The sequence below is a fragment of the Gopherus evgoodei genome, chromosome 8, assembly GCF_007399415.2.
Source record: "Gopherus evgoodei ecotype Sinaloan lineage chromosome 8, rGopEvg1_v1.p, whole genome shotgun sequence".
Lineage (NCBI taxonomy): Eukaryota > Metazoa > Chordata > Testudines > Testudinidae > Gopherus > Gopherus evgoodei.
Genome location: NC_044329.1, coordinates 12,807,625 through 12,951,803, shown reverse-complemented (window position 1 = coordinate 12,951,803; position 144,179 = coordinate 12,807,625). Strand labels below are relative to the sequence as shown.

The 144,179-nt window shown below is 42.2% G+C and overlaps 1 protein-coding gene across 11 annotated transcripts; it reads left to right on the top strand.

Moving 5' to 3' along the window:
• Nucleotides 1-28,412: 28,412 nt before the first annotated feature.
• TCF7 (transcription factor 7) lies at nt 28,413-140,989 on the top strand. Of its 11 annotated transcripts, none has more exons than XM_030574062.1 (13): nt 28,415-28,726; nt 28,862-28,928; nt 29,606-29,712; nt 108,076-108,208; nt 111,763-111,853; nt 116,110-116,196; nt 118,785-118,895; nt 119,267-119,429; nt 120,743-120,850; nt 126,553-126,642; nt 129,752-129,800; nt 131,629-131,701; nt 138,998-140,989. In XM_030574062.1, exons 1-13 carry the CDS (start codon nt 28,529-28,531, stop codon nt 139,314-139,316), a joined length of 1,596 nt encoding a protein of 531 aa, XP_030429922.1. In that variant the 5' UTR covers nt 28,415-28,528; the 3' UTR covers nt 139,317-140,989. The 11 variants fall into 11 exon arrangements, with proteins under 11 accessions (XP_030429923.1, XP_030429924.1, XP_030429922.1 ...); XM_030574065.1 differs by lacking the exon at nt 131,629-131,701 and adding an exon at nt 135,669-135,770 and having other exon boundaries at nt 138,998-139,165; XM_030574066.1 differs by lacking the exon at nt 131,629-131,701 and adding an exon at nt 135,669-135,770 and having other exon boundaries at nt 138,975-139,012.
• The last annotated feature ends 3,190 nt before the right edge of the window (nt 140,990-144,179 follow it).

The window sequence follows — 144,179 nt, the reverse complement described above, 5'->3', positions numbered from 1 at the left end:
ATGTTCAACATTAGTTGACTGGACAACAAAATGACTAATGCACACTGGAAAATGTGAACCTAATAACACATACAAAATGATGGGATCTAAATTAGTTGACCATGAAATCATTGTGGCTAGTTTTCTGACAACATCTGCTCAATGTGCAGAAGCAGTAAAAAACGCTAACAGAATGTTAGGGACCATTAAGAAAGGGATAGATAAGACAGAAAATATCATAATGCCACTATATAGATCCATTATATGCCCACACCTTGAACACTGCAAGCAGTTCTGGTCACTCTATCTCAAAAAAGATATATTAGAACTGGAAAAGGTACAGAGAAGGGCAACAAAAATGATTAAGGGTATGGAAGAGCTTCCATATGAGGAGAGATTTAAAAGACTTGCTTAGCTTGGAAAGAGATGTCTAAGAGGGGATCTGATGGAGGTCTATAAAATAGTGAATGGTGTGGAGAAAGTGAATAAGTAAATGGTGTGTGGAGGAGTAAACAACATGAGGATTCTGGGGTCACCCAATGAAAGTAATAGGCAGCAGGTTTAAAACAAAAAACAAAACAAAAAAGTACTTCTTCACACAATGTACAGTCAACCAGGGGATGCTGTGAAGGCCAAAACTATACAGGGCTCAAAAAAGAATTAAATAAGTTCATAGAATATAGATCCAACAACGGCTATTAATCAAGATGTCAAGGATGCAACCCCATGCTCCAGGTGGCCCTAAACCTCCAACTGCCACAAGCGGGGTCTGGACAGCAGAGAATGGATGACTTGATAATTGCCCTGTTCTGTTCATTCCCTCTGAAGCGCCTGGCATTGGCTACAGTTGGAAGACAGGATACTGTGCTAGATAAACCATTGGTCTGACCCATTATGGCCATTCTTATGTTCTGATGATCTGCTCATTGTTTCCCAAGATTGGACATGAGCCTTTATTTGGCTATTTTGCACTACTGGCTTCAGAGAATAGTTTATGCTTTTTCAAAAGGTTCTGATTTTAAATCACCTGGGGGCAATGTAAATATGGCCTCCAGCCGAAAAAATATGGACCAGAGTTATGACTGAGTCATTTGAAAAGAACATGTGATGTAGATGATGAGGTCAGAGTATCCTGCTATAGGGAAAAATTCAAACAAATGAAAAGTAGATACAATTTCAACAAGAAAAATCTTTATAGGTGTGATCCAACCCCCACTGAAATTAATGAGAATCTTCCACTGACGTCAGTGGGATCCTAATACATCATCTAGTCCTGCAAGATACTGAGTGTGATCCACATGCAGAGTTAGGAACACTGAGCACCTCACAGGATTAGGACAACAAAAAGGAAAGGAGATTTGGGTATATATTTACACTTGTCCATGGAAACATATAATACAACACAGAAAAGGTATTTTGTTGCAGTAGTAGATACCTACTTAGGTGTGATTCAAGTCTCTCCAATTCACTACAGTGGTGCTAGTTTGTTAGGTCCCAATCCTGCATTCCTTCTGAACCCAAAACTCGTTATGCCCATTCCTATTTCATTCTGTGCCACTATAGGATCAAAAATACAAACAGCCGTGGTGCCAAATTAACTTCACCTGTACAAAAATGTGGTATGAAAGAACGGACAGATAGACAATTTTTTCCACATGTTGAAAACACACTTACAAAAATCAAGCCTACCAATGCTCCCCCACTTTAAAAAACAAAAACACACACAAAAAAAAAAACAGCCCAATAAAAATGTCACTATCCATAATAAAAAATTTTATATGGGGTCTTTAATAACAAAGACAATAGAGCTGAAAAAAATCCCATTTAAGTCAATTAACCCGATCCTGCAAATCACTTAAGCACATGCTTATCTTTAAGTAGATGAGTAGTAGTTGAATTCAATGGGACTACATACCTGCTTAACGTTAAGCGTGAGCTTAAGTGTCTTGATGGATCCAGGCTTTAGTTCATCCCTCCGTCTATATCAAATGGTTCCTTACCGTCTAGTCTACAGTGGGTCATTCCCAAATCTTTAATAGATCTCGTTGTTTGATTATTTCATACTGCTGTGTTATATTTCCTATATGTGTATTATTAATGTCTAAATAAGGTCTCGTAAAACCAACAGCTAGGCTTTCCCAACAATTGCATCGGAATAATAATATTTTGATTTTATGGGGCTAGCTCCTCAGCTGGTGCAAAAAGTGGGGGTCCTTCCAGCTTAAGGTTTTCATAAGAATACATTTAGCTCTTGAAATGACATAAGGATTCTGGGTACCAGTAATATAGTGCACAATCAGAAATCTGAATTTGAATTGGTTTGTTTCTATCTGTCTATGTTAAAACTTTAAACCAGTGCTTTGGGATGAAGCTTTCTTCATCTGCACTTTACGTTCCTTAGTCACTGAATTCGGAGTGATAAAAAGTCCATCACAAATATGATTTAGTGCCTTAGCAGCACAGAGGGACTCCAAAAGAAGAATAAATGAATGTGTGTGTTAGCTGAAGACTGAGGCATGTTTTGCACACATGATGTCACTCTTGCAACTCACAAAGAACTAATTGCTCAGCTTGTATGCTGGTTGGGTTTACTTTGCAAATTATAGTTGTCTGCAGAGCTATAGTGTGTCATCAGTAAACAGCAACGTTGTCTAAAGCATAATTAATATCTTTCTTTTAAAGTTGCTTATTTATCCTCTCTCCCTATGTCAAATATGTTAATGACTTCTCCAAAACCTACAATTTGTCATTTTCAAAGATCCTGTCTTTGTGCCTGGGGCCAAATGCTTTAGATAAAATCACAAGCAGCTTGATCATGCTCCCATTGAAGGAAATGGCAAAACTCCCACTGACTTAATGGGAGCAGGATCTAAAAATATATTTTCTTGTGTAGCTTAAGTCAAGATAACAAACAAAGGGCAGAGGTGGCCTTATGGTTTGCAGTAGCTGAAGCAAATTCAGGCCCAGGCTGCCTAGAGCAGCAGAAGAATCATAAGCCATGAGTTGTCAGTTAGGAGGATCAGACACAGCCTGTGGGTTGCAAAGCTTGTGTTAGACCACAGAGTGATGCAAAGCCATTCTGTTGGCTTGTGCTTTTGACTAGGCCCTGGCCAAAAGGTATATTCTCAATTCAACATGTGCTGCTTTAGCCATGTTATCTCGAGGTAAATAAAATGCTGGAAATGCAGTTGAAAATATGCCCATGTAAAAATAACCACAGCAATAGCTCCAAACTGGATGTGGTGGTTTGTACTATTACTGTAGACTACAGTGGCACCCTTTGACAGTGCATTGCTCCCACACAAAGGCACAAGAATATGAACAATTTCATGCACGTGACTTTTTATATGTATCTCTTTACAAATGACAGGAGGTTTACAACTAAAAAGTACATTTACACTAAAACAAAAAATATGAGAGCATATATTTAATTACCTATTTGTCTCTATTTTACTTTTTCATTTTAATTTAAAAAAAAAATCCCAATTAAATCATCTACCATGAGGCAGAAAGCTCTCATAGCAAAGTAATACTATTTCAACTGCTGCCTATTGCTGCTAAAGTCGTATATTAATACAGGAATTCACTTGTCCAAGATCTGAACACCCGGGTAAGTCTCCATGCCACAACTGCTATGTTTTTACATGTTCCTAGCCTCCTGCTTCGGCAAGGTTGACCACTTGGAATTCTTACCATATTACTAATAGAACAACAGTTGTAGGTAAGAAACTTACAAATCTTTGTTTTGTATGTGCTGTTGTAGTGACCCCAAAGCACTGCTCTTTCTCGCTCCTTTGTATAATTCCATTCTCTCTTTCCCATCACACTGTGCCTCACATAAGGCCCAATCCTGCATGGGGATGGCAGCCAAGGCTCCGAGCACCCCTTTTGAATTTCACCCTGAGGGAAGGCCTTTTCCCTCTACTACAGCTTTTTTATGCGGTTCTGGCAGCATAAAGGGGATATCAGAGACCCAGATCCAACCAGGAGACAATTCCCTTGGCAGAGGCTTACGCTGCCCTCCGAGGTCCACAACAGACTGATGGGGCCAGGAGGGTTATATCAGCAATGGCAAAGGGCAGGGCCATAATATATAGGACTAGGCATTCCAAGGGGTGCTGCAGCCCATAGGTGGCTTAGGACAGGTTGCCATAATTTAGGCAACCCTACAATCTAGTTAAGTCACTCCAGTGTCTGCAGCAACCCAAAATTGTGTAAGAACTACTCTAGCGATAAGGGTTTGGAAGATCAAGTCCTTACTCAGCTGGAAGAAAGACGGTCAGGCTATTCTGTAACCAGCCACCACCAGGGGGTGCAAAAGCAAAGTATCTTCACCTTACTTAGGAAGCTGTGATTTTCAACACAAGGACGGTCTTACCTGCCTAACACTTCCCAAGAAGTCCCTGCTCCTCTACTGCACAGCCCTGTGCCTCTGGCCAGAGGCCATTATATTTTTTAAACAACTGTCACGTCACACGGTTATGTACAGAATATAAATTCTGTACACCTGCTGTGTGACAAGAAAAGTCAAATTGAGAAGTGTTTCATCTTTCTTTTTAATTTGATTTATATTGGTTTGTACTCCATCATGGTTTAATTGTCCTTCAGTTAAAATACCCTCTTGCACTCAGCATCTAATAAATATAACCCCTCTGCATTTAACAGACTGGTAAATTTCTAATAATTGCCAGACTTTGTAGCAAGTCTGGGTTGCTTTAATTATTTTTTCTTCGTTTTGTTCTTTTTTCCCCCCTGTCACTGCTAGAAGCGATGTAAGGCCTAGCTGTTAGAGCATGGGATTAAGATGTAGAACTCCTGGGTTCTAATCCTGTCTCTACAATGAATTATGCCCTTTTAGGCAAATTATGTAACCTCTCCTTGCTACAGTTTGCCTGGATGTTAAATAGGCATGGCAACAGCTATTTCACCTGGACAGCAAGGCCGATAAAGGCTGATTCAGTTAGTTCTCATAAATTATTCTGGGATCCTTAGAAAAAGAATACATATACGTAGGGCCCTACCAAATTCTTGGCCACGAAAAACACGTCACGGACCGTGAAATCTGGTCTTTTGTGTGCTTTTACCCGATACGATACAGATTTCACGGGGCGGGGGGGAAGACCAGCATTTCTCAAATTGGGGGTCCTGACCCAAAATAGAGTTGCAGGGGGAGAAGGGGTGTCACAAGGTTATTTTAAAGGGGGTCATGGTATAACCACCTTTACTTCTGCACTGCCTTCAGAGCTGAGCAACTGGAGAGTGGCGTCTATTGGTCAGGCACCCAGTTCTGAAGGCAGTGCCCGGCAGCAACATTGCAGAAGTAAAGGTGGCAATACCATACCAGGCCATCCTTACTTCTGCGCTGCTGCTGGTGGCGGCTCTGCCTTCAGAGCTGGGCTTCTGGCCAGCAGCCACCACTCTCCAGCTGCCCAGCTCTGAAGGCAGCACTGCCACCAGCAGCAGCGCAGAAGGGTAGCAACACTGCAAGCCCCCCTACAATCACCTTGTGACTCCCTGCCCTGCAACTCCTTTTTGGGTCAGGAATCCGACAATTACAACACTGTGAAATTTCAGATTTAAATAGCAGAAATGATTAAAATGTATTATTTTTAAAATCCTGTGACCATGAAATTGACCAAAATGGACCATGAATTTGGTAGGACCCTGCATATATGCAACATACGTTATTGATTTTGCAACCACATTATATTGTTTTAATGAGTCATGGTTCAAAATTACATAGTTATGAGATTCATATTTTTTTCAATATCTTAGCTACCTGTTATTATTAAGAATGATTTCCAGTATTATGAAGGCCCATTTATAATATCTGTGTAATACACCAAGACTCCATTCATGCCATTCACTGGGAAAAGATGTCTAGTAATTCTGTGCTGGAATATCGACATCTTGTTGTCACAACCCTGCTCTCGTTGAAGTAAAGGGAATTCTGCATTCATTCCAGAGGTTACAGAAACGGGACATACTTGTTATTAATCAGCCTTGAAAAGTAGCACTTCATCTTATATAAGCCATACATTTTATATTCCTTTTATTCAAAATTGTTTCTCCTCTATATATCTACCTTACTAATAGGGGGCAGGGAGAGGGAAAAGGATGGCACATGGGATTTAACTTCTCTCTCTAAGGGACTTTGAGACCCTTGGATGGAAGGTATTTTAGCACTGTTGAGCATTATACATTATTGTCACAATAGAATGTACTTTGAAACTATATCTCTTTTCCAAAAATGGCAACATGGAAAGAGGCAGCATTGTCCAGTATTTAGGCCAAAGGGGCTAGGTCCAAGAGAATGTGGATTCTATTCCTGGTTCCACCACAGACTTGCTGTATAACATTGGACAACCCATTATATATGGGAACAGTAACAATTATCTATTTTTGTAAAGTGCTTTGAGATCTGTAGATGAAAGGAGTAGATCATTGTAGAATATTATTATTACAATTTTTCTTTGATTTTTCAGCATCAGCTATTACTTATTATCAGCTAGGACTCCATTTCATATTCGAAACAGATAAGTAGGAATGAAAACCCTATCTTTCAAGATATCACAGCACAGATGTAGTTTGAAGTAGTGGAAATGGATCCAAACCACACAGTTTGGATTCAGATCAGAAATTCCCCAAACCTCTGGGTTTTTCAGAGCCCAAGTTCTAGTTCAGCCCATTGAAGAGATGGTGTAGAGGGAGTGGCACATACCAACTATGGATCCAGCTCCAAAATTCATCAGAGTCCAGCAGAGGTGTTTGTAACTGGGCATTTGGTTCCATCTCTAGTGTGGAGCTCTGCAACCACAGCTTAAGTAACTAGAGCAAATACCTTTCTATTCCTCCTCCATGCTCTATTGCAGATGCAGTGGTGGGGCCTAGGGAGAGGAAACAGATAAGGACTCATTGATGGGGATTCCCTATAACAACATTTAGTTTATCCCTGAGTTGGCGTTTGATGGAACTGAGAAAAACTTGTTTGTTTTCACCTGACAACATTGGACATAACTGCTATTTCACCACTAGGCTGAAAAGTACTGGCATTTTATGCAGAGGAACTGTTGGTAGAAATAATTTATAATTCAAGAATACTTATAAAATCCCAGAAGATCATGATCCCAGAGAAAAGGCTTACTTCTTATGTGAACTGAAATGGCTCAGTGGACAGGCCACTAGGCAGGAGACCTGAGTTCTATTCACAGAGCTATAGCTGTCTAACCCTAAGCAAGTCACTGAGGGCTGGATCTACTAAGTGATGCAGGTGTTTAAGTCCAACATTTCAATGCCACTGAGATCCTCAAAACCGCCTGCTCAGCTAGTACCTAAGTTTCCACCTGTAAAGTTCTCCCTGGCCAAAATGTCTGCCAGTACACATGTGCAAAGCCATCTGTCCTGATGCTGCCTAGCTCATACCTCAGCCCCAGTGGGATTTTCAAGCTAGGTGTATTGTCACCCACATAGCACAATCACAAAACACAGCTGAGGAGGTGCTGCCTCTGTTATATCCAATAAGCCAGTGGTCAGGGCACTCACCTGCCATATGGGCGACCCAGGTTCAAGTCTCTCTGCTCTGCCTAATTTAGAGCAGGGCCTTGAATCAGGTAGGCCACCTCCTCTTTAGAGCCTGGAGCACTAAGTTATTCTAAGACAGATCTCTCTCAATCTCTCCCATTGCATGTGTGCATTTATAGATAGAGATATAATTAAATATTCATTGGAGCAGGGACTGGTACCTCAGTGTCCCCACTCCCAGGGGAGTGCCCTAACAACCAAAGTCTGTGCATCTAGCCCTTCCGGCTATGTGCCTCAGTTTTCTTATCCAGAAAAGGGAGCTAATTATATTTACCTTCCTTTTTACTGTAATATACATATACAACATAAAAATGGCTTTTGATACCTGTAGATGGAAAGAGCAAAATATTATAATATTACATATTTTTATACAAAATGCACCTAACATTGTGCTGCTCTTAAATACTGGGTAAATTTGGCGAGGGCAGTGCTGAGGTTTGCTTAGCAGCTTTTTTCACTTTTCTTTGACCGTTTATATGGAAGAATAGGAAATGACTAACAAACGAGCTGGAAATATTTAGTACATTTCACAAAGCTTGAAAACGAACTTGATAACCTGTGGATATTACAACAATCTGCTTTGGTGCTTAGTTTCAGTTTAACAGAAAACTGAAGGGCAGTGCACTTCTTGCAACCGTTCATGATGTAGGTGGCAAACAAAATGCCAAGAAGAGTGCATTACAATTCAGCTCTCACTTCAAGTTAACACAAGCTGCGGGTGATCAGAACCTCTGAAAATCAGGCCTGAAGTTTTCAGATTAAAAATGAAGGAGCCTAGGTCCTGATCAGGGGCTGATGGGTAACACTATGTACCACCTCAAATAAAAAATATGCAGTTATGGTACAGAACAACTATAGAGCATGTTTTGATCTACAGAGACACTCAGTTACTATCTGTACACAAGTTACTGTTTTGCATTCTCTCTTTTCTGTGTTCACTCCTCAGAAACTTTAAAATAGCAGACCTGCAAAGTTTGGACCCAGACTAAGATTTTGGATCCTCCAAAGCTCAGAAATGGTTGGATTTAGAAGGGGGGCCAGTCATGAGATAAAGATATAGGTTTGGGTCACAAAGAATCCCTCCAGCCTCCTGAAAATGAAGGGCAACAGACCTGGAGTTTAAGATCCAGCAGCAGATCCCTACAAAGCAGTTTTTCTTTTCTTATGGCTTTTGTCTCTTTTCATCTGGAAAAGCATCAAATTCACCACCTTGGAATTCCCAGGTCCTTTCAGCCTGATACAATGTCACATAAAATGGACCGTTAAGTAAAACCACTCATGTTAATTTTTGTTCCATTCAAAACATAGGAAGGTCAATCAGTCGATGTTATCCAAATGAGAAAAACAAACTCGGTGACAGAGTACAAGTTGCAAGAGAGGATAAAATATTTCAGGCTTCATCGAGGATTCAACAAACAACAGAAAGCAAAAATACCATTCCCAACTATGCAAACAGTGACCTAAGAGTGTAACCTTAACACTTTGAGGAGAACAGCAAAGCGTGAAAACAAATCTAAGCCCCTTTAAGGTCTCTAAACAACTACAACAAGATCTTGTCCATAACGGCCAAGTCTTGTGCAGTTCCATGTGTGACATGTCATGCAAATCAACAAGCCAGTTTGCACACAGCCATCAACTTCAGCTTATGACAATTCCTGCCCGGCGAGCTGGGGAAGGTAGGACATGGGAGTGCACAAAACGGGGCAGGTGGAAAGACGCTGGGAGATGCTAGTGACTGTCTGAGAGGTTGTGAGAGTGATGAGACGCCTGGAGTTGCTGGGGAGAGCGGTGGCTGCCTGGATGCGTGGGGATTGTTTGTGGGAGCTGCTGAAGTGTGTGATGGGGGAGCCTAGTGCAGCTGTTGGTGGGTGGAAACCCTTCACCTCTTCCACCACTGCTGCTGCCGCCGCCGCCACCACCACCTCCTCTCTTCGCTGTTCATGCCTGGCTGTGAGCCAACAGAGAGGTGAAGCAGCAAGAGAAAACACCTGGCTGCCAGTTCAGCCAGCACTACAGCAGCCCCATGTGGCAGAAGGCTCAACAACAAGCAAATGCCTTCAGCCTGCTCACAGCTCAGCTAGATGAATGAGGGGCCAGTAGGGCGTTCAGGTGGGTGTTGCTGGAGCTGCCTGACCCTTGGCAGCCCTGGCTGTCTAGGCTGTCAACAACTGGCCACATAACTCACCACAGGTGCAACTCTGCCACACAAGCCCCACTCAAGCAGTAGGCTAGGGACTTAGGGCCCAGCTCAAGTAGCCAAGAACACTCCCCAGTGGCTGTGGGACATCCAGAGACCGACCCTCTAAAGATTCTTCAGCCAGTGCCATCCACTGCCCCAACACACGACAGCCATTGCAGCGGGGCAGGGCAACTGCCCAATGATGAATCCTCTGGTTCCACCCTCAGCCCACCCCTGTTATGTCCACTCAGCTTGCATACTACCATGCTTCACGCCACACCGGGTTCGCACTCCTGCACAGGTACATCAAATCGAGCCGCCCCTCCCCACACACAAGGGGACTCACTCAGGTCCTAATGCAGAAGAACATCCTTATCCATAGAGGCGAATTTGCCTCTAAGGGCTTAAATGGTGCATGGAGCCAAGCAGGCCTTCTGCACGAGGCTGAATTTCACCCTAACAGGATATGGGCCTGATCCTGTATTCCCTGAACATAGAAAACTCCTATTGACTTAGATGATGATGATGCTTTGTATGCTGGTAGGGGCTAGGAGCCTCACTTGTGGATCAGGACCCCATTGTGGCAGGCTCTGTACAAACAAAACAAAACACAATCCCTCCCCCAAAGAGCTTACAATCCAAGTATAAGTCAAGAGACAGCATGTGGATATAGACAGACGGATGGGAGAGCACAGGAGAACAATGAGACAATATGAGTCCACATGACAGGTGGTGGGGTCTCAGCATACCATAGCCAAGTTTTTTTGTAGGCATCACAGCAAAGGAAAATTGTGTGTGAACTTTAAAGTTTTCATACATTTTAAAGCAAAATATTTGACAGTCCATTTCCCTATTACTTGCCAGACAAGGCCTACGTCTAGGATTCCAGGTTTGCCCTGAAATAGCTGATAGTATCATACGGGCCTAGGGTGACCAGACAGCAAGTGTGAAAAATCGGGGGGGTAATAGGAGCCTATATAAGAAAAAGACCCAAAAATCAGGACTGTCCCTATAAAATCAGGACATCTGGTCACCCTATACAGGCCTAACCGCATACTCATGAACAAGCACAGAGTTATGGCAGAATATCGGTTAAAGAAAAGCCTGGACTTCATTTTACTATTACTTCTAAAAAAAACTGTAAAATCTGCCCAGACATATGGGATTACTGAACTAGCACTCACAGAAAGATGGGGGCAGATTCTGCTCCGGGTGCAGTCAGTGAGAATATAGCTATGGATAATTCTCAAGAATATTTGGGTCCAGAGATATATTACAGATATTTCAAGTGAAAAGAAAAGTGCTGATCCAAATTTAGAATAGGTCATGATACTTCCTTCCTGAATCACAACAGGCAGCAGCTATCCAGATCTAATTCCACTTGCATTTCACCATTTTATATATATATATACCCTCTTCCTGAAGTTTCCTTTATTGTTAATTTAAGTAAGAACAAAAGCTAAGCCACCTCCTCCTGAACCTCGTTTGGTCCCAGAGATGCTCCCTGCACCCCATCTCTGTCCCAGTGACCTCTCCGCAGAAGTCTATCCAACTCCTTTTATATTCTGGTTGGAGTTAATTAAAACTGCCTGTCACTCCAAGTCAGCAGAATTACTCTGCATCTGCTCGCCGGGTTTCGGTACCTGACAACATGATGATTCAACAAAGAGCCCCACACCCTTGCGCAGTGTCCTAGATGCTGCTCCCTCTGAGAGCATAACCTGTAGTACAAAATATGAGAACATGCACTGAGGATGTTCACATGCTAGCTTGGAAAACAGCAGAAGACTTAATGCCATTCCAACCCCCAGCCTCTATTAACTGTATGCTCCTGACTTACCTTAGAGAGAGCTATATTGTGAGATAAGTCTTCCCGGATTAAGGGGCAAAGAATCAGTGCAGAGTTAGTGGAGAACTACAATCACCCTCCCAGTTCCCCTGTTGCTCCAGTGAAAGATTAAACTACACTGGGTCTACACTGGATGTGCCAGCAGTTACTCCACTAGAACCCCTGGAGGGTGGGTTCAGCACTACTACTTCTCCTCTTCATCCTGTCCCCTCCTTCCCACCTGTGCTAGGGGCTAGGGATGTAACAGCCCCACAGAGCTTGCGTCCATTGACCCGCTTCTATCTATAATGTGGGTAACCAGGACATAGGTGTGCAAACACCACTACACAAGCCAAGCCCTAATTTGGCCTAGGGTATGAAAAGAAGATGCCCTTTCCCTGGCTTTGAAGTACGCTGTCTAGTAGCTGGTCAGCCCAGCTCTGCTTAAATGCCATTTGGTGAGGTTCGCGTTAGTGAATTCCACGTACTGTCCAAGGTTGTAGGCCTGGACAAAGCCATCATCAACAGTAGACTGACACAGTGGTATAGTGGTAAAAAAAGAAGTGGGTAAACTAAGCTAACCTCCATATTCCCTAAATGAGAAGTAGGCAAACTTAGTTTACCCAACTTTACCCGCAGCTAGACTACTGGACTTGCACCTCCTCATTAAGCTGTGAAGTGCTTATGTTGAGAGCCCTTAATGTATCTCCACGGTACAGAAAACACCACAATAGTTGGCCACTTGTTGGCAGACTCAGCGGAGATACCAAGAGCTGAGTGGGGCATGAAGAATGAATTTACCTGGGACACAGCATGCTGAGGGAGGGGGGAGGGAACAACGAAGCTGCTACTGGTGCTGTACCCTCTCTGTGGCTAAACAGAAGACATCTGCCTCCAGTGATATTTACCAACATCTTTCACAAGCACTACATTCAAATGCATAAAAAATATTCTCAAAGAATTATTTTCTGATTTAGCAGGGTGGGAGGGAAACGGGGGAGATATGAGAGGCTAGACAGCTCTTAAATTCCAAATCTTGCTCTCAATTAACTCAGAGAGATCAGGGCTGGATTAACCTTTTGTGGGCCCAGCCCCAAAACATATTTGTGGGCCCTCAGGGAGGCAGTGGACCATGGCACGGGGAGGTCAGTCCCCAGAGCGAGGGGCAATGGGGCACAGCACAGCAGGGGTGGCCCTGCTCCGCCCAGCTCAGTGCAAGGGCATTGTTTACAAACTGGCAGTTGCCAGACACACGGTGGCCCACCCTGCCCTGTCCTAGCAGCATGCCCCTTCCCCTTGGGCTCGGGCCACGCAGCCCTCCCACCCAACACCCCCCCCAACTCCCTATGATCAGAGCCCCTCCATGACCCACTATGCCCAGCACCCTACCCAGGCCTCCTCCCACAAATGCACAGCACCCTGCACACCACCACCCCTGCCTAGTACAGCACCCCAGACAGAACCCCACTCTCTGGTGCCCCAACACTCACTTCTTCCCTGCCCCCTCACAGCCCAGCACCCCCACAGATCCTCCAAGAGACCCACTCCCCCACACTCTGCTTCCTGGCCACACTCACCAGCCCTGCTGGGAGGCAACTGTGGTGCAATCAGCCAGACTAGGGCCTGCCCTGACTCCCTCAAGACCCACTTGCCTGGAGGGATCCAACTAAGCCTCCCACACTGTCTCCCCACTACTGGCTGAGACTGGCCAGGCTTCTGCACCAATCCCAGGCAGCTCAGCTCTGGGGAGACAGGTGGGGCCCCACAGGTGGTGGGAAGCAGAGACTTCCTGGAGCCAGATGTGCACTGGGGTCCAGCCAGGGGGCAGAGAGGAGCAGGGGAGTGGGGCCAGAGGATGGAAAGGAGCCCTCGGCCAGCTGGCAGGCAGGTCAAGAGGAGCAATTGGTGGACGAGAGGGAGCGGGGTCTCGGGGTGCAGTGCAAGTGGAGCAGGCTGGGGCCCCTTCTGAGCATGGGCCTGGCTCCATGGCACTGTAAACCCAGCACTGACTGGATATTTGCCACGGACCTGAATGGGATGAGGATCTAGCTCAACATTAATATACAGATATGATCTGCAAGTCACAAGAGTCATTTTAGCAGTTACTATTTACCCAAGTAAGCTGGGAGTGCCACACAAGGTACGTGCTGATTTGTCCAGGGCATGTGCATAGTCTCTTCGCTCTCTCTCTCACACACACACACACACACACACACACACACACACACACACACACACACGCTAGGTCTCTGCTCCTCATGGCTCAGCACAGATCCACCTCAGAAAACTGACAGTGCATTGCCACTCAGTTCTGGAAGATTCCAAACCCCTCTGGGTTTTCCACGCTCACAGAGGAGAAAGGGGGAGAATTTAGCCAAAAATACTGAATATGTAGTTCCCAAAGGAGCTGCTTTGTTTGAATTCATATCTGTGTCATTAAGGTCATGCTGTAAATTCCAGTATATAGGAACTAAAAAGTATCATTTAACACTCATGAACTTTCATACTGAGCTGAGAGACAGACTGCACTGTGATCATTTTGAAAAACAGCCACCCAAACCAATTTTCCCCTCCTTTTCAGCAATGTGGTCCAAATAGCTACAGTGCTGGAGTGGGAGCTAGGTGACCTGGGGTGTATTCCCAGCTCAGCAACTGACCTTGTGAAAGTCACTTCAGCTCTCTGGGCTTCATGTTTCCCATCTGTAAAATGAAGATAATGGTACTTACCTATGGCTGCAAAGCACTTTGAGATCTAAGGGTAGAAAGTGCTGGATGAGAGCTACATGCTGTTCTATGGGGCAAAATAGCTTGACACTTGGGCTGAGGCTTTATACATCACCTTTCAGAGGGGAGTGCATCTTATGGGAGCTATTGTTAGGGTCTAATTCTGTGTCCCTTATTCAGACAAAATTCCCTTACCAATCACAGAGTCCTTCCCTGAATAAGAAGTGCTGGTTCATGCCCATAAGGAAGTATAATCTGAATACAGTTTGAATTCAGGAATATTATATTTTCTTCCTGATCTGTTTTCCTCATTTCTTTTCTTTTTGTCTTTTCATCATGCTTGTGTGAAGGCTGGAACAGGGCCGTCCAGAGGATTCAGGGGACTTGGGGTCTTCGGCAGTGGGGAGCCCCCGCCGCCAAATTGCCACCAAAGACCCACCACCGAAGTGGAAGGACTCCCTGCCGCAGGTCTTCGGGGCACTTCGGCAGCAGGTCCTGGAGCAGAAGGACCTCCTGCCGCCGAACTGCCGACAATGACCCGGAGCGGAAGAAGCTCCAGGGGCCCAGGCCCTGCGAGAGTTTTCCGGGGCCCCTGCAGCAAGTGAAGGACCCTGTTGCAGGGGCCCCAAAAAACTCTCATGGGGGCCCCTCCAGGGCCCGTGGTCTGGGGCAAATTGCCCCTCTTGCCTCTCCCTCTGGGCAGCCCTGGGCTGGAAAACATGTTTAAAACCTTCTGAGCTTCTGTAAGACACATTTAAGGCCCTCTGTAATCTAGGTTTCAAAACTGAGGGTTACAATTAAGCACATATAATGAACTAGAAAGTTTAAGTTACTGAATGTTCAAAAAGAGAAATCTATTCCACTTAGATTCTAAACTAGAGGGATTAATGGGCATATAAGACAATAGGAAGCACCTCCCTGCTTTAAGCAGACTGACACAGATGTTACAACAAACTTCTTCCTTAAACAAAGACCATTCAAATTGCTCCACATGCTTTCCAAATTATTTCCACTGCATGAGGAAGTCATTATATAGCTTATTTCACTGATTGCACTAAGTGCTGCACACTGAGACGCAATCCTGAGACTTTCGCTGACACAAGTAATCCTTACTCATCCAAGTAGTCCACTGGAGTGAATCTAGTTTCCTACTAAACAGAGGCAGCACCTGGTGAGTTGCTCTCTTTTGTCTAGTTTGATTGCCATAAATGGTTTCAGTGAAAACACAAGTGTGTACTGGTATTACTGCCTGTCTTTACTGATGTCTGAAATCACATTGCCTGCTTCACTCTACTCATCATCCTTTCTGCAAGCAAACAGAAACCATGAGTTCTCACTGTGCTACATTTTGTACAGTTGTAAGGAGGACAGAGATTTAGATCTGTTTACAGGAAACAGAAATTACATCAGTAATACAACCAGCCTAACTATCATTCTGGTAGGGTCAGTAGCACTTGGATTTTCCTCTAAGAATTCCCACACACGTGATACATAAAGTGTTGCTGGTAGGGGGGGAAAAAACACTCTTCCTTCTGAATTAGTATTGAACCAATACTCCAGCATGATGCTAAGGGTCAGAGCAAGGCTGGAGGTGCTATCTTGCCAATGTTAAACCAAGGTCTTGACCGCATGTGGTCATTAATGACCTTACATCAAGATGAAAGGTGTTAAACCCTGGTGTCCTGTCCAACTGCAAAGCGTTCAATCACATTCTGCCTCCCCAAGTAAGCAATTCACTGCAAGTTGGGTATAGTCTTGCTCTGTGAGCAGCTTAAGGTCAATTCTGTTATCTTTAATCATGAAAATAGTCCCATTAATGTCAACAGCCTGTCTACACTAGGCAAATTTTGCAGCAATGTTTGCAAGAGTGGGAGTCAGCCTAGTGTAGATTAGCCAGCAGCTTCCACCAGCATTTTAAATACTGTGTTGATTAGACCTGCTTTGACAACACTTTTGTCAAAATGTCAGCAGCCCTTCTAAACTAGCACTCCCAGTGCTATTACCAGAGGTAGTGCTGAATTGGTGATAGCAATGTTGGGATGTCCCTCATGTTGACAGGGTCAATGGGACTACTTGGCTGAGTGAGGACTACTTCTATAAATTAAGGTTGCAGCATCATGCCCTAAACAGCTGCAACTTCTCTCTCCAGAAGAGGGTCCATTTCAGTGGCAGCTGAAGTGATTCCTGTGAGCCTTGTCATGCAAACCCTTGAACACATGAGTAATCCTGACTCAGACAAGGAGGCTCACTGAACTCACTCACATGACTATGAACTATACTCACATAATCCTGCATTGGCATGGGGAGCTTTTGAGATCCTTTCCAGCCCAACGTTTCTATGATTCTATGACCCAAGGGTTTACAGGTTCACACCCAACACATGTAAAGTTTGTAAAATGTGTTAAGATTCTCTTGGACATAGTGAGGGACAGAGCCTCCGAATTGTTTTGCAGGACTGAGCATTGATTATTACTGTTCCTTTAAACAATATGAATTTTGGAGGATTTATGACTGGCCTTGCAAAAAGGATTATAACAATAACCTCAGTCTACTTGAAGTGCAGTTAAAGAAAGTCCCTTTTAGCTTTGGAATTTCAACACTGAGAAAATAAAGGTATGAGAGTGAAAATTTTCAGGAACCTTCACAGTGTCCTAAATACATTTTACCAAATTCCCATCAAATACTTATCACACCTATGCAAAGAATGTCTTCTTCCCCACAAAAGCTTTCTGTTTGATCACAATGACAACCTACTGCTAGTCTGTTTCAAATACTAATGTTATTGAGCTTCAAACCTTAGAGCAATCACATCATGGAAATATATATTAATTAATTCTCACTCTTCTGCCCTTATATATTTGAGCAGTCCCATTAATTCAATTAGACTTACTAGTGAGAATAAGGGCTGCCGAATCAGGCCCAGGCTTTTGAAAATTGAATTGATAAACTCAAAGAGAATAAACACTTTGGAAGAAAAAAAAATCACAGATAAAGTTTAGGATTATCGTTTTGGGAAATGAACTTTAATTCTAACCACTACTATCCTGAAATAGACATGCATTGATTTATCTATGAAATTCCTAGGAAACCACACACAGATCTGGAATTTGCAAACCAGTGTAAATAAACCCATCAGACTCTCTAGCAAATAAATGAAAATGCAAGCCACTGAAACATACCTAGAAAATCCATGCCCCTGGCTGAGAATTATTGAATGTTGAGATCCAAGGAGTCAGTATTTTGGGGTGGAGTGACTCCTACAAATCAATCGCTGCAGAAAGTTAATGTCATAGAAGTTATACATCTAACAATCAATGCTCATCTGCAAGAAACAGGCTACAGCATGGAAAAATCTCACTGGGTTTTTTAAACCTCAATCCATTCCAACCCTACTCTTTGTACAGTTCCTTTGTAGGCTGTAATTTACTAACTCCATCTGTTGTTCTCTCAGCTTGCTTTCTGGAAATGTTGCATTTCAAGGGTCTGCTTATTACAGAAGGTCAAAGAGTGAAGGAGGCCCTTTCATTTTAAAACAACTTGAAAGGAAATTTATATTTAGAAATAGCAATGATTAACTAGGGAAAATATATTAGAGCATTAAAATAAATGACATGGAATAGCTCTTACATCCAATAAAGGTGACTTTGCTTCAAGAAAAATATATATATATAAAGCTGAGGAATGCTAGCCTGCATCGAGATGCAACCATCTCATAAACATAATTCATTGTCCTTAAATACCTGTATGAATTTTAATGTACTTTTTCTTCTTGTCCTGCTAAAATCACTGCTTCTGTGTTTTATTCTCTTTCCCCTCTCCCTCCCCAAGTATCTTAGCAAACCTCTTATTTATCTGCTACTTATTATTAAGCTCTTTATTATTGTTGTTGAACTTCCACCAGAAATACAGCTCTTATAACTATATAGTTTTACACATTTGTGGAGTAATGAAATCACATGACTATTGCCCCAGAAAAGGAGACTAATTGTTGCAAGGGGCTTGGGATACAGAGCCTTTCAGCTGTAGGTCTGTGGCTTCAGTCCAAACCAATTGGGTAGTGACTTCCTCTGTGAAAGGAACTGGTGGTTTCATTCTAGTGCCTACTGGAAAAAGCCTGACCTGCAAAGTGCTGACTGCCCTCAAGTCAGTGGGATTTGCCTAGACCCTTTCACACACGATGAAGGAACGGGTTCATTTACCTGTATGGGAATTGAAGATCCTCAGAACCTTGCAGAATCAGGCTTCAAATGCCACATCACAAAATCACCATCACCACCAAAACTGGTGGTCTCAGCAAAGAAAACAAAGACAGATCCAGCCTTGGAGGCTCAATCCCCTCCCACCACTAGACAAAGAGCAGGACAGATGCACAGGAACAAGCTAGTTTGTGGCTTGCTTATACAAGTGCTGTCTTAGCTCTGACTCCTGGTCTGTCTGTGTGACAAGCTAATGACCACTAGATTAACTTAAAAAAAACAAAACTCCATGTGAAGTAATTTCTGAAAAGTAATGACCCTCCTTTTATATATAGACTATATCCTAGGATCAATTAACCATCCAGGAGGTATAATGCAGCCACTGTTTAACAGTGCACAGCATTACTACACAGACAGAAAGGGAAGAATAACCTATATATTTGAGACTAAAGGAAAGATTTAGGGAGGGAGAATGTAATTACTCCAGCTGGAAGCTGGCCTGGACACAGGAGCTAAACACCCCTCCTTATGTAAAAAGTATCAGGGGATTTTCGACGACAATGAGTGGCCAAGAGCTCAGTTTGCAAAAATCAGCAGCTCCAGTGCTCCTAATCTCTTGCTGAGCGTCAGCACTGACTCAGAGGGAAGCGTGCCACCTATTGAATCACCAGAACCACTCCTTCAGCACTTAGAGGGAAGACCTCCAAGGAAAACTAAGTACTAATCAGGCACAACCCTATTGAGCTTATGAAAGCTGACAAGACCACAGTTGGAGGTGGAATAGCTGCAATGAACAGCATGTTTTAACAAAAGGGCTCCCCCTTTCTGGTAAAGCATCCCTACTATAAAGCGCTTTGTCAAAGAACTGACAACGGGAGGGTGAACGGCTGTTGGCATGTAGTTATGGAAGAGCTATTCAATCAATTTCTGTCAAAGAAATCTACCTAACAGACTCTGAAGGCAGCTACAGTACAGTTATTTGGCCACAGTTCATCTAAACTAAATGGACGGACTGGCTTCAAATATATTGCACAACTGAATGATTAAATTATGGGGAAAAAGGACTAGTGATGACACATATATTTAACACAGCAAGTCTCCTCCTTCCAAATTCGGAGGAGCTGGCAAGCCTCAGGTCTGTACACATGCCAGCAGCGGATGTCAGCATGTATATAACACTTTTCAGAGCAGCATACTGTTGAAACATGTAGCGTAACTACAAGGCACCCTTTCTGTACAGCTAGCCCAAAACAACTATTTCAGTTGCCTTGCTTAATAGGATAGTCTTAGGCTCTGTATTTAATGTAGATTTTACTGCATCTTTAGTCCAGTTCTTTATATACCACATAATAAAAGCAACCCTACTGCATTTTCTGCAAAGTCCCACTCCAATATTTGGGGCCTTGGGAAGTGATGCAATTATGGGTAGGAGAGAAGTAAGAATAGGGGGATGGTGTGCAAAATGAAGGGCTACTGTTCTTCTTCTTGCACTTACCTTTCCTCACACTGCTTCCAATTTTCAATCTGTAGTGGGGAGAAGTGTGTAGATAAGGAACTCACAGTCTGCTTGCCTGACCCAAGGCCAGGTTTGTAAGCATCTTGCTGAAGTCTGCAATGAAGTTATGGGAGTTCTAGATGACTACAAAGTAAATATAAGTATCCTGAAACCAGAATGCACCTTTCTACAGAAAACTCTGCCTTATTGACTGAGTTGTTCAGATTTGCAAACACATTTTTGGATCTTTCCTCCACTTCAGCTAAGAGTTTTCTATGCAAAGAAACTACAGAAAGAGATGTCTTGGCATATGATCATTCTGTGCCTAAGTTTTTAGACAAATTTTTTCCCCTTAAAACATGTTCCTTATCTTCTTTTCCCTTTTTTTCCCTCTTTTCTCCATCCCTCCTTTTCCTTCTTCCTCATTGCAGGCAACATTCATAAACTATAAAGAGTTGTACACCCAGAGAAAATATTTCTTATCACCATTGAATTTCATGGGACAAAGAGACTGTGAGAGTAACATAGTAGGGCAAATGGTCAATACTGTGCTGAAAAATAGAGATGGCTGACAGACATTGGATGCATTTTCTCCTAGTTCTCACATTTGCCATCTTATCCCAACCCCTATCACTTTGATCACTCTCTGTTAATTTCATCCCGCTGCCAGTCCTTTCCTCTTTTTTCCCCCTTTGTCTTCACTCAAACTGCAGTGAATCAGGAAGGGCTTTCTGCTATCTGACTCAAGATAGTTGTTCGTCTAAGACAGGTTGCCAAAGCCTTCAGCTTTGCTCTGCGTGGGTTTGATGTGCTAACGTGAGCATCACAGAAAGTGTTGCGGCCAGGGCTGTCAGAGTCACCCCAAACCTTTTTCTCTCCTCCCCAATAGCATGAGTCCCCATAGGTCTCTCCAGCCTCTGTCCTGTTGCTTCTACGTCTCTCTTGACCTTCAGAGGCAACAGCTCCCCATGCAGAGGTCCCAGGACTTGCACTTCACAGATGTCTGAGAGAGCTGAACAACATCTTGATTCCTATGTAGTGTGTTATAACCAGTGTGCAAACAGGAACCCTGGTATGATGTGTCCTTTATGCTCTTTATAACAACAGAGCAACCTATATCAAAGGGCCAGTTCTGTGATCCTATATAGATTTTGTAAATATTTAAAGGGATGGTGTGAGGTCAATCTTGTGCCAAAACTTTGGTTTTGTAAAAATAAAAATAATGATTTAAGAAAAAATTCAGTGGAAACAATGAGCTTCATTTTGCAGGCTCTGAGTCCTTTTAACGCATCTGAGGAGGGACAGCTTGTATGACTGTGTGAGTAAAAGATGCAGGGACTGGATCCAGTGATTTTTGCAAAGAAATAAATATGTCCTTTCGTGTTTGCAACCCCAATCTGGCAGTATTGGGCTAGTGCAGGAGATCCTGATAGTAAAATTGTCTAGAAACTGACAATAAACACAAAGGCAACTAAGTAAGTGCAAGAAGTGGTGACAATACATAAAGAGTGAAAAATTAATGAGAATTGTAAAATCATTTCAGTTTTAATAATTTCAGGTGTTGTTTGAACTAAGATCAAGGGTTTTTAAGTGAAGACCATCAGAAAACACTGCTCAAGGGACCAACAAAACTCTGTGGCTCAATGGAGGTAACAAAAAGGTAGAGCAGAACTGTACTCAGTATATTTGGCAACAGTATGGCCTGTTCTCTCAAAACAAGAGAGTTAGCTAATAATGACGGTGACTGGAACAGGTTTCACTCTATGGTTTTTCACTCTGACAGTGACCTTTTAAAGGTTATTCTCATTCCTTTGTTCTATCCTTAGCCTAGGATTGCTGAGAAAAGACAGGACAGTGGCCCCAAACAATAGACTACAGTGTCTTAGCTGATTGCCTGCCAAGAGAAAGAAAAGAAGAGAAGAGTCCTCAGTCATGGTATCTAGGAACAATTCTGATATATCCAGAAAAGTGTTTAGTCATTAGAAAGCACCCTAAATTGTAATACCAGAGGAATTAATTTCTGTGGGTATTTTCAAAACTGCCTTCTGGCTGCTGCAGGCAAATCCTTTAACTACTGTACATCTACCAGATCAGTGTCTGCCCTAAAAAAAACTTGTCACTTAAATCAAATTAAATTTTTTTAAATAGTGAAAAATCATCATGGATAGAGAGAGTCTCAGTGGGGAGATAAATTACCTATCCTTTTTATCAAGGGTTCAAATCCTGGATCAGGCATTAGATCCCCAAACCGCAACAAAATCTTGTCATGTCGATACCTGTTCAAGAGAAGGGAAGTCAATGGGGCGATTAGCAAGTGGGGTGCCACAGATCAGGAATGAGGTGCAATGTTTATCACAGCTATGTGGGGAAGTTGCAGTTTACCAATGATGAATCCATCCTCTTTCTTAGAGCTTGTCTAGATCAGATTGTTACACCAATGTAAACCCTCTATTGTGCAAAAGAGGGCTTGCAGGGATCCGATTTACTCTGGTAACTTACCAGGATAAATTGCACTGATATTAGCCCCATTTACGCCAGCACAACATCTCATCTATACTGGACATTTATACCAGTGTAAGTACAACATTGTAAGATACCCCAGTACAGACAGAGCCTTGGATCCTGCATTTCCGTGAGCAATAAATATCAACAATTTGTGCAAATGTTTCCAAAAAAGAATTCCATATATTTTTGCAGCCTTTTCAAGCATGTAGAACACTTACGCTAATGGTAGAATTAACCAATCTTCTGTGAAAAACACTGTAAACAAGTCTTTTTTAAATAAATCTTCAAGGTAATTTTGCATGCACATGACAGACACGTATATGCCCAACATAAGGTGACTCAATAAGACATATATACACAAAGAGAGAAGTGTATAACTACAGATATAAACCAACATTCGCTGAAATAAGCCCTTACTTACACCCATTGGCGTCAATGGCTCTGCACTGGTGTAATGGAGGATAGAATTTGTCAAGAGAGAGCAACATGTCAGCTAATCAGAATTCATTGAACTTCTCAACTCCTTTTCCCATTTACCTTGCATCGGAGCTGTTCACCATTCTTAGCCACTCCTTCTGGTCCAGGGCACTGAGGTCTTGGAGTTCCAGTCCCTTTCTCTTTTAATTTTTTCTTGAGTCTTTCCATTGTATCCTTGGTTTTTCACATCCTCTCTCACTGTCCTCTTCCTCCCAGGATTTCTTTGCTGGTTTTTCTTCTTCCATTCTTGTCACGTGTCCAACCCACCTCAGTGCACTCTCCATGCTATCACTGAGGGTATGTTTACACTGCAATAAAACACCTGTGGCATGGCCGCAGCTGGTCTGGGTCAGCTGAGTTAGGTTCATAGGACTCAGGTCTTGGGGATATTAAATTGCAGTGTAAATGTTTAGGCTCAGAGTGGAGCCCAGGGTCTGAGACCACATGTGGGGAGAAGGTCTCAGAGCCAGGGCTCCAGCCCAAGCCCGAATACCTGTATTGCCATTTTTAAACCTGCAAGCCCAAGTCAGTTGACTCAGTTTCTGAGACTTGGTGCCACGTTTTTTTTTAATCACAGCACAGACATACCCTAAGAGTTCCAGCTTCATCTTTGCTTAATTTCTTCCAGGTACACTCTGTGTGTGCCCTCTGCTAGCCTGCCATTCTCCTCAGTATATTACTTTCAACCACTTGTATCTTCTTTGCTTACATCTCTGTAAGACCCACTGTTCCCAAACCATAGAGCAGGCAGGGACCAGCACATGCAGCATCCACTTTTCTTTTCAATTTGTTACTCAGTTGCTTGCTTTAATTACATCAGCTAATCAGAACTGATATCAATACATGAAAAAATATTTAAGAAAACAACTAAAAAAAGAAAAGAAAAAAAGTTACAGTATTGTACTGCCAATAATCATGAGTCAGACCCCAACAAAATCATGAGATTGGCTCAAAACCTATGAGCCAGTTTATATATTAGTTTTGGTCTGCTTTTGATATTTGAACTCTCCTTGACCACCCTCAGTGTGTGTGTGACACATTAGTGTTGCCAATGCTCCCAAATGTATTTATAATTCTGCCCTGCATACCCTACTCCCATTAGTTCTTCCCTCCCAGCTCCCACCCCTGTTCACTCCCATTAGTTCAGCTCCTCATCAACACCCACCCATCAATTCAGTCAGTCACTCCCCAGTTCAGCTCAATTCCATCCCCCATTTAGCCTTCCCCCAGCCTTACCTCTGCTCCTTCTGGGGCTCTTTGCCCTCCTTCCCTAGGCCTGGGGGGCTGCAGCAGCATTCCTTATTCACTTTCCAGGTTGGGGAGAGGGTAGGTGGGGTTGCCGCCACTGAGATACAAAAAACAGGCCAACAGGAATGATCCTGATTTCTGAGCCCCTGGAGCTACACAGCTGGCAGCATGTGCTGAGCACCCTTATGGATTGCCTGGGACAGAAACCTCATCAAAAGGACAATATTACAGGGGCAGCTCCAGACTCCCCTTCCCAGGCCAGGAGCTGCAGGAATGAAGAGGAGAGGGAGAAAGGAACAGAGGAGCTGTCCCCTCCCTCACAGGAGGGGTGTGGGAACTGCCCCCATCTCCTCCTATAAAAATGGTGTCAGCAGCAGGGGTGGGAGAGAGCTCTGCTTACTTCCTGCAGCATCTTTGGCATAACAGAGGGGCTCCAGCCAAGACTCCCGAGACTCATATAGAAATCCCCACAGCTGGTAACACTGATAAATAGATCCAGCCATCTCAATCTGAAGCTTCTTTTCACAGAATAATGGGTGGAGTCCTGGACCCAACTGCAATGCTCCCAGTGGCTTCAGTAGAACCAGGACTTCACCCAGTGAGGATGAAGATCCACACTGTGATACCCACAAAACATTTTACCTGTTCGATTTAACACATTTGTACAGTATTCAGAATACACCATGTTGATAAGTGTGGAATGATTAAATTAGATAAAATAGATCTCTTTATTCTTTAAAATGCATAGTTGTCACGTAAGTGACAATGTTCTGAAAAGTTATTATACATGTTTAATTGTAGTAAAAAAATGGAGGATAATTAGAAAATTTAACAGTGCTGACAGCAGATGTGTTTCTTACTTTAGGTGTCCTGCTTATAAAAAAAACAAAAACATAAAAAACGAACAAGTATGTCAGAGGCACAAAGATGACAAAAGAAAAGGTTCCTAAATTCACAGATGAGTGCATCTTTCCAAAAACATTAAAATGGAAAAGCTGAATTGATTTAATCACCCATACAAGCGAAACAATGTAATGATGATACTTAGTGCCAAATTGGTCTTTTGGGACCTTTTCCATGTAAATAATACAAATCAAACCTTGAGGTTCAGTGCAGATATGATCTGACAAGTGGGCCAGGCTTTTCACTTTACTTTGATCCAGCTCCAAAAACATACCCAAGGTAAAATTGTGTTGAACCATTTTCCATTTCAATTTTAAATTTTGGACATTTATCATACAGGAAACTTGCCTATAATGCTTTAAAAAACAAGTCTGACTAAACTGACTCATAGCCTTAATAGCAAATATAGAAATATGTTTATGTTTAAGACCGAAAAACAATCTACAATATGCCATCTGATGAGACTCTGCATTATCTGATTGTTTTTAATGGTGTGTCCTGGATTTGTACAACCTGACTGGGAATCTTGAAATATTTCTAGCACTGTTCCCCTTCTCTTAGATTTAGTTGTTTGAACCTATAGTTCTGAAGACAGCAAAGTGGATAGGCCTTTGTTTTCTAAATGACTTCCCCAACTTTACCACAGCTTCCTTTCTACAATAGCCAGAATATACTCTACAAACTGCAGTGAATTGCTTTACAAGAAAAACTCTGTGTGTGTTCATTTTATTTTGATTTACAGACTTCTTTGGTGATTTTGTTATTATAGTTAAGCTTAGGTGTTAATTTTATTTTTTACAGTCAAATGCAAAAATAAAAGTCTCTTTCCTTACACCCTATTTTAATAATAGAGTGAAGATTCAGCAGCTTGAAATCAATACAAATAAAGAAAAAGAAACTTGGCCAATACGTTCAGAACTGAATGCCTAAATATGGATATAGTAACGTAGCTTTAGGCATCCAGATTTTTTTTTTAAATTCTCTTGTGAATAATATAAATCTTGGGGATTTTTTAAAAACTTCCATTAAATTACTAACTGGTGTATTTAGGATTAAAAAGGCTTTTCTCTGTCCTCTCCACCCCCTTTTTTGTTGTTGTATGTGTGGGTCAAGGTTAATGAAAATAAGATAGATCTTTTATTTTGGGTTTTAAATACAATGTTATGTGCCTACCAGAAATATAGGATAAAATATTTGCTCTGCTTGAAGATTATGTGATATTTGTATTCTAAGCCTCACCACAGTGGATTTCTTTAAATAGAAGCTATACTTTACTCCTAAATTGCTTAAGGCAAAGGAAACAGAGATGATGTTTTTATGAATGTTTAAATGCAAATGGAACTGAGAGTGAATGCTATGCTAGCTAACATCAAAGGCTCACCAAAATCTCTGCATTAATGAGGCTCTTTGTTTCCTGGATCACAGATTACAACAGGTTTCCAACTCATTGCCAAGGTTTTATCTCCATTTGGGAGGGCTGTAAATCTGACGACTTTTTTTTTCAAATGCAAAACAAGAGGATCATCTGAAAGAAAGGAAAATTTAAAGTAGCAAATATTTCATTCAAATTATTCCTCACGTTGATTGCAGCTTTTGATTCTTTTAAAATATAATCTGAAAAAGAAAGGAAATTTACAAACGGATTTGCCTAAACTGTAGCACTTTCATTAATTTGGTTTGACTGGCTGAGTAAGGAGATGTATAAGCATTATCATGTATAGTATCCTGTCTATTTCACAGATCATTGTTTTCTCCATAAAAAAAAGTAGCAACCGTTTTGTGACAAAAAAATCATATCTGGTCACAGTGTTTTTTAAAAATTAAATATATTGCTTACTTTTTAAAGTGACACCAAATAATTATTCTCACCCTAAAAAGCAATAAAAAGCCACACACAGCACTAAACTCCTTAATTAACAGGCAAAATAGGGACCCAGATTTTCAGCTCCTTAATTCAAGTGTTGAATGCGACAAATATGTGCTATCTTGGGTCACAGAGACCAATTTACATGGCGTCATTACAACCTGCAGAAAAACTCTCCAAAACTCAAGGCTATCTTATGCAATCTTAATTAAAGGAAAACAAACAGCGGTGTGTTTTTCTAAGCTACCAGAGACATGGCACGGGACCTGTTGTATGTGATCAGCCGAGATGAGGACTTTCCTTGCCATGGGAACTGTGGGGTTGTTGTTTTTTGGTTTTTTTCCCCCTTCAAAATGACGCCAGCACAGACGTGTCTAGGGTCTTTGGAAATTGGCTGCGAAGATGTTTAATTTCATGTTTCCGGAACCTCCGGGCAAGTTAGGAAAACTAATAGTTTTCTGCAATCCGACGTCACGTCTGTGTTCCTAACGAGCTCGGGGAGCGGGAGGAGGGTGTTTGCAAGACTTGCAAACAAGAATGACCCAGCCAGGACCCCGGGGCTGGGCAGAGGGCACGTGGAGACTGAGCTGTCCCCTTCGAGGAGATGCTCAACCCACTGCCACGCTCCCTCGAGGGCTGCACGTTGCCCCGGCCCCGGGCGCGCTGGCAGAGACCCGACGAGGCTCGGGCTCGGTGGAAGCGGGCTAAATCAATCAATCACTCCCCAAAGCAAAAACGTCTGGGATGGGCCCGATCCTGCTTTCCCGCTGTAAGTCAGGGGCGGGCCCCCAGCGAGGTGGGTAGCGCCAGGGCTGGCTCGGGCGGAGGGGCTGAAATTCAACATTTCAGCCACTGGTTGGCCCCCAAATAAAATTAAAATCTCGCTGTGGAAACCCCCCTAGCCGCCTTGACCTCCCCCCTCAGGAGACCTCCCCCGCGCTAGGGCAGAGCCGGGCTGCTCTGGGCTGGGGCGTGTAGCGGTGCCCAAGCTCCCCTCAGCCGGAATCCCGCTCGGTCGGCGGGGACGCGCCTGGGCGCGCAGCAAGCGAGCGCGGGCCCTTTAAGACAGAGGCGCGGGGATGTGTATGTGTGGTGCGCGCGCGCGCGCGCGCGCGAGAGAGAGAGACACACACACACACTCAACCCCTCCCCTGCGCTGTCAATCAGCCGGCGGCTGCTTTGATGTCTCCAGCCCTTGGCTGCTGGGGCTCCTCCGCCTCGCTCGCACACACCGCTCGGCGCCGGGCGCTGCAGAGCCGTGTCTCTCCCGGCCAGAGCCGCGGGCTTGCACTACCCCAGGCTGCTACTTCGCTGAACTTTCCGGAGGCTGGGGGGGGCGGGGAGGGGGGGTGCTGCTGGCCCTAGGATCCTGCTGCTGCTGCTGCTTCTTCATCACCATCCCCCAGGCTGCAGCATTGCAACCCCCCTGCCCCCGCCCCTTCCCCCCCAAAAAGGGTTTGATCTTCGGGGGGTGGGGGGAGAGCGGCCGCAGCCGGCCAAGTTCCCGTGTGGCTCGGAAGGGGCGAGGCGGGGACGGGGGGTGGGGACCATGCCCCAGCTCAGCAGCGGCGGAGGGGATGACCTGGGGGCCAATGACGAGATGATCGCCTTTAAGGACGAAGGGGAGCAAGAGGAGAAGATCCAGGAAAACGCCTTCACCGAGCGCGATCTGGCCGACCTCAAGTCCTCGCTGGTGAACGAGTCGGAGAGCAACAGCAGCCCCGCTGCCGCGGCGGCCGATCCGGAGGTGAGAGCCCGCCGCCAGCCCGCACAAAGGGCTTTGCCTCCTTCTAGCCGATTTCTTTCTGGTTTATTGCAATGAATAAAACTTTGTCTCCCCCCCCCCGCTGTGCTTTTCTCTCCCTCCCTCCCTCCCCCACAGGCGATCAGGCGTGTGCAGGATCCTCAAAGGGTTTATCAGGAGAAACTCCCGGATCACATGGAAGATGGTTAGTTTCATAAACCATTCATTTCTCCTGCCCTTCCTCTTTCTGTACCCACCACCACCACTTGGGTGATGCGCTGAGTCCTGGGAGGGGGGAGAAGAGAAACTTCGGTTACTTTCTATAAATCAGAGCAGACACACTCAAAAAATCAGGGAGGAACTTTGATTCGCCAGATGAAAAAGCCCTTGCGTGCTTGATAGATTGGATTGCCACAACGCAAGGGGGTTTAGTCACTCCCTTGACATTTAATGTGTAAACAATCCTCCCCTTTCTCACAGTGTCTGAAATATTATTGATCGGCTCGTCTCTTGGTGGGGTCCTGGGAGGCAAATTTTTCAAAGCGGCAGTGATGCAGGGTGGATGGTCCAGGAATATTGCTGCTGTGTGAAGCCTGCTTCGCTCGAAAGGGAAAAGGCTTGAGCATAAGCTTTTATTTGGCTTTGTTACTAAAGCCAAGTCAGAGCTGTTGTTGATGGGAATGGGCTAGTCCCACAGGTAGAAAGTACAGTCTGTTTATAAGTCCTAAGGGCAAACTATGCACATGAAATAATTCTACTAGTAGAGAAGGCACCAAAAATATATGATGTACGCAATGTTCTGTTTGCAAACTGCAAGCACCTCGCACAGGCAGAGGAATGACCTGTTGCAAGGCAAGTCTTAATGTACTTTAATTTTAACAGGTATAAAGCATCAGGATACAGGGATGTACAAAGGATCTGCTTATTCTGGCTACCCTTTTCTAATGCTCTCAGACCCTTATCTGCCAAATGGATCTATGTCACCTTTGGTGAGTTCATCATGTTTTCGAGAAGTTGTTAACCTTTCACAATTGAAGTATATTGCTGTCTGCCATGCAACAACTTGACAGTTTTACTGACATCATGTAGCATTATTTCTCAAATGCCTAGGATGGTGGCCTAAAAAAATGAAAAGAAAAAGATCAGAGAGGATAAGTGATGCTCAGCCATAGGACAGTGGTATAGTTCTGAATTATCCAGAGTGGCTTCTTTTCAGATCGCCTCAGCTTCTAGTTTCATCTCCAGTGTTTCAACAAAAAGAGCAAGAGCTACCTCCTCCAGAATACCCCCTTCATTTTTACTTAAATATTACATGATAATTTGTGATGTATGTGTTTAGCCCCAGATCAACTTCCCCTTGTAAAATGGCTTGCTTTGCGCTACCCCTCCCTCCCCAAATGAAAGGGTTCAATTGTGGATGATCTCCATACTGATGGATGTTTTACCATATTTAATTAATTGTAGTTGGTCCTACACAAAGATCTAATGTGACTAGCAGGCAATGTTTGTTCCAATCTTTATTTTACAGAAGTTTTGCAAAGAAATATCAAGTAAGTTCTAGTAATTAGGTACACTTCAATACTTACAGTAAGTTGTGCTAAATGAATTCTTTGATATAGTGTGCTATTTAGGGAGGGGTTTTAGCAGAAAATCCCTATCCATAGCCATCTCTAGCAGAGTTTCCAACAGAAATTGTAACTAACAAACACAAAGGGACAAATTCTGCCGTCCTTAGCATTGCTGGTAATCTGGAGTGATTGCATGGGTTTCAACCATTATTCTGGACTTGGAGGAGTTGTGTAAATGAGAACAGAATATGGCTGTCATTTTTAGTTTTGATCTTACTTCTACAAGATTTTGAAGAAGCTATTTTGACCTCCTTAATGTACTCCTGAGGTTTGTGCACTGGAAAAGTAAGAATACAAAAACTGCTGCTATGAAAATGCTTCGGTGGTGGGATGCTATGAAAATCTTTGAGTGAAGGTGTAATATAATAATGTTTGTGCGCATCATCCAAGCGATTGCAGTATCACCAGATTTAAAGTAATTAGCTTGCAGGATAGTGGTGGTGTCTAGTTATTTTTGAAATCTGCTTGTGTCTGTAGTGCGGTTACACTTTACCGGGCAGATCTTCAGCTGGTGGAGTTGTAGTAATTCCACCAAAGTCAGCATACAGCAGCTGAGGACCTGCCTCTAAGTTTTTATAATTTTCTTCATTGTACAAAAATAAATGATACATTTGCAAGGCAGTGCCAATATGGAGCATTGTATATGCATCTTGTCTTGCTTACCATCTCCCTACCCTTTACTCCAGGTTCCTGTTAATCCCCTAATTTCTCTAACAGATAATGCCCTTCTTTCACTATTATATTTTGAAGCGTGATACTAAAGCTGTTTTTTACAATGGCATTAATTTGTGCTCCCTGGTACAGAACTTGGATGAGCTGTCACTTGTGTTGGCACAGGAGCTATTCAGATGCTTCAGAAGTCTGTGAATATTTATATCAATTAACCCTTTGCAGATCTTATTCTATTGGTTAAAACTGTGGCAGCCTATTTATTAGCAGTGTGGTTAAGAAACAGGTTTTTGGTTAGTGAACCAGATAAGGAACCTCCCACCACCGCTAATGTAAAAAAGTACAGGTTTACAGTTGGAGGAAGACAGAGTAAAACAAACAGTACAGAAATCAAGAGTGTGAAAAATGACAGGCAGGGTGGGCATGATTCAAAGCCCATTAAAATCAATGGAAATCGTTTAAATCAAGCCATACAGATTGTGCAATGCCTTAAGTTTGGTGGATCGAAATGGTGATTTAATTTTCTCTCTCAAAATCTGCAATATCTTTAAGAAGTATGAAAAGAGTTCTTCCTTAAGTCAAAGAGAAGTTGCTAGTCTTCCTTTAAGTGTAAAGAAGGTGCAATACGTATAACTCTAATATTTTCTTCTGGGCAATTTGGTCTGTGCTGGTATTGATTGACTGATTTTACAAAAGTTAACCTAGTAAGTATTTTTACTACTATCATTTGTGATTATATTAATACTGTCCATGTTTTATAAGAAGTAGGTCTTGATCTGACGGTTATTCCCGCTGATTGTGTGATCAGCATTATGACTGATTTGGGATACTGTACTCGTCCTCCAAGAAAAATATTGTGTTTTTTAATTAAAATTCTGGCAGGTTAAGGAAGTGGAGTTTGTTTTCTTTTAATATGTGAAAAATGGGGTTGTACATCACAGTAGTGCATCTACTTGGTAGTGAAGTATTTTCTCTAACTGGGGTTTCCTGTGAACATTTGTAGGCGGCTGGGATGAATTTTGTAATCCTCCCCCTTCCCCCGAAAAAAGAGAATGAACCAGGCAGTGCTTTTTCAAACTGTGAGGGGTTTTTCATTAAACCATTAAGAAAAATATACCTCAGGCATAGCAAAGATCCCTGAAATATCCAAGAGCATTCAGAATTAAGGCTGAAAGTTGAACCCCTGCACTGTAGTGCATTATAAAATTACATATTGTCTGGGGATTCCTGCTTTACTTAGACATGGTGTTGTGAATTAAGGCTGGAGTTAGTTTGGAGTGTCTATACTTTTGTGAACAAGTCACAACGTTAGCATTACTGTGGTAACATTATTATTTTTTTTTAATTTATTTTCACACTAGCCCCAGTTGTTTCGGTTTCCCTTAGGGCTCAGTCGTAGCTTGCTAACTGAAGTAATGGACAGGAGTGCTTGAACTGATCTCTTGTCAAGACCTCATATCATAGTAGGTTTCATATATACATATGCATTTTATTGAAATGCACCCAATCCTGATTTTTATGTGCATGTGTGCCTTTCTTGAAGCATGATTTAAAAGTAAGTTGGTGCTTGAGTTCACCAGCAGTAGAATGCTCCAGTTGACAAGTTTTGCTCTCACCTTACAGTGAAATGGTGGCTAAGGGCCATAGGTGCAGGAACTAGGGATGCTGCCACACCTCCCGTTGAAGTAATTTTCATCATATATGGGGTTTACAGTTTGGTGCAATGGCTCTCAACACCCCCATTACACATATTGTTCCAGCACCCCTGCTAAAGACCTCATTTTAGTGCCCTGTGGTCAGCTATTTAGCGTGCTGGTTAAATTCAGGCTGCCCCTGCAATAGACTGATAAGGCTCTTTTATTGTGATTATGATCGATCATATTGATACCTCCTTGAGCATGCTTTGCACAGATTGTGGATGTATTAGGTCATAAGGTGTTCTGGACTAGCATCGTCAACATTGGTGCTGCATATGTGTATCCAGGGACCAATCGCGCACTCCATCCTCTGAGAAAGCTAGAGCTTTCTCAAGAACAGAAGGTGTAGACTCTGTCAGTTACAAATCTGCATGAAACTTCCAATGAATGAATATGAATGTGTTCAGAAAGTATTTTTCCAAATGAAACATCAAATCAAAAAAGTATATCCTTGTTTTAAATGGTACAAATGACTTTTAAAGCAAATTAAGGTGCCTCCTTAGTAGTTACATCTGTCTTTTAGGTAGTTACAAACAGTAGAGGTCAAACATGTTAAAACTTTGATCAGATTAAAATCTTCTTCTTGCTCTGGTTGTATAACTGAGTTTAGGCCTGAGGGAGTTTTCTGAACATTGTTACATCTTGTAGCGCACGGTAGTTAAAGGATTTCAGAAGCACTGATAAGTTCCTGCCTTTTGTATATGGGAATATAAAATAAGGACATTAACTGTGTGATAGTGGAAGTGCGTAGGGGCCAACCTTGCACTTCTAAAGTTAGTGACAGAATTCCCAGTGACTTTAACTGGGCAGGATCAGACCATCTAGTCTTGGGGCCAAATTTTGCTGTCATTTTGCATGCAACACAGTTGGATTTGGTGGGCTTGTAAGGTAATTTAGGGAATAATTAATGCTTTTCAAATACAAGGCTAAAACTCTGAAGTGGCTTTCCCATTCTTTGGACTCTAGCAAACTGAGGCTTCAGTGCCCCCAGTTATTTGGAAAGGAAACACCCTACAGAATCTCTTTAAAAGTATTTAAGAATAGATCTTCAAAACAAAGCTCAGATTGGAAGGGGGAAAGTAGAAATACTGTCCTAAGATTCACCCACTTGAGATGCCACAGTGAGATGCCACTGACAGAAGATTGCATGGATTTTCAAAATCTGATACCCTATAACTCTGCGGGGCTCCTCAGATTTGGTTCTCTCTCAGTGGGGTTTGACTACAACCTTGGGCAAGGCTGGATTAAGGCATAGCCACACAAGGCATATGCCTATGGCCCCAGTTCTCAGGAATCATGTGATAATATCAGAATCTGTTTCAGCTAAAAGAGAATCTCCATTAGCTGTTAGCAGTATGACATCTATGGCACACAGCGAATCAGTTGAGTTTCCATTCAGTAGAAGGCAGTGCTACACAAACTCTAACCGCTTCCTTAGAATACATTAGCATTTACTCAGTATAAAAAAGCCCATCTTCCTTAAACCAAACAAGACATACTAAGAACCTCCCCAGAATTATCCTCTGTAGCCCATTTCACCTGGGAGGAGTCCAGAGTTTTCTAGACAAGCCATTCAGTTTTGTGTGTCCTCCATTACTAGTACAAGACAGGGCTAAATTCTATTTTAGCGCCTTTCCCTCAGAGATGCAAAGTTGCCTTCTCAGTGACTGAAAATCACGTCCTGTTCCTGGCAAGTTCCCTCCACTTGCTGTGCCAAAGTATCACACAGCAAAACATTGATCCCTAACTCTCCAGAATATGAACAGAAAAGTAGTATTACAAGAAGTGGCCAACAAATAATGTGTAAATGTAGTTCAGTGAGCTACTACTCAAATATACTTTAAATCTGGAACTTTGGGTTCACCTTCCTATTGGTGCAAATATTGTAATAGTTTGAGATAAAAAATGTTAGGGACAGATTCTGGCCCTATTGCAATCAATGGCAAAACTCTTACTGGGTTCAGTGTAATCATAATGTGTCAATATCTATCTCTTTAGATGCTCAGGGCCATATAAATACCTGATTAGATAGATTAGCTCAGACTAGCAGCTGCAAAGGAAAAGTAGCTCTGTGCCTTACCACTCGTGCCTGCTGCTGAGTGAAATCGGTGGAGCCATCATGATTTCAATCAGTTTCTCTTGACGGTAGGTGCCACACTATTGGGCACAAGTGGGAAAGTGCTCTTCCCCTGCAGGTGCCAAACACCAGTTATCCTGCTTCTGTCACTTGAAGGGAAAGGAGATAGTTAAGTAACTGCCTGGCCAAGGGACGTCCGAGCAGGGACATTACTCTCCCCTGACCAAATCACATCTTCTACCTCTTCACCTTGCTCAAGATCAGATGAGGGTGAAAATAGTTCTTTATATTCAAAGTGAAATGCTGGATGGTCGAATATACCAGAAGACAGAGATTCCAAAGTATTCTATTTACGTTTGGTTCAGCTGTGGTCATATCCTGAGCAAAATTTAATTTCTGGGGATTCATATTGTACCACCATATTGTATCTGAAGCAGTACTTGAAATAATTGAACTATTTGAAATAAATTAGAGAGTTCTGTGTAAGAACCAATGACAGGGTATGGCCCTTTGCCCCGCACCCCCAGTAATAAAACTTTCTTTTAAAAAAATTTTGACTGAAAAAAGTTGAAGAAAAATCTCACATATAAACTTTTATTTGTTTCTGTAATTCTCTTTACTTGTGAATAGGTGTATGCACATGTTTAAAGGGTGTCGTATATGTATCCTCCCACAACAATTCGTTAATAGGATACCTTGTCACTTGTTGCATCAATCATGAGCATAGTTTACTGGTATTTAGTTGTAATTACGTTAATTTTGATGTGTGTTAAAGTCACCACCCATGCAGGTTGGATTATTGTTGTTGCTGTTTGTTAAAGTGTTACTAAATCAGCTGTGGGAATATTTTAAAAACAAGAACAAACCTAAACCAAAACTCACAAGGCTCATCCGTGTTATTGATTAATGTCCTGGAAACTTTCACTTTGAAGAACAAAGTGATTTTTAGGTTTATCAGGGATACAGTGTGTCTGAAACAAGGGAACGTACTTGCTAAACCTAATACTCACCATTTCGCTCTTCGCAAATTGAGATTAAAAATAAAATCTTTAACACAATGTTTCTCCAAGCTCAAGACTAACACATTTCTACCTGCAGTCAATTTTTTACAGTCAACTTACAGACACTATTAAACCTCTGTGTTCACATAGAAATCCTCAGTGCAGAGTTGCCGGCAGAATGCTTCTCTTGTTTACCTCTACATGTAACCATTTCTGTGACTAACCATGCAAACACATTAACACATCCGTATGGCTGACTATATTTACTATCTCATGGTGTATCTATGATGGGCCAGATTTTAATGATAGATATATGAGCAGCTTGTATCCCTATGTATCTTAGAAAATCTGCTAGTATAGCAGATCTTTCAGAGTGCGATTACGTGCATTGCACACCTAAGATTAAAGTCTGATCCTTACTGTCTATGTATAAAGATGTCAGATTACAGTTGTACACTGACACATACTTCCTTAAAAACAGCTGGTATCTATCACTCATGCTTATTTCACTATACGGTTCTGTCTGGCAGTGGTTACATTTGCACTGTAAGTATTACAGTGACACCACATTTAAAGTTCCTTTAGTGCAATTTAGCATTTCACTTTCATGATTCACTTGTGGCCTTAGAAAAAATAAAGGAAATTCATAATCCAACATCCTGTACCTCTGCTCATATAAAATTTAAATGAATGATGTGAGTATTTTTGTAGGGAGATGAATAACGTTTCCTTGGACAGAGTGGGTTTGTGTGAGTTGTAATAAAGTTTGTGCATCTGCCATTCAGTCAAGACTTCTGCCTTGGGTATGAGTCCAGATGGAAACCCCCCAAATGTTTCATGCATTCATTGTTGCTTTGATTCTGCATGGGCCACTTCCGCAGTAGTGCTGGCCATCCACAAAGTACTTTGCTGTAGTGGTTCCTGGGGTAGTGTATCGCCACAACCAGAACTGCAACTTCCCTCTCACTTACTACCTTGAATCAGTGATGCATGACCCTGCTTAGAGTCACTCAACATCAGACAATACTCATTCCTTTATTCTCTGCTGCTATTCTTTAGCTTTACATGCCTTTCTCACTACAGCTTACTTCTTTATCTTGGTGCTTTTTCTTAGTACTGTCAGTATCTCTCAAAGAGTGCTCTACATTGTTGCCTCAATTTACCAGTGGTGGGTGGAGGTCACAAAGGCAGTAAACTATGTACATGATTCTTGTCAGAGTCTTAAAGAAGTCACCATCCTAGGGGAAAGTTCTCAGCCTACACAATGTCCTGTGTTGCTGCTACAGTGGGATCTCATGAATATCCCCACGTGGGCTCTTTCATGTTGTCTTCTTTCAAATAGATCCTCAAGAAAAGGAAAAAAAGCTATAACATGATATTTGCTCATTAATCTTCCTGGATCTGGAAGATGGAACAAAAGTTCAATAGGAGGACTTGACTCAGAGGAGTTTTAACGGGCTACAGAGCTGTTCACTTTGTGGTTGCTAGTTCTAATCTAGCTGGATCATGGAGACCTAAAGACCATTACTATCTGATAGGCTACTGCACTGACTCCTCTCAGTTTGTCATCTCAGTCAGTTCCTGATGGACTTGTACCTGCATTATAAAAGCCTTTGTTGCTGTTGAGCTGACTGGTTAGCCGTCCCAGCAGACAGCAAGTTCTGAATGATCTGGATAATGGAATGTCTTCTCACCCTGCTATGTTAGTGCTGAGGTATGCTTGGCGCTTCATGCTGTCTGCACCAAAACTATTGTGTGCATAAACTGAGGACTTCATTCTCTAGGGCAACCAGTTCAGCACATTTTAGGAGCATTACATCCTCCTCCTACTTTGTTTTTGTAAAGGAAATCACAGCATCGTATACTTTTGAGCCTTGAGGATCCAAATGCACGCAAAGGCCTTTTCTCTGTCACCTCTAAACCAAATTGGCCAAATCTCTCTCACTGTGCGTTGGTCTCTCCTCATCATGTGACGCATAATCACTGCAGAGACCCACCCTTTTCTGTCTGTTTGCATTTAGAGGTTTCTGAATTAACACCATACTCCAATCTACTGAGGGCTAAATTCTGCCACCATTACTCAAGCTGAGTAGTTTAATGGAAATCAGTGGGATTACTCAGAGTGAGATACTACTTAATGTGAGTAAGGATGGCAGAAACTGGCCCCTAACTTAACTCACAGATGTAAGTCATTGAGTGAGAAGGAAGCAGTTGACTGTCCAGGAAGGATAAGCCTTTGAACAGGCCCTTTGTGGTTTAGCTCTGAGCAATGGTACCTCTAGTTAGGAAGCCCATCTGCTTCTCTTTTCTCCACACCTGATATATGGAGTGTTTAGTTCAAGTCAGAAATAAAGCGAGCTGCTGATCTTCTTGGTGCATAATTTAAAAAAAAAATAAACGTGATACATGTTGAACTATTAGAAAGTGTCAAAGGATAAAATATATATAACATGATTCTAAAAGGAGATATTCTGCAAAGCCTATCAATGCAGCAGCTTTTTTTTTTTTTTTTAATAATCTCAACAGCCAATATCAGGGGGTTTTATGCATTTATTTTTATCAATTTAAATTCACAGTTGTGGGAAATTATGAAGGATGCTAGAATGGGGGTGCAGACAGTTAATGACAGATGTTGAGATTCAAAAAGTTAAAGCTTTAATTGTTAAAACACAAAATGTCAACAGCCCATGTCAGACTGTACAAGTAAATATTTTTAAATCAAACATTTCTTTTTTGCCTATAACTACATTTCAATCATCAGAGGAAATATTTTTCCTCAGTTTGTGGGGGGAGGGGGGTGTGAAATTGATGTTTTACTGATATTTACAGATAAAAATCTAATGCATAGAAACCTACTTATTGTGAGGAGTCATTTCATATGTATTGGTGAGTATTAAAAAATTCTCTAGAGGATCTGCGACTGACTGTTTGCTTTAATTATTGACTAGAAGGCTTGCTTAATCCTCTGTAATCTAGTAGTATTGTTAATATGACATTGGTGTAAATGGTCACTCAGCAATGTTTCTAGGTATTTAAATATCTTGTGATTGTTCCTGGTCTTCTCTCTCCTTCCAAGTCAGAGTTGCTTTCTAGTCTTTCAGTGGCATAGGAAAGGAGTCATGGTTGGGGGCTGCATCCATACTCTGGCAAGCCCCAACTGGCAAAGTGGCGTTTTGGCGCCACTGGTATCCAGACTGTCAAACTGGCCAGAAGCTCAAGGTTAAAGGGTCACTAAGGTGGCCGACACCCCCAACCTCAGGTCCCGTGCTAAGCACAATTCAGCTGCACCAAAGAATCTGGTCCATTTTGTTTTACTTGGTCCCAAAATTAGTTTTCTCTTAAAAACTAACATGGGAGATTTTAACTACACACTACAACTAGGTATTTTAATCTAGAGCACTCTCCACATCCACTTAGAATAGTTTGAAGTCTGATCAAATGTTAGGCAAAAAACAGAGTGTCTCTTTTGTTCTGCTGAGCCGTTTGAACTGTATATACAAAATACACATCTGTGTTAAAGAGCCACACAGTAATCATGGACTGACCAAATAAGTATATTTTTTAAAAAGTGATTCAAACCCTATGCTGTATGCTGACTTTATTTTCTCCTGTGGTTTATTCTTTGGAATGGCATATGTTAGTGGAAACAGATTCTTCTGTGATGTGACATATACAAAAAGGAAAATGTGAGAGGCTAGAATCACAAAGTATTATTGACTCAGCAAAAGGGCAACAAAATGAGCATGTTTTTAAAATAATTGTTTAGTTGATGTTCTTCACGCAAGGTTTTTGAAATGAACCTGTGTTCTAACAGAAGAGTGGTCCTACAGATATTGTTTTCATGTTTGGGAGATAAAATCTCCTAAAATCTACCAAATGAAAATTGGTTCCTGTTCTATGGCATGCAATGGTTAATTATTTGGATCTCATAAAATATTGCATCCTGGAAATCACTAGCACATGCTTTTGTGTCATGTAAGTTGAAAGAGAAAAGAAGTTGTTTCCTGCTGAAAAAATGTTCTGCATCCAACCTCTTTAATATGACTTTACTGTTTAGATGTTGGACCAAATTCTGCTCTCAGTTACACTGGCAGGCATAACCTAATTGACACTGGTATAATGGAGACCAAAATCTGGCCTTTGGACTGTGGTTTCATGCCATAACTTACAACAGGTGGCAATGTGGGCTTCGAAATCAGAACACTAAGAGACAAGCAGATTTTCAGGTCTCTACTAACGTTTTCTGGGCTCATGAGTTGATTTGATGCAATGCCTTGACAACCAATTTTGTCACTTAGGACAAACAAATACTAACCCTAAATCTGAAGCAGAAGCAATAATATAAAGTAAGAAATGAAAAAAATTCTTAAATGTTCTCTGATACAAACCAATTTGAGCAGGACTCTACACCATATGAAACACATTATAAATACTCTTGTAAAATCCACATCATTATACCACATGAAAAGCTGGGTCCTAAAAATAGCCATTCACAGAGGATGCTGGCTAGTAGTAATTTCGGCAATCATGAAATAGTTGCGTTGACATCCACATGCATGCACACCCACAGAGTGCTCTGACTTGAATGCACTTAGAAACAGGACATTATTGTCCCATAAATAGTCTTCCATCTATTGCCTTTTCTTTCTGCTTTTATTCCTGCTCCTCTGGCTAGTTTTATTGAAAAAATGGGTAATCAGTAGAGATTTGCTTTCTCACAGGAAAACGCTTTCCTTGTCATCAATTTGACAGCCTCAGTGCTTGAAAACATCAGCTGTGTTCTCCTTTCACCATTCTTCTGAATTATTCCTCTTTTTTTCCCTCAATAGGGAAGTTCTTCTCATAGGCATTGTCAACAGAATTTCCTTAAACAGTCATATTTTTCTTGTATGGTTTAAGTTTTCAGTTTGTCATAGAAGCAAAGCATGTACTTGCTTGATCTTTAGAAGTGTGACTGTCAAAACTTATATTCTTACCTACTGCTCTAGGTTTAAGAACTGCCATGCCTAATCAGACCATGTTGTTTAATATTGGCAGGAATGTGCAAGAAAATCACCAGTAGGCAGTTATGGAATAACTTGTCCAAAAGGAAAGCTTCTTCCTAACCTCATCAGTTAGTTTCGCTTATGCCTTGAAGCCTGAGAATTTATAACCTCCAAATTTTGGAATTTGGGAGGCAGATCCTCAGCTCATGTAAATTCTCATAGCTCCATGGAAAACAATGTTAGGTCAATTTACATCAGTTGAGCTTCCCCTGTTTTTAAAAAGATCCTCACTATTTTAAGGGTATTTCTTTTTTTAAAAAAGTTTGCAATGTAGGTGTTGATCTGTAATTGAATTTTTCTTTTGTAAGTAGAGATCTGGATTAAGGATCCAAAATCTTCAAATTTTGAAGGAGGGTGTTTTGAATGTTGTGGCTTCAGCCCATCCCTACCTTGAACTGTATGTCTCCTCTAAACCCACTGGAAACTATTTATTTCCCTAAAAGTTAGTTTGCTTATGGGTTTGGGAGAAAAGCTTTGGAGATATCAAACAAAATAATAGGGTGTTCAAGAAAATAGCTGGCATGAAAACCATAGCTGGCATTATATAGCTGGCATGAAAACCATTACATCTGACGTTTCATTCAAATCAGATGTAACTGTGTTTGTAATGGTATAGTAGACAAAGTCTTTGGGAAATACAAGTTTAAGTGATTCTTTGTGGGAGTTTTATTCAGCCTTTAAATTGTGTTTCAACTTAAAGGGTAAATCTCGTCCCACGTCCAGCTTCAGAGTTCCTTTCCAGTGGTAACATTGTCTAACATTTTTATTCAGGCTGTTGAAATGTTTACAGGCCTTCAGTAAGTTTGGAGAATCAAGTGCCATCAAATAACTGTTAGCTGTTGCTAATGTAGTTCCTTAAAAGATGAGAGGGGAAACCCTGATGAAATAGTCCTTAGAATTTGGACTTCTACAAGCCTCATAAAGTAAATGTATTCACAAATGAATACAATCACAGTGTTTTCAGGGTATATTCCCATCTCAGTGGTAAGCAATCCAGGCTCACAACCTGACTAACTTCATGGCTGAGACCAAGATCACATCTGGCAATATAAGTGTGTCTAGGTTTCCTGGCACTCCACTGGCCTGGTACAGGGAAACTTTGTGGGGTACTTATTATGAGCAGAACCCACTAAAGAATACATGTTAGATTGGTGCTACGTTTGAGTATTGGAAGTTCTTAGTGGCACTTGAAACTGTCTCTATGTTTACTCATGCATTCAAAAGAAAGAGTTGCTCATTACATCAAATTACAGTTGTCAGTGTTTGGCGTTGATTGAAATTATTGTGTAACTAGAAACATTGTAAACCTGCTTGCAAAGGTATGACTGTAATATATTTAAAATTACATTAGTTGTATTACCATAGTGCCTAGAGGATCAGGTTCCTATAGCACTACACACTGTACAAAAAATTGAGACATTATTTTTTGTAAAGATTTAAGCCCAGCCCACATATATGAATCAACACAGTAGGTCTTGGTTAAACCTAATCTATGTCGCATGGTGGGAATTAAACTCATGATTTTCTGGTTTAAAAAACAAAAAAAAACTAAACAACTTTGGCCTCTAGTACTCCATTGCCTTATAGCTGACACTCTCTCTCTCTGTTTTTGAAGAGACGAGGTGGGTGAAGTAATATCTTTAATTGGGCCAACTTCTATTGGTTACAGAGACAAGCTTACACAGAGCTCTTTAAGTTCTAAAGAGGAGCTCTGTATATGCTTGAAAGCTTGCTTCTCTCACCAACAGAAGTTGGTCCAATTAAAGATAATTACTTCACCCACCTTGTCTCTCGAATATCCTGGGACCAATACAGCTACAACACCACTGCATTTCTCCTTTTTTAGACTTCCCGCCACTAGCATTCTGCCTAACACAGGGGAATTGCATTACACCCTTAGGGCCAACTGTCTTACAAATAAGACTTTGATCTTCACTTTTGTGACAGTTACTCTTTTGGCTACCATGATGAAGACAAATAGAGTAGAATGTTTGTGCAACCTGCTCACCTCACACACAAGCTTGAAAAAATGAAACGAAGCAAACAGTAGAAATTGTTTGACACAGGATACTTGATGGGGAGGTGGCTACATATCTGGTATACAAGTTACAGTTGAACAAAGAGCTGAGATCCAGCCCCAGAGACTAACTTCTGTCATGTGATTGGAGGGAGGAAGTGAAGATCAGACTTTTACCAACACTTGTGTGTCACACTGTTATTATATGGTGTCAGAAGAAAGTGAAATCTCTGGTAAAATGGAGATAATTAAGGTGCCAAAATCTCTCAGCTGGAAGGAAACCTGGCACAGAGCAGGAGGAGGTGGTTGCACCAATTCCAAATTTTTAATGGAAGCAGTTGGTATTGCAAAGAAGTTGGAAAGGGTGGAATCCTCCACACTGCTGCAGAGGGCAGACCTGAAAGCAGTGAAGATCCACAATCCACAGGGAGCATGGAAAATGATGGCAAAACATTCAAAAGTGTCACCTGAAAACATTGCCAGGTGAGACCAGTGATGATTACATTATACTCTTGCATAATGAAGTTAGTCACATTAGTCCATTTGTTCAAATACTAGAAACCAAATTGTTTGCGACTTAACTTATAATTCAGTCAAAACCCATGGTTGTTGCCAAGTCAAGTCCAACACTTGCAAACAACTGTGGATGTCTGCAGGACTAGTGAAAACTGTTTCCCAAACTGTGTTAAGTAGCAGGGAAAGAACAGGCGTGCATGTAAATAAAAATATGTTCTAAGGGATTAAGGCAGAATACTAGGATAAACAAGGAGACCAGATTTGTCTTCAGTAAGTGTGCAGGCAGAGGTGTCCAGCACAGAGGTTGGTGTCATTCATACAATGACATTCAAAATGGTTGCTAGGTGTGTCGCTCTTGGCACAAGTTGGGGAAAAAAATGCAAAACCAAATACATGAACTGTGAATCTCAACCATGAAACACACTCAAAGGAGTTGTGCCTGCTTCCACCAGGCTGGATTTAACCCTCTATGTTTAGCATCTAGGTTCTAGTAAGGTGTTCATATTTATTTATATGTAATTGCGTGATCTTATTGATGTAGGGCACCAGGCGCTTTGCCTGATAGGCACAACATGTAGATATCTAATGAATGTGCATTAGTATAGTAGTTGTATATAGGGTAATGGAGAATGTTTGAGTCATGTATGTAGTGAAGGATGTTACCAAGATTTGTGGAAGAGAAATTGAATGGCCTTGTGAATAAAGCACAGGACTGGGAGTCAGAGAACCTGGGTCCTCTCTCAGCTCTGACGTGAACTCTCTCTGTAAAACTGGTTTTTACTCCTCTGTGCCTCATTTTTCTTTGAGGTTTAATTATTCAGTGTTTTATAAGTAGTTTCAGAAGCACTGAAAGGAAAGCCATGTCAAATTTAAAAATAAATATCTTGTCCAAAACCCACTGTCAACCTACTAAGGTGATGGGCATTTTAGAAATACTCCAAACAGTTAAAAAAAACACCCTACTGTTGCTTTGTACAGCATGTATTTCTGAATATTAAACAAATTGTAACTTCATAATCCTTCAGGAAGTTGCAGGTGGCTCCAAACCACTGTTCCCCCTCGTAGGCAATTGGCATTTTGTTTCACTTGAAAAAACAAATAGCTTTTCCAACATAAATGATACATTCCATAAGGTGGTGGTAGCTAGATAGAAATGTTGTTGTGAGTGTATGATCCCAAAATGTTTTATAAAATACATGCACTATACAAATTTGTGTTATTAATCTGACAACAGATTTGTAACATGCTGATGAGAAAAACCTCAACAGTTGTACTACATACTTTTTGGACACACGTACCAAACCTCTGGATGCATAATTCAAATTCCTTGTTGTAAAGAAGCCTGTTTAACTTGGAACATTTTTTACTTAAACCGTAATCTCTGGGAAATCATTTGTTAACTGTAGTTAGCAGCCAGTCTGTCAGTTAATGGCTTGAGGCAAAGTCAGAAGTAAATAGGATTCTTTCATATGGCACAGAAAGGTTTATAATGAAAATATTAGAGGACTCTGTCAACTGGATATAAACCAAATTTTGAAGACATGAAGGAACTAGGAGTTATTTGGTTGCATAAGTGAGTCTTACTAGCATGTCTGTTTGTAAAATATTAAAGCCATCAATCATGCCTATGTTTTGGCTTTTAATTCTTTGTTCTTCAGACCAAGAGCGACAGGTGAGAGCATGCAGGCACACGTGTGTTCATGCAGGCTCTCTGTGCATTGCTTGACACCTCTTGCGTCGTAGCACACTGATTCCCTTCCGGGCCCAGAGAGCTCTCACAGTTCAGACCGCTGGAAGAATCAACCAAAGCCAGCTTTAATGACACTCCAGAATTTGTCCATGGCAGAATTTTCCCAAACCCCATGCAGATTTCATAGCAGCAGAAAGTGGGAGGTATGAATTGTATCATTTCTAAATAAAAGCATGGCTGTTATTTTCATTTAGGTAACAAGAGTTATCTGCTTCTTTTTCTGAAGAACATCCCAGGCACAATTATATCCTCAAATTACTGTTTACATTTAGCCAGATGCTGTGCAGAAGGAAGCCAAGCAGCAGATATGGCCTAGAATTTGCAGAAAGGGGAGTAGAGAAGTCTACTCTAAAACCTCTCCATCTCCATGTCGGGGTGGGGAATAGCTCTCCTGGTAACCCACAAAAGCCAGCAGAAATTAATGCTGCTTCCTGCAGCAGGATCTTCCATTCCATCCTGTCTTTGCACAAAGGGCAGTAAGGTGTGCGGCCTGCCAAGAGATCAGTGGGCACAGGCAAGTTATGTGGCCAAAAGCTATGCGACCCAGACAGAAGTACAGATTGTGTGGCAACTCAATGAGCTGAACCCTGCGGAGGTTGAGGAGCGCAGCCATAGGAGGGAAGATTTGGCTGATTATTGTGGAACATTGTGTTGCCAGGACTGAGCTTTGGGACAGAACTAATATTGTGGAAACAAATTCAGTTAGCTTTTACTGAACTGGTTTGTAGATTACTTTAAAAAGACAATGTATGTGTCTTGTAAAAACAAGACTCTCCTTTCAGATCCATGCAGCAGAGCTTGACTTTGATATCTGGGACTGCCTACAGGTGCAGAACACCCTTCAGGAACTCCCATATGGATATGAGAGAGGAATTTTGTCCTAAATGGTGTTTCAGAAAAATGCGGTTGAATTATTCCTTTAAAAATGTGTGTACTCCTTATCTCTCTCTTGGAACTAGCAACAGCTTTAAAGTCAGAGTTTAAGGTCAAAAGGAGCTATGAGATCTTCTAGGCTGACCACCTGTACATCACAGGCCATTTAAATTTCACCCATTTACCCGTGTGTTGAGTCCCATGTATTGAACCCCTGTACTAAGAGATGAGCACAGATTTTAAGGATATTCAGTCTTGTTTAAGAGACCCTCGTTTTACAGATGGAGATGCTTAAACTCAGCTTCAAATCAAGTTTTAAAGCACTGCTCTTCTCAGCAGTTTGACTCATGCTTCATGTTGCTCTAATTGTCTCAATCACACTTAACTTCTCTGAGCAATGTGTTGGATCCCATTTCTTGAAATGTGACATTCCATGATCCCAGGAACAATTATTTAAACTGGTTCTGTAATTGCACCATATAGGTACCTGGGTGGAATACCCATAATTTGCATTAAAAGTTATCCTTCCTACGTCATCAACAGAGCCAAGCAACGCCATTGCTACTTCAGAATTTCATCAGAGCTCACCCCTTTGCCAGCTCCAGTGATAGAACAATAATATTCAGGCTCTCTCATATGCTTTCACCACCTCTGCCCTGTTTTGCCCATTCTGTCATGGTCTTCTGGGCATAACAGGCACAGTCTACCCATTATGGTCTTTTGGCTCCATATGTTTCAGTCAACCACCAGTAGTCTTTCTGGACTTCCATGAGCTCCTGAGCATTCCCTCTTTTCACAGTGATTTCTGCAAAGGCTTCATGAACACAGAACACGCACAGAAATCTTTTCTGTATATTCTGCACCCGAGGTTAGATCAACAAATGGAACAGCCTTTCATTCATTCATTCCTTACATACTCATTAGTCCCAGAACATTCAGTAAGGTATAATGAATGTCTTTTCAATCTTATTATTCTGTCCTCTCTCTGCTGTGCAATACTGTTTTTTCAGCCAGTTTCTAAACGGAGTTGTTCTGGGATCTGTAAATAGCACAGAGAATGTCTGGATCTCACCTCAGGTTCTGTCTTTCAGTTCCAAGGGTTTAAAATCATCATAATACCACATTTCCAGGGCTTTCACTCTCCTTATCTAATGTGTAGCATTTTGTATCTCTTGCAGTGGTGCTCTCTTGCCAACTTTCCAGTCTTCTTTCTTTCCTAACTTTTATGGAACCTTTGTCTAAATTCCCTCTGCACTTTCTCACTGAGGCTGTTGTTGATCCATCAGGCAGACCAGAGATCCCTCGCTTTACTACATTTGTTCTGGGACAACCATATTATCCAATAGTCTCCTTAATCTGCTTCCCTTAGTTGAGAGCTGCTCTTCGTGGTGCCCCATGCCATTGCTGGAGAGGATAAGACTATTATGGTTTTAACATGCTCATACTGATATGTGACTTATTTTTTTAAAGTCTTCTCTCCATTTCCCCACCTCCTCCCATTTTTGTGATGATAACTTGAAAGATTCCACTTGCAGGGGCAATATGTGTGTGAGGTGTATTTCATGGTTAGCTGCAATACACAACAACATACAGTATGGAATGTAACTTGCTGGTCCTCCTGAACCTAATGGAAGCACATTCAATGTCTCTTTGGCTCTGAGTATGTAAGGATGGATGGATTGTGAATAACTAGGTACCAATTTATTTATTAGTGACAGTCATTTCACCCATAAAGCCTGTATAATCCACACCCCAAGCCCAGGGCAAAACTATGGGCCCCATCTATGGATGCTGCTGTAATTTATATGCTTGAGTGGTGTCAGGGCCGGCTCCAGGGGTTTTGCCGTCCCAAGCAGCCAAAAAAAAAAAAAAAAAAAAAAAAAAAAAAAGCCACGATCGCGATCTGCGGCAATTCAGCGGGAGGTCCTTCGCTCTGAGCGGGAGTGAGGGACCCTCTACCAAATTGCCACCAAATACCTTAAAGTGCCGCCCCGCTCCGGAGTTGCCGCCCCAAGCACCTGCTTGGTAAGCTAGTGCCTGGAGCTGGCCCTGAGTAGTGTTTTCAGTCACCCTTCCCATGCTACTTATATAGGATGCTAAGGGTGCTGGAGCCATGTAGCTGCAATTTCCCCAATCATCCCATCCCTTCCAGCCTCATTAGGGCTGGCACCAAGTTTAATCATTCCCCTTCATCCTGGCGTGCAGATGAAATGGAGATCCCCTTTCACAGCCATTCCACTTGCATTCCCCCCCCCATCCCCCAATCAAACTAGTGTCTTAAGTGGCATGTATGGACTCTACATGGGCTAGTTTCATGGATGCAGTTCCCACTAGCTATTTTGTTGTACAAGTCCTTCTGAACTAAGTACTTTGGTAATTAGCAAATGCATAAACACTTAATCTTGTGATCATGGCAGGCAGATTAGCTCTTCTGCCAGCTTTGCAATTTCTGTGCCAGTTTTGGTTTTAATTGCAAACACATCACTGCGAGTTCCTGTGTATATGCAGCAGTAGGCAAATTAAAACATTTGGGCACAGCTGGGTTGGTCAAGTTTCAGTTAAGAAATTAATTGCTGCTGCCAACCAGTGTTGTTTTTTTTTAGTGTGTGGTTGGAATTGGCAATTATACACTTAAATACAAACTCAAAGACCTTTCTCCTCTGGCACCCCCTTCCAAACTGAAGTCTACATTGATGTGTTGTTAAGCTCTACCAATTTTGTGCAGCAAGTTCCTGTTTCTTTTCAATTCATGGTATAATTCCCCCACTCTGAACCTTAGCGTCCAAAAGATGGGGTACCAGCATGAATTCCTCTAAGCTCAATTACCAGCTTAGTACTTGTAGTGCTGCCACCAACCAGGAATTCCAGTGCCTGGTACACTCTGGTTCCCCCAAAACCTGGCCCGGGGACCCCCAAGACCCAGTCCCTCTGGATCTTAACACAAGGAAAGTAAACCCTTTCCCTCACCGTTGCCTCTCCCAGGCTTCCCCTCCCTGGGTTACCCTGGAAGATCACTGTGATTCAAACTCCTTGAATCTTACAACAGAGAGGAAAATCCACCTTCCCCCCTCCTTCTCTCTCCCCCTCCCAGACTCTCCCTGAGAGAGAAAGTAATCCTAACACAGAGAGAAATTAACCTTTCTCCCCACCAATTCCCTGGTGGATCCAGACCCAGTCCCCTGGGGTCTCACCAGAATAAAAAAACAATCAGGTTCTTAAACAAGAAAAGCTTTCAATTAAATAAAGAAAAACCAGTAAAAATTATCTTTGTAAATTTAAAATGGAATATGTTACAGGGTCTTTCAGCTATAGACGCTGGGAATACCCTCCCAGCCTAAGTATACAAGTACAAATTAAAATCCTTCCAGCCAAATACACATTTGAACTCCTTCCAGCCAAATACACATTTGCAAATAAAGAAAACAAACATAAGCCTAACTCGCTTTATCTACCTAGTACTCACTATTCTGAACTTCTAAGAGCCTGTATCGGAGAGATTGGAGAGAAACCTGGCTGCACGTCTGGTCCCTCTGAGCCCCCAGAGTGAAAAACAACCAAAAACTAACAGCACACACAAATACTTCCCTCCCTCAAGATTTGAAAGTATCCTGTCGCCTGATTGGTCCTCTGGTCAGGTGACAGCCAGGCTCACTGATCTTGTTAACCCTTTCCAGGCAATAGAGATATGAAGTACTTCTGTTCTATTAACTCTTACTTATCTGTTTATGACACATGGTCAAGAAAATTTTTAGGTATGCAGCTCTATCACACAGAATCCAGTGGACCTGATCCTCAGCGGGTGTAAAACAGTGTGGCTCCAATTATTTCACCAGTTCACCCCAGCTGAGGGTCTGGCCCATGGTGATGTTATTTCATAGGAGAAAATATAATTGATGTAATATACATCTTGCAAATGGGGCCCATTGCCATGTATTTTCAAGCAGAGAATTCCAGGTAGGCTGATGAAGAATGGTGAATAAAGGGGTCAAGTACAACTTAACCTTGAGGGGGTGTCATCCCTCTCCTAATACAAAAATCTAGAGTATCATTAATTTGTACACAAAGGCCTGGTCTACGCACAAAGTTACACCAATTTAACTAAAGGTGTGATGTTAAACCATTTGGTTAAACTAGTGAAGCTTTGTGTGGGGGCATCTTTATATCAGTTTAAACTTGTCTTTATAAATGTAGCTTGCACCTACAAGGCCTTTGCCTTTCTTGCACAGAGAAATTGCATTGCTTAACTTAAATCAGTTTTTAAATCAATTTACTTAAATTGGTGCAAAAAACTTGCTCAGTGGCTACTTTTATTTTGGTTTAAACCAAGTTTATTTCAGTTTCAGGAACTGACTTAAACTAAGGCCTGGTCTACACTGGGGGTGGGGGGGCACAGGAAATTGATCTAAGTTGTGCAACTTCAGCTATGTGAATAACATAGGTGAAGTCAACATACTTTGATCTACTTACTGCAGTGTCTTCACTGCAGTAAGCCTATGGCTGATGCTCTCCCATCGACTCTGCCTGCCCCTCTCACCTTGGTGGAGTACCGGAGTTGATGGGAGAGTGCTTGGCAGTCAATTTATCGTGTCTAGACTATATAAATCGATCTCCGCTGGATCGATTGCTGCCCGTCGATCCAGCGGGTAATGTACACAAGCCCTAAACCAAAATACACAGGCCCACACATGCTTTTGCACTAGTTTAACTACATTTATTTTAAAATCACACATTGATTTACACCAATGCCATGTCCCCATGTAGACAACAGCCAGGTGCAAGCTAGACTGCTATAACTGAGTTTTAAACTGTTAAGTGTTGTCCACACAGGTGTTTGCACCATTATAACTAAATAATTTTTAAATCAATTTAGGTTAAACTGGTGCAACTGGTATGTTTAAGCAAGACTGTAGGGGTGTAAAGGCCAAGAGGACTGACACTGTGCAGAGGAGTGCTTGTTCTCTTAAAGGTAACCTGCAAAAGGGAGAGTGCTCCCCCTTAGCTGTTTTAGTTTGCTTTTTTAGGCTGTACAAAGCAGAGAGAGGAGGGTGCGGGCAGGGGTGTGTGTTTCAAAATAAGTAAAAAAATGCTTTAGAAATTCGGGTCTTACCTCTTCCTGTTTTTGTCTGGAAAATTGTAAAGGTAACTAAGGGACTGGTAGGACTATGCCCCCACACATACCATGCTAATGAAAACCTGACTCAGTGAGAGTGTAGGAGAGTGACTTTTATTCAGGCTATTTAAAACTCTTATTTCCCTGAAAAGATCTGTTGGAGAAGCACTTGAGAGAAACGGCAATTTTGCTAAAATTCTGCAAGCCTGCCCTTTCGGTGAAGGGCTGAGAAAGCTCATAATTTCTTTGAGACTTCAGTTGAGTCATCCAGCAAAACTAAGGAAAACCAGGTATGATACTGTAGATGTGCAGACTTACCCCTGCAGCGCCTCCTGCTGGTGACTTCTGGGAATTAGCTCTTGCAGCTCTGGAGCACCCTCTGCAGACCAGTGATCTGCCTGTCCTCTGGCCCTGTGTCCGTCCCTGGACCCTAGTGCCTCTTTTAACTGGGGTGCTGCCCTCTGGCAGTACCCCACCAATCTGGGTCTCCCTTCCCTGGGGAAACCCCAACCCACTATCCCCACTTTGCCTCAGTTTTTGGCTACTTTCCAGTCTCCATCTAGCCCCCACGCCCTGGGGCAGACTGCAGTATCAGCCACTCATCATGGGCAAAGGGGTTTGGACCTGCTGCCTTTGCCTACCCCTGGGCTGCCCCCTGCACCCCCCATACCTCTTGGCCTTACGCTAGGCCACAGCCTGGGGCTTTCCAGGCAGGAGCTCCCCAGCTCCTTTGCCTTTCCCCAGCCCTGCTTCACTCAGATACCCTGTGTCTAGCTCCCTGCAACCAAGCCCCTCTCCATCTACAGCCAGAGGGAGACTCCTCCTTCTGGCTTCCCTGGCCTTCTTATAAGGCCCTGTTGCTCAGTTTGGGGCGAGGCCCCAGCTGCAGCCACTTCCCCCAGTCAGCCAGAGTTTCTTGCCCCAGCCCTTTCCTGGACTGTTTTAAGCCCTTCAGGGCAGGAGCAAGGGTCCATCCCGCTACAGATACCACTGCTATTTCTAAAAAACACAAAAGCAGGGAGGAAAAAACCCTTCTCAAGGCAAAACTCACAACTATTGAGGGTGGGAATTGGACATTGCTGTAGGGAAAGAAATGCAGAGGGAGAACCCTAGGGTGACCAGATATCCCGATTTTATAGGGACGGTCTCAATTTTGGGATCTTTTTCTTAAATAGGCTACTATTACCCCTCGCCTTCTGTTCCAATTTTTCACATTTGCTATCTGGTCACCCTAGAGAACCCAGAAAGAAGTAGAAGAGCAAGGAGGATGGGAAGGGAAGAGAACCAAAGGAAAGAAATAGTAGTGCTTCTTCCAGAGAGTGTATTTTCCTACTGAGCGATGCAGAATGTGACATCGACGCATACAATGAATAAGGAGGGCAACTAAAAGGTTTAGTTACAACATCAAAGCCATATTTTTAGGGACATTGGGGAGATGTGCTGTGGATTGAGGTGAATGTGGAGTCCTTAATTTATTCCGAGGACCATAATTAAAAATGGAATTGTGGCCTTCTTGCACACAGGGATGGATTAAGACTATCCAGAGCCCTAGGCACACCCATCTGTTCCCCCTTCCCCATGTCCTCACCTGGTATTGGCAGGGAGTGATCACACAAGAGCTGCCTATCATCACCCATCCTCTTTTGGCATGTTAGGCTTTCCCATGTCCCTGGACCATCAGTTCCTGTTTTCATGTGAGCTAGGGTCTGCTTCAGCAGGAGAACTCAGCCCCTGCCCAACTGAGCAGAGAATTCTGTGTGTGGGAACCCAGCTGACGCTACCCCAGCAGAGCCAGGATGGAATGGCCCAGTGACACACACAATCTGTGCCTATATCTTGTCTCCACAGAATGGGTTTGACACCCATCTCTTATAAAGTGGCACAAGTGTCATAAGCTTTTCATGACAAAGATATATTCTATAGAGTTACACTTCAGAAAGAGACTGACACAATTTCTTAGAGGAAAAACCCCAGCATTAAATAAAAGTAATCTACAAATCATACTGGAGTTGGTGAATTTCTCCTAAGCAACTATTGTGTGACAGCCCTTTGTTTCTCATCCCAACTTCCACACTTGTTGCTCTGACAACACGTTGAGGGAATGCTTACTTGTACCCCCTCACATACACTTCCTTCTAGTTCTCTCGTGGGGCGAGTACTCATCCCATCTCCTTCTGTGACTGTGGGAGGAAAAGGAAAAGTACCGTCTGGATCCAAATGGACTGGCACCATCAGTGGACACCTCGTGTCTTAGTGCGGTGCAGCCGATGAGTCTCGTCTCCCCACAGTGACTTGCCACACCCTTCACCCTCAATGGAGTTTTCCCAGGTAGCTTCTGACTGCCTTTTGAGCACACCGAGTGCTCACCACACCCAGCTTCTGGCTCGTTCCAGCACAGTCCCCACTGACTGACTCCGAAAGGTCTCCAGGCATACAAAGCACTCCAGAAGAAAAGAAATTATGTATTCTTCCCCACTGTTTACTCCCCTATGTACACCACTCTATCCCGAAATGCACGCATGTGGCTTATATTGTTACTACAATGTCTCAGTGCTAAAGACAAGCTTCAAGTGTATTGTTGAACGTTTTAAAAAGTCTAGGGGATCTACAACTTAACAGGCAGTGTAGTGCGCTGGAAAGCTTAATTAATCCACCCTGATCCAATAATGAAATGTGCCAACAATACGTGTAAACAATTCCTCAGCAATGCGGACGGTTCCAGATCTCCTCTGAGTGTTCCCATTCTTATTTCTCCTTCCATAGCCAATACGGCTAGTTGAGAGTTTTTGAAGTTTCAGTATGGCACCCTGTAAGTGCTTTGAGTCTCTGCTAGTGCAGAGGAGGGAGGGATAGCTCAGTGGTTTGAGCATTGCCCTGCTAAACCCAGGGTTGTGAATTCAGTCCTTGAGGGAGCCACTTAGGGGTCTGGAGCAAAATCAGTACTTGGTCCTGCTAGTGAAGGCAGGGGACTGGACTCAATGAGCCTTCAGGGTCTCTTCCAGTTCTAGGAGATAGGTATATCTCCATTATTTAAATTTTTAGAGCCAATATAGTGATGGGAAAGGGAACTGGATTAAAACTGGTTCCTACATCATGCAGTAAGTGTGCATTCAAATATAGGCAAGCAGGGAGTGGGGTCAGGTCATTACTCAAAACCTGGCCTCATATATAGCTTATTGAATTTTATTTTAGCATGCTGCCTTCCATGGCTAGGAGCTTGATTACTTTGTTTCCATGATAATTGGCCCAGTGATATGTTAAAGTGCGATTCTTCTCTGAAAGTGGACTCTAAAATTGTCTAATGGTGCATGAAGCTAGTCAATATAATTGCTTGTTCCTACATCTTTTCCTCTTTCTCCTATTCTTTCCAGTTGTTTAACACACTTGCTCTGTTTTGTCTATTCAGTTTGTATTCTCTTTGGGGCTGAGGCTGTCTGTTGCTATGTGCTTGCAGATTGCCAAGCACCATGTAACCCTGCTCCATAGCGGCACAACTGTAATGCACATAAATAATCATATGCTCAATAAATGAACCTTTTTCTTTCTTCTTTTTTTTTTGGACTGCCCGCCCCGCAAACTTAGGCTCAGGTCTGAGAGTCAAGCTAAGTTCTTCCCTTCTTGTGCATTATCACCGATAAATAGAAGTACTACAGGACAAATTATGCCTTCAGTCTCCCTGTAAAAATTCCATTACCTTCGCCGGGTTTGCATATCTGTGAATGACTGGAACTTGAACAATTCCACTGATGATGCACAAGGAACAGAATCCAGCTTTTTCTGAGTTGCCTCTGCATTGCTAGCAGAGGTGTTTTTTTTGTTGTTGTTGTTTTTAGACTAACAACATTATTTTTGGTCACTATAGCCAGCTGTTGTGTCTCTGAATTGTTGAGTGAGGTGGACAGTTTTTACATAGTCAGTGTGGAATGGCACTTTAAACATTGGTTATGTTTTTCTGAACAGAAAACAATGGAGGAAGCACAGTTTTGCAGCAAATAAAACTGAACGTGCTTTAAATTACACTCTGAATATCAAAGAGCACTTATTGAATACACATTACCGCCCTTCCGTTCTGCAGCCGGCACCTACTTGCTTCTGAGAGGGCCTGGCAAACGGTGTACCACTGTGTATTAAATACTTCAGAGTTCTGGTTCAGTGATGATGTGGCTAGTAAATCTGACCTTAATTGTTCATCATCCCTATCAGTGCAGACATCAGGTTTGAGTTCAGCCACTATGGAGTCAGAAGTAAACATGCATCTACTGTAAGATCAAAGCACCAGAGAAGTGCGCATGTGCTAATAATAATAGCTTATGAAAGCTCATATTTTCCTTCAACAACATCCTGTCATTTGTGTATTAGCTTTGAAAGAGTAAAAAACATTCAATATAATTTACTCCAGTGAAGTGAGAGATAAGGCAGATATTTGATTGCACCAATGCGTATGTGGTTTGCTAAAGGACTGTATATGAACCACCTCTTCAGTTCATGTGAGAGTCTAGTATGCAGAAACTGAGCTTGCTGTGACCGAAGTACCATTGTTATCTGATTTTTTTAAAAAAGTTATATACAGTCTGTGACAATGTGATGCAGAAAGAAAGCTGAGGTAAACAGTCACAAAGTTGGTAACCGCATCCACACCTGGTGGACCTCGGAAAAACGTCTGTAAACAGATTGCGTAGAGTGTGAGGTTACAGCTAGGCTAAACATGGGTGAAGATATGTAACGGTTTCTAACTACTCAGGCAATCTCAGGAAAATAATCAAGTTTTTTTTTTTTCTTTTTAATACTGGTATTTTTGTCTCAGTGGCGTTGCTCTGGATGCACTCAGTGTAATTAAGATCAGAATCTGGCCCGCTTTCTACTGCATGCAGACCTACCAGGCTTTTTAATCAACTGAATAGAAAATGTGTGATCGCTGGAATGAGATCAAGATAATCACTTCACATGAGGCGTTTCAGGACAAAGTGTCCTCAACATTAGCCTAAATGTCAGATCAACAGTGATTTATTTTTCGGACTTATGTGACCTACTTAGGATGAGGTGATTGGTCTTCATAACTGGACATAATGAAGCTAGGACACAGGAAACTGTCATTGTTAAGTACTGTAGAGACTTTGCCTATCAGTTTTTGTGATCTAGGACACAGACCTACATGTTGTGTTAACGTTTGTTTCACTCTGTACCAACTTATTATGAGCCTGCTGGCAGTTAGTCACAAAGGCTTTCGGGAGTTAGTTAACTGCAAGGGGTGATACTGGGAGATAGGTGACATTTGAACTAGGCATAAAATAGAGCCATTTTGCCCAAGATCAGTTAACTTATGGATGTCTGCCAAAAGGAGGGGCCAAGATGGAATGAATGCTAATTGCTAGAAAAGGCTACTTTTCTTTCACATTTCACACAAAACTTCATCAGTGAACTGAATGTCAACATTTGCAGTTAGCTAGTCTCAGGAGAGAGGGGTCATTTGGGGAGCAGGGGTAAGGTGGTGAAGTAGTGCAGGTTAGTTATTAAAGATGGGCTGGTTGAGGCACTGTAGAGTAGCTAGAAAGGCAGATACGGAATCAATATAAGCGCGTTCGGGGATTGATATATCGCGTCTAGATGAGACGCGATATATCGATCCCAGAGCAATCGATTGCTACCCGCCAATACGGTGGGTAGTGAAGACGTACCCAGAGGAGCTGTTCTAGGCATGTTTACCCATCTCTCTGATCCCTTTGCTTCTATGATGTATCCTGCATAAGTCTTGTCTTTATTTTGTAAGCTCTTTAGGACAAGGACTCTTACAATATGTTTGTACAAACAGCCAACACAGATTGGACCCACTGTTAATTGGCACCTTTAATTACTACTGAAATAATCTTAGCAACCATAAAGCTAGAAACTAACAAACAAACAAACAAAAAGGGCTGATTCTGCAGCCTGACTTTGAAGCCAAGATGGAATATACAACAAATTCTGCAGCCACTGAATCCCAGTGAACATGAAATCCTAGTTAATGAGGTGGTGTTACAGTAAAAATAATAAACTATAGGGTTATTTAATGCAGAAGAGAGTCTTATCTCAAGGGCAGTGTTATAACAGAGAGCCTTAGATGGAGGATGGACTATACCTGTTCTCTGCTTTCAACAATTCAGCTGTGGTGTTGCAAGCAGGTCAAATTGTAATAGTTGTTTATTATTTGTATTTCCATAGTGCCTACGAGCCCTATTCATAGACCAGGACCCCATCGTGCTAGGCTCTGTACAAAGACTGAACAAAAAGATGGTTTCTCTCCTGCTGAGCTTGTGCTTTAAGTATAAGACAAGACAATGGATAGGGGAATAAAAGGAAAAGGTGAACAGGATAGTTCAGCCTATACACAGTGGTCTTGGTGCATTAGCAGCCTAACTATAGTCAAGTTTTTTTAGGCATCATGGCAAAGGAGAGTTTTAAGGAAGGAGTTGGAGGATAATGAGGTAACTTTAATGTTCATGGGAAGTTCCTCCGAGGTGTGAGAGGCTGCATGGGAGAAAGCATGAAGATGCTTGTTGGAAAATTTAGCGAGTGGGTGATAGAAGATGGCATCACTGGCTGATCAGAGGTGGGAGTCGACATTCTGATAATGAATGAGAGAGGATAGGTAGGGTTGAAATAGACTGAGAATGGCTTTGAGAGTGAAGTATTATGTTTGATGAGGAAGAGAAGGCAGAGCCAGTGGAGAGATTCAAAGAGAGGAATGGCTTCATCAAAGTGATGGGCTAGGAAAATGATCTTTGCAGCAGCATTCTGAATGGATATGAGTGGGACAAGATTGCATTTGTCAACGCTAGAGAAAAGGATGCTGCAGTATATCAAGATGTGATGAGATGAGAGTTTTAGCTGTCTGGATGGACAGAAAGGGCCATATCTTGGAAATGTTATTTAGACATAGGTTGGATATAACATTGGGAGTGGAGGTCTGGGAGTCTGAAGACATAGGGTTTGTTCTCAACTATGCTACCGACTTGTGGTGTGACCTTTGGCAAGTCACGTCATCTTCGTATGCCTAAGGAAGGAACACACTTTAGTGCTCTACATGATCATAACAACAAAGCTCACCCCCCTCTGTGAACGGTTTTAGAATCCGTGATTAAAAAGTACCAAGTATTTGTGTTAAATTAATATCTGCCATTCTAGTAGGTAATTAAAGTGGAGTATTTATGCATACATCCTGCTCCCCATTAAGGAACAGAGTAAGTCAGACTGCTTTGCCATTCAGTACCTGGCCTAGAAAGATGATAGAGGTAAGTGATGCCACGGGCATAGTTTGGAGAGGGTAGGGGGACATTGTCCCCTAAAACTGCAAGTCTCGGGCAAGTGTGGAATTTGCTCCTCCCATTTGCCTGACTGGAGCTGCCCACCCCCCCCAAATATAGAAGTCAAACTACACCTGTGAGTGTTGCTATGCCTGATGCTAGAGGTGCTGCTTCTTTGGCTCGCTGGATAGAATGTTTTGAGGGCTGCAGGTAATAAGATCTGTGCTGCGTGCATGCAGTTAGTGCCTAGTGCTGCACCATTGAAGTCAGGGAGCTTTGCCATTAGCGTCAAGGAGCGCAGAATCAAATCCTTAGCTAACAATAGTGCTGCCAGGGCAACCAAGCGTCACTGCAAATTGGCAATGGATGGACTGATTTCTTGTAAAGTTAATATATTCAGAACTGAACCGAAAGGCAAACTGCCTTCACTGTGGAGAACATATAATGTACTATTTTGTGTACATGTGCTCCACTTCCTATTACAGATGGAGCGGATTACACTTGCCTGAGTCCTGAGAGATTCCTTCCTTAGACGGATTCAGCGGAGCTGCTCCATTAGTTTCTTTTCTTGGAGATGAAGGTTGAGAGTTGTATTCTCCACACGACATGCAAGTGGTTAGCTGGTGAACAGACAGTATTTCTTTTTGCAAGGGCACGGGGTTCCATGTTTGCACTGTCTGGTTTTGTGTCACTAAACAGAACCAGTGCCAGACCAGGAGGTCTCCAGCTTTTCCATTCATTGACCCATCTCAGACAAATATTCTCTCCCTACCTATCTCCGTCCCCCAAACAGACTGCTGCTTGGTTCACAAAATATAAACATGCTGAGTAGTACCTCACCCTCGTTCACTTAACCTCCCTATTCCCATAGTTATAAAATACCCAGCCATTTCACTTCTCAGCAGAGACACCATAGCTCACGAGGGATTATTGCCCAAGTTTTGTTACTTTTACAGACTATAGTACAGTATATTCACTAGTATAATATAAAATATCATAGCTCATAAGAAGATATGAACAAAGTACATTCGACAATGTAATCTTGATTTTTCGCAGTCTGTGGTGTTTGCATGTTGCTAATTCACAAAAGGCGGTAACCTGCACTGAAGTCACCAGTTACTAATGCAAATTAGCAAGGTTCTGATGTATATAAATAAATAACTTACAACCCCTCTATTACAATTTGCCTTCATCATGACTGCTTCACAGAGATGCTGAATCTAATCAAGAACAAACTCACTCTCCTGCCAGGTACACAAAATAATTAAAAATAAGGGCAAAAGCTGAAGGTACTGTAAAGAGCATCTTGTCTACATGCAGAACACATCAGTGGCAACAATGATGATGTTCTTTTGTTTCATAATTGATGTGTGGCATCCCTGGATATATGCCTTTGCAGATCCAGGGCTGGATCCTCAGCAGCTGTAGGTCAGTTAATGGAGCTGCACTAATGTACACAAGCTAAAGGTATGGCCTTTATACTGCCGGCATCTAGGAACTGCAGGTAATATAGTACCCTCATCTTCATATTTTACCTTTGATTTTTGTGGCAATGGTTTGCTGTTTCCCTACAGCAGCAGCTCCTTTGACTTTTTGATCATTCTTGCACTATATGGAAGAAGTCACAAGGCAGACTAATAGGCCAGTAAACTCAAGGATCAGTACTTTTTAGTCATGGTGGACTGTTAAGGAAAAGTCCTAGGAATTGAATAGATATTGATAACTTTTCTTTGGAAATTTGTTAAGCCAGACTACAGCTTTCTATAGCAGGATATGACACGGTCACCACTTCCAGAGCACCCCTCATCAAATGGGCAGCTCTGCAAAAGCCCTGCCTCAGTTCTGCCTTCTCCTCCCCCTTTTCTCAGGGCTCCTCAGATAAACTCCAAAACCTGGGTTGGCTGCTGCAGTGACTTGGCCTTCCAGCTAAGTCCTTAACAAAAATCCATCCCTTCCAGGAGAGTTCCTTAGTCCACATTCAAAACAAAATACAAAGTCTTTGACCCAGTCTCAGACTGAGGCCAACATCTCCTCTAATTTCACTCTGCCAGCCATCCAGGCTCAGCTTTCAGCCCTTCCCAGGCTCTTTTCCATCTCTCCCCTCAGCCCATCCCTTGGGTTGCTCGCTGCTCCTTTCCAAGCAGGCACTCCCAAACCTTCCTTCCTGGAGTCTTCCACATGCCTCTGCCTGCCTTGTGTTCGCCTCAGCGCCATTTGCCATCACCCTTTCTCCCCAAGCCTCTGGACTGGGAAAGGTAGAGTCCTGATTGGGTCACATGATATTCATTTTCTTCACCTGGTGAGAGAAATTAACTGCTGCACAGGTGAGGAGAGATCCATCTTCCCTTAAACAGCCAGCCAGCCTGTGATACAGGGATATAATTCTTTATTAAATTCTGCACAACGCTTAGTGTACTTCAAGGAAAGGAGATAGTTCTCTGCAAAATTCTGTAGATTTTTAGATAAAATTCTATAGAATCCTATTTAACGTCTGTAGTAGTCTGTTGGTTTCGTCCCTGTTAAATTCTATATGACTTGTTCCTAAAGCAGAGGTCTTCAATCCGTGGGGCACCCCCCCCCATCCAGGCAGGGTGTGATTGGGGCCCGGACCAGCCCCCACAGGGGGTGGGGAGGAAGCATCACCCAGATCCATTCTTGGCCCTGGTCCCAGCTGCTGGACCCGCTCCTAGGGTCTTGGCTGCCGGTCCTGCTCCTGGGGATCTGTTTCCAGCTGCTGCTGCCTGCCCCATGCCCTGGGCTTCTCACTCAGCTGTGGCTATAGGCCTCAGCCCCTGGCCCCTGCCTTGGCTCCAGCTTTGGCCCCCTTACCTTATCCACATGCGCCCTTCCCGGAGCTGCGGCCCGGCTCCATGGCAGAGGCGTGGACAGGGGTAAGGGCGGAGGCATGCATGAGGTAAAAAGTTTGGGGATCACTGTCCTAAAGGTTTTACACTCCTTGTGAATGATGAATCAAAACTTTCTGATCCAAGCTGTAGTGGTACATGTCATGGTTTACATTTTGGGCAGTGTGTCTACATGAGAGATTTGCACCAGTGCGGCTGTCTCACCAGTGGCTAAAATCTCAGTGTAGACAAGGCCAGAGGTCTATGACGCTCAATCTTTTGGAGTAGTTGTTAAAATTCAGGGTCCTGTCAGTTCTTTATGGGTGCTAAGGCCCAGAGCTTCCAAGGTCTGCAGGTACCTAACTCCCATTTCAATGGGAGTTAGGTACTTAGATCGAAGGCCTTATGGCATTGTGAGTAAAAGTAGAGTTCTGAAACACTGTCCTTTATCAGAAACAGCCCCTAGTTCCAACTTCCCGTAAAGTTGGTTGCTACTTTCCACTATACAAGTGACTTAAAAATTTCTGTGTATTCTATGTACATAGGCTCCTACCTGCAAACATTTAAGCATATAAGTAACTCTGTGCACATGGGCAATCTTGCTATCAGCTATACACACCGTATAAATGTTTGCAGTGTCCGGGACGTAGTTTGTAAAATGTTTAGGAATAAATGTAAATGCTAATAACAATGTTATTGGCTAGGATGTTCAAAAGGACCCCAGTGTGGTTAAATGCTCAGCTCCCATTGAGTTTCAATGAGATTAACACACCTAATTATCTGGAGCGCCTTTGAAAATTGTACCTCTTAGTATTATTTTAAAATTTATGACAAAGTGAAAAATTGTTTAATTTCAATCCAGGAGACAAACCCAATGTAAGACGTAGTAAATACAATTGGCAATATACAGTTTTATTTAGCCAAAGACAGATTTTGCATAGAACTGAGGAGTATACTTTCACCCATGGCCTGTTTTAATATGATCAATTAAACAAAGATTATAATTATGCTGATTTGCAGCTGGATTATTTTAATACTTTGCTACAACATCATTTTGACTGGAAGTATCTTGAAACCTGTAGATTTTGCTGTTAATCATTATATATGTGAGAATTAATTCTTCTTCTGATCTGAACAGATGTTTAGCGTCTTACACTGTTTTAGACAAGACAAATTGAGTAATATGGGACACAGTTGATTTCATTGTCATTTTGGGGTTTGAACGATATCCAGGCAACTATCCCAGTAAATTTCACTGCATCTATCTTCCAAGTCTATTGCTGATGTCTTACAAAATAGCGCACTGGGATGGGTTTTCAGCCATAGGCTGAATAGCCAACTAGTACCCAGGGTGGAAGCAAAATTTCAGTTTTGAAGACATTTTTAGGCCTTCTGTGGTATCAAAGGGGACAATTTTTTCCCTGAACACTTTGATTTTGAAAATCCTAACTCACAATTCATGTGGTCTAGGAGCTGGCAGTACTTACAGTGAGTTCTCCAGATTCAACAGGAGCCTGCAATCTGTTGGAGTGCAAAATGTAGGCCAATTACATCAGCAAAATAAACCTTTCTTTGGAGGGACAGCGGTTCTCCGGTCCCCTCCCCATAAACACACACTTTCCCTCCATAAACATTTTAAATGCCTTTTTTTTCTTAGTCACTGAAATCTGTAACATGGTCAGGAATGCACTATGGCCGCTGCAAGAAATAAATGAGGAAAACAAAGTCTACGCATGCTACAAAACTGTAATCTTTAGTTTATGGGGGGGGAGAAATTGAATTTGCCTTCATAAAGTCTGGTATCCTGCCTTCAGCACTGACCAGCGTTTGATAGACTCTACAACTAAAAAAACAAACAAACCTAAAAGCCATAATGTAAAATTCTCCGTATTGTCCTCATCTAGTTTTCTCTGGAATCTCCCTTCAGCTTTAAAATGTTCACCTCAGTAGGCAGAGCGGAGGTTTTGTACTTTATCTTACAATTGACTTGCCTGGTGCTAAAATCAGAGTAAGACATGGAACTGGTACAGAGGGAGCAGAAAGAAGGAGAAAAGACAGCAGTGGACTTAGTAGTTCTTCAGTCAAGTTACAAAGAGGAGGGTCAGTTCAATAACTTAGATACATAGCGAAATTATGCTTATATGGGAGATAGGCTGACATCTGTTGGATCGAATGGCAGCCTCCTCCCCAGTCTTTGGCCTGTATTATCTAATGCAAGATACCTGGCACTTTTGTTATCTAGGTTCCCACACAAGAAGATAACCTAGCAGATGAGGGAGCTGGAACCCATTGAAATAATGGAAGGAAAGATCAGAGACTTGTAGATGTTTGTGTAGCTGGTGTATTCAGACTTTAAGATATTTACCTCATTCAAACTCTTTTTTATCATGTACTTTTTATGATGTACCTGCATGTAATTATCATAATCTGTTTGTTGATAACCAATCTGGGGGGAGAAAGAGGAGTTGCATTAATTTTTGGTTCCATATTCTACACACGCACACTCCCTTCCTCACTATAGTATACATTTTACAAAGCATCCTTTTTCTCTGGAAATGTACACTGTGGCCAGTATTTTTTTTAAATATTCTGTAAGTGTTACGTGTATTGGTGGCAATGTGAGTGAGGGCAGATGTCCCAAATGATAAAACTGTTGTAGCACAGGGTGTGGTGTTATATTAATTGCTGGTGACCATGATAATATAGTCCTTTGCACTTATTTATTTAATCATCAATTTGGTTTTCAAAGCACAGATTTGTAGTCTCCTTATAATGGCTTGTAGTGGTACCCAAAGACAGTATTCTGCAGAATATTTTTATATGCAAATTGATCTTCGTAAAACATGGAGTGTAAATCTGAATGTCCTGGTCAGATTCTAATTCAGATAATTATATTCAATCTCACCAAACCTTCCCTGCATTTTCATGTGGGTATGATATTCTTTGCTAATTGTCCCAAACTCTAGAGTTACTGTGCAATGATAAAGATGTTTAGGGTTGTTGCTAAAGATATTGAAAGGGGTTGCATTAAGAGCACTGCGGACTGAAGTCTTTTTATTTTCTGCATAGAAATGGGAAGATTGAATAGGCATGAAATTAACTATCATTTGCCTCTCTGTTGAGACAACTGTGGTGCTGTGTTTTTGTGGAGTGGATATTGGAAGCTGGATTCATTTTTCAAAGGCCATCAAACAGCTCTCAGATTAAAACAACTTTCAGTCACTACTGATCTGGGCTGGATTCAAACTGACAACCTTGAAGTAAATGTCTCTCTGGGCCAATGCAAATCCTATGAGTTTTTCAACCCTCAAGTAAGGTTGGATTTAAAATGCAAAATTGCTGGGTTAAACAGGGTAACTGGGGCATAATTTGAAGATGATAGGGCTGAGGAACAGTGTGTCAAAGTAGAATCTGGCATATATAATCTTTAGAATTGGTGGTGATGTGCAAGGAAAGAACCCAGCTTGGCTTTCAGATCTCAGGACGAGTTTTCAGGATGGGCATATAGAAAAACTATAATTTTATTTGTAAACTTGGCAAATGTGTGTTGAAATCACTGAGCAGCAATAAACACGGAACTCCTCATGGCTATTTTTGTAAAGCCACTTATCAAACCCACACTTTAAATGTGAAATATGCTATTTGGAGATGAACCCACATTTAATGTGAAATTCATAATGTCTCCTGAACTAAAAGGAGATTTAAAATTATTAAATCATTTTCTTTCAGAAATTCAACTATAAAGTTACTGTTTAATAATTTCATCTTGTAAAAACTATGGCACTTTGTACAGTTGAAGACCATTCGTGCATCTTGTTGTACCGTACCATAGGTTCAGTATATGTGTTCATGAACAGTTTTATGGAAAGAGCTATGATAAGCCAAGCAAGCCAATACACGGAAGATTCTAACAACCACATGCAACAAAAATGACTCTAGGATTTATGTTCAGAATGTTTATTGTAAATCATCATGTTCCATTTAATGTTACTGGCATTGCAATATATCTACCCATTGCAGCCTTCAACAAGATATGTAACTATCTGTGAACATCCAGTAGGGAGAACGCTGAGAAATAACAGAACATCAGCTTCAGTTGCTTCTACATTTACTGTTTAAACCAGTGGTTCCCAAACTGTGGTCTGTGGACGATTGGTGATAGCCAGAGTACTGACTGATGGTCCAGGAGCTGCCAGATCACATGATCTTTGCTCTCTGACAGTTGCTTCTACAGGTCTCTAGGTTGTTCATTGCAAAGAAGAGTGTGGAAGCCTATAAAAGCAGCTGGAAATAAGGAGCAGCCAGTCTTGCTGCCTCTACCAGCCTCCTCCTCTTCCTAAGAAGAGGAGAGGTAACAGGGTCTTTCCTTAAGGACTGGGGCCACTAATGGAACTGGAGCGGTCAGCCACCAGTGGGGAAAGGAATGTCCAGGGAGCTCAGCAATGTGTGGAGAGGAGAAACAGGTAGCTTGGCAGGTGTTCTTCACAATCACAAGTGGGCGTAGAAGTGTCCTGGAGACAATCTGTCTAGTAAGAAGAGCCCATAGTTTAAAAAAATATAGGAGAACCCCGGTTTAAACCAAGCCATTATTTATTCCTCTTAACATATGGTTTCTATTGTACAAGATAACTAAATAGTAATTTTCCTCTTCAATCTAGCTAATAATCTCAGCAACGAGTTTATGTGAACAAAACCCATTTGTTTTATATTTCCTTACTCTTCTACTCCTGAGTAATGCATGAGTAAACCCTGCATGATGCATATTACACATTGGAGCTCCATAGGGTGGTGTTTGGAAGCTAATGGTAAGGACTGGTATTTTGCCAACCCATCTTACCTCCAGATCACTGGACACTGCCTCTGGAATTCCCTAGAGTGTTGGGTGGAAAGAAGTGATACTGGGTGTAGTAGGTAGAGAGCATAAGACATAAGCCCTTGTATCAGATGCCTGGTATGAGGCAGGACCTGCTCCCAGAATCGGGCAAGAACAGGGCTGATATAGCCAAAATACACATTCCTTAGAAGTGATAGGCACAGAGTACTCCCGCAAACACATCCTGATATCACATGATACCAGAACATCTCAATATCCAGGATGGTACAAAAACATTCCCCAAGGATAACAGGAACACACTGACCCCTTCTAAAAGATAAGGTCAGGATGACAGTCTGTAATAGAAATGTTTTAATCAAACCAACAAGTACAAGGTGATAGGTAATAACTAGACATGTCAGGGAGCAGTAACTAACTATGTCAGAGGCTGTACGTAACTTGTTTGTATCCGGGTATAAAGATGTATGTCAGAGGGAGTATCTTTTTGTGCAGCCAAGAGGGGAATGGAAAGTCCTACCGTTCACTGAGCTGCATCCGCATTGTCACAGGTATACACATCTTAGTATCCTTTTAGAGTTTGCCAGGTACTATTACCGTGCTTTGTTGATAATAAACTTGGCCTAGTGCCTTCGGACCTTAACAGAGCTTGAGGTCATTGGGCAGTTCGCTTGAGATCTGCTATGCTGGCTGTCAGCGCAGAGCTGGGGCAGCACACAGAAAGAACACATGGATGCAGCCAAACATCTAACCTCTCTGGGATGGACTGGGGACTCTCAGGTAGTTCAGGTGACCCCATTTTTATTAATCTCCACCAGAGGAAACTAAAGTAACAAAAAAAAAATCTCTTTTCATCTCCTGGGGTAGAGATCAGTTGCCAAGTCTGATTTTTTAAAGTCTTGTCTATCTCACTGCTTGTGGCAGTAAGTTGTCATTTGTAGTAGGGAGTAATGATGGTGCTGAGACAGCCATAGACTCCTTTTAAAGAAAGATTACTGTACGTACAAAGAATGTAGGCAAGCCAGATTAAATGGTGCAACTTTCTTAGGAAGAGACTAGCAACAAATGCAAATAAGAATATCTGGCCACTCACACAATGGCTTTGTTTTCTTTCTCCCACTCCACTGCTTCTGTTTTATCCACCAGCGGACAAGGAGACAATATAAAACATGGAATAACATCCATTGCTCTATCAGAGGAGCCCTTTGAGCCCTTCTGCTGCTTCCCATCGCATAGCCACTTTCCTAATAAAGGAGAGATGTGAAAAGCCTGATTAGGAGCCATATGACTTAGGAACTTGCCTTTGAATCACCATAATATCACAAAATGAATGGAGCTCTGGGGCTGGGACGGAGATCTCAACCCAAATCACCACGAGGGCCTGAGGGCCTCATCACTGACACACACCCCTGCTGCTCTGGCCATGCCCCCACTCCACCCCTTCCATGAGGCCCTGCCCCTTCCCTGCCTATTCCAATCCCTTCTCCAAAGTTCCCACCCCAACTCCACCCCCTCTCTGCCCCGCTCTTCTCCCACTCCTCCCCGCTCCCTCCTGGAAAGCACTAAGCACTGCCAAACAGCTGTTCGGTGGCAGAAAGTGCCTGGAGGTAGGCAGAGGAGCAGGGACGCGGTGCGCTGTGGAGGGGCAGCAGGGGGGAGTTTGGCAGGCTGCAGGAAATAACTCCGCGGGCCGCATGTGACCCACAGGCCACATGTCTGAGACCCCTGGGCTAGGGTCTGATCCCTAAAATCTTAAAAGATCCAAACTGCCACATTTCTTGCTGCATGTTGGATGGTGAATGGGAGTGATCCTTTAGACACCAAGCCAGCAGTGTTTAGATGCAGGCCGTGGGGCTGGAGAGAGGATTGGTATTCATTAGTCTAGTACCTGATAGTACTGCTGAATCCATCTCGGACAGAGACACTGGGGAAAGGATTCGGAGAGTGCAGGGGTAGTTGTACACAGAATCTGGTCTTAACCAACCCAGACAGACCAGGTGTTTGGCCCAGAAAAATAAACCAAATTTCAAGCTGCAATTTTGCTAGTGCCGCACAGGACACAATGGGGCCAGCTCTGAGGTTTTTTGCTTGTGGTTGAGAATTTAACTTTCTTGTTTTTGAAAGTGCTTTGACATAAGACAGGTCAGGGGTTAGAGTTTGAAATGAAACTAGGATTTCTCTGCATGCAGGAGCTGCTTGTTTGCAAATACAGTGATGTGAATTTAAACCCATTGTGGTTTACCATGGAAAATAGAGACGTAGTGTTTTTCACTTGAGCTACACTACAGATAAATTGCAGTGAGAGGAGACCACTATCGAAGAGTAAGTAACTTCAGGCATGAAACTAAAATTAACCCCCCAAGCACACACACAGCTCCCTTCCTAATATGTGCTATTTTAGCTTGCGGGCCAGTTACTGTTGCTAGTGAATAGGAATTGGTGGCAACTTGACAGAGTTTATAAGGAAAATCTGCCTTGTATCACCTAATTAAATACGTTTGAACAGATAAAGCCTTGTCTACACACAAAAGTACTGGTCAAGTGGTACAGCCTCACTAGTTTAGATGCAGTTACACCAGTATAAAAGTGCTTATACAAGTATTGCTTATTGCCATAGCGATACCAGTATAGGAGGAGTAAGTTCTACTGATATAAGCACTCTTATACCATTATAACTGCATCCACAACCATATCAGTAAAAAATAAATAAATTACACCCCTGACTAAAATAGTTATATTGGTACAAAATCCATGTGTAGACAAGGCTTAAGTCTTTTATTTAAAGCCATAGAGTTTAAGGCTAGATAGGAAAGCCAGATCATCCAGTCTGACCTCCTGTATATCACGGGCCACTAAATACCACCCAGCCACATCCATACCAAGCCCAATACCAGGATTAGACCAAAGTATTACAGTCCTCAGGAGACTAAACTCTTGCATGGGCTCTTGTTCAGGGATGAAGCATAAATGCTGTCCTTGCATCTCCCTGAGTGCAAGGTTATATACTTGAGCATAGTACCCCGATGGCACTACGTTCCCCAGCATGGGAAGGGCATGTGTGTGGCTCTCCTACACCAGTTAGAAGGTATACACAGGTCACACTATGCACCTGGTAACCCATGACTGCGCTACCTTCAAACGCTTTCTGCACTACAATGGATCAGGCCCCAGGGAGCAGAAATGCAGAGTGCAGAGAGGCTGAGGCCCACAGTGAAGGGATGTACAGAACATAAATTCATTCTAAACAAATACTATTCATTCTAAAATATCTGTTACTCAGTGTCAGGGATAAAATTATGTCTAAGAATAATCACTTGAGATTGAAAGTTTCTGGTTTGATATTGGAGATTCCATCTGCATCAGAAGAGAGGGAAACCCAACAGACATCGTGCCAATGAGATCTTCTGGATTCATTTTATGACTGTGTTTGAGACATAGGGGTCAGATAACTTCCCACAGTATTCAGAACTGCATTCATTTCCGATTCTTTCTGGGCTAACTTTAGAGTTGGATACACGCAGCCTATAAAGTTCAGAATGGGCTGTGGGTTTCACATATTAATGTATAAACCTTAAGTGAAATGTATTCAGCCTCTCCCTCTCTCGCACACAAACATGCTTTTCCTGAGCTAAGAGGATTGCCAATAGAACGTGGAACCTTTCACATCAGTTGCTTCTGGATGGCCAGTTATCAGCAGTGGAAAGAGAGCATTAGTTTTCAGATGGCAATAATGGTGTTACTTTCTCTCTCAGATGTGGAATTTACCACAATAATCCATTCCTTTGTAACCTCCAGAGTGGTTATTGCAATGTGCTCGACATAGGACTATAGCTTGAGACCATTTGGAAATTGCACATGGTGCTGAATATGACTGCCTGCTTGTTGAAAAGTATTTATTGCAGGAAACAAGATATTCCACAGTTGACACAATTGATTTTTGGATGAAACTTAGGTTGTTGGTTTTGACCTGTGGTATAAAAGCATTAATTATTAGGGTCCTGACTACATTAGAGCAAGCCTTTTTCCGCCTGTGATACCACTGCAGCTGCAATCAGATACTGGCTGAGTATATTTCTGCATGTGGATTCCTTTCCTTTCAACCCTTCTTAAAGTTGGTCTAGCTTCAATTCAAGCTCAAATAAAAGGGAGGAGGGATAGCTCAGGGGTTTGAGCATTGGCCTACTAAACCCAGGGCTGTGAGTTCAATCCCTGAGGGGGCCATTAAGGGAACTGGGGTAAAAATCTGGGGATTGGTCCTGCTTGGAGCAGGGGGTTGGACTAGATGACCTCCTGAGGTCCCTTCCAACCCTAATAGTCTATGATTCTATCTGACCTTCTCAAGGATTTCCTCTGACGGATTGTGCATTTTCTGGATATGGGTCTATCTAAACCTGCTAGCATCACAACAGAGGAAGCTCTTTCTATGGTCGGAGTACAAAGCAGCAGGGTGTTCTTTTTCATTGTCTGATTTTGTTTTGGGATTTATGAAGGAAACTTTGGTGCTATTTCAGCATCTACCAAAAAAGCCTTTCTTGGAAAAATCTAGGTTTCATTAACAAATATGTATTGTCACCACTACTGTGAACTTCATTAAACCACTTGACCAGAATCTTTTCCAAAAGTGAATAAGGTGAGCTGATGAACTGCTTTGAGGTTCAGTAGTATAACAAAGAGAAAGCTTTAGTAAGTTCTATTGACTTTCAGAAGAGATCAAGGCATTTTAACAGAGAGTGTGAAGGATCTGTTGATAGCCCTAAAGATAGCCGTTTGCTCTTTGGATCTTGTATTTTGCCTGGATACTGTGTTGCACATTAAAAGTAGTTCAATCTCCAACTCCATCACAAGAATCAGCTATTTTCTGATCTTGCTTGCAAATAAACCTGATGCTTTTTTTCATGGCGGTATACATATGCAACAGAAGGACCTTTCCCACTTCGCAGCTTGCCGACAAATGTTCAAGATACGTGAGTGTTACCCCTATTCTGCATGAATAAAATAGTTTCAGCATTCATTTGATCAACAGTTCAAATATTTTCAGAAGGGAAAAAAAAAAGGGATCAAATTGTTTGCAATCCCACTTTCAGATGACCCCAAAGAAACTTAAGGCCAGAGTTCACCTATAATTGAATAACTTGCTGTACTCCAATCCGCTCTGATTAAAGTTTCATTAAGATCTGTTTCTGAAAATAGTGGCTGAATGACAAATGAACTTGCATTTTAGGGCATATCTTTTGTGATTTGACATTAAGCGTTTCAAAAGATTGAAGTCATCTCACAGGTTCAAACCTGCATCTCATTATGCCTGTGGACACCTCAGTGGTAAAGCCATACATTGAGAAGTTAAGTTCTGAAAAACAATGATCGTTTTCCTATTGATACTCCTTCTACTTCAGGCTTCCAGCTGTATTTTTTTCTTTCTGCATGCTTTGTGAAATGCTGTATACACCTACTGTAATCTATAAATAAAAAATCAGATGCATTTAATGTTTATTAAAATCCTCTTTAAATGTATATGCAAACTAGTTGCAGCCACAGGCTCCTGGCAAGTTGCCTATGAAGCCCTTTGTACTCTTACGGTTGTATGCCACTGATGAGGCAGATAAATTTGTCTCCATCATCATAGTCTTGTCTAGGCCCTGAATCTTTTTATAACTGCTGGAAGATGTAGGTTGAGAAATGCTGGCTTGATTAACTCAGCTTGCAGTTGGTCTTCTTTGCATGCCGAAGTCACATACTTAAGCGTTCCAGTCATGGCGTATACCCGTGGAATCTATTAATGCATGTCTTCTGGAGGCATCCTAATTCCTAAAGTAGTAAGTGATGAAGCATCAGGATCCATCTTGAAGATAAGCTATCTAACTTTAATTCAAGCTCCAACCTATGTGAGAAAATGTTAGCTGTGCAGTCTGTTGGCTACCATTTAATTAATTATTTTTGTTTCTTTAGATTTTTAAAAATGCACCTCTTCAAAGCTCAAGACGCATGTAGACATATATTTTTTTAAAATACATAACAAAATGAGCAACCCTTGTCCTCCCACTAGTCCAATATCCATCCTGATCGCACCCACCAACACAGTTTACTGCCTCAGCAGGCCCTGAAAATCAACAGACCTTGGGTCTGTCACCCAGTGGATGGAATGAATTCCATGTTTGAGGAGCTTTTTGTGAGAGAACCCTGCTTGCAGCTCCCTTACATTACAATCTGGAGGCTGTTTGCCCAGGATTTGTTGATCTAATTTCCTGCAGTTTCACAGGAGACAAGAGGTGTCACATTTAAGGAATTTGAGACAATAGGCGGCAAAAGGAAATATTTCTCCAGTGGAGATTATGTCGTGTGGTTGTGGTATCAGACTCAATTCCTCTCACTTTACACTAAAGTCTGTATAAATTTTTTTTAAAACAATTTTGTTGAAGTATCTTATTTTAGAAAGTCTTCCCTTTTACCTTTGACAGGCAAAATACCTAGTGACAGTGAATGCTGCCAAAACTTTCCCAGATATAATCCACAGGTGAAAACAGTCTGGGTTTGGCATGGACAATCCTGGGCTTTTAAAGCTCATCACAGATAATGATGCCACAATCTATGTCCAGGGACCATGTTGCAGCACCATAACCAGCTGTCTCTCAGCTGTTCACAGCAAGAGGCCAGTATGCAAACATGACCCTTCCCTAGATCCCAAACTACTGGTTTATTTAGAGAATTGTCCCTGACACATTTCTTTTTAAGTTGGCAACTACAATATTCATTCAGTTTTTTTTTTTAATGAATTCGCTTCTGCTCTCCTCATAACCTTTTGTTTTCATTAAACATTGGTGCAATGAAGTTTTGCTAGCACGAATGCTGGTGGGAAAATGAATTTTAAGCTGACACTTTAGTACTAGCAGAAAGATAATTGACTTTCAATCAGATTTAGGTTCCTAGGAGCCAGATTTGTAAAGACTTTTAGGCCTTGTCTACACTGCCACTTTACAGCCCTGCAACTTTCCTGCTCAGGTGTGAAAAAACACCCCCTGAGCGCCGCAAGTTTCAGAGCTGTAAAGTGTCAGTGTAGACAGGGCATGAGCTCTGGGAGCCGCACTGCCAGCACTGGGAGCTATTCCCCTCGTGGAGGTGGGGGTTTTAGAGCTGGTGCTGCAACTACACAAGCCATGTGAATGCGCTGCGGTTGGAGCCCTTTACATGCCTTAAACAGCTAGTGGGATTTTCCAAAGTGCCTGGTTACCTAACTCCCATTGATTTCAGTATGTTTAGGCATTTCTGAAAATCCTAAATACCATCAAAACTCTGGCCCTCAGTGCCTCATTCACTTTTGAAAACAGGACTTAGAGCGTCTCGACATGCAAAATTTAGCTTGGGTTGTGAATCTACCTCACTCCAGCCTGCTACAGCATTCACTATCAATGCGCGTCAGCACGGTGCACATGGACAGTTGGTTAATGAGCTGGAATCTAGTCTGCTTTGAAATGGGTTTCACATCTCAGCTTTCCGCAAACTGAATATTCATGTAGCTAAGCCGTGAATCTCCTAAGTCACTTAGGTGCTTTTGAAAATTGTATCCAAAATTCTTGCAATGGAGACTTCAGTGCAACTCCATATTGGTGCAGGGTGTCTGCCCAAGGACCTCCCCAGCTGCAAGGGGAATAAAACTTGTATTGCTCTGGTATATAGATTCAGAGGTCTTTTAAGAATCAAAATTTAAAGGATTTGTGTGTGCAGTTGCACTTCTCTAGTTGTTTTACACCAGAGGATTTGCATCTTAGGCAGCCAGAGACACAGATGAGGTTATCTGCCATTGGAAATGCTTCTATATACAATGGAATTTGCAGTGATCTAGTAAATTATAATTAGGCTGATATGACTCCTCCATTATTGTCTCTCACACGCACACACACACACACACAGACACACACTTTTGAAAAAAACTAAATAGACCTTTTTAAAGAAACCATTGTCAAAGGATTTCAATGTCTCACTATATTCTGCAGAGTTCTTTGGGGTGGGGGAAATAGCTCCCTTTGAACTTTGGCTCTCTGATTTTAGTGTAACTTTTTTGGTTTTGAGATCTATGGATCTGCACTGTACTGAACTGAAAAAGAGGTACAGGAATCCCTGTCCAGTTCTCCTAGGAGATTAATAGATAGAAATATTTGGTAGAGTTGTGTGGCTTTATACTTGCCAGCAGATGTCATTGTAGCCAATGCAGATTAGGATGCAGAGGATGAGAACAGAGATATACACAAGTTCAGTTAACAACCAACCTATACCTTAAATTTAAGAAAACAAATCAAATGATCACTGGATCTCATTGCTGTATTTGAGAAATCCAGGTTAAGAAAATTAGGGATAGCTAATTTAAAAGAGTTGTGCCTGGGGTGTAACATACCACACAGTAAAGTTGTTTTCTGTGGAATACTTATGACTCATATGTCACAAGTTAAATTATAGTACTTTTGTAGCAGATTTAATATTAAAATTTAATATGTAAGCAGAAATGTACTTAATGATGATGCTAATCTGGATCATATAGCAGACGTGTCAAGTCTGAATTTATTTTCCCAGGCGTGTATTCCTTTCCAAAATTCTGTGAGGAGCACCAGACTTAACTGCAAAAGGAAGCGCTGGTCATTTCTCTTACACCTACCCCTCACATCGCTACCTACTGAAAACTCTTCTGAAATCATAGGGCCTAATATCAAAACCCACTACAGCATGGCTAATACACGTTAATTCCTATTCAGTTTAAAATATTGTTTAGAGATGTGTCGGTGAATCAATTCAAGTGGACATTTCTTAGGGGGAGGATAATTCTGCATATATTATGGTTTGTTAAACATCTGGGGTGAAATATTGGCCCCACTGAAGTCAGTGTCAATGCTCTCATTGACATCGTAGAGGCAGGACTTCATCCCTGAAATAGAGTTTAGCAGGGGTAAGCAACCTATGGCACGGGTGCCAAAGGCGGCACATGAGCTGATTTTCAGTGGCACTCACACCGTCCGGGTCCTGGCCACCGGCCCGGGGGGCTCTGCATTTTAATTTAATTTTAAATGAAGCTTCTTAAACATTTTTAAAACCATATTTACTTTACATGCAACAATAGTTTAGTTACATATTATAGACTTATAGAAAGAGCCCTTCTAAAAACGTTAACATGTATTACTGGCATGCGAAACATTAAATTAGAGCGAATAAATGAAGACTCGGCACACCACTTCTGAAAGGTTGCTGACCCCTGGTTTACAGTCTAGATCAGGAATGACGTGAACATAGGTTGGAAAACATGATCCTACGCCATATAAATGCATTGCAAAAGAGGCTGCTTAAATTGTCCCGTAGGATTTGTCTAGATGCAGAAAATAGTCCTGTTTAAAAATGTGTTAACTAGCACGTTTTAACTAATACAGCTCAAGCACTACTGCAGATGGGAGTTAGCACAATTTAAAGGTGTTACATCCTGTGTATACTAGTATTTAAGGAGGGGGGGGGGGGTTTGAGGGGCCAGAGGAGAGTAATCTCTCCTGCATCTTACAAAGTGGAAGCATTATTTAGTAGCTAAAGCACAGACTGGAGCATTGGGAGGTCTCCATTCTATTTCCAGCTCTGTCCCAAGCACCGTGTGTGACTTTGAGTAAGTAATTTAATTTTCTCTGTGTCTCAGCTTCCCTCTCTATAAAATGGGGAGTAATATGCACCTACATCATAAGGCTATTGTCAGGATTAATTAGTCAATGTTTGTACAGGGCTTTTGAACAGGAAAAACACTATGGGCTAAATTCAGATGTCCTTACTCATGGTAAGCACCTATTAACTTCAATGAGAATGTTGCCTTAATAAGCACATTAGGATTTGGCCCTATCTAAATGCTGAACATTATTGTTACTAATAAGGAAGAAAGACATATGCTGACCAAACCATACCATAACATAGCCAGAAATCCTGTTAAAGATGTAATTATGCTTACTGCGTTGTATGTATAGTGGCTACAGAAAAAACCTTAGCTGACATTTAAAATAGATGAACTTTGTGGTGGTGGAGGAGGAGGAGGAGTAGTAGTAATAAAACCTTCTTAAACAAAATGAGAGCTCAGATGCCTTTTCCATTGGCTTATCTCTTGTTTTTCATTTTAACTCATGATACAGATATTTAAAGGATATTGTGCACAGAAATGTTTATGTATTGTTTGGACAGCGCTCAGAAGTGTGCTAGGTCACTTGGAGATACACAGGCAAAGATAAGGGCCCTGCCTGGAAAGTTTACAGGCTGATTTTAGACACCACACAGCTACAGGATGGCGAACAACAGGGTTAGGTGTGTAAAGACAAGATTTATAATACTAAGATCTCATCGTCACCATTAACTTGGGCCTGTGCCACATTTTGAGAGTGTTTTTTTACACATTCATATTAATTCATTCTCTTAAATTTTGTAGGTGTGAAGGCAAAAGGTTTTCTAAATTGGAACAGTTGTTGTTACCATCATCTGTCAGATGCTACTATTTTGAACGAACACGGGACAGACAACTCTTGCAACCAGAGGCAGTTTTTTAAAAAGAGCATTGAAATTAATTTTACCTGAAAAGAGAGAAGATGGTAGCCACTGGTGACCTTGTACAGTCTTTCCAGCAGACTTGGGGGCGGCTAAATCTGAAGAGATTTGGCCTCATACCTTGCTTGTGTTGTGACATAATGATATTTATGTCATGGCACCAGCCCAGAATATGATTTAACTTTAGAATGACACAGTGGTTAAAAATTTGGCAGCAAGTCTCCATTCGCAGTCTGCATTGTGATCACCAATGGCGTGCGGGCATTAGTACCACACGGGAAGATTGTAAGACTACTACTAGTTTATAGGTCTTAGATGCTAGAGAAAGCAAAAGAGGGAAAGTTAGTATAATAACAGCAAATTATATGTTGAATGACTAGTCTGCTGAACACTCCCCTCCAGTCCACAAAATGTTTAATTTACCACCTGGTTGCTTTCCAGCCACCATTTGTCTCCCTTTGTGCCTCTGGCTGTGCGGTGTGATCCCACAGCAGACCAATGCCACAGATGTGGCAGAGGGAGTGGGAGCTAAGGGCAGGTCTACACTAAAAGCGATAGTGTTTGGTGAAGACGTTCTATGTGGCAGAGCGTCTCCCGCCAACATCCTGCTGTCGTGGACAGCGCTTAGGTCGCTGTAACTTGCGTCGCTCAGGGAGGTGTCTTTTTTCACACCCATGAGCAACTTAAAGTTGGATCGACTTAAGCGGTAGTATAGACCTGCTCTCTGCCCATGTGGAGGTCCCTGGCCCCCAGAATGTTCCACCTTTGGTTCATAAGGAGCAACCATAAGAGAGAGAATCATAGTGAGTTTTGAAAATGGCAAGACGTGGAAAACAACAGAACTTTAAGGGGAAATTTTTCTGCAAATCTGCACAGAACAATAGAGAGTAGTGAACATACATCCTCTAGCAGTGTTGTCTGCTGGTGGAGGTGCTTGTCCCATTAGATTCTAGAGTGCCAGGCCCAAAGGTCTTTTAGTGGAGGAAAAGGAGTAACCTGGCCATCAGACCACATGAAAGAGTGTGGGGGTGTAGCCAGCTGTAACCAAACATTGCAATAAACCATTTTGGATTTGCAGCCAAACACCGAAGAACTGGAAATCAAATTATATATATATATATATATAGTCATCACTGTTACAGTAAAGGCATATATAGTACAATTCATGACTACTGTTATGCTGTTAACCGCTATTCAATATTATCAGACATAGAATGTAATATTATCCCAGCATTTACTGTGCTGTACTATAAATGTGTTCACTATACTGTTACCAGCTGTTCATCTGCAATGCATCTACTTCAGCTAGCTGTGCTGGCAACTGTGGCATAGGAATCCACAATGCACAGTCACTGCAGACTTTGCAGGGAGTGCTGCGTATTATTGTACCCCCCCCCCCCAAAAAAAAAAAAAAAAAAAACCAGACCATGGTTAGTGTGAGCACAGTGGCAACTAGCAGTGTTTCAGTCCCATCACTGGAAGTTTCAGTGGTATGATTCATTCTCTCATGCAGACAGAGCTTCTCTGTTTTTGCAAGGGTACTTACTTTCCAGAATGCTATTTCTGTCCCATTGCTTCTAATTTTGATGTTTACTTCTCTCTGCTACTAATCAAAGATCTGGCCTTTTGTTTGTAAGGATCAGATAGGGAGATGGTTTTCTATGGTGCTTTCACAGGCTTGAAATAATTTCACACCTTTCTGGAAAAAGAACGGGAAGTACTTGTGGCCCCTTAGAGACTAACAAATTTATTTGGGCATAAGCTTTCATGGGCTAAAACCACTTCATCGGATGCCAAAAGCTTATGCCCAAATAAATTTGTTATTCTCTCAGGTGCCACAACTACTCCTGTTCTTTTTGCTGACACACACTAACACGGCTATTACTCTGAAACCTGACACCTTTTTGGGTGCAGCTTGGTTAAAGGTTAAAAAAAAAAAAAAAAAAAAGTAACAGCTTGTGGGAGTGCTAATTACAGCCAATTATAAATTGATTCACCTTTCTTGGTAACAAAATGTCTTGCAGAATGCCCCTTATGAGAGATGATTGTCCTCCAAAATGACCTCCATGGGCTCCCCATGATTCATCTGAAGAGGCTTCAGAGCTGACTAAGCCTCTTCCAAGCTCCCTTTGTGTGCTTAGCTCAAGGCTCAAGATACTGAAGGCATAAAAATATGACTCCTTTGCACATGATCATTATTGTGATGTGATAGAAATTTTGGAAACAGTTAGCCTGATTGTCTCTACTCAGGATTATGCATTCCTTAAACAGCCTGATGACAGGCTATCCGGTTTCTAGCACATATATTACAATAAAGTGCAAGTGCAATATACCTCCTATTGAGCTGGCATGATGGCTTAAGATCCTTCTTAGAGATGTCTCAACATTTGATGGGATTACTGTAGCTAAACATGACAGGCTTGACAAATAGCACATTCGCATATGTGTATTTGGAGTCCTTCCAGCTTATTCTAGTACTTGGGGTCAGGGGAGGAGTTATTTTCTTCACAGTATATAGAGAAGGCCTACTCCTAAATTGTATTATTATTTGTATTGCAGTAGCATGCAAAGGCCCCATTCAAGATCCTATTGAGCTAGGTGTTCCAACATAAGAAGACATAGTCCCTGGCCAAAGAACTTAAGAGCTAAGACCTATGAGTTGTGATTGAGCTGTTATTGTATGAAACAGGACAGTCACACATAAAAAAAAACAGACCAAAAAACAAAAAAACAAAACCTGTAGGGGATAGCTATGAAGATAAGATAATCCCTGTTTAATGCAATGTATCACCAGACTTACCTGTGTTACTGGTATCTTCACAATACTATAGGCAGGGATTTATCTTGTGATAAACTTAAGGGTAACTCTTCAAGGTTTTACACAGGAACTTTGTTCACAAAAGATAGTTGGTTATATTGCAAAAAGATTGTACGTGCACAGTCTCTTCTATACACCGGTATGAAACCATACTCCTTTAGTGTGGTTCTCTTGGGAACCAGGATAAAATACTGTCAGTTAAAAAGCAGAGATGAAGTAGATTTGCAGATGTTCTGAAGAAATAGCAGAGCTGTAGCTGCTATCTTCATGCCTGAAGCAGCTTTTAAGCCTGGTTTTCTCTTGAGCCTGGTAAAGCAGGTGGCTTTTCAGTGGTGCAGTTGGTTTGAAGTAGTTGTAACTGGAGGTGAATGATTAAGAGGAATACACTAATGTCTAAATAGGTCACTGTAGTCCTAAATAAAATAAAATTGTATATTCCTGTTAAGACTTTCAGACTGATTTTTGGTATCTTTGTTATCTATTTAGATATTTATGCCATGCATCTCACCATAGTAGCTGAGTGTTTTACTAGTTTAAAGCACTTTGCATCTTTCATGAGTGTAGAAAAAGAGAAAATATAATGTAAAAAAATATTTGAACTGTCCAGTGTGTAGAACATGATTGTTGCTGTGCATTGTTTACCCCCTCACACATTATGAGTGAGATTTTAAGAAACTGCTTTCAGGGTCAGATTTTCAAAGTTACTTGGGCACCTAAAGATGCAGATAGGTGCCTAATGGGATTTTCAGAAGTGTCTAAGCAAGTTAGGCACCCCCCTGAGCACTGCAAGTGTCTACACTGGCCTGTTACAGCGTTGAAAGTGCACCAGCACTGGTAGCTATGCCCCTCGTGAAGGTGGGTTTTTTGGCACACTCTCCCAGCGCAGTGCGGTGACTCCACAAGCCACGTTAAAGTGCTGCTGGCAGCGTTTTAACGTTGCAGGTGTAGACAGGCCCTAAGTATCAATGATTTCAGTGGGCGTTGAGCACCTAATCTTCTTAGGCGCTTTTGAAAGTCTCATTGGGCACCTAACTGTATCTTTAGACACCTCAGTATCTTTCAAAATCTGCCCTTCTGTGCCTTGAAGTTAAAGGTAAAATTCCCATTGACTTGAGTGGGAGCAGAGTTAGGCCAATGCTGAGCACTTGTGAAAATATGTCTTTTAAAAAAAATAAAATAAACTTTTCCCAGCCTCACAGGTCACTTTTTCATTTTGTCACAAATCTGATTAATGAAAATCTGGAATTTGGGGCTGACTGTACAGGTTATGTTCTAATTTATAATGGGAGCAACACAGAAATATAGATGGGTGAGTGGTCCATCTAGTCTAGCATACCCACTCCTGACAGTGGTCAGTACCAGATGCTTCTGAATAAGGTGCAAGAAATCTCATAGTTGACTGATGGAATAACCCATACCTGAGATGTTTCTTCTGAAATCCTGTCAACTAGAGGTTGGCTTGGATGATGATGTATGTCTTAAACAAGTCCCAGCTCAATCTCCTGTATAGTCTGAAACAGTACCAAAAAGTAAGCAACAAATTAAAGGGGTATGGTTAGACTTAGCAGTATGTCTAATAAATGTCTTTCTTTGTGGGACACCTTTAGTTTAGTAAAGCTTAGCTTTAAATTATCTTAGACAGCGGACACAGAATAGTCAGTTTCATTTTTGGAAATTATGTTTTAGCACAGAATCATCATGTTAGGGCTGCAAAACACTGCAAGGGAATATTTAAATCCCAACCAAATAAAATATTGTTTAGTGTGGATTTTTTTAACAAATCCTGAAAACATTTGTTTCATAGAATATTTTTTACTTTTATAAAACCTCGATTAAGGCCTCAGCTCCATAGTCTGTCCCATTATAGCAAGTTTCCTTTGTCCTGTGAGAATGATCCCATTATAGAGAGGGGGCTTTTTGATTCTCAGACTTTCAGAGATCCAGGTGTAGAACACACAGGCCTTTTAAAAAAAGTATGGCAAAGACCCTAAATGAGAGAGAGACAAATAAAAAATAGCAGCATACGGATCTGAAAATGATGTTGAGGTGGGTGGGGTAGGTATACCACTTGGGTATAATTGATGTTTTGTATAACCTCCGTTTCAGCGTTCAGCATTGCTGCTGTCAATTACAGTAAGAAAACAAGGATAATCCAAAGTAAGTTCAAAAATGAGTTCCATGCTGCAAAACGACCTACAGCTGAGCAGTAGATCACTACCATTTTATTAGAGCGCTTGTGTATATTAGTTAATTGTCTGGCGAGAAGCATGTATAATTCTATCATCAGAGAAAATCTTATTCCAAAATATCCACAAACTTGGTATGTTGACTGAAAACCAGAATTGTAATTTGTCTTCTTCCTTTTTGTTTTAAATCCACTTTTGGAACAAATCTGGCTGCTAAAATTGTTAGAGTGGATGAGAGCTTGCATTTCAGGACAAAAGGAGCCACAAAATAATGCTCAAGTACTTTAGTACAGTAAACTACAGCGGCGGAAAACCCCTAGGGAGTTCTCTGAGTTCTGCTATTAAAAGGATTCAGATTCCTACATACATATTAAAAATTGTACTTTTTTTTTTTTTTTGGACCAGACTGTTTGCGTATTCAGATCTGCAAACTTAACTCTGGGGTATGATAGTATAGATTCAAATCTGCTCTCAAGATAGCGTGGTCTAGCAGGTTAGCACAATGGACTGTAGCGCAACCTGGCTAAGCCTGGGTCTATTGTTATTTGAGTCAATAGCTCCCAGCGTGACCTTGCACAGGTCACTTTCAGCTTCTTGTGTCTTAGCCCAGCCTTTACCCCTGGGGCACGACCCTTCATTTGTTCGCCGTGGGACATCCAGGGAGCCATGCCCACAAGGTGAGAAAAAGACAAGTCACAGAGAGCTCAGATGTAGCAATGAGGAAAAGCTAATAAAGTATCCTTCAGCTTTCTAGGGAATTAACTCCCTCAAACAACTGTTAAAGTAAGAGCCTGTCTACACTACCAAATCAACCATGTAGGGGGAACTTATCGTTGTAACACTGTTGTCTTCTGACATGGGTATAAGATCGTTCAATCGTGCAATATAGTCAGGGCCTAAGCATGTTATAACTATAATCCTTTAAAGAGACCCACACAGGTGAACACCCACTGAAGTCTTTGGGGATCTGTATGGAGGTCCACCCTCTCGGTTCTCTTTTTAGGAATGGGTCATCCATACTGCAAGCTAAAGCTAAGTCTTCAATCTGTTTGCAGACTAGCATTTTCTAATCAAGTTCCCTGACATGGCTGACTTTATAGTGTCAGTGGTTCCTAAATTGGGTGACTGGCTCCCACTGTGAGGATCTGATCACTGGGACTGCACTGCATTCCGTGGTTTAGTTTCCTGTGGGTTTGCACCCTTTGTATTTCATGTTCAAATGAACCCCAAACTCAAAGCAAAATCAAGTTGAAAGAGCAAAGTTGCACAGGAGAAAAAAATTCTCATCAAAACCATATGAAATTGCGAGTTTCACATTGTTTCAACATGAAACCTTTGATCAGCCCTAGTTTGTGAACCTTTTGATGAGCTTAGGCTGAGTTTCATGTTTGTAATGAAACCCAAGGCCAGCCACACTTTGTGTGGTCTCAGATTTCGTAGTGAAAGTTTTTCATGGCTCTATAAACCATGTTATCCCCAGAGTGTCGTTCATGGTCTGCCTGTTCAAGCAGTCGCTGGAACCTTTGAAAAAAATTCTGCTTCGAAGCAATTCTAACTCTCTGTTCCCTCATTATTTAATAATTAATATGAAGCAAGGAGAATAACTAATCTGCTGCTTATTCTCCTTGTAGTCAAAGTCTTAATCCTCCATTTATAATGTCACCTTGCCACCAGCAACTTGTTGTGGTATCTCAAACAGGACATGATAACTTCAGCTGAGGTTTGAACTGCAGAAGCAAGCAGCCTCTCAAAATCCTGGTTTCATATCAAAGACCAATAAACTGAAATGATCATACCACTTAGCACTTTTGTACCAGACATTATGCAGTCCAGCTGAGGAATCTCAATACCTGAAAAACAGGATTTGATTATACATGATAAGATCTAATTTATAATATGAGTGACATAATACGAGTCAAGTAGGTAGTCCTTATTATGCCAGTATTATAGATAGAGAAACTGAGGTACAAAGCAATAAGGAATAGAACTAAGGTTTCTTGACTTTATGCTGTTCCTTGACAACAATATCATCCTATTATCACTCCCACCCCAAAATTATATCAGAATAAATGTTTCTAAATAGAATGTATTAACAACACTGATTAAAACCTGGAAAAGGAACTCAGAAATCCCCAAATGTCAAGTGTAGGTACAGGCATTGCTCTGGCAGTTAATATATCATAGATTGCTGTTGTTTGTTTTACTGTGTGTCCGCTAGTATATGGTGTGAAATGTAACATAGTAGTGTTATTAACAGTAGAGCTGGTCCTTTGAAATATGTGTTAGCTACTTATGCAAAACAATCTGTTCAACCTTGTATTTAGCTGTGACACTCTGAGTACATTTCCTAGACCTGAAGAAGAGCTCTGTGTAAGTTGAAGAGCTTGTCTCTCTTACCAACAGAAGTTGGTCCAATGAAAGATAATACTTCATCCATCTTGTCTTTCTAACAGAGCTGGTTGAAATATTTCAAAATTCAGAATTTTTCATCAAAATTCCATCTGGTATAAATCCAGATTAAGGGCTCAATCCAGCTTCTTTTCAGTTGAGTGACAATATTTTCATTGATTTCCATGGGAGTTGGATTGCGCTGATGATTTGCAATAGAGTTACTTGGGTTTACAGCAGATGTAATTGACTGTGGATTTACTCTGAAGTAGCTGAGAAGACGGTAGTCTACAAAACTAAATGCTTCCTCTTGTCATTTTTTTTCTCAAATAAACTAATTTAAAAATACAATCCTGATTTCCTTTCTTGACCCCCTCCTTCCCTCCCAAATAACCATTTGAAACAATTTCCACCTTTTTCCCAGTTGAGTCTTAAGTATAAGAAGAGGCATGGTGTTAATTTACATACAGGGTGAGAGAGTAATCAACAAACACTTATGCAAGGTTATGTGTGAGTGCGGATGGAATGATTGGCCTTGCTGGACCAGCACTACACATTGCCCTGGAATGCAAAGAGTAGCTAGCACAGCAGAGACTGCCTGTTGAGACTGTTATATTTTCAATTTAATTACAATTGGCATTTTGGCTAACTAGGGTGTTCTCACAAGTAAGAACTGCTCTCACAAAACTGTTTTTCAGTCAGGCTTGATTGATAGCAACCATAAAAACGATTCATTGTGTCAGGAAGGTGAAAAGCAAAAGGATCAAACAGTTTCTTGTTTAAATCTGGGTGATCTAGTGTACACTGAGTCAGCTCTAATGTATATTCAACACTCCCAACACAGGCAAAGAAAGCTCTTATTAAAAGTAACTGAAATCCTATTGAAATCATTGGGCCAAATTTGACCTTTCATTACACCAGTGCAACTCCAGTCGAGTCACTGAGGTTGCATAGATTGTATCTGAGTGAAAAACGTGGTCCATAAGGAGTTTTACCCACAGAGGGCCAAATTGTGCCAAAATGGTGGAGATGTGGGTCCAGGGGAGTAGGGAGGGATTACTTCTGAGGGCCTTTGGAAGGTGCACTGTTCTCCCCTCCTAGTGCCTAATTAATTCCAAGGCCTCAGCTGGATTCTGTGTCCAGCTCTGGGTACCACACTTCGGAAAAGATGTGGACAAATTGGAGAAAGTCCAGAGGAGAGCAACAAAAACGATAAACGGTCTAGAAAACATGACCAACAATTGAAAAACACATTGGGTTTGTTTAGTCTGGAGAAGAGAAGACTGAGACAGAGACTTGATAGCCTTCAAAACATAAAAGGTTGCTATAAGGAGGAGGGTGATAAATTGTTCTCCTTAGCCACTGAGGACAGGACAAGAAGCAGTGGACTTAAATTGCAGCCAGGGAGATTTAGGTTGGACATTTGGAAAAACTTCCAAACTGTCAGGGTAGTTAAGCACTGGAACAAATTACATAAGGAGGTTTGGGAATCTCTATCATTGGAGGTTTTTAAGAACAGGTTGGACAAACACCTGTCAGGGATGGTCTAGATAATACTTTGTGCTGACTCAGTGCAGGGAATTGGACTTCATGATCAATGGGGATCCTTTCCAGTCCTCTACATCTATCATTCTAAGAATCTGAGCCCTGTTTTCTCCACACTTTTCACTTTGGGGCCATTTATACCCCCAGAGACATACAGAAGGAGCATTGCCTATGCTGTCCAAGCACAGGAATTGCAGCTTTCCCCGGACCTTACATGAGGTCTGCCCTCCACCCCTGCCCAAGGCTTTCTTATGGACCTCTGACAGTCTGGCCCATAGGAGTCAGTAACGATGGCTGAATAGTGCCTGCAGTGGGGATTAGCTGACCAGTCTTCAAACTGTTCCTTGTTTTAAATTGTAGGTAGTGTTGAAGGAATTTCCAGAAGTCAAGTGGCAAAATGTGATTAGTTGGGATTCTTTTCTAATCCTAACCATGGGGGCATTTGCTTCTCACTGTAGGAAGAATTTAGTACCATATGTGTGTGTTTGGATTTTTACCCCTTCCTGCTGCTCCCCTCTTGACAAAAAGTTTAAGTAACATTTAATACATTTTTAAAATGGTTTAAAAAAACAAAATCAAACTCTTTTGTCTTTAATCTGGTAAAAGCATCAGCTGTGGTGGAGGAGGAAGCCATTAAATTCCCTGTTAATTTCCCTGGCTGTCTAATTTTATTCAAATCCACCAAGCACAGATTTTAATTCGGCTGTTCTCATCAAGAGATCAGAGAGAGAAAATTGAAATGGGAAAGTGTGGTTTGACATATCAATGTGGACTTTCAAGAATTCAGCTGTAAAAACATTTTACATTTTAATTAAAGTGTTTATTTCATTTGGCACAATAAAGCATGCTTGTTTTCAACTGAAAAAAGGGTGTTAAGAAACTAATTCCATATATCAAGAAAATTAAGATTTCTCCCAGGCAGACCTATAGTATCATCCCGGATTAGTGACAGTGGCATTCTTTGTAAACATGTCATCCTTGAAAGTGAGTAACAAGGAAAGCTCCTATCACTTTCCTGCTGCAGGGTGTCAATAAAAGATTCATTTGACTCCAAAGAGGATTATTTTTCCTCTGCCTCCTCAAGAGAGGAGTTTAAGCAAGAAACTGAGAAAAAAATGTTAGTGCAGATTAGTATAATATGGTGGTGTTTGTGAGCAGAGAGACTGTTCTGGGTTGGCTATCCCTGTCACTGAGTGGCTCTCCACTACCGTGCATTGGGAACGTATTGTATGTTTGTACCAAGGCTTCTCTTTTCTGGCTGTGCTCGTGAATTTGGTTTTGTGTTTCTGAATTTCAGTTTAATTGCTTCAAGGATATATTTTAGACATTAGCAATCAACATTCCACAATCAAAGCTGTGGGTGTGCTGTGACAAGATTGGCCTCAATTCTTCAGAGAGGGGCCTAGATTCAGCCTCACTGCAGTGCTTCAGAGTGGAAATTCTGCAGCAGCTTCAGATAAATTAAAAAACAAACATTTTTATTGAATTAAACGTGGGAATGGGTAATACAATTTGTAGGCCATTCACCAAGTCACTTAAATAAATTTCATTCTGCTCCCTAGTTTTAAATGTTCAGTATGTCACAGATTAGATTTTAGAGCATGTTTTTGCGATGGGGTCGGGTCTGCAGAAAGTCTTTATCGCAGCAGAATCATGGTGTGCACAAGGCCTTCTCCATATTGGAGAGAGAGGAGCACATTCACAATTGGCATAAGCAGAGGCTAAACCACGGGAGTTAAACAAACAACGTTCCACCCATTTATGTCAGTGGTGAATTAGGACCATGCTGTCAATTTCTCTTTTGTATTCACTACGTGAATTTCTGGTCCCACTGAAGTCAATGGCAAAACTCTCATTAACTTCACTGAGGCCAGGATTTTACGCACTGTGTCTGTTTTTCTGCCTGGACACTGTGAGACTTCAGTGGAATTTGGATTGGATCAGGCCCTAATTAAATTGTTCATGATCATTTACAGTGGAAATGGTTTTGGCATCCACATAAATATCGAAGCAGTTCCTCGTAGCAATAAAATAAATACTGAGGAAATGTAATAATGATTATAAATTACTATCCCATGTTGTCTGTACCCTATTATCTTTCAATTAGGCAGTAGCCCACATCATAGAATGTAGGTGTGATGTGAAGCACCATGTCCTACATGTTAAAATGACTTCAAACTAATGTCATCTGACATTTGAGTAAGTATGTAGCCTTAGGAATTGTGTGAAATAGGGATCTACAAGGGACATCAGGATTAGTGTATCATTATTTTACCCTTACTTACTCTTTTCGCTGAGCGCAATGAGCGTGCTTAATGTTGTGCAGAACATAGAGGAAACATATGACGCTTACAGAGAAAAACGGCAGACAACAACATACTGAAAACATCAGTCAAGGACGAAATGATATCAGCATAGAATGGTGTAGGAGGGGATTTTGTTTCTCTATTTTTTAAGACAAATACTGCCCACTCTTCTTTGGATGGGGAGTTAATGATAGACTTTGTGTGTTTTGGAGAAAGGATTTGAGAGAGGACAGATTGGACATAAGAACAGCCATATTGGGTCAGACCAAGGGTCCATTTAGCCCAGTATCCTGTCTTCTGAGAGTGGCCACTGCCAGGTACTTCAAAGGGAATCAACATAACTTGGTAATCATCAAGTGATCCATCTCGTTGCCCATTGCTAGCTTCTGACAAACGGAGGCTACGGACACCATCCCTGCCTATCCTGGCTAATAGCCGTTGATAAGCCTATCCGCCATGAACTTATCTAGTTCTTTTTTGAACCCTGCTATAGTCTTGGCCTTGACAACATGTTCTGGCAAAGAGTCCCACAGGATGGCTCTGCGTTGTGTGAAGAAATACTTCCTTTTCTCAGTTTTAAACCTGCCCCCTATTAATTTCATTTGGTGACTCTTAGGTCTTGTCTTATGAGGAGTATAACACTTCCTTATTTACTTTCTCCACACCAATCATGATTTTATAGACCTCTATCATATCCCCCCCCTTAGCTGAGTCTTTTGCGAGCTGAAAAGTCCCAGTCTTATTAATCGCTCCTCATACGGAAGCCGTTCCATACCCTTAATCATGTTTGTTTGCCCTTTTCGGTACCTTTTCCAATTCTAATATATCTTTTTTGACATGGAGCAACTAGATTTGCATGCGTTAGTCATTTAGGATTTATATAGAAGCAATATGATATTTTCTGTCTTATTATCTATCCCATTCCTAATCATTCCCAATAGGCAGCTACTTTATGAGGAGAAGGGAGGACATTTCAATATTGCCAACTCTAGGTTTTAAAAAATCATGAGCCAGACCTGAAAAACTTAATATTTTAAAATATAATAAATTTGGGGTTCTTGTTATTTGCCTTTGGGCTTTTGAGCACTTAGGGGTCACAGTTTCAAGTTTTTTCTCTCCAACCGTGGCTGGACGCTTTTTTTGTTTTGTTTTAATGACCGCTGAGATTCTCATATAATAATATGACTTCAGGAGCTGGAACTAAAGAAAAGCATCAGATATCACAAGAAAAACGCAAAAGGCCTGATGCTACTCTCACTTTCCCTGGTGTGAGTCAGGGGTTGGGGGTAACTCTCTGGTGAAGCTGACTGAATTATACTGATGTGAGCAGACACTGGTCAAAGGAAGAGGTGAGGTGAAAGTAGAATAAATGAAGTGTGGGTAGGAATGGTATAGGCAGGAATGAAAGTGGAGTGAAGCCAGGTGGGTAACGGTTGAGGGAATTCATGTGAATAGGGAAAGGAAACCAGTGAAGAGATTTAAGAAGGGAAATTTTATGGTCAGGAGGGCTGATGCTGAAGATGATCTTGATGGTAAAACGTTGGATGGACTGAAGGGACGTTAGGGAGCACAGGGAGGCTGGAGAGGAGCAAGTTACAGTGGTAAGTCTATTTGAGAGAGTCTTGTCTGGATGATTGCTGTTTGGCTGTAGTTGTGCTGAAGCACCATTGAACAGACTGCAACCTTTCATGCCCTTGGATTTATATACAAGGCCAGCCAACTTTCAGCTGCTCCACTTAACACCTTCAATTTTACCCAGCTTGTGTTTGTGTCAGTAATGGGTGCATCAGCAACAAGCACTCGTGTGAGTCAGATCAGTGCAGCCCTTGTCACTTGTGCGAAGAGGCCAAGTTTCACCACCTCTGATGTTAGGGGAAATCGAAACACCGTGAATCACATGAGTTTTTTTATTTTATTTCCCTTCAGCTCTTTCAAGTGAAGTAGCTGTTTTTGTTTTTATTTTCGTTGTAAATGGGGAGGGGGGAAAAATCGAAGCAGTTGCAAGCCTTGTCATGAGTGGAGAGAGAACATTTTAGCAAATAAATGGCAGGAAATAATGGACTGATAACAGACAAGGAAATCATGAGGCATTTGCCAAGAGATATGCTGAGAAATCTCTCAAAAAATTGCCATCCCCCTGCTGGAGCATATTCTGACTAAAGATGGACCCAAACCCAGATCCTCAATCTGATAATTCCTTTAGCTTTGTTCCAGATTCAAATCCATGTTTTGTAAATGTCTCCTTCAGAATGGCGTAAACTAAGTCCCTGGATCTGAACTCTAGATTGTTTGAAGTCTGGATCCAGATCTTGCAGTTGGAGCCCATTTCTAGTTCTCACCAAAGGGTATCTGTCTCCATGTTTTGTCTGTCTTGATGCTGTTACATACATACATACAAGGCAAGTTAAAATAATTCCTTTAGTACCTTGTGGAATGGCTATCTCACAGCTCCTTAAAACATAAGGCAATAAATAGCTAAACTTCCTACTTCCTTGTTTTTGCTTTCCTCCCATTCTCTCTTGAATATTTTCCTGATTATTTCTGAGTAAGATCTAATACCTCTATCAAACTCTTAGCATAAAATGGAGGCCAGATCTTACCAGCCTTTGGGGGTCAAGTAAGTGCCTTTTTATTTTTATTTTTTAACTCAAAGGGTTTAAAACTTTTCTTTCAAACATCACAAAACTGCATAATAGCCTATAAAGTCAGCACTCATATGACTCTGTTTGGGCTCACTCAGTGCTTCAGAAGATCCATACGACAAATGTTTTCTGTATAGCCTAGAGTAGTGGTTCTCAAACTTTTTTTTTCGCGGACCACTTGAAAATTGCTGAGGGTCTTGGCAGATCACTTAATGATCTTTGCAAATGTTGTTTGTACTGTTAGCTAACTATTGTAAAGCGCTTTGGATAAAAGCGCTATATAAGAAAAACCTTAATAATTACCTTTTTTTGTTATACAAATAAAAGCACATGACTCATATTTTAGTATCAGTAGTCTTACCTTTCTAATGCAATGGATCTGCCCTCTCTCCCCTGCCATGGCAGCACCCGAGCTGGAGCTGGGAAGGAGTGAGGATCTCTCCCCAGCAGCCGCAGCCCTGGAGCTGAGGAAATTCGCCTCTTTGGCCACTGCAGCCCTGCACATCCCAAATTTCCCCCACTCCCTCTTCTGATCCCACTGCCCTCCCCCCCATCTACCCCGTAATCCCCCCAAAGCCATCAACTCATCTTACTCTTGCATCTTCTCCAGGGTCCAGGCACCTAATCAGTGGAGCCGCCCAGGCGCGCATCTTCGAGGGAACTATCCGCAGATCACCTGAATGGAGCTCATGGACCACTGGTGGTCTGCAAACCACAGTTTGAAAACCTGTGGCCTAGAGCAGTGGTTCTCAAACTAGGGCCGCCGCTTGTTCAGGGAAAGCCGGGCCAGGCTGCACGTCCGCAGGTTTGGCTGATCGCTGCTCCCACTGGCCGTGGTTTACCGCTCCAGTCCAATGGGGACTGCAGGAAGGGTAGCCAGCACGTCCCTCAGCCCGCGCCGCTTCCTGCAGCCCCCATTGGCCTGGAGCAGCGAACCACAGCCAGTGGGAGCCACAATCGGCCAAACCTGCGGACGCGGCAGGTAAACAAACTGACCCAGCCCTCCAGGGGCTTTCCCTGAACAAGCAGTGGCCCTAGTTTGAGAACCACTGGTCTAGAGGATGGCGTGCATGACACTGAAGCAGGAGCCCAGGACCCAAGTAGAGATGGATGTTACAGAACTGAAGCAGAAATAAGCGTTTGGATTAAATACTGCTTTCTGTTGCAATACAGTTAGTGTGGTTGTACCACTGTGACATTTCTTCCATTATCCCAAATGTTCCTTTGACTTTGGCACATCTCTACACTTGTAGGGAATTTTGGTACAGTGTACAGGTCCCCTTGAACATGTGCATTAGTGTGAGTTTAATTAAGTTGATTAGTATTGCAGCCGTGGAGTGTTTCAGAAGCAACATTTGAGTGGAGAGCAGTGGGACTTTCTGTACCATTAAGAAGGCTTCTCGAAGTGAGGTAGCTCTTCTTCTAAATGTGACTGTAAATATTGGGCAATGATGTCAAAAGTTCACTTTGCAGGGAGTTTCTTTTCTCTGATATGGACGTAATCAACTCAGTACTTGTCCCTGCCACTCTAGGAGAGAAGCAGCCACTAAGGGACCTTTCCGATCTCTTTTATGTTTAAATTTCTTTTTTGCAAAGAACCACCTACATCTTTCTCTCTACAGATAGATACTCCAGAAGTGAAATGTCTCTTCCTGTGCCCGTAAGCAGTGAGAAGTTCATCTCTTTCCCCTACTGAGTGTAACTTAAAAATAATAACCATCCTCTTTAAAAACAGAAACCCACAGCAACAAAATGAACATCGCGGGTGAACTACTGCTTTTCTGAGACAAAAGAACCTCATGCCAACACTAAGCTCAGAGCATTTTAGCTTTTGTTCTTTTAGGAAAAGTTAAAGTCCTCTGTAACTTAAACTTTGCCAGTGAAGGAACAGGTGTGGAGTTCTGACCAGAAATATATAGTCAGCTGAGAAGATTGCTCAGATCTTTCCTCAATCATGCATAGAGCTATTTCTAAATAACAAAGTTGGCATTGCTTTAATATTGAATAACCTTAACTTTTAGGACAGATGAAATTATTTTCATAGAATCATAGAAATGTAGGGCTGTGAGGGTCCTGGAGAGGTCATCTGTCCACCCCAGCACTGAGGCAGGGCCAAGTATACCTAGACCACCCCTCAGGTATTTGTCTAACTTCTCAAAAATCTCCACAACCTCCCTTGGAAGCTTGTTCAGTGCTTTACTATCCTTATAGTTAGAAAGTTTTTCCTACTATCTGTCTTAAATTTCACTTGTTGCAGATTAAACCCATTATTTCTTGTCCTACCTTCAATGGACATAGAAAACAATTGATAACTGTCCTCTTTATAACAGCCCTTAACATATTTGAAAACTGTTATCAGGTCCCCCTTAGGCTTCTCAAAACTAAACATACCCAGTTTTTTAATCTTTCCTCATAAGTCAGATTTTCTAAATGTTTGATCAGTTATGTTGCTCTCCTCTGGACTCTCTCCAATTTGTTCAGCTCTTTCTTAAAGTGTGGTGCCCAAAACTGAACACAGTATTCCAGCTGAGGCCTCACCAGTGCTGAGTAAATCAGGACAATTACCTCCTATGTCTTACATACAACATTCCAGAACGCACATCAGCCTTTCTACAACTGCATCACACTCGTATTCAATTTGTGATCCACTATAACTCCCAGCTCCTTTTCATTAGTACTACCACCTAGCCATCTATTCCCCATTTTGTATTTTGTGCTTTTGATTTTTCCTTCCTAAGTATATTATTTTGCACTTGTCGTTATTGCATTTCATCTAGTCGATTTCAGACCAGTTCTCCAGTTTGTCAAAGTAATTATGAATTCTAATCCTGTCCTCCAAAGTGCTAGCAATCCTTCCATCCTGATGTAATCTGTAAATTTCATAAGCATACTTTCTACTTTATTATCCAAGTCATTAATTAAACTATTGAATAGTTCCAGATTCAGGACACCCCACTGTGAAAACTGACTAGATACATCCCCCCTAGTTTGACAGCCAACTGTTGGTAACTACTATTTGAGCATAGTCTTTCAGCCAGTTTTGCAACCACTTTATAGTAATTACATCTAGACCATATTTTCTTAGTTTATGTAGGAGAACGTCATGTGGGACTGCGTCAAAAGCCTTTATCAAGATATATCTTATCTACAGCATCCCCCCATCTTTGACTAATAAACCTGTCAAAGAAGGAAGTTAGGTTTGTTTGGTAATATTTATTCTTGGCAAATTCATGTTGGCTATTACTTATAACCGTATTATCCTCTAGGTGTTTACAAATTGACTGTTTTATACATTTGTTCCAGTATCTTTCCAGGTATCCTAGATAGTCTAACTGGCCTGTAGTTTCCCAAGTCCTCTTAGTACCTATCTTTAAACAGGGAAACAGTGTTTGCTCTTCTCTAGTTCTCTGGGACCTTATCCATCTTCCATGAGTTCTCAAAGATAATTGCTAGTGGTACCAACAGTGCTTCAGCTAGTTTCTTAAGTGTCCTAGGGTGAATTTAATCAGGCTCTGCCGACTTGACTAATCTAAATATTCTAATATATTATCTAAATATTCTTTAATTTGTTCTTTCCCTATTTTGGCTTACATTCCTTCCCCCATCTCCCCTTGCTAATATTCATTGTGTTAAGTATCTGATCACAATTTACCTTTTTAGTGAAGACTGAAGCAAAAAAAAAAAAAAAAGGCATTAAACACCTTAGCAGCCTTGATGTCATTAGTTATTAGCTCTCCTTCCCTGCTATCTAGAGGACCATGCTTTCCTTCATCTTTCCATTATTCCTGGTTCTGTTTATAAAATCTCTACTGATTTGCCTTTTATGTGTTTTCCTAGGTGTAACTCATTTTGTTGTTTTAGTCTTTCTGATTTTGTCCCTACATGCTTTGCTATCCTTTTGTACTCGTCCTTAGCACTTTGTCCATGCGTCTACTTTTTATAGGATTCCTTTTTGATTTTCAGGTCACTAATGAAACCATACTTGGCCTCTTATTATTCTTCCTATCTTTCCTTTGCAGGGGGATAGTTTGCTGTTGTGCCTTTAATATTGTCTCTTTGAGAAACTGCCTGCTCTCCAGAATTCCTTTTTTCCTTAGATTTCTTCCCTTGGGACCTTACCTGCCAGTTCTCTGGGTTCATTATAATCTGCTTTTTTGAAGTCGATTGTCCTTATTACACTGCCCTCACTCCTTCCTTTCCTTAGAATCCTGAAATCCGTCATTTCAAGATCTCTTTTACCCAAATAGCCTTCAGTGTTCAGACTCTCAACCAATCCCTCCCTGTTAATCAGAAACAAGTATAAAATTGCTATCGCCCTAGTTACTTTCTCCACCTTCTGAAACAATAGCAGAGATGTTCAGTGTCCTAGTGCAGCAAGTACTACTCTAGTGTATGGCTTCGGAATTGGATATGGAAAAGATTTATCCATTCATCTTGTCTATCCAGGCTCAGCACAGGATTGTTTTCTCAGCACATTCATCAATGTGTTGTCCTATCAAGTTTTAAATGCCCTGATATCCAAGGCTTTCTACTTCTTTCTTTTTGAGACCTCTTGTTAACAGGACATTTCTTCTAATATGCAGCTTAAAAATTCCCTTTTCTGCATTTCATCCCATTATTCCCAGTATCATTCTTTGGACCGAGTCAATTCCTCTCATCTTTGGTTTTTACATCCAGGTATTTTGCAGATGATCCTCATATCCCCACCTCTTAATTTGTTTGGCCATACACACTATATATATATTTACTTCTTTTAGTCTTTTCTCCTAGGTCAATCCCTCTTGCTCCTTAAATGCAATTTAGCTCTGAAAAATAGGTAAATAAGGAGCTTCTTACTCAACAGATCCGCTTTCTTTGTATTTTCAAAGTCATATAATAGAATCATAGAAATGTAGATCTGAGAGGGACCTTGAGAAGTCATCTAATCCATCCCCCTGCACTGAAGCAGGCTTAAAGTACCTAGACCAATCTTGCTGGGTGTTAGTCTAACCTATCCTTAAAAACTTCCAAGGATGGGGATTGCACAAACTCCCTAAATAACATGTGCCAATGGTTAACTGTCCTTCTACTTAGAAACTTTCTCTTATTATCCAAGCTAAATCTTCCTTGCTGCAAACTAAGCCAATTACTGCTTGTCCTATCTTCAGTGGACACTGAGAACAATTGATCACTGTCCTCTTCATCACAACTATTTACATACTTGAAGACTTACCGTGTTCCCCCTTCTCTAGCCTAAACATGCCCAGTTCTTTCAACCTTTCCTCATAGGTCATTTTTACTAAACCTCTCACGTTTTTGTTGCTCGCCTCTGAACTTTCTCCAATTTGTCCATGACTTCCTTAAAGTGTGGCCTCAGAACTAACAGAGTACCCCAGCTAAGGCCTCGCCAGTGCTGAGTAGAGTGGAACAGTTACCTCCCCAGTCTTGCATACAACACTCCTCTTCATACATCCCAGAATGACATTTGCCTTTTTCTCAACAACATCACACTGTTCACTTTAGTGACAAAACTTAAGTTTTTACAATGTTATTTTGCTCTTGCTGCTGCTCTTATTATTTTTTCTTATTTACTATTTGTATTACAATAGCATCTGGGGATCCCAGTCAGAATCCTGCCCCACAAGGTGTCAGGTGCTGAACGTATATAGAGTAGGAGGACAGTTCCTGCCCTGAAGAAGTTCTTATAGCCTGGGAGAGTAGCTGAATTCTGTTTTGGCTCATGCACAGTAAATAGAACTCTGAGACATTTTCCATCTGCTTCTCATAGGGCTCCATGCTTGTCATCTTACTAATTTTAAAGGCAAATTTTATCAGTAATATGATGGTTTGTCTAGTTTATCCCCTGAAATCTCAACCTGCAATATGAAAGTCAAGCAGGGCTCCCTCTGGCTTGGGAGTTTGTTCTGGTGGAGAAGGGCAGTGTTAAAGTGTAAAAAGAGATAGCACTGTGCCTGGGAACTCTGAGCTGGCAGTGGCCCCTTGAAGGACACAGCCAGCTATCGTTTAAAGCTGCCCTATGCACATCTGCACCAGCTGTGTGGCTAGTGCATAGTTTGCCTCAGAATCAGGGACATTAAACTAGCTCCTTTTTGCCCACCCCAACCACTCAGGGCACCTTGCAGCTGGGAGTCTGGCCCAAAGGCTTTAGCATACGGGTACCTATTTTAGGATTTCAAAATGCAGCAGCAACCTGCCATTGTTTCTGTCACCCTACTCATCACTCGCTAAGTCCTTTTAGCTCATCTCCACGTTCTAGTAGCTCTTCGCAGCACTCATCATTTGCTCATTAGAGGAAGCAGGCAAACCTCCATTTGTTCTAGTTAGGTCAGAGGCCAGTACTCACGCGAACCCAGAAAGCCATATCTGATAGTCAGTACTTCACTGACACAGAACAGAGCAGCAGAAGCAGTAGCAGCAGAGATGCTAAACCCCATCCCACCCCCAAATTTGGTGAAGGGAGCAGCATGGATCATAGCCACTGAAAGTAACACCCAAGTGTGAGTGGCATTAACTTTCCTTATTTCCTTTTTGCTACGGCAGTGGGCTGGAGAGATGAGACAGTGTAGCAAAAGTGAGAAAAGAGAAAAAGTGCACAGAAATGTGAAATGAGTTGTCACTGGAGGTAGCCCAGTTGCTAAGGGAGTTGAGGTGGCGGCGGCTGCTACTGCTATATTCAAGTGGTATGTGCTCACACGCTTATCACACAACAAAAAATATATTGAATTTTTATTTTGGGTGTGATATTTTCTATCAGTACAATTTTTGTGGTGCAATAGCACAAAGAGACAAGCGCTTAAGGTGTCTAGAGGCATCAGAACAATCCTGTTTGTTTTATTTTTATTACCCAGTGGCTCAAACTGGCAGACCAGCCAGACTCTAGACATACCATGGGGCTGTTCAGATCTGGTTCTGAGCTAGATTGTTCATGCCAATACATGCAGTGGGCCTAAATCAGAACATTGCATGCAAACAAACATCCACCCACCCCTGTGAGCTTCTAGTGAACTTCCGATCCAATCTGCAGCCTGGATCATGTCCCTAATACTTATGCACTAATTTGAGTTGGTTACAGTGCAAGGAGATGAAAATGAAATCAGCAAAGGCCTGAGGGTATACCCCATCTGAGCCTGGGAACTTCTTCCAAAGCAAAATGTGCGTCGTATTCAGTGCAGCCTGACCTTATAACTTTATTTCTCAAGCACAGAAACTGGGCTTGGATGACTAATTTTACAGAAAAAAGATTATTCCCCATTGAATCAGCAACAGTAAATGTTCATGCGTTTTGTTTTTCATGGCCTAAATGTGGACTCATCTCTCCCTGAGAAGTGGTGTGTGACAAACACATGCAGGATGACTTCTCCTGACTTGACTGCATAGCTTGCAGCATGTATGTTAGAACCACAGTCATTCTAAGGTCTTAAGTGGGAGATATCCATTTACTTCAGATTATGGCTCCCCAGCAAGTCCGCGTGCAGGCTTCAGAGTCTCTTCCCCTCAAGCCACCTCAAGTGTAATGAACAGTTGTTATACAGATCTTTTAGGACCAAGCTCTGCACATACACAAAATTCTACAGAAATGGAGCTCCTCTTTTCAACTGGGCGAACGAAGGAAGCGAGATTTTTAGCTCCTTTGAGCAGGCCAGCCTCAGGGAAGCCAGCTTGCTGATTATCCAAACTTTGTTATCTGAATTGTCCAGGGGACACAACTCCCCTTCAGATAACAGGGCTTTTGAGACAATCAAGGCTCCACTGCTGAAGACTGCTGTTTTCCAGCAAACCCAGATGGACAATGAAAAAAGGTTATTCAGTGAGTACAGCTTACAGTTGTCCTTGTTTATGTGGCTCCTATGGGCGAGTGAGGTGAATATTCACATGAGTTCTGATTATTGCCAATCTCCCATCCATATCAACATGCGCAGCTGTAGGACCTACACTAACTGTGGTATATGTTTGGATTTTCTACTTAGAGTAGGAAAATTTAATCCATTTTAAAATATTTTGTGTTTGATTCTCTACCACTCTGAGCTCTGCTTGTGTGCTTTGGAGAGGGGAGGCTGTCAGGAACCCGACACGCTCCAAAGCAAGACAGCTTTAACTCACATGTAAGGACCCAATCAGTGGAAAATTGGGTGTAACAGGTCTTCCCCTCCCTGCCCTGACACACCCTTCCCTAACCCTTTCCCTGCCCCAGCACTTCCCTCGCCTCCTGTCAACACTGGTGTTCCAGCGCAGATGGCCACAGAACTCGGTTACAGAGCTGGTGCAGGTGGCAGCACTGTCACCTTCTCCAGCTTCGCGCTGGTGGAGACCATCTCCCTATAGATGGGCAATTCTCCTGGGGCAATCTCCAGCTGCTTTAAGTTCAGCTTTTTGGACCAGGGAATCCAGACAATACATATTATAATAATCAGGATATGGAACAGAATATAGTGCTCTAAGGATGAGGAAAAAATCCTTGGCAGCATGCCTGGGTCTCATGAGGCTTGTGTTATGGTGCTAAAAATAGCCATGTGTGGATATTCCCATTCAAGCTCTGAAGCCTATCCCCGTTGCCAACTTTCAAAGCCCAAGAGAGAACATTTACATGGCTATTTTTAGTACTGTAGTGCGAGCTCAAGTGTGTAGACCCAGGCTTTAAGACCTGCTGCCAAGGGAGTTGGGGTTGGGTTGGTTTTTGGGTTTTTTTGCAGTGTAGACGCCAATACACGTCTGTGCAGTACCATGTCTGAACAAGTGGTGAGAGAAGAAAGGAGGGAATTGTGCAGCTCCTCAACTATGTTTAGGATCTAGAGGTTAGTGACTAAGGGTCAAAATTTCAAAAGGGCCTAAGCGCTTTAGGCACATCTAACTGAAAGTCAGGGGATGTAGTCTCCTAAGTGCCAAAGTCACTTTTGAAAAATGGAGTTTAGGCTCCCAATGCACTTAGGCCACTTTAACAGCGTTGCCCTGTACGTACAACAATGCTTAGCTCTTATCTGCTGGTTTTCATTCTTCCATTGAGCTCAAGCACTTCGCAGTGATGGATTACTGTCCTTATTTTACAGACGGGGAAACTGCGGCAAAGGGCAGTACAGTGACTTGCAACACAGCAGCCACTCATCACTGGAGCTGGAAAGAGATCTTTGTTCAAAATTTTGGGCAGCTCATTCTGTTCTATTTCTTTATTTTGCCAGGCAGGGATTCCCAGTCCCTTGCTCAATCCCTGAAACCACAACTTCCCTTCCATTAGATGGAAAATCAAATGCTTCCTTCAGTTGTCTGAATAATTTTCTTGCCCATCTGTGCCAAGTAAAGTCAATCTGGTAAAATACAAAAATAAGATGGAGTGAGCTGCCCAGAATTTTGACTATTTTCATTCACAAGAATTTCTCATGGAGTCATGGAGAGTCTCCCCAAAGGTAAAGAGAGCTGACAGACTTGCCTGCTGCTTTTTCAATGAGCTATTTCTGGGGCCAGCAATGTGGGAAAGTTTGAAAGTGATATGACTAATCTGCACTTACCGCTGCTTAGGTTACCCTGCCGAGTGCTAGAAACCACAGTGATCACTCAACTCAGCAGCAGCGGCGGCAGGCTTGTGTACAGTATTTGGTTAGTGACAGTGAGGGACTAGTCATACAAAAACTTAAGGGGGTGTTTCCAGATTTGCGCCTCTTGTGACCAGAGCTCATTGGTAGAAGTTCACTGCTATGTGCATGTGTCATCCGAACACAAAGAGATTTCAGCAAGGTGGAGACGCACAACTGGAGAGGGGAAATGCAGAAATTCTGCACAGCAAGCTTTTGTAATGATACATATGAATAACATCGGTAGTGATGTCTACTAGTTAAAAGACTGGACTAGGAACTGATGCTTTGGATTCAGGTCCCAGCTCTGCCACTGCTTTACTGTATGATGGCAGGAAAGTCATTTAACCTTCCCATGCCTCTGTTCCCATCTACAGAAAGGCGAAGTATTATACTAGGCAGCAACCATTGGTAAATATATCTTTTCCTACTGATCTCTTGCATGTGCCATATTCCTGTGATCACAAGGAGACAGTATGATCCCTGAGGAATGGTGTGTGATACACTTATAAGGCAGCAGCGACATCACCAGGGAAACAATTACGTAGCAAAAATGGAAATTTTACTCTTTTGTCTAAATAAAAAATATTTGGGAAAAACAACCCTCCTCCCAGATTTACACTGAGTTGTCTGTGCCTGTTAACTGCTTAGAAGCCTGACATTTTCCATGGTGTCTGCCAAACTAATTTTCAGGAAGACGAGGCAGCACAATCCAGAGGCCTGGGCAGGCCTCTGGAATCTTGGTTGTATTAATGAATCTGCCATTGACTTGGTCTGTGATTATAACTGAACCACTGTGCCTGCCTATTTGTAATATGGGGCTAATGGTCTTGCCATCCTTTATAAACTGTTTTGAGATCTAGGCATGGAAAGCATTAGATAAGTGAACATGTTGTAATAATTAATTCGGCCTTTGCTAAAGAAGAGCTATTGTGTTTTACCGTTTGGATGATGAGAAAACAGAATGTGGCAGTGTGAAGCTCCATGAGCCAGATCCTCCATAACAGGCACAATTAATTACCAAAGGGTCAGTATAGAAATGTCCTGCGGTCGGTACTTGATTTCTATTTCCTTTATGGCTGAGGTGTTGGTAAGGTCTGGAGACCACAAGTGTCAACTGTCATCCGTTCCTTGCAGTTTACCCACTCAATTTAAAGTAAGTAATCAGTGAATGGAATGGAAAGTCAGAAGGAAATTAAAATGTTTTAAATGTAAATTAGAGAATAGTCTAAGATCGTTTTCACATTACAAGGTTTCAAGCATTTTGAAGCTGATGGACCAGATGAGCCCACTGTGTTCCACTCTGCAGCTGCAAACCAACCTTACAATTGGCTAGTGTAGTGAAATCCTCAGGTCGCATAGAGCCAATTCAGCCAACTTGACACCACAATCACTCCCAGCCCTTGGCATAGATGTTAACAGGAAGGGGCATGGCCAGAGCATGCTGTGCTCCAGTGATCTCCGGCTGCTGAAGGCAGATACAAGTTAGAGTAGCCCAGAGGCTACTCTAAATTTATGCCAGGAACCCAAACCAATCCCAGCAGCCCCAGGGAGCCAGAGTTGGCATAAAATGTCTTTCTTACAATAGAGCAATAACTGAAATATGATAGGTGCTCCCTTACTGTTTGTCCCTGAAAGAGAGAGTAGGAAAGAAAAGGCAAGAGCCTTACTCTTGTACGAAAGAAAAGATTTGAGGTAGTTAATAGGAATTGAAGCCAGAGGTTAGGATATTTCATATGATGTCTCGAACATAAATTTGGAGAGCAGATACTTTCTTACTGTTTTACTTATTTTATATTATTGGTATATTTTGTAGTGGCTTACTTGGATGAAGTGCTAACACACTGCTCTGTAGCTGCGGAGTCTGCTATTTGACTATAGTTTTCCAAAGTCTCAGGAATACTTGCGGTCCTTTTTAAAAAAAGAAAGAAATAGAAGGCAGGGCAGAATAGTGGCAGAGTATGATTTAATATATCAAAAGTGTAATGGAAGAAACTTTTGATTATAAATCCTCACCCTTATACTGAGGATTCAGGAAGCTGATCGGTTAGTTTTAGCTCTCTTCATTTTTAATGGGGATAGAGTGACACTGCAGGTTCTGAATTTTGCTTATCTCAGCTGGGAGCGCCAGTAACCTGCTGCTAGGCCTGATTGTTATAAAGTGTCAGCAAAATCCTCCAGCTAGTTTCTTCTCAAACAAAAGGAAATCAGAGAAAGGACTTTTGTAAGTTTCCCTCTTACAGGAGATGCACCACTTAAGTAGTTTTATTAAACATCTTTGTACTAGTTCTATTTTGTTCAAAATGGGAGGTGAGGGGGAAACCTTGAAACATTAGCACCTGTATCAAATGTGCAAATGTCTGTCCCACCAAAGATGCCCCATGCACAGACCCTGCTAGGATGATCCATGTTCACCACAAAAGCTAAGCTTCTCTGTTGTCTTTGTCTGTTGCGTAATTCAAATTGTGGTTGGATGCGTTTGCTTTTTTGCTTTAATGTATTCATTCTGGTGTTGTGTGCATTTCTCTCTCTCATTTTTAATGTATGAAGAACAAAGCACAGACCTGGAATCTCAGGTGAGAGTCCATAAGAAGTTTGATACCATGCTGAATGCTATATCCAGAGTTTACAGCTCATGCAACTCACGTCTGCAGACCAGCTGAGGGCTCTGACCCCGAGTGCTTGCTCCAACTCCCAATGAAGTTAATTAAAAAGACTTCCGTTGGCTCAGGCCCCTAGTGAGTTAAGGGTCACCAGAATTATGTGTCTTCCTTTCAGTTGTGACTTGTCTACACAAGGGAATATTTCTAAAACATGTCCTCTAGCTGCTACTACTGATGCAGCTCCACCAACGGCAGCAATGCTGGGATCTCAAGTGTAGACAAGGGTCCTGCGGCTGTTGACGTTTTTAGCACTGCAACAATACTTCAGCACCTGGTTGAGCAGTTTTGGATAATGCAGTAGTAAAGCTGCCGGTGGCTTCAGGAACCTTGGGCAGTTAAGGATAATTGGTACCTGTTTGCACATGCATCTTGGTCACGTTTGGCCAAGGATGGGAGTTGCCTAGCCCTTCATCCTGCAGTGAAGGGAAGGATACTGCAGTGGTGGTGATGATGGTGAATCTTCTGATTTTATGTCAATTCAGCAAAAATAAGAATTTGATAGTTAGCCTAGAGCTTCTCTTGAAGTTGGACAGACCTATATGTGAGGGAGGAAGTCTCCTAATTGTCCGTGGCCAGCAGTTCATCTTCCTTAATAATCAATGCACCTGCATTTCTGCACGGCCCATCCAATTACATTAGTTAGGAAGGTGGCTTTTCCGCTTCAGAGTGATAGCGGCTGCTCTCTGGGTCATTTTCCCCCCCCTCTCAATTTCACACAGGTTAGTACGGCTGAGTAATCTCAGTAGTGTGGCTACTTAAAAGTAAGAGCAGTATAAGATTATGCATGACGGTGACAGGAAGTCTGCACCAGAACACAGTGTTGTTTTCGGTTACCAGGGTGAACAAAAAGAATGTGCAGTTGCGCACTTAAAGTAGGTGTTTAGAGACAACTCTGAGATGTCAAACTTGTCAGAGAAAATGGTGGTCTGGGACACAAGAACATTCACATACTGTGTCTCATTTGGGAAAATAGTTCGTGTCCATCCTCTTGTACATAAAACAGGCCCTGTGTGGGTAGCAGAGCAGCATAAACTGGCCTGTTAATCTCTTTGGCCCATTCATTCCTTGGCCTCTACTGAGACTGCGAACAAAGACTCCAGTTTTGCTGGGTTTTGATGTAGACATCTATGCATAGGAGGCTGGACTGAAACCAGGCTAGTTATTTTAGATAGGCATCTAAACAGCCCATCAGTTGATAACTAAAAACTTTCATCCGCCACTGACCTAAAATCGATTTGAATCAGTGACTTTTAGATAAAAGTTCATGGAACCCTTCACCAATCCCAGAGTCATCCAGTTCCTCATATTTTTAGTATAACTTTTATATTTTCCCGTCCCAGGTTCCCCTGTATTCTAAATAGACATTTTAGATAGACATATTTCTAATACCACCGCATCCTTTACAGAGTCATTTCAATGGGTTTTTTTCCAGGTGAAATATTTAAACTACATAAAAATACCTGCAAAGCAGTACAGTTCAGAGTCCTCCAGTAACAGTTCTACTAAGCTAATGTAGGTTGAAGGTTAAATAGGGGCCTGGTTGGAGGGACTACTAAAATTTTTAAAATACTCCTATATTAAATGCAATTCAGCTTGTGGAAATATTTGTCTTCAGGTCAGTTTTCCTAGCACAAGGCAGTTATTGGTTGGCAATTTCAGACTTACCTTGAAGATTCTCTCAGGATTACAGTTTGTTTGCAGGAACTAAATCCAGGCCTTATCAAAAGAGGAAATTATGCCCCCCATCTTTGGCTTTCATAACCATCAGGTTTGATTTTACAATTTGCAGTGTCTGGCAGCTTATAGGGAATCTGATGGTGACCAGTAACCATAAAGATGGCTCCTGGTTGTGAACAGATACAGACTAAAATATTTAAAGTTGTGAATCAAAGTGGAAGACACCTTCTCCGTTTCTCAGCATCTTCCCAGAACCTTCCTTCCTTTTCCTTGTTTTTTACCCAAGGATTTTAAAATACTTTATACAAGTTCAGCTTTGCAAGACTGCTGTGGAGTATGCATTATTATCCTCTTTTATAGCTGGAATAAAACAATACACGGAAGCCTGATTCTCTACTTTCTTCTACCTGTGCAGATTGAGTGTGAAACTGCTATGAAATCAGAAAAGTCATGTGTTTTATACTCATCTTTTACAGGTGTAAAGGCTAAACCATCCAGCCTCGAGATAAGTGACTTGCCTACAGCTACACAGCAAATAATTTGTAGATGCTGAATTGAATCAGGTCTCCTGGGTTCTAAGTCCCCTCCTTTAACCACTGATCAACATTTGTATATGGTCCACTCTTATTCCTCCTAATCTTATACTATTATCAGTCCTAGTGTTGTCTGCAAGATTTTCCCTGGGACATATCCTGACTGTTTCCCCAATCATGGTGAAGTCAGTTTGGGTTTAAAGGCAATTGTGGGCGAAACTGGGCAAGTATGAAACAGCAGACATGCTTGAGGCAGACAGCAAAGTTTGTGTGTGTGTGTTTTCCTTACAGCACTGCAACTGTTTTAAACAAGTTCCTTTTTCTTTGCTCCAACATGCAGAAATATTCTGCATTGTGCTTAACACAGCAGCCTGATTTCACAAAGATTTCAGGCCTTGATTGCTCTGATGCTGTAACAGAGAGAGAGAGAGGGAGACTGAAGTTTACTTTTCTGAATTTAATTTTGTTTGCTGCATCCTTCAGATTTGTCCATGACTACCATAAAGCTACTACCAAGTTACTCAGGTTTGGCTGTGTAGAAAATATATAGATTTTGTTGATGTTTGCTCTGGATGAGTGCTTACACAGCACTCAAGAAAGCCAATGTTTTCAAAAAGGGTCCGCTACATATGGGTTTCTCCATTTCTGAGAACCATCCATGAGACATTTTGGGCCTGAGTTTCAGAGGTGCTGAAAACCTAAAACAACAAGAATCGGTGACTAGAACGTGTGAAAACCCAGAGTGTTCCAAAGTGTGGGCCTATAAGCTCCTAAATTCTGTGTCCCGGAATGTACTAGATTCAGTGTAGAATCTATGTGGGGAGCTTTGGGGCTAGTCTTTCCCTTGGGTTTCCAAAGTATAGCTTAGGAATCCAGAGGGGCTATTCTCAGGACATACTGTCCTTTTGCTTCCTATTGTTCTTTTCTTTTTTGCTCCTTCCTTTCTTCACCAGCAGTTGTAGGGATTCTAGAAAGAGCCCAATCTCTTCATTTGACACCTGTCCCTACTTCAAAAAGACCACTGTGTATGACTTAGCAGAGTCTGAGGCAGGGAAGTGTCTTTTGTAAGGACAAATTAGCACTGAAGGGCAGAGCTGCGCTATTTATTCTTTACCTTTAATTACAGACTTTTCTGTGCCATTTTTTCTTTGTCATATAGGACAACTAAGAGGGGCTAATGTATCCCTTTCCTCAAAGAACACACAGCAAAATAGCTTCAAGCTTTCTTTCAAGGCATTACGGTATTTCTGCCACTAGAGAAGAATTTGGTAGTTGAAGCGGCTAGATGTAAAATGTGGCACTTTATGCACTAACAACGGAGACTAAACTTATGCCAGAGATGGTGGCAGAGTGAGGGCAGTGGCTTCACCAGATGTTAGTGAGCATGCTCAGTCCATGTGAGCATGCTCAGTCCAAGCCAAGGAGCAACTGGGGGGGCATATGACCTCGTGTCACCCCCCCGCCCACCTCTAATGCATCGTCTCTGACTCATTCCCTCCGATGTCTGAGAGTGCAAGAAATAGGCATGCTTCAAGTCTGCTAACTGAGGGGCCCTGGAGTCAGAGGGCTGGGTCTCTGGCTTAGTGCTTTTGATATAAAGGCACCAGGCCTGTCGCTTACTTTAGTCTGAAACGTGTTCAAATTTATATTTAGAAAAGAGAGAGAGTGTGTGTGAGTGTGAATGTGTGTGTAGAAAGCACACACACCCTGACATGCCTCAGCAGAGGGAACTGGCAGAGTAAAATAGAGGGTGCTAGCATAGCAGTACATTTGCTAACATGCTCGGTATCATCTGGAGATAAAGAAGCTAGTGTAGGGTCTCACAACAAATTTTTTGGTGGCCTCAAAGTGCGGCCACCAACTCTAGGTGGTGGCCACGCTGACAAATTTTTCCTAAAATACTTAATTAACTTTAGGAAAAACAAATCATTCTAATTTGTTGAATCTTTTTGTAGACTCAGTAATAAAAATAATGTAGTTGTCTCTATTGTTTACTGAACCTAACCAGATTAGAAATACAAATAAGGTGCTCTGCAGGTTCTTGTCTTTTTTGTTGTTGTTTCTTTTGCTTTTTTGGTTGCTTTTTAAAAAAAGACTTGCTAGCTCGGTGTTTCTCAAACCGGGGTCACCACTTGTGTAGGGAAAGCCCCTGGCGGGCTGGGCCGGTTTGTTTACCTTCCCCGTCCACAGGTCCGGCCGATCGCGGCTCCCACTGGCGGTGCTAGCTAGTAAGTCTGCTGCTGTCAAAAAGGGATATCAACAAATGCACACACATCACTTTTCACATCAGCAGACTTACTCAGTCCTGGCAAGCCCAGGGACAAATTAAGCCTTGGATGGGGAGGTTGGTAGGGGTGAAGTGGGGGGACAACATGACAGGCTGGTGGAGGCAGCAGGGGTTGGGGCGATGGGGGTGTGAGCCCCACAGCTGGGGGTTGGAGCCTGGTGGCCAGAACCTGCTGCCCACCACCCCAGGGCTGGAGCCCAACCCCACTGTCCCGAGGAAGGTGGGAAACTCACTAGTTGCCTGCTCCTCCAACATTTATGTCTCCAGAAGGGGGGCAGGGTTTAACCCATGCTGGTGGCCCTGTGAGAGGGACCACTGCTTTGCTCCCCTTTCCCCCGTCACTGGCGAGGAGGCTGTGGCCGCAAGAAAAGCCACTGGTGGCCTCATTTGAGAAACGCTGTGCAGAATAGGCACTACGGTAGAGTTTGAAAACTTCATGTTGGTTGTGCTGATCCAGGGTAACATCATAAATATTACAAAACAGTGTTTTATTGTACAGTGATGGTCCAAAATACACCAGCTTACAGCAGCGCCACTGCTGTTGTGGCTCTTTCCTGTAAGGGACTATATGTAGATAAAGCTATTTTTCTGCTCTGTCTTTGAGAGGATTTATTGTAATTCTCAGCATCTCACTTCCAAAGCCAGGCCTATAGAGGGCACTTGCAGTCTTAGGCAGGCAGGAATGGCTGCTTTCATATATTTACCCTGTGAAGTCTGAGCCAGACCTTTGCTGTTGCTAGGAATAGCAGTTCTGATGATATTTGCTTAGACGCTTAATACCAGATACTCAGTATACCTGGATTGTAAAGCACAAAGGCATAAATTTCTGAAGCCTTTCCCCTCCCCTTGTATTTTACAGTCCAACAAGGTTCCTGTAGTGCAGCCGTCCCACGGAGTCCATCCACTCACCCCACTCATTCCATACAGCAACGAACATTTCAGCCATGGCTCCCACTCACCACACCTGCCAGCCGACATCAACCAGAAACAAGGTAACTCTTATCCTACATAAGCTTATTGGGGCAGGAGTCCTCATGATGATTTAGAAGAGAGGGCTGATGCCATAAGTTGTTGAAATTAGAGTTGCTACATAGCCAGTGGTTCTCCAGCATGGCCAGATTCTTTAACCTATGTCCAATTCAAAAATTAAATGACCATCAATGCAAACGCTGAGTGCAGTAGGCCATGGGCAGATAGGGGCATGGGCTAGCAGGGGAATTTGCTTGGGATTTAGCTCCTTGAGGATGCTTTGCAGTCATGGCCAAGAGAAGCTTGAACATCAAAAAGTGCCTGCCTTTATCATCCATTTTGCTTAATTCTCCGTGTAATAACTCTCTTTGTAGCCTTAGAACAGACCAGAGTCTGGGGATGATTCACAAAAGTGAACCAGAAAATGGAAAGTAACCTTTCCTTTGACTCATACCTGAACTGTTGTCATGTTGTCATTTTGAGAAAATAAATGCTTGAAACAGGAAATATTTTGACTAACTAGGATCTATGTCTGGCGTGTAGCTGGATTTTTACAGTCTGTAGCCGTGCATATGTGGTTGTCACACAGTTTGACTATTTGGGTTTCTCTTATTTGTTAATATAATACATAGTAGACAGACAATCATCTCAGGAAGGGTATAGAGGAAAGTACAATAAGGAGAGTTTAGACCCTGTACTGTGAAAAGTGAATACGTGTGTGTGAATTTATCATAAATCATTTTTGGTTTTGGGGCTGGTGAGAAGCTGCTATTATATGTTGTATTGGTGCAACAGACTCAAAAATCTTCCAAGTTCATCCAAAGCTTTGCTAAGATTGACAAACTTTGGGCAGACCCTGGGCATAGTTTCAGGTAAATCTAGGTTAGTGTACAGCTTGGTATCAACCTAAATTCTGGAAGAGATCTTGGGTTCATTTGAACCTGGAAGTCGATTGGAAAACTCCAGGTGCATACACAAGATGGTGTGTTTCACGCAAAGCCCTGCATACCAAAGCCACATGGCTACCTACCATTCTAAACTTTGTGAAGCTATCCTGCCAACACCCCCACTGAGAGGAAAAGACATGAAGTGTTCCACCCGCATAGTATGGTTGCTCACCTTTTGGAACGGGGGAGTTTTCTGTAATCTCATGCAACAATCACCAGTCCACGTAATCTCAATTTCTAAAGCTTCTGAGCATGTTGCAAAATGATAGTTGAGCTGAGTTACGAATGCTGCCAAACAATGTGCCATCAAGTAAGGGGAATAGCTGAGGAGGTAATGATGATTTGTGAACCACATTCTGGTTTTACCAGTGTTACCCTCAGTAAATCCACAGGCTGCTGAGGATTTACTCATGGAACAGATACCAGCATATGTCTGGTGTTTATTCCAGACAGCAAATCGCTTGCCAGCCACCATCATGTAATAAAGTCAACAGAAAAATACAAAGTTAAATTAAAACCTATTAGAAGCACAGCTAATGGCAGATTTCCAAGTCTCACAAAAGTGGTGAGGGAAGATTATTATTATTTTTTTTTTAATCTTGCTTGGCTCCTGAGGGAATGTAACACAAAGCACCTTATTTCAGGCTACCCTTGAAAACTACTTGCAGAACACAACTCCATGACTACTCAAGGACCTTTGAAAGTCCCTGCCTGTAAGTGTGCTTCAGGGACTTCCTATTAGTATGTAAAGCTTTAAACAATAGAGCACCAGCCTACCCCAGGGACTGGCAGCTGCCCTATGTCCTTTCATGAAAATTAAGATTGGCACTGGAGCTGCTAATGGTCCCACAGCATAAATCTCTGTTGAGGGCCCATGAATCTAGAGTGCTCTCCTCCTGGAGATAGGCCAAATTACATCTTCAGTGTCCTTCAGGGCAAGGCTGTAATGGCTAATACATAACTGGAAGGTTATTTGATGTTCTCTTGTCACCAGGTAACTATACAAAGGTCAGTGTTGTGTTCAAGGGATCATTCATTTCATATCCTTTCACCACAAGGCATTGCCCTGGCAACATCTCACTCTTCATCACACAGACAGATGCGCACACATACTCTCTCTTTTTTCCCACATCGGGGACATTAATCTGGGGATCTTTCTTCCCCCTGTGCCTTTTGGAGGTAGATACCTAAAGCCTGGTTCTGGGTTTTAATCCTGTGCCAAGTGCAGTGAGAGCAAAGCAGGGCGCTTATGTTTTTCAGTTCCCCAATTTGGCCCTCTGTGTAGAGCAGCCTTGAAGCTGCTCTGACTTCTTCCCAGCTACCCAGGGCTCCAAGAGAAGCTGTCCTGAAAACCAGGAAAATAGCCAATGTATAGAGACACTCTGGTCATACCCCCTTTCCTCTAACCACACCGCGGTACCTTCAGCTCTGAAGAGCACCCAGGGAATTCTCAGCTGGCGACATGAACCAGGTTTGTGGCCCCTTGATACAAGCAGAGCAGCACAAATAGGTTGTGGTGTAATAGAAAATCAGGCCCTTAAAATCAAGACCTCTCTGAAATGGAATACACAAGATACACTTAGAGAAACAGCCCTGAGAGAAGCTCATGGAAAAAGTCATTATGGATAAAGAGTGCACAACAAAATGGCAGGAAGCCACAGGGAAGGAAGGCCTTGCTCCTGAATGGTGTCATTGGTCAGCATTAACGTGAGCACCCTAAGGAAGAGCTTATCTGTGATGAACTGGGGAGCGGGAGGAAGAGAGGAATAGAAACTGATGGGATGGAACAGAAATGCAAAGCACAGCATTGTTTGGTAGGTGAGTGTTGTGGCCTGTGGATGACCGAAACATGAGTAGAGGAGTCATCTTTTTTCTGCAGTAATATTTGAAGGTTATCGCTTTGCTTCGCAACCCCGCAAAGGGCTACACCGAAGGACATGTCTGGGATTGAGCCTCCCAGCCCAGGTCCATGGTGTTAGCAGGGCTCACGCTAGCCCTTAAAAATAGCTGGCTAAATGGCGCTTTGACCTTGCCAAGCTTGGACTCTCAAGCCCCACTCGCCTCCTTCCCAGGCTTCAGAGCCTGAGCCGCAAATCTATTTTTTAGTGCACTAGTGTGAGGACCCGAGCTGGGAAGCTTGCTCCCAGCTGCAGTGTAGACACCCCTTAGTGGTACAACCAAACCACTAAACGGGATTAATTGTTGTACCCTGTCATTTGGAATGATTGTGCATAGGAGAAAACTTTTGTCACACATTTCTCCGGGCAGGTCTGCACTAGAAGCGCTACAGCGGTGCAGCTGCAGTGCATCTGGTGAAGACACTGTGTGCTGATGGGAGAGGGCTCCCCCATTGGCATAATTACTCCACCTCTGCGAGAGGCAGAAGCTATGATGGCAGGAGAGCGTCTCCCACTGACACAGCACTGGTGTGGACAGCACTTAAGTCACTGTAACTTGCGTCGCTCGGGGGAGGGGGTCTTTTTCACACCCCTGAGTGACATAAGTTACATCCACTTAAGCGGTAGTAAATAGAGAAGTTGAAAACATATTGACTACCATAAACCTGGAAATGCTAGTGCTTGCTCTTCCCAAATATCCTTCTCTAACCAAGGTCTTGATCCTCTGCTTAGGTGTGCACCGTCCTTCCCAAACATCGGATATCCCTGGTTTCTACTCCCTCCCTCCCGGTGGGGTTGGACAGATAACACCTTCTATGGGATGGTAAGTGTTGACAGTTTATCCAGGGCCTCTGGAGGCAAATTGAGCGTTGCTCTTACTCCTGCATCCTAAGCCGCAGCAAGGTCCATTTACTCTCTAGGTCTTTGATCCACTCTAAATAGTATAATTTACAGGTGCACAATTTGTTTACCAAAGCACTTTGCAAACATTATCTCTCTAATCTTCACAATTGCCCCACCTGTGGACTCGCAAGGCCTAATTTCCCCTGTTCCCTGTGAGGTTGGCAAGTAGTACCAACGCCATTTTACAAATGGGAAGCTGAGACATAAAGAAGCTAAAGGTATTTGCCCCAGGTGACTCAGCATCAAAGCTGGGATTGGGACTCTGGGCCACTAGCTAGATAACCCTCTACGTTCCCAATGCCTTTCACCATAGTATATAACATTGTGCAGGGATTTAAAATAAAAAATGGAGAGAGAGTCCATTGCCCATCCTGCTTTAGGTGTAATCACGGCTTCTCGTTTTGAGTGGGATGCTAGTTCTGTCCTGCTCTGGATTTAGCCATGGGCTGTTATTTTTGAACTTATCAAACTTCTGTGTCCCAGCCTTGCGTTCAATCCACCAGAAGCTGCCTTTCAAAAAGGGTAAGACAGAGAAAAACACAGTATGGCAGAGAACTGTCTCAATGGAGTACAAAGAATGCTAGCTCACCCAACAGCAGGATGTGTGCATCCTGACATTATCCAACCCATGATCTCTTGGAATCCTGCATTCTGAGTGGCCCAGAAATGTGTTTAAATCCTTTGTCATTAAAACTGAATGACTTTGAGTACACGTAGGAACCAGATCTGGTGTGTCAGGAGATGCCATTTTTGAGTGATCTCTGTTCAGATTAGATTAACATTTGCAATGAGTGCCATCACCAGTCCCTGGTAAAGTACTGAAATTGTAGAGACATGAGGCAAGATTTACAGTGGTAGGGGGAGTTTGGGAACATACATCGCTGACCATTGGCATGTGGGAATCTTAAGGTGAAATCAATAGACAGCAGTGTGCAAATAATTTCTTGACTGTTTCCGTTGCAAAAACCTGGTATAGACATGTAGCTATCTTAAAATGAGAGCGATGAAACAATTAAAGAACAATGTGAAATGTTAACTAGATTGTTGTTTATTGTTAGCGTTCCAAATATTTAACCACAAAGAACCAGAGACTGAGATTTATGTTTGGCTGTGAGGAGATTAAATTGTGCATTCCGTCCTAAACTTGCTGCTCTTGGCCGATGGTTTAACTCCTTGGACGATGTGATTCCTCCTCAGGACAGACAAATTGAAACTACAGGAGTGACTGTGCTGTAACGTGAAAAAAAAATTTGGCGAAAAAAGCAGCTACTTTACCAAATGCACAGCTGGGAGAATGGGAAACCGTTAAAGGCAGCCTAGTTACATGGGAAAAGTCTGTTTTTCAAAATGTTTGTTTGTTTGTTGGTCAGACAGGAAATTCATTCTGCTGACAGCCACTACAGCATCTGGCAGGATTTGGCGCCTTTAACCAAGTTAGTCAGACAAGTTCATTAATGACTAATGAAACCGATATGGTAAAATGACAAATAGAAAAACAGCCCTGTGGATCAGAGACCAGACCATTCAATTAGCACTTTTACAAACAGGAAATGTAATATAGACTTTTTTTAAAAAATAGTTGTCTGCTTGAAATTTACAAAATTCCATAAAATCACTTCCCAAGGTTTCTAGTCCTAAACTTTAGTCTGATGCTTATTTTTCAAGATCTGTTGTGAAAAGAAACATGCTAAGCTCCAGTAAGTTTCAAGCTTGGCTTCCCCCAGAGGAATGATGGGCCTCCCAAAGGAAGTTCCCAGTCAGAACTGCCTCTGAGTTATGTAAATGATGAAATTCTGCATTTGAGAAGTGCCTAGAAGCAAAGATGGTTCTCAGCCGTGTCCACTTAGACCTTCTGCACGTGTTTACAACCCAAATGCTGTATATCTCCAGAGCCACAAGTTATCAGCTCTCCCCACGCACTTCAGGGAAATGTGACTGATATTTTCAAATGTTTCATCAAAGAGAGAGGTCACCAGTTTATGCTTTTACAGAGGTTTGGTACTTAAACAGTGTGGAAACTAATTGTGTAGGAGAAGAAACACTACAGAGACTCCTTGTGCCAGTAACTAGTGCTGTGGTATGTGGACAGTTCTTAAGGTTCACTGTTCTGGAATGAAGCTGACTTCAAACGCAAAGCGGTCTTAATACAGGAAGCAGCTTTTCCTTAGCAAGCTGCCTAACAAGAGTTCAGCAGAAGTGATCTTTGTTCCTGCTGAGCATTTTGAGAAGAGGAGCTGCAATAACTCTCTCTTTAATTAGCTGGGATGACAGTCAGGAACTTCGAATAAAAATGAATTATAGTCCAGTCCAGTGAGTTTGATCGCTGGAGCCTGACAACACACCTTAACCAAGAGCCTTGTAAACTGTGTCATTTGCACAGCTCACCAGCTGAACTATGCACCAGGTTTGCTGGTGTCTCATTATTATGTTTTCCTCTTTGTCTTTAAGAGCTGTTCTCTCATCATGGGGTGATAAAATCTTAAATTGTACATTCCCAGGGATCATGGATTGGTTTTGCAATTGAATTAATTTGCATGTCAAAATCACTTTGGATAAAGGCTTGAGTGCCATGATCCTTTTATATTCGGATATCTTGGCCTCTGGAGTAATGATGTCAGTTCTGAATTAACTTTGAATGTTTTCTCGCCCCTGGGGCAGTAATGTTAAACTTCAAAGGTTGTTTAGGTTTCCTGATATATTGTAGCGCTTGGCTGTTCGTTGACATGTTTATACACTATTCACTTCTAAGCAGTGTGAGAGGAATTTTTGTCTGGCAGGTTGTAAACAGAGCAGGCCAGTTCTCAACCACGTGCACTAACTTTAATACACACAGAGCTTTTTAGATTTCATCAAGCTGAGATACAGTAATTCACTGAGTGGCATAAGCAAAAACCTTATTCTTTCAGGTGTAGGGGCTAAGTACCAGGATTCTACAGTTATGGCTCTTCAGAGCAGGGACTGTGATTACTTCCGTCTGAACAGCACCAGGCAAAAGGCAATTCTAGTCCTTTTCAGGACATCTGGATGCTTCGGTGATATAATAAAATAATAATAATAATAATAATAATTAATGGACCTCATTTTCAGAAGGGTGGGAAATCAATTGAAGCTGTTAATGCAGAGCACCTCTGCCAATCATGTTCAGTAATAATGACTGAGGCAGCACTTCTGTTCTAAACCCCAATTTTCTTGTGCTTAAAAAAAACCCCTCTCATTTCAATTTCCTTGGGTTTGAAACTTCATGCCCAACTTTAAGCCAGAGGTGAAATAATTTTTGGAAAGTGTGTAGAAAAATCTATTCTGAGGGTTTTTTTAACCTATTTGAGCACAAAAAAGTTTTTCATTGATTAAGAACGTTACTCAGACATTTGTACTCTAGTAACTCCGAAACAGTTTCAAATTCCAAACCTGGCACATACATTCTGTACTCAGGACTGTGTAAGTGTTACTTCATTTGAAGAAATATATGGCCTGACCCTCAGCCACTGTAAATCAGCATATCTCCACTGAGGTCAGAGTCTCCAGTTGAATTCAGTGGAGCTATACCAATTTACATCACTTGAGCATTTGTCTCCTACTTTTGAAATCAGGTCACTTTAAAATGGTGTAATGCACAGTATGTTATTTTCCTTACTGACTTCAAAGATCTACCAAAGCCTGCTACTCCAGTGATCCCAGGTGCAGATATTTGATTAGTTGATCATTCCCCAATCAGCAGAGTGGGATTGAGGCTGATTTTGAACATGGCAGTTCATCTTGGTATTGCACAGCAAGTTTCTATGCCTTGTAAACTTTACCTTTTCAGTTAGGGTGTGCACTGCTGAACAGTTTGTTCCTACAGTAATAATCCACCTGAACCTTTCATCTTGATGCCTGTATAGCAGATTTTAACTGTTTAGATCTAATGAAGCAATATGCTCACATAATGCTCTAGTATTTTCCACATTTGGGGGAAGTTGGGATCCACGTTCAGATCTGAACTTTGCAGTCCAGGTCCATCTGCATTACCTCTGTACTGAGGTTGGAAAAGAATGTATGCCACAAGCATCTGTCTAACCACCGGAGCAACTAAGGCTTTCACATCAATGAGTAGCAATGAGTCCAATTATAGAGGATATTTTTAGGAAAAGCCACACAGATGTAGATGCTTTATAGACTCTTTCTTCCCGATCCCAGGCAGAGCCAGTCTGTCTATCCGCTCCCGTCATGTGGATTTAGACAGCCGTATTCGTCAGCGCTCTCTGCTGGGGCTACTTTCTCCAGGTAAGTATGAGCTGTGTGAGACAAGACAGCAGCTTTGCTGGTCTCGCAGCTTGCAGTTTGTGCCATACAAGCTTGCAGCAGACTGCAAATGTCCAGGGAGGGGCTGTCAAGCTTCCAGATGGCAGGAGCAGGGAAAGAATTTTGCTTTTAGTCAAGTCTCTCTAAAAATCATAAAAACATTTTGAGTTTCCTTGGAGAAGCCACAAAGATTTGGTTGAGCAATAAAAGTATAAAAATAAAACATTTTAAAAAATCCCCCACTATCAATATTATAAAGATTGGATAAGGTCCAGTTTTTCTGTGGTGTAACTGAGGTCACTCCAAACAGCTCCTTACCTTGAACTGTAATCTTTACTAGAGAGAAAAATGTTCCTTTCCTCAGTATAATGGACTGGGTTATGTTGTGTGGAGACTGAGATGTTTTACTGGCTCTCGGTCAGGTTGTAAAGCTGGCGGAGAGTATGATCACTACCAGTGATTTTATTTGTCCCCAAAATTTAAACATCTTGAGCCTTTTAAATTCCATTTGTCTCCTGCTGCACTTCCCTGCATTCCAGTAGATGCTGCATCACTGGATTGTTGGAACTAACTCCTTGCTGACCCCTGTTAAAGCCTCCCCACAAAACTTAAAAACCTAGGGTCAGGTACTTGGCGGGTATAGATCACTGTAGTTCCATTGACTTCAGTGGATCTCTGCCAATTTAGACCAACTGAGGATCTGGCTGCTAGAACACAATAAAACTTATAGACGGAGCAAGTCGCATTTAGCAACATCAGCCTAGGACATTGGAGTATTGCAATGTCCCTCTCTTCTCCCTGCATTACCCTGGCAGATTTATGAGCACGTCAGGCCAAACTCTGCCTTCATATACATGTGCACAGTTCCCACTGACTGCACAGACATGCCTGTTAACACAGTTTGACCCTTAAGTATGGATTTGTCCTACAATTACATAACATTAGAGCGCTGACAAAATTGTGAAGAGTTTGTTACAAATGCTTGCGTTGTTCCTTCAGCCGACCGACAGCAAGCCCCTGTGCTCCTGTTGGTCACTTCTGCTAGAGTAGATTAAGCCCCAGGGGAGTTTATGTGCAAGCAACATTTGTTCGCATCTCCAGCTTTTGCTTCTGCTATGTGTTGTCGTGATATGTAGGGGATAACATTCAAAACTGTTGAAGGCATTCTTCAGGGACTTATCCCTGGAACAGTGACAGGAAAATAGTCAGCCACGTTACCTTAGTTTTCCACCATGGTGCCTGAGGCAACTTCTGTTGAGCATCTAAATAGAATATAAAACAAAAGAGGAGTTTACAGTCCTCCATGGTTGCCCAAAAATCTCATTCTGCATGGTGTTGGCATTTTCACTTATATTATAGAGTGGCACAGGTTTTGCAATACTGCAGACAAAAAAGAATACCTTGTCAGATGAGGATTAAACTTCACGCTGTCGTCTTTTGCCTGTGACAACGTATCTCATGAACAGTTGTTTATCTCCCAGGGGCAATTCTTGGTCTCTCCAAGCTCCAGCCGTAAACTGGCATGCTTGGCAAAGCCTGGCTATAACCTCAAAAATCTCTACAGAGCTAATGAATCTTGTAAGCTAGTGAAACCCTTACAATCTCATTTCTGTGTTGGTGGATAACGTGGCTAGGGCTGGGTGTACCTCCACCTCCTGGGTGTACCTCTGCAATTTGATTTGTGCTGAGACCCATGCTTTTTCTATTAAAAAATATGGAGGTGTATGGGGGTCCTAATTCAAATCCAAATGTTGGTGTGGTTTTGGTTTTTGATGTAACACTAATAAAAATAGTGTGATAACTGAGATCTGAAAATGCTGCTGATCTCTGTAAGGCTAGATTACATTGCAAATTAATTTTTATTAAAAACCCATGGAATCTGAATGCCATTCCAAATCTTTTCTGCTATCAGTTTGGCTACTATGTTATGCACTCACCCGCTGTCATCATGACAGAGGAATACACAGCAAGGATGCGTTGATGGATAAAGCCAAAGAAAAGCATCTAAGACCCCAGACAAAATGCACACCTCCCCTTTGTTTTCATTGATTCAGAAACTTTGTAAGTGTAATTCTTCAGGTGAAATCAAACACCAAGTGAAGCACTGCTGCCTTTATTTAACTGCTACTGCTAGAGTACCAGCAGTGATGGAAGAGTCCTGGGTTAGGCTTGACAGACCTGCAGCACCTTGGCATCCGTACATGGACCCCTATTATTATTTAATCAAGAATGCTTTTCTTACAAAATTTCAGAGCTGCTTAAGATAAGAGATGTATTTCAACTATGTGCTTTGTTTACTTCTGTTTCACATTTGTTCCTGTGACTTAAAAACTACTCAAAGAGTGCCATCTAGTGAGAAAAGATGTGTTCTCCATCTGCCAGACACAAATACTGGTGGAAAGAGCTGTACCCAGCCACCCCTTTTTCTGCTCATCTGGCAATAATGTTCTGCAGATGGGTGTCTCTCCCACATCTGAACCCTCTTTTACGAGCTGAATCCAGCCATCTATCGTAGGAGGGTTGTGCTAAACGCCAAGTCCCAGTGATCACTGACATGCTGTCTATTGCAGGTTTACACATCCCCTGATGCTGAGCTCTGGAATGCATACCACTGGAATCCCTCATCCAGCCATAGTACCCCACTCTGGGAAGCAAGAAATGGATCATTACGACCGGAGCATGTAAGTCAGCAAGTCTTGAGACAATGGTGAGACTATCAAAATGGTCTCCTTAACTATTTAGTCCTAGTCTCAATTACTCCTCTGTTTATACGGGAGGGGACACTTTGGGTGGTAAAACCCTGTGGAGGCCGAACGTGGACCGTTTGGAACTCTGTCTGTTGCCCCAGCAACTGAAAGGCGCTGGTATAATGAAGGGCATGATCATTAGAAGGGTCCATGCCCTAGTTGCATAAAATACTCAGTCTAGGTTTGAGGTCAACTGTTTTAGTATTTAATATTTTCACAAGGAACAATTCCTTCTGACTACTGTTCAGTTCCAATAGCTGAGATGCAAGAGCGTGATTGTTACTGACTGTTTTGTTTTTCTCCAGGAAACCCCAACCAGAACCAAAGAGAGAGAAGGAAGCCAAGAAGCCCACTATCAAGAAGCCCCTGAATGCTTTCATGTTGTATATGAAAGAAATGCGGGCAAAAGTCATTGCTGAGTGCACCCTGAAAGAAAGTGCAGCTATCAATCAGATTTTAGGAAGGAGGGTAAGAGCACAGAACAGAGCATATTGCTGGCTTCTAAGCAAAGCCAGTCTCTTTTTCACAATCCCATAAAGAGAGAGAGAGAGAGAGAACTGATCAGCTACTTAACAACAAAACTATTACCTGGGAGGCATTGGAGAAATCAGTGTTTCTTTAAATGTGGTCTGTGTCAGTCCACAGAATAAAATGTTTAGATGAGCAAACAGGAGGAGTGATGGGGATGTTCCTTAGAGGGATTAAGCCCATAGGAGGGTCTCTCCCCTACTTGTGCTTTTTAAATAACATTTTAAAACCACCGGGGTAGGTGCCTTTTTATATCATGTTACTGAAATGAATATTTATTTACAAACCCCCTTTCAATATATGAGGGCAGAGAGGTGGAAGTACAGGATAGTTTTACACATTGTTATTGGTAACGAACCACTCCGACACTGGATCCTAATTTAAGGGGTATTATAACTAAGGCTGCGAGTTTGTCATGGAGGTCACGGATTCCATGACTTTCCATGACTTCTGCAGCAGCCAGTGTGGCTGGCTCTCGGGCTGCCCTAGCAAATCAGACAGCCCCTGGGCCAGGCACACCTGCTGCTGCTGGGCCTCCCCACGCACCTGCAGCATGCACACACCCCAGGCACTTGCGGCGCCCCCCAGCACCCGCTGCACACTGCCCCCTCTGGACTGCCGCCCTCTTGAGCATCCGCTGCGTGCTGCTCCGCCCCCAGCACCTCCAGCACTCCCAAGATTTAATCAGGGGTATAGTACAAGTCATGGACAGGTCATGGGCCGTGAATTTTTATTTGCTGCCTGTGACCTGTCCATGACTTTTACTAAAAATACCCATGACTAAAACATATCCTTAATTATGACTATTGTAGAGGCAATGTGTTTGCACCTGCTGGGCAAGAAGTGACCCCTATGGATCCAGCCATTAGGGGGTCTATAAAACCTAAGGAGAAAAAGACTGTGGGGAAAAGTGCTCCAAGCACCACTAGCTACATAGAGACCCTTCACTTCCTTCCCAGGGAAGCCAATTAGCCACACCACTGCAGATTGAAGGGTCAGCCTTGCATCACTTACCAGTGTTTTCCTCAAGCAGGTAGCAAGCTGCTCACCTTTAAAAGTGTGTACATTGTCCTTATGCCACTGTAGATACCCAGCATCAAATTACCCAATGGAACGCAACTGACACGAGTGGCGCTACACAAAGGATAATGGAAGGAGATCCCATCTAGCCCTCATCTCATTCTGATAGCCAAGAGGAATGGTGATGAAATGCACTGAGGAGTCTCACAATGGACTTTTTGTTGTTGTTGCAGTGGCACGCACTGTCACGGGAGGAGCAGGCCAAGTACTATGAACTGGCCCGGAAGGAACGGCAGCTTCACATGCAGCTCTACCCAGGCTGGTCTGCTAGAGATAACTATGTGAGTGCTTAATGCAGCTAGAGACTAAAGGCCGCAACTTGGCAGCATGTTTAGAAATGTATCATTGAACCTGAAAATATCACCTGCCTGATTTAACAGCTGTCCCTGATAGCATACCTCCTGATAGCCATGGGGTGCACCAGTGCACTCATACAGATAGGTGATAGAGGGGAGGGTATTCATGTACCCATAGGCATAAGAATATAGCTCTAAAGAATAAGTTGCATTTTTGTTTGTTTGTGGATTAATGTATACTTTTGGCAAGCATGTCAATTTCCCAACAGCTGCTAAATGTTGTGTCTTTATTAACAAAGAGGTTTGCATACTTATTGTCTTAGGTAGAAGCTCTAACAAAAATACCAGGTTCATATGAAAAATAAGCAGAAATCAAAATGATTTTTAAATTACGTGAATGGTCATTGGCAATATTAGTCCTATGGAAATATACTCCTATGACAGCCTTAGGCCGTCAGTGGTTTTCCATCTGTTTCCATGGACAACAGAAGAGCATTTCCTGATGATCCACTGAATGGAACATTTTGAGAACTACCTCTTAGGGTGGGGTGAAGGTTAGGAAAGGAGTGGATCTAAGAGGAAATGTCAACCTCTGAATGAAAGATCTGGAGAACTCCTGGCTTAACACATTGATAAATAGAGAGCGTCAGTGACTTCCACAATACTCACTATGGTGCTTGTTAGGCCCTTTTCCTGAATTCCTTGCAGGGGAATCAGCTTTATGATTCAGGAATGACCGAGAGAAAATCCTTCTTCTCCTTTAATATGGCTACCTCGCCCATGGAGACTTTATGGTTTAAAGACTTTATACTCATTTTTTATTATTTGTTGATGGTAGCACTTACTTTACTGGTATGGGGATCCCTGCCCTAAAGAGCTTACAGTCTAAGGACAGACCACAGGGGTTGGGGGGTAATGGGAAACAATTTTTTCTTTCCTTTTACTTTGTGCTTGTCAGGAGATTTACTGTAAGTGGCAGTACGTCTTCAAGAGTGCCTTTACTGCGGAGAGTATACAGGCTTTGTAGATGAACTTCCTTACTGCCTAAGCGGTCTCTCACCTATCCGTATAGTACTGTATCATAATTTTTAAAACTATTTATTTAATCTAAAAAATTAGAAATAGTCCTACTCAATGACATGACATGTAACATCAATATCGTTTTGCTCTGGGGCTGATGCTTCTCTCACTTAAGCCTGTTTTATACCTGAGTAACTCCATTGACGTCACAGGAATTGCTCCTGATTTACACCAGTGTGAAACTAGACAAAGTCCTTTTATAAATTTGCCAGCACTGGCCTAACATACGGAAGCAGCTCTACTGCCCAGCATCAGTCATTGTCCTAAAGTTATTGGAAATATCAGTCTTTGTATTTTCTGTTTCCTTAACTATACAGAGCATAAAATCGTCACGAGCTGATTCTGTTGCATTTCCCACCCATATATAACAATTAACCAGTAGTTTTAATTAGCTATAACAAGTGAAAATTACTGAACTTTAATGAGCTTTGGGGAATTTCAAATGGGATCCTTATTGTTTCTTCACTCTAATTCCATTTACCATGGTTATATCCTCTCTTGGCCATTATTATGACATCTTTATTATCAGCAGAGTTGGTGGCTTTTGAACTTTTTCCAATATTGTTTGGCTTACCATTCATTAGGAGAGAATTCCACAACAGTAGAGATAATGATCTTCATTGTACAGATTCTAGTCCCAGCCTTAGGTTAGCTGCCTACCTGGGTTAACTGTCAATCCATTCATGATGCTGCTGTCATAAATAAAGGTATGAACCTACATCAAGGTAAGTATAATGTTGTCTAATCTGGGATCATATGCTGTATTTCCAGGATGACAGACTCACTGATCTAGTAGGTCTTTACCCGATCCTATGATTCTAAAGGGGTCCCAAACAAATGTTATGTTCAGCTAAAACAAGAACATCCAAACATGGCAGCACCAATGGTTGTATTGACAGTCTGTCTGCTAAGCCTAACTCTTCCATGATTCTCCTGTCAGAGCAGGGATACCAGAGGCAGGTGTTTTTATTTTAAATGACCATTTCAAAACAAGTGTCCAGAATAAGGTTGCTGAATAGAACAGCAAGAAATATGCTCTGTAAACATCTCAGCTGTCACTACTGGATTCAACACAGGACAATGTCAGAGCAGCGGTCCCCAGTGGTTGTTGGCAGTGTGAAGCATGATCTGCAGTAACCAATGGGGAAGGCCATGAAGCACTCTGAATGTTGGGATTTTAAGTACCCATAGGCCATGTCTACACTTAGGGAATACATGCACTGCATGGCTGTCTAGCATGGGTATAAATAGCAGCGTAGCTGGTGAGGCACTGCTTAGTAAGGACATCCTATGGTTCTGGCATATGTACTCTACCTGGCTCTTTACACACCCAAGCCACGCCTTCATGGCAGTGTAGCATCCTGCTGCCTCCCCCTGCCAGAGACTTTCCCCAATGGGTGTAGCCACACTCTGCATTATGGACGCAACCTGCAGCTATGCACACCCTACATGCTGCAACCACCAGTGCAGATAAAGCCATAGTCGCACAGGCCACATCTGGGTATCTCTGATATATAGCCTAACTGCTCTCCAATTCTCTGTATGTTTGTTCTCTTCTTGATTAGATTCCTAGAACAGTAGGATCCAACAGCCTTGGTAGCAATTCTGATTCAAATCATTAGATATTGGTGAGATATTATTTGTTTTGTTCTGTCTAGAAATCTGATTAGGTGGTTATATTTATAGAGGATGGGATTTTCAAAAATGCTCCCTGTGGGCCTAAACTCTGCTCCCATTGAAATCAAGAGGAGTTTTACTATCAACGTCAATGGGAGCAGAGTTAGGTCATCCATAGATGGTAGGAGCTGAATCTATTGGAATCAAGTAAGAGAGAATTTTGAAACACAAAGGCTTATTTGAATTAGACTCTAAAAGAATTTTTTTTTTTTAAAAGCAGACACATGAATCCTGATGTCCCTTTAGCACCATTTTCTTTGTGTTCTAAATTGATTTTTTTTTCTCCTGACCATTCCAGGAATGTTCCTATGACTATTAACTTTCAAGTGAGTACAATCTTCCAGTAGCTAAACCCTGGTGTAGAGTTGTCTGTCTGAAACAGTCTCATCACCTCTTTACTTTCTAATCTGTGGCACAATTGAGAAGAGCCACTATAAAAATAAATCATTTCCCCATTTTCTCTTAGCTGTACTGATCATTTAAGAGGCAACCCCATTAAGTGAGGTTTTATAGGAATAAGAGTGCTACACCAACGTGCACATTCAGCTTTGTTTTTCTTGTCTTTATTTTGAGGCTAGATAGAAATGCCTAACTAGTTAACTTGGGACCTGATCCAAAGCCCATTGCAATCAGTGGGATTCTTGCATTTTCTTTTAGCTGCTCCCTTCTCTCCTAATGCTGCTAAGAGAAATGATCACACCACCACTGTGTTTATAGCCACTCCTTGGCTTCCCAGAATGGCTGTTCTCCAGGTCACTCCTCATTCCATAAGCCTGCATCTGTCTCTGTGGCACTCCACCAACCTCAGCCAAGGATCTCCTGATGGAACATACGTGGGGGAATTTTGCATGTAGCTCTTCAGGATTCTCAGTGGCGTGTATTCCCCTGGGATGGCTGCTAAACCAGTATCCAAAGCAGCAGTGGGTGGTGTTATGTGAGCCAGGGCAACACGAGCAGCCTCTGATACAGCAGGTTGCTCCCCTTCCCCCTGCACACACCAAGATGGAGTGCTTCCTTTAACAAAACTGCCTCATTCTGCATTCCTCCCTCTGAATCTTTTCTCCTCAGAAAAAAGAGCTGCCGTCTGTGCTCTGGAAACAGTCTCTCACCCTACCTGCACCTCTCCAGTAGCCCCCATATCTTCTGCTGGTCATCCAGGCTCTAGCAGTCTGCTCATCAATTCATCCAAAGTTGTTTTGGGACAGAAGTGCCCAAAGCCAGGAAGCAGCTGCCTTGTGATTTTCGCACTGTATAGACAACAAATGCTTTTCTGTCTCCCCAGTTTTGTAACTCAAATGGGGAGGAGGAATCTAGGTCAACGCCCTTGGCACGTGACTTGATATGAGACAGGAAATACAGTTACTCCCACACTGAAGAAAAGCTTACCGCGATTAGGAGCTTTCCACCTTCACTCAAACCACAAGAAGTCATATAAGAAGTCACAGGTCAAAGCCAGCACTGCAAGCAGCCCTTTCATACAGGACAGATTTGCTCCAGCAGCTTTTGTGAGCTTGTTAATAGAACTCATTGGGACACAAAGGGCATTATTATGCATTCTGTGTCAGAGAAGCAAGTAGAGGATAAAAATGTGTTTCCTTATTAATGGGCAGAAGAAACGGAAGAATTGATAAGCGGGTTCAGAACAGTGAAGAGAGAATTGAAAACACAAAACTGACAATTTGTAAGAGTCCTTAACAATACTAATGTGATCGTGGCTGTTATTACCAAATATTGTACACTAAGAAGAGCATCTTCTCTTCAGCAATACATCAGCTGCACAGAATACTGTCAATCCCCTGGAGGCTCTTCTGTTCAGCCTTAACGTAGGGCTTCCTTTAGAATGCACTATCATGAAGATAAAATATATTTAATTTTTAGAAGTTTCTAAGATGTGCCCAATGCTGCACAGAAACATAAAAAGGCATGGTCCCTTCTGCAAAAGATTTTAGTCTCATCTTCTGTGTGATGCAGTGAGGTGACAAGCAACAGGAAGGGAAGTTGTGAGGAATGACCGGAGTTATGATAATAAGATCACACAGTGCCTCAGCTGGACATGGCTATATTTTGTTCTATTCATTTAAAAAAAAAAGTGGGCCAGATTTACTGCTTGTGTAAATCACTGAGGCGCGCTAAAGGATGTTGTTCAGCAGTTTAGCCCCAACGCTAATGTCAGTAGAACTATCAGTATGTACAACAATTCCAATGAAAACACGGGGGAAGGGGAAGATAAGGAGTCAATTGAAATATTGCCGTATGGTGTTGGCAACCCAAATGAGAGCTAGTTTGAAGAAAATAATAATCTACTGTGTTATTTAGTAACACAGGCAACATATGAATTTATCTTGACCATATTCTTGAACATCTACACACTGAGAGAAAGAAGATCTCTCTTAGGGTTGTTTAACCAGCCAGTTGCCATTTTGAAGAATCAGTTTTGGCACACCTGGGAAGCAACGAGAAGGGATTTGCTGATTCGCCGTTACTGACTTAAGGTTGGGACTAGTACTGTATTGTCAATCAAGTAACAGTGCATTACTTTCCTCTTCGGATCTCACTATACCCAGCTTTGCCAACCCCAAGCATTCAAGAGTCATGCCTTAAAAACAAAGCAAAAAACCCACACACACCATTCCTGATATTTTGAAAGTAATACATTTGGGGTTCTTTTTATTTGCCTTATGCTCTTTGTGCTTTTAAGGTTCATGATTTCAAGCTTCTCCCTGCAACCATGGGGGCTGTTTTTGTCTGCTGAGATTCTCTAATACCATAATTCTATGAGCTGGGACTTTAAAAGCCACCATTGTGAGACTAGCAATAAAGTGTGGGGCATTGACAACACTGTTTACCTTCTGTGCATGTATTGGATTTATTTAAAGAGATCAGTTTTAAAAACTTTACCATTTTTACTATTTTAATACTTTGCTCTTCAGTCTTCAGGCTCTCCAGCCCGTGAACACACTCAGTTATACTCAGGGCCCCTGGAATTCTGCGGCACTTCAGGGCCAGTTTCTGCGGCAAGGGTAAGAGAATTCTGCAGCGAATGTTAGTCAACTCTGCAGCAGAGAGAACGTATAGCTGTCTGCCACTCTGTACCCACCGACTCCAGTGTTAGCTGCAGAATTCCAGGAGCCCTGAGCTTTTCACACTTCCATGGCCATGGAATCGCTCATTGGCTATGGAATTTATTTAATCCTCTCACTACACTTCAGAGTACAGTGTGGGCTAAATGTTGCTTTAAAGTCAATGCCTGGTATGTCATTGGACATTGTTCTATTATGGAACATAACAGAACAGAGACAGACATGAAGAAATTGCAAAAAATGGACGATGTGTTTCTTCCATTGAGGTATTGGAAAAAGTTAAGACTAGGACCAGCCCAGTAGTGCTGGTATCTTTATTCCTGATCTTCAAGAACATTAGCTGGAGTGTGAGCACTGAAAGCTATCCAGCGACTTATACCCATAAGTCAAGCCTGTGCCAGCATGGCAGCTGGCATCAGACACTCATTGACAAGCAACACTGAATGGAGTGCCCTGCATTTAAAATGCCAGCATTATTTTGCTCAGATGGCGTTTAGTCCAAAGGAGTAGGGTTATAGCTGTGTTCTAACCAGCTCCTTCGAATTTGTAATGTGGATGTGACCGTAGACTAGAGTTACATAACATGGTTTGACCATACCCGCAATTATCAGGGAAGCAGTGTTAGCCTTGCTAACAATAAACATGTATGAGCACAGTAAAAGCTAGAGTGTGGACAGGGCCTCAGTGGTCTCCAAACTCTTAATCACTTTTCTTAAATTATATGTAAATCTTATGCACCATCTTTGCTGCCTGTTATGGAATAATCAAAGTGCTTATGATATTGGATTCCAGGACTTTGAAAAATCAGGAAAAAAATATTCCAGAAAATACACCTCTACCCTGATATAACGCTGTCCTGGGGAGCCAAAAAATCTTACTACATTATTGGTGAAACTGCGTTATATCGAACTTGCTTTGATCCGCTGGAGTGCACAGCCCCGCCCTCCCCCAGAGCGCTGCTTTACTGCGTTATATCCGAATTTGTGTTATATCAGGGTAGAAGTGTAGTAGATTTGTGGAACATGAAAAACAGGCCTTAGATAGTTGACCAAATGCTTTTTTTGGTAGTTATTTTAAAAACATCGGCTATGGTTTCACTCAAGGGGACCAGAACATGTAGTTGGAAAAGTGGTTGTTCAGATAAACTGTTTGGCCATCTCACCTGCACTGATTTCCATTCCATGTGCCTAGCTCTGAGCCTCAGAATGGAAAAAAAAAATGCAACCATCACCTCTCTGCTTTTTGGTTAAGATCAAGTGTTTTGTTAATCTAACTGGGGGTCATATTCTCCTGTGACTGGAGTCTATGATCTACCACACTGGGGCATTTCCTTCTTTAACTACTTGACGATGATTTATCTAGAGACACAAAGTGGGTGAGGTGATGTCTTTTATTGGACCAACTTCTGCTGGCAAGAGAGGCAAACTTTAGAGCTTACAGAGAGCTCTTCCTCCAGTCTGGGAAAGGTACTCAGAGAGTCGCAGCTAATTTTTTATCTGTCAGTGGCATCCTCAGAACTGCTCATCCTCTCTCATTTTTAGTCACTCCCTCATGACAGTTGAGGAAGATATAGCCTCTGTGTAGAATTTGCTACTTATGTTAATGATATCCCTCCCTATCAGTTTACTCATGCCTCCAAGAGGAGCTTCAAGAAGAAGAAATTTCACCTCCAAGTTTCCTGCTGCACAAAAGGAGCACCATGCTTCTACACTCTTTCAGGTCCCTCCCTGCTGCAAGACCAGGCCATGATGGGGACTCTCTGCTGCACAGGGGCCCAAAGCAGGAGACTCTTTATAGCTTCCTTTTCTCCCTTAGCACTTTCAGAGATCATCAAAGCACAATCTAGCCCTACATGCCCAGAACTATCTGTCTATACACAATATATATTACCGCATGTGGGGAGAGATTCTGATTTAGTGAATTCTGAAAAATTGTGTGTTGCATCCCGTAACTTCCAGTGTAAGTGGTTACCAGTATGTTCCCTTTCCGTGAGGTTTCGCGCTATATCTTTTTGTCTCTTCCTCTGGGTTGAGTTGGCATTTATACAGATAAAAGAAGTAGTGTTTCATTCCTGCAACAATTCAGCTGGCCCATTGGCAGCTACCTTGTGGAAGATCCCTAAGCCAGCACAGTCTGATATGTGGAATAAATCACTGGTTTTGGTATGTGCTTGCATTTGGGAATATGGCTGGCAAAGGAAAGCCCACACTGTGCTGCCACAGCACTTCTCTCACTGAAGGGGAGACAAAGTATAACAGTTGTTGTTCATGACTCTCTCTCTTCCTTTGTATTTAAAAAAATATGGTATTATTTCATAGTAGAGTTTGCTGTCCCTTACTGTCAACAAGGTTCTTCAAAATGAACATCAATGACTAGATAATCTCTGGCAACTGTGAAGACAGATTGCTCTAAACCAGACAGAAAATGAAGCAGTGGTTTCTCCCTATGTTTTTGTTACACCATGCAGCCCTGTGTTCTCCATGACTTGCTAAACTATCTTAACCATGACTGATGGGAAGTACTGTACATGCATCTCTAAAACTCTAAGGAAAGGTTGGTTTTACCCCAGCAACCTTTTGCTGAAGTTATCAACCGTAGCTTTGGGGGGGAAAAAAAACAAAGCACCCAACTACACCCACCTTTAATTCCTAATGTGTGGATTATTGATGGGCAAATGGCCAATCAGGTGACACAGAAAGCTGTCTGGTTCTGTACAAGGCCCCTCATTGCATCATCCGTGATGAATGAAATGACAAAATGCAAGATGTACATATCAGACTGGGCAGGTCATATTGGGAGATTTAAGTTTGCTACTGCCTCTGAGCTAATAGACCTGGGGTTTTTTAGTATAAGCAGAAGAGGGCTCATGCTTTTAGTTCCAAAGGTGCTTGGTTCAGTCCTTATGGGCAACAACTCCTCCAGATGTTGTGACACTTCATGAATTTTACTTATGCCTTATGACTGTCTCTTTCAATTGTATTCGTAATTCTGAGCAGCCTCCACCAGTCCTGAGAGAAGAAACTAATATTATTTCCCTCTTACATCCTAGGGAAAAAAGAAAAGACGAGCAAGAGAAAAGCAGCAAGACTCCAATTCAGGTAAACTAATTGGTACTGAATTCAGCATGTTACTCAGTAGCTTATCACTGGGTGTTTGTATTTTGCCATCCAGGTTTTAGCTCATTCGCTCAGCTTTCTAAAGCTAAAAAATGGTATATTTTAAAGTCACAGTAAATGTCTTCTATAAACTATCTTGTTCTTAAAAAACACATGTGGATTAGAACATGGGTGGTGTTCATGAAAATTGAGCAAGAGGAATTCCAGACCGGAAGAAGAGCTCTTTGTAGCTCAAAAGCTTGTCTCTTTCACTAATGAGAGTTGGTCCAATAAGAGAGATTACCTCACCCACCTTGTCTCTGATATCTTGGTACTGACACAGCTACAATACTGCAGTCAAACTAGATTGTGGCTAATAAACCATTTTTAATAGAAGTCACCCCTACAATTTGTTCTGCCACAGAGATATTCAGGGGAAATGCTCCAGTAGGTTCTGAATGGCAGGAGGCACCAGTGTCCTGTAGTGAAAAGTGATGCTTTTATCCATTAGATGCATCAATATTGCGTATCTAAGAGCTATGAAGCCTCTTTAAAGACCATCCCAGGGAACACATCACAAATCTTTTTGTAGCAGAAGTAGCCTAAAATCAAACAAAATTGCACTGCAAACCATGGGGTACTTTAATGTAGTTGCCAACTATAAAGTGCTCTTTATTGGAGGTGTCCCTAGGGCAGATTTCACTGTGTATATAGATGGGTGCATACACCCACACCATCCGAAGTTATTCAGATCCTAGCTCTGGAAGCATTTCTAAGTTATCTGTACTAATGGACCTTTGTTATTTCACATCAAGAGAAAATATCAAGGCATATGCTTTGTGTCTCTCATGAAGCTAAACTGCACATTTCTTATAGTAAGTTAACTTTTCATCTCAGTTATTGCCTAGATAAGTAAGATTTTATATAATATACATGCTGGAAAAATAATTTCACCCACCACCAAAATGCAGCCCTCTTTGGGCTGGAAGGCAGCTGCTGATTAACAGCACAGAGCAGGAAAAGACAGCAATTATGAAAGTGAATGAGTAACATTGACACAAAGGTACTGCTTAGATCTCATTTACACTAGTGCAAAAAGTTCACATGTATCTAAATGAAAATAGGGCATTACCCCAATCAGCCCCTATTGTCACACAGCAACACTACACAGGACTTTAGGGCAGTACATGCAGAAGAGTGGCTTGTCCATTAGAACTAGAGAGAGAATTTAGGGAAGCAGAATGGAATTGCCCCATATGGGTCTCATTGGTGCTATTTGTTTTCAATCTGCTTCTGCAGTATTTTCCTCTTCTTTTTTAATATATGAGGACTCAGTTCTTTGGGAGGCCATTTAACCAGGGAGCAGGTCAGATTTCAGTGCAGGAGGCAATGGGTGGCTGTTTTATTTGGCAGCATTTCAAAACAAAGAAGTTTAACATTCCAGAAGAAGCAATTAATTTCCAGGTAAATTCCTAGCTTTCCTGTAACTGAATTTTGACAGCCTGGACTTGGCTTTGTGGAGAACTGGTTGAGCTAGGAGAGCATCAGAGGTGGGAGGGACCAAAGTCTCCTACATCTGTAACTTGAGGCATTTCCCAAACATCACCCCACCCCACTGGGTGTAATCTCTCCGATACTTGCCTAACAATCCCTTTTTTACAGGAAAGTGCTGTCTGAATAGTTCCGTTGCTGAAGAATTGGATATTAGTCTGTTAGTTTTGTCTTAAGTGGCTGAAATGATGTTGCATCTTTTCTTCTTCCTCCTGCTGCTCCTCCTCCTCTTTGTGCCTCTGTCTTGCCCATTCTCCGCCACGCATGCTTCTGTGTTCAGATCCCGCCTCTCCTAAGAAATGCAGAGCTCGCTTTGGCCTCAACCAACAAACGGACTGGTGCGGCCCATGCAGGTGTGTATCAGAGAAACTCTACTCTGCTTTTAGTGCCTTTTCCTGAGTGCATTGTTTTCCCCCTGTATGTGGTTTTATTTTTCCATGCATGTTTCTATAGTGCCCTTGGCTCCTAACACACAAAACAAACTACTGGCATCGCTAAAATTTGTTCCTTCCAAACCCTGAGAAAACCTTCCCAGTATCATTGCTGTGGGCTGGTATTGCTGAAGGTTCTCCCCAGTCTTTCAATTTCTAAGAGAAGAGAGTTAAAGGGATGTAAGTTGTCAAGGTTGCTAGACCCAAAATTCGACACATTTCTTATAGCAGGTTGGTGAAGTGCATGTAATATTGTACATGTTTTATTAAGATTCCTATTTCACTGTTCCTGAGAGGCTGATCTACAGGGTAAGAAGTTCCTACAGTGGTGCACATGTGGAATGGAGGAAAACAAGCTTATTCCTCCCCCCCCCCCCCAGTTTCCTATTTCCAAAGAGGGACCTGATGTGGAGTCTTTTCTCCCCCTATATGCCACCACTTTGAGGGCCCCTACAGTGTACCCAAAGTGCATTTGGGACTAAAAATGTACATTACAGTAGTATGCTGCCATTAGAACAGTTAGTGCTCCAAGCAATGAGATGTTCTGAGGACTCCACCAACTCAGGCTTCCAAGGAACAAATGAGAAACTAGAATGAGTAAATACCTTGACAAGTGAACAGAAAGAGTAATACCTGAGTCAGAGGGTCATTAAGCAGTCCCAGGCATGAGAGGCCCATGACCTACTTCTGGACACCCATGTAAGGAGTAAATGCAGCCCGAGCAGAGCAGAGGTGTGTATAGTTCTCAGGACAACCTGCTGAGCCACAGGGCATTATAGTACCATCTTTTGGCTTCTGTCTAGCAAAACTTGAATGTTATTTGCATTACATTAAAAAGCAAATAACCTGAATCTCTAAGGCAATATGCATCTATGAGAGGCCTAGTTGTTGGCTCATCACAGCCTGTGATGCTGGTACATTCTTGGCTGGAAATGGGGGCTTCCAGATTGGAGCTTTAAAAACAAACAAACAAACAAACAACACACACAACACACTTCTGATTGAGCAAGGGTGGCAGATACTGGCCGTCCTTCAGAGACCAGTCTGTTTAACTACACAACTTGCATCAGGACACTGCCCGTTAGACTGGTCCAATTTCCAGCAGATCACTGGTCATAAGGAGTCTTAGTTAACCCCTTGTGTTCTTCTCCTACACAAAATGGCTCCCTGTCTGTATTTGATCTTTCCCCTGGGGAATTCTTTGTATAGCCCTGAAAATTCCTCATTTTCAAACACAACACATCCTCATGATGCCACCACAGTCACCACCTTTCTGACCATGGAAGACTGGGGTGCCCTTGGCAGCCCTGAATGCTGCACCTAAAATTGGTCAGAGAGCCTCTTGTGTGATGTAGGTCTTTCCTAGTAGCAGTGCCAGTCAGGGAATTGACAGACCAGGACAAAGTGTTGGTCTCCCATACAGCATGAAGAGCACAATTCCTAAGTGTCTGGGCAGTGTTCGTATCTTTACTCTCACGTTTATTTGAGATCTCTTAGTTAGGATGCAGCGCTAACACTTTGCTTGATGTTGCTTACCAACTAACTTGCATTGCTGGAGTGCTCCTAAGACCTTAGCATGCTTTCTTATTTTTTACCCTGACATCTCATGTACTGTATAATAGCAGCTGTTCTGCAATTCCAGGCGCTAACACACAACAGCCAACTTGGGGGGCTTCAGAAGTGTATGCTTTATCACTGACATCTCTGGAGGTTTCTGTTAGAGGCAGAATATCCATTCCAAAATGGGAGAGAATTAACTGATTAAAATGCTTTGTTCCCTCAGAAGTTGTATCTTCATCTGGGAACGCTTGGTTCTATTAGACTCCTTTTCCAGCCCCATTCAGAGGAAAGATAGTGGAATCTATGTAATTGGTGAACCTACTCTAAGCAATCCGTTGAAGTCTCTACAGCTTGGGTCATGGGGTGTATTTTTATTGTGTCCGTTTCTCTTTTAAGTTGCATAGCATACATGTAAATTTTAGAGTTAATGTATCTAATCAGACATGGCTGGTCTCCTTATGGTTTATAATTTTACTGTTTAAAGAGAGTCCTTCAATTCATTAGCCTTCCTCCTCCCCCAAACAGATTTTTTGATTGAGTATAAAATATAGCAGTCAGTTTTCTTCCTACACCCACAGCAGCAAGTGCTTGCGGTGGCATAGGGAAATGACTTCACCATGGGCTTGGCTACAGTGGAAAATTCTATCCTGTTAGAACCCGTGTGAACGAACACCAGGGATGAACATTCAGTTTACACAGGGACTGTCATGTTTAATACCATACCCACTGGTTCACCCTAAAGTTAACCACAGCACTGACACTTAAATAGAGATTTGAATATAGAAATCCTAGAGACCAGGTGAACTGGGAGCAATGTGATAACTTCAGTCCAGGCCTTCTTGCTGTAACAGGGAGAATACTGTCTTAACTCCTCCTGCGTACTTACAGATAACTAAACGTAGGCTAAATCTTAGCATTTCCAAATAGACTGAACAATGCAGTAACTTGTCAATGACTCACTGCCAAGTTAAGTTTACAGAGAAGATAATTAGTACATGCACTGTTGAAGCATCTCTACTCATAGCATGTGAATGAATGGGGCCCCTGGAGATGCTTTTCTGCAGTGATGTATGGGGTGGACTGTATGACCCAAGTACCCTTCTCTTCTGCCTGGATCTCTGTGAAGGTTTGCTTTTCAAAGTGGTTAGAGTTTGTCCTACAAAGGGATCTGGTCCATAAGACTGGGATCATGTGAGAATAGAGGTAGTGGAATATTTTAGTGAATACTTGCTGTGAATTTACCTGTTTTCCCATTGTCTTTGAGAATGGATTTTTCTCAACCTCTGACCAGCTCTGTTAAATCACAATCCATTGAGAAAAAGGTGTAGAACTGCTTGTTTTGAATCAGGGGTTTGGGTAAGGGTTCATTCAAACACTTCCCCCTAGTCTACCTCCATTACACTCCTCACCAGTATCTGAGCTTCTTATAGGGAAAATTCATGGTAAGCTTTCCTCACCCAGAAGGTACATTGGTTGAAGTGTGAGCAATGGAGTTGTCATGGTAGCTGCTGTCTTTTCCTGAGCTAATGAAACCAACAACTGCAAGTGGCATGTACTCCAGTATAAACAGGCATTCCACCCTCCAGAGATTCACAGGCCAGACAATTCTATGTATTTGTGACTCTGCTGACTTCCACCCTCCCCAGCGAGGATGCTGGCCCTAGATTCATTAGCATCCCAGACTTGAAGGGAATTTCACCCTCTGACCACTTTCCTCCTCTGGCCAACCCATCCAGTCTCCTACACTGCAGTTTTTCCTCCTCCTAAAGGTGGTCCCTGTTCCTGCTCAGCCATGAGTAGCTGAGCACCTTTCAGTCTTAGATATGCCCCCGAGTGCTTTGTGGTTGTGCTTTAATGCAGGCACTGCACAGCCAGTGCAAAGAATTTGGGCTCCAGAGACACCGTGAAGGCCTAGGCAGGACTGAGGGTCCCCTTCAGAAGGAACCAGGGTGGGAAGATGTAGGAAGCAGTTCAGAATGGCACTGGGGATAGACCTGTTCTTCCATGAGGAGCTGTGGGTAGCCATCTGCTGTGCCTGAGGCTGTCTCTGCCTAGAAGGCGGAGCCACAAGAGAGGATCAGGTAGAAGAACTAGAGTGAGTGGCACTGCAGCTGGAATGGAAGGATGTGAGCACCCTACCCCTAATTTGAGTCCAATTTTTGAAGATATTGGCCTCTTTTCAATCCTCTGGGGAAACTGCCATCCTTTCCACTGGCTAATCCTGCAGGGGAAGGGCAGAATGCTGTAGTTATCCTTCATTGTTTCCCCAATTACTACATTGTTCCCAAATCATTCTTCCTTGTGCCTTTGTCTCCACTTCAAACTATAGCCATAGAAGAGTTCAGGTTGGTGCACCCCTCCTCCTCCTCCTCCACTGAACAGGGATGTTACCAACATGCTCTCGTTGTTGGGTTCTCAGAACGAACTATTGGTAGGTTGTCAAGCCACCATAAAAAAAGATCATGTATTTACTAACAAATGTTAAACCATGTTACAGGTCTTACCAGCTGATTGTTTAAGGTACATGTATAGAAAGGAATCTTTTTGTCCTGCACTCAAGTGTAGCCACCTCTGGGGTAACTCTCAGTCCACACTAACACTACACATCAACTTGGAAAAGAAATTAAAGAGAAGGAGTCTATGTCCATCTGAAATATCCACAGAGGAGGAGGTAGGCAGTTAACCTCAGCGACAAAATCCAACTGGGGTAACACCCCTAATCTTGGGAGAAGGCCATGAGTGATCTGAAAGCACCACCAGTAGCAGCAGTGATCTCAGAAACATGTCTGGGCACTGGCTCAGTCTGGATTCAGTAGGTGACACTTTTCCCATTGAATTACGAGCACCATTTCACAGCACTTGGGCTTTCCCTATATCCTGGCCAAGTACCAGCTTAGCTTATGTGGTCCAGCTAGATCTCAACTTAGTGTGGTCTGAGTGCCAGAACACTGCTTGGTAGGCTGTCCAAACACCTGCATTAGTCATTCCCTTCCTACTGCTCTGTAAAACCCGTATTTCAAAGTACTTACAGGACTGGAAAGGATGAGAGTAAGGGAGCTGTAGAAGAGGACTCACCACTGGTGCACACCCTTGTGGCATAGCGTGCTCTCGGTGCCCCCTGCCAACAGCTGGTCAGGCTCTGGGGTGACATGCTTCTTCTGGTGACTCAACCCATCCATCCAGGTCACTTTAAAGTGTCTCCTCTTCCAGGGAAACCAAAAAACCAACAAACAATGGTCCAGCGTCCTCAAGCCAACTCTTTACCCAAGTCCCAGCTTGCTAGTCCTTCCACTCCTGGTTTGCAGGGTCTTTGCATGATCTTTGCTGCCAGCCAGTAAGGGCACCTAGGCCCTCAAGCCCAGCGACCCTGTTATAAGCAGGCAAGGTCTGTCCATTCAGGCCTCCTGCTTCCGCCTTGAGCTTCTTCCTATCTGAGCCAGTATATCAGCCCCCATAACAACCCCTTCCTAGGTTCACTACATTGCCCCCCACCTCCCAGAGGTCTCAGGCTTTACCCTTCCTGCAGGGCCTGGCTTGCAGGATTCCCCTGGAATTCTCCAAATCTCCAAAAGTTCAAACTTAAACCACTTTTGTCCTTGCTGGGCTTGAACTGGAGTTCTTCACAGACCTCCTGCAGTACTCTGCTCCTCAGCTGAGCACAGCCCCAGTTTGAGACCCAACACCAGAACTATCATCTCTCTTACTTGCACAGTTCTCTCTCCTGACATCTCTCAGCCCATTTTCAGACAGCAGGGTCATATCCAGCTGAGCCCTCTCAAGCCTTTTAAGGAAACTTGACTCACTTCCAGGTGGACCTGCTAATTTACCTATTTGACACCTCTCTAGTGCCAGCAGGTGCATTGAGTATTCAGACTCCTGCTAACCCTCTCGGTACCAGTATGGGCTTTATACCCTATCACAGGGGCCCTCACTTAAGGACCTGCTGTCTGAGCCAGATAATGGCAGCCCTTTGTGTGCCCCCGGTTCATTGTCACATTACCAAAGCTGAGTGCCTTTTACTGAAGGGATCTGCCCTTGCTGCTGTTTCGTAATGGTCTCCCCTTGCAGTGACCCACTTCTACAGTGGGTGTGACTCTTTCCCAGCCATAGTCAGTGCCAGCTTTCTCATAGAAATGCAGCACTGCCCATCTTCCCAGAAGTGACCTTGGGCCACATAGGCACAACGTAAGTGCTCCTGGGCTAGACATGGAGGACAGAGTTGAGAATCAGCCCTTTTCTCCATGTTAATACATAAAGTAGCACTTCCATCACAGTCGTCATACACACCCATGTTAGAAGTGAGGGAGGACTCCCATGCTGACATTTGAACTTTGCATGGCAATTCATGCTGACTATGAGCCTTTGCACAAATTCCACAAACCTAGGCTTTGTTTTGGGTCTCATTTGTAGGAAGTTAGCAAGGGTGAAAACCCCAGAGATAGGCAAGGAAAGGCAAAATCTGCACCTGCTCAGCTCACACCAGTATCAAGCAGCAAATTCAAGCACTCACAGCATTCCCTGATTCTACAAGGGGTTTCAGCTGTCACAGCCATACTTGTTGCTGGGGTCTGAATTGGAACTAGTCCAAAGTATAGACCAGGCCCTAGACTGGGGTCAAATTCAGCTCTGATGTAAGTGGGTACACCTATTGAATCACCAGGGATGGGCAAGCACAAGCTCGCCTACATTTAAAGTAAGTGGATGCAACTGCACGTGGCATCGTGGGGTTTCAACCCATTTACGTCAGAGCTGAATTTGGCCCTGTTCGTTAGGTCAGCAATACAGCACACAACTCAATGGTGAGCAAAAGGCACCTTCTCAAAATGGAACAACGTTGCTATTAGAAGGGCTATGCCTAAGGAAGGGAGTAACCATGAAGGAGAGTTAAATGTTAGTAGCTTTAAATATTTAGCACTTGTTTTCTTGATCCTCATATACTCCACTTGACGTGGTTTTTTTGAGCTACGAACAGTCACACTAGCGGTGTTGAGAATAATGGTATCAGCTGATGCTTTATTTCTTGGCTCATTCTGGATTAGTCTAATTGTCCATTCTTATTAGATACCAAAATGTTAAACTTTTCAAGGTTATTGATCTGTATATAAAAGACCTATAAAACTAGCTTCTTGTCACTGAAAAAAGATGGTCTTGATTTGCTAGGGCTTTTTATCCACCAGCCTAAAGTAAGGCTGAATGCTGCTGTTATACTGCCACCTAGTGACAAGGATTGAAAACGGAATGTAATCAAAGACAACGCAGGCCCAGTTCTCTGTTGCGCCAGTTTGTATTGACGTTTTGAAGTTACTCTGCATTTACACCAGTGCAGCTGAGACCCGAATTTGGTCCTCCACTTCTGTTCTGCACACTGTCTGTCAGCCAGAGGCTATCGCCAAATACTTTACGGAGCTGGACAGCCCAGTTACACAGTTATCTAACAAAGAGTAGCAGCCAGCAATAGTTACAGGCCCAGAGGAGAGAGGCTGTTGGCTCAGCATTGAAATAAACTGGATTTTTATTATTTGTAATTTGATGTTCTGTCTTTAGCACTCATTTCTGCTGTGTGCCCTCTGTTTACAGGGACTACTGTAATGTTTTCATTTTAAATATGACACTGCAATTCACCCTTTATTTACAGATAACTCTCTTCACTGTTCTTAGGAGGAAAAAGAAGTGCATTCGGTACTTACAAGGAGAAGGACCCTGTTCCAGCCCAGTTTCTTCCGATGGAAGTGCTATAGACTCCCCTCCCTCTCCTCTGGATACACTCCAATGCATATCCTCTGCTTTTACTTCAGACAAGCTTGCTACACCTGCTGATTTCGCACACAAAGAACAACGCAATCCTTTCCCTACCTCTATTCATGTCAAAAGCGCTCCATGCTCCTCTGGACTGACCACTCACTGCTCATCCACGCCAAACGTGTCAGTAGCATCCAGCGACTCCTCAGAGTACAGTGTGCCAGCAACAGGAACATAGCACCACATTGTGCAAGTCGACACTTACTAATGCATGGGGCACTTTGCTTGTACCAAGTGGTTTTGCTGCCCATTGAAATGGACTGGAGGCCCATCCAAATTACCCATCATGCTGTAAAACTGTGTTTTCAAAGTCAAGGGACAGCTGTGTCCTGAGCCCTCAAATGATTCAAAGATGCTGGAACAGTCAACGTTTTTATCTAGAGCAAAGATAGAAAAATGGTGTCTCCCCTCCATAAAAAGGGTGAAATGAGGATTCGCCAAAATTAAAAATGCCAATCAGTAAACAAATATTTCATCCCCACCCTGAGCTTCCTTTTACTGCATCATCTGCTCAAGTAGCTGAAAGTGAAAACTGACTCCCTGGCTTGTTGCATTAGATGGTAGGTGCTTAAGCATTGGTTTCTGTTTCTTGCATCCCAAACAGCTTTGAATTGTAGTCAGTCACAGATCTCTGGTAGCTATTTCACCATGGAGTTAGGGGAGCCTGTCTCTGTCTGAGAGCTGAATGTTGGGAAGCTAGATTTCACTTTGACTGACTTTTAAGAAAAAAGTGAAATACAGGCAAATGAGGTGAATATTATTAAACTTCTTGTTCAAGGACAAGACAATATTGTTTACAGGTAACAGGTCTTTGCAGACATGTCAAGTTCTCTTAGAATATAGAATGGCAGACAAACAGTGAGCACTCAAGGCAGAAAAGGAAGCTTGGACTGACTGCTTGAAGGTCTATCTATCCAATGGTTCATTGTTATAGAGCTAAAATACAATAGTAACATGTCAGTCAGGTGCAGAGTCCTCCTTGCTGCTCAGGTTGTTCATGGTAAACACTGGAGAGTCAGACTCCTTCAATAAAGGACCTTGCAAAGGCTCACAGTAGACCCCATTTGCCATTAAGGCCTTGATCCTACAAGTCCTTGCACAATAACTGCAGCAGGGTGCATGAGATTATTAAGGATCAGCCCAAGTGTAAGTCGAGGCTATAGGTAAGGTCAAAGCATGGCCTGCTGCACAGAGCTGATGTAACTCTCAAGCCCCTGTGCTCTCACTCCGTTACTCTTACAAACCCAGGGTAAGGTTGACAGTGGACATGGGCTTGAGCATGTTCGTCACATTAAGGAGGTGCTTAGTTCCACTCTCCCCTCTTCAGCCTTTCTCCCTGTAGAGGCAGGGATTTTGAAGCAGAACACAGAATCCCTACTGCAGGGTTTGCCCCCATCACCTTTAACCTCAGGTGTCACTTTGCAGAGCAGGATCAAGCTCTCAATGTGGTTATAAGTGAAATGAGCTGGTATACAGCTTCTACTAGCTAGTTACACTGTAGATTTTACAATGCAAATGATTTCCTCTCTACTATCTTTCCCAGCTAGTGGCTATCAAACATTAATAGTCTCTCTCTCTCAAAAGTGTCTAAGGATTTCTGATATTTTATTTATATTTTGAGCCTGGTAAATGAAAACCTTCAGGGGCCAGTTTCTGATCTTAGCTCCACTGATGTAAATCCAGAGTTATTCCACAAAAGTAACTGGCATGACTTCAGCTTTATACTATCAGAATCCAGACCCTTGTGGGTTTTTCCCTGCTTTATAAAAAACCCATTCGAGAGCAGTGATTCTCAAACTTTCTACTGGTGACCCCTTTCACATCACAAGCCTCTGAGTGCAACCTTCCTCCTTTAGAGATTAAAAACACTTCTTTATATATTTAACATCATTATAAATGCTGGATGCAAAGTGGGATTTGGGGTGGAGGCTGACAGCTTATGACCCCACCCCACCAAGTAATAACCTCACAACCCTGAGGGGTCCCAACCCCCAGTTTGAGAACCCCTGTTCTAGAGTGAAGAGAAAAGTTCCATAAAACATTGGGGGGCTGGGAAACTTTTTTTTTCTATTGTACACGATAGGTTTTAGAATACTGAATATGAACTTCAAGTAGTAGTATAGAGGCTTGCAAGAAATTTAAAGGGACCTTTAATAGACAAACTATTTTTGTATTTTTTTCTTAAGGCAACAAAACTTTTTTTATGTATGTTTATTCCAACTTAATAGGTTTCTATATCAGAGACTGGTATCAGAGACTGAAGATAAGAAAGCTGCTTACAGTGTAGCACCATAGTTACTGGTTTCCTCCACCCCCTTTAGTTCCTTTTGCTTCAAGCTGCTGTAGATTTTATTAGGGGGGGGAGAACCATGCAAATTCTTTGCAAGAAAAGCTAAAGCTGTTGCTTTATTATTAGTCTCTAGTTTCTGTGCAACTGTAACCTCCCATTAGTACTAATGGAAATTACAAGCACCAATCCAAAAGATCTTATTTAACCCTTAGACCACTGGCATTATCTAAACTGCCACACATATCTACATAAAAGCATATGCTGACAGTCACCACAGGCTTAATGATATAGCACTGGATCAATATTTGAACTAGTAGCATTTGAATGATTTCCAACCAATGTGGAAGACAGCATGGCCAAGTGGTTAAAGCTGAGGTAGGTGATTATTTGCAGCTTAACCACTGACTGTGACCTTATGCAAGTCTCTTCACTGCTCCATGCTTCAGTTTCCCCACCTGTAAAATGAGAGTGCCAAAATTTTTTCAAGCACTCAGACGTAAGGTGCTGTGGATGTGACAAGTAGTAGTAGTAGTATTAAAACCACAAGATATGCTTCAGCTATAGCATGGATTAGTGGTTGGGTATGGTAGTCAAAAAATTGGATGCGACAAGTGAAACCTGCACCAATTATGGTTGTACAAAACAAATGTAACCTACCCTCTCAGCAGACATCACAGGAGAGTACAAATGGACAAACAGATGTGGCTAGCTCACAGCCCAATGCTAGGGGGGAAAGTCCTGCAGTATGTAAATAGCACTATTTGACCAAGGGCCAAACTCACTGCTGGAGTAAACAGACCACTACCATTGACGTCGGCATTCAGTCGAAGTTGCACCTACTTACTTAGTCTAATGCTAACTGGGACCCCAGAAGTGCATGGCAGCATCTGGCACGGTAAAGGGACGCATTAAATTGGGAAGTGCTCCCTGATATCACAGTCTACTCTTAGCTGATTTCCATTTCCCACTGTTGCAGGATCTGCTTAGTGGCACTCTGGCTAACAGCCCCTGTTCCTCTTACAGCTTTTCCTCCTCCACCCAAAGTGGGCAAGTGATGTTTGCATAGCTCTGGAATCAGGATTAGATCCCTTTGCAACTTCCACCCATGTTCTGACCGCTGTATACTATCACTGAATGTGGCCCTTAACCTCTAGCCTTCTTTGACTTTATGCAAAATATAATTTGCCCTGCTTTAGATGTACATGTTCAGCTTTTGACCCTATCCTCTGCTTTCAGACACCAGGGTGGAGGGCTGTAACTCCAACTTACACTGGTGTGTGTAACAGGGCAGACTTTGTTTATTTTTTGAAACATGTGAGGAGACCTTTAAGCTGCCCATTCCAAGGAAAAACTATTGAGTAAACATTATCACCTTTTACAACATGCCATAGGAAGCCAAAACAGAGAGCTGAAGTTTTTTAAATACCAAAAAAATGTCTTTAGCTATGATATAGGAAGTTTTACTTTAAGAAAATGAAACCTTGCCTGTAAATTTTTACTGCAGCAAGATTTAGTTCTTATGACTTTTTTTTAATTACCCATTTGATTTCCTGTTTGAATGTAGAAGTCACAGAAATACCACTTCATTAAGTCAAGTAAAACCACTGTATGTATGTAGCACGGATAAGTGTTTTGCAGCTGTACTTTCATTTGTCCAATAACTATCCACCATATACTGTATTTTTTTTTTTTTTTACACTTCAATGAGTTTGTATTTTTTGGCTTTTATGTTCAAAATTGTTTATAAATAAAGTGTGCCAGCCTGGCTCTTCAAAAAGGGCCACTGGAGGTTATAATCCTATAAGATTATATCATAAGATCTCATTTCTTACTAATTTAATGATTCCAGTGTTTCTTCCCCACCTGTAAGCAGCAGGGCTTTTAAACTATTGCATGTAGCTAACTGAGACTATATGAATGACATGGGGAATGCTAGCAGCTGAGCAGCAGATTTCTTTATTGCCAATCCTCTTTTCCCTGCACAAGGGCCTGGCCCTTTGCATTGGCTCAGCTAACAGCTGTATCTGTTACTGAACATGTGAAGGGGAAAAAGCCAAACAGAAGAGAACATGGGCACAGCTTGCCTTTAAAGAACCAGAGGGGACAGATAAGCAGCCTCATTTCTTTTTAAACATTTTGAAATGAATGTAGAGCTGATAAAAGATGCCTATTTATTCACATCACTGACAGAAGCCTGGGCTACTGTCTCCTGTATTCTACTCAACCCATGCTATGTCCCAATAACCTAGAACTACCACCTTTATGTGTGAGATGGAGCTCCTCCTCCACCTCCTTACCCGGATGACTGATCTGAGCAGTCCAGTATGTCCATGTAGGCCTATATCCACCTCCCCACAACAGTCAAACCTAGATGACTTAGAGAAAGGCATAAGAATTCTGCAATAGGCAGTTATAAAATACACGCTATCCCTACCCTCTCCCCCGGATCTCATCCTGCTCTCTAGTAGACTGGCTTTAGCTCTTAAACATGAGCTTTAATCCCTTTTCCAAAGCTTTCCCCCTTCATTAGTTAGGACAACCCTGGCTATTCTTGATATCCATAGAAACCGCCACTCCCCCTCTGACTCTGGTTAAGTTCACCCTACCTTATCTGCTGGAAGTAAGATAACTAATATTTCACAGGCTACTACTGCCCTCAGCTGATTGTGAACTGACACTGCAGAAGCTGAAGCCTGTAGTCCTGTAATAACTCTTGAGCCAATCAGTTCTCCAGAGACACATTTCTAATGC

Coding starts and splice junctions, on each gene's coding strand:
- TCF7 (XM_030574062.1), top strand. CDS start 28,529: ATGCCCCAGCTCAGCAGCGGCGGAGGGGATGACCTGGGGGCCAATGAC. Junction 28,929..29,605: donor CCCGGATCACATGGAAGATG/GTTAGTTTCATA, acceptor TAATTTTAACAG/GTATAAAGCATCAGGATACA. Junction 129,801..131,628: donor GCAGCAAGACTCCAATTCAG/GTAAACTAATTG, acceptor TTCTGTGTTCAG/ATCCCGCCTCTCCTAAGAAA.